This window comes from Hyalella azteca, unplaced genomic scaffold (genome assembly GCF_000764305.2).
Source record: "Hyalella azteca isolate HAZT.00-mixed unplaced genomic scaffold, Hazt_2.0.2 contig1004, whole genome shotgun sequence".
Taxonomy (NCBI): domain Eukaryota; kingdom Metazoa; phylum Arthropoda; class Malacostraca; order Amphipoda; family Hyalellidae; genus Hyalella; species Hyalella azteca.
The window spans coordinates 84,020-188,480 of record NW_025931337.1 but is presented as its reverse complement, the minus strand read 5'-3'; the positions used below and the strand labels follow the sequence as shown (position 1 = coordinate 188,480).

The 104,461-nt window shown below is 38.1% G+C and overlaps 2 protein-coding genes across 3 annotated transcripts; both read left to right on the top strand.

Moving 5' to 3' along the window:
• The first annotated feature begins 36,485 nt into the window (after nucleotides 1–36,485).
• On the top strand, nucleotides 36,486–67,010 carry LOC108680528 (trithorax group protein osa). Its single transcript, XM_018169355.2, has 15 exons — nucleotides 36,486–37,312; nucleotides 47,018–47,588; nucleotides 48,170–49,126; nucleotides 49,498–49,814; nucleotides 50,464–50,517; nucleotides 51,919–52,104; nucleotides 52,671–52,887; nucleotides 53,210–53,380; nucleotides 54,938–55,182; nucleotides 58,400–58,538; nucleotides 58,777–58,976; nucleotides 59,294–59,395; nucleotides 60,038–60,183; nucleotides 60,480–60,702; nucleotides 60,995–67,010. The coding sequence occupies exons 2-15, from the start codon at nucleotides 47,492–47,494 to the stop codon at nucleotides 64,484–64,486; spliced, it is 6,546 nt and encodes a 2,181-aa protein (XP_018024844.1). The 5' UTR covers nucleotides 36,486–37,312; nucleotides 47,018–47,491; the 3' UTR covers nucleotides 64,487–67,010.
• Nucleotides 67,011–73,347: 6,337 nt separating this feature from the next.
• On the top strand, nucleotides 73,348–82,269 carry LOC108680529 (calnexin). 2 transcript variants are annotated; one of them, XM_018169357.1, is made up of 13 exons: nucleotides 73,348–73,541; nucleotides 73,816–74,017; nucleotides 74,295–74,488; nucleotides 74,914–75,072; nucleotides 75,700–75,804; nucleotides 75,955–76,122; nucleotides 77,050–77,141; nucleotides 77,441–77,672; nucleotides 77,966–78,106; nucleotides 78,561–78,683; nucleotides 79,245–79,571; nucleotides 79,875–79,928; nucleotides 79,964–82,269. In XM_018169357.1, the coding sequence occupies exons 1-12, from the start codon at nucleotides 73,407–73,409 to the stop codon at nucleotides 79,920–79,922; spliced, it is 1,926 nt and encodes a 641-aa protein (XP_018024846.1). In that variant the 5' UTR covers nucleotides 73,348–73,406; the 3' UTR covers nucleotides 79,923–79,928; nucleotides 79,964–82,269. The 2 variants fall into 2 exon arrangements, with proteins under 2 accessions (XP_018024846.1, XP_018024845.1); XM_018169356.1 differs by having other exon boundaries at nucleotides 79,875–82,269.
• The last annotated feature ends 22,192 nt before the right edge of the window (nucleotides 82,270–104,461 follow it).

Genomic DNA, 104,461 nt, shown 5'->3' with positions numbered 1-104,461 from the left:
GAAATATAGTGTGCTTAGAGCAGCATTGGACGTTGTGCTGTAGTGTAGCTCATGTGAGCGCGATCCTGTCTCGTCATCGCTGTCTGAGGTGACACGGTTGTTGCGTCGCCCATATTTCCATCCATTTAAAAATTCACGTGCAACACTTATTTGTGTTGAAGTTACTATCAAATGTTTAGCAACACTTATTTGTGTTGAAGTTACCATCAAATGTTTATTCTCTTTATGTCTTATTGGAAGAAAAAATTTTTATTTATGGATTGACAGTGTATTCTTTAAAACGAGATCGTTTGAAACTCTCGATTGCTTAATGTTGGCCGAAATAATGTTGTTTTACTGTTAACATGGAACTTTAGAATAATTCATATGGAGAGAGGGATATCAATGCAATTAATTTTTTGGTGTAATTGATAGTAATTTCCTAATTATGGATAAATTTCCTTTGTGTCTGGATTTTCTATAACAGAATGTTGTAACCATCGGTGTGATTTTCCATGTTTCTACCTAGCATAAATTCACGTGATTCCTATCTAATCAGGCACATAGTTTCGTGTAATTAATCCCGTAATTTGTAATCCAGCTACACGGAGTTGTGCCAGCTATTTGGGTTCAATTTTTACACTCTGGACTTTAAAATAAGTAATTGTTTTTTTTATATATTTCACGCGGTATTTTGAGTATTTTAGTTAAAAACTAAACTAATACATTAGTTTGGTTAAAGAAGTCCTATGACTGACACGCTAGGTTTAAACGTTTCATATTTATTTCTGAAACTATTACGAATTGATGCTAGAATGTCTTATTCATATAATGGAAACCATCACTGCTATGTTTGCTTCTTGAGAGTATACTTTTTATTTTCAGTTCTTCCTCTCACGATTTATGTGTTATAAATCATGTGGAAGAATTTCGCCTGCAGTATTTGAATTGATTTTAGACATCAATTAATAATAATTATAACAATCGTGCTATTGTGATAGTTTTGTTACTTGTATCCGAATATTTTTCTTAGAAGAGATGCAACGTTTATTAGTGTTATTTTTCAGCTCACGAGTGACCTGCGTAGGCACGTCCTGTCTAGATCCTCAGTTTACTCATTTTGTGGGATGTATAGGAACCAAATTCTAAAATCTTTTCGGGAACACTCTTTTGAGGAATTTGATTAAATCTCACTTTACTGCGTGCTATGTTGAAATCTATTTAAAAATACTTAAAATTTAAAATGAATCTCAATGTTGATCGATTCATTACAGAGCCTTTTTTATACAGTACGTATGTTAGTGTCATTGCTTACAAATATGTGTTATAATGTTGTTATTCTTGTTGTCAGTATGCACTTCATTACCTTTGTTTCGATGTGATTTCATCAAGCCAATGAAAGGATATGTGGTCTTCTATTTCCTTTTTTTTCCAATTTAAATGATTCCTTTATTCGCGGTCACTACTGAACCTTCATTGTTTGAAGGTCTCAGGATTTCCTGGTCTTCGTCCACTTAACAATCTGAGATTCTTTAAATAAATGTTTCAAGTGACGCTTCCGCGTTAATTATCCTCAGAGTTATAAGTGTTGCATGAAGCAAAGAAATGTTCCGTTGACTTTGTTACTTTCGTCTGTGATTCTTTGAGAATGGTTCTCGTCAAACTGTTCCGACTTGTGTCGAAGGCAGCGCTGTATTACTTAACTTTATGGCATTGCAGTAAGAAGAGATTTCAAAGAGCTTTACTCCGTATTGCCGTGGGCGCTTCGTAGTGCTCTGCTGATGGATATCGAAGTAAAAAATAATTACACACTTTCTTATTGGAATGGTGCGAGACCAAATTATGAATTAGCCATACCTAATTGGAGCACAGCTTGTGCAGCCTATTCAGTCCGTATTAGATGCCCCACAAAATATTACTCTATTTATTTGCAAGATTTTTGAACAAATCTATTCTAAATGCAACCTCAAAAATTGAAACTTGGTATATGTAGCCAGCAGGGATATGTATCGTCAGAGTAGCGTTAATAATTGCACAGAATACTTGGATGTGACGCAGTTTACCTTTCAATCTCTTCACTCGCCTACGGCCATCTGCTAGTTAAATAAGCCAAGTTAGCACCTAGTGAGCGGCTCCGTCATGAAGAGTCGTCAGAAATTTGTCGCTATCTAGGAGCACCTATATACTACTAAACATTCAACATTATAGTTGAACCACACCTCGTGGTAGCATCAGTCTTAGGAAGTAACAGCGCGTCTACACGATCGAGTGTAATGATCTAATCCCAGTTTTGAATGTGCATGTTTTGTTAATTCAATGTTAAAGATTTCTTCTACAATATTCGTAAATATGGCACACAGTGACTTAGTGGTGTGTCTAAGAGTTTGTCATGCAATAGGCTTTTTGTTGAGCTATTGAATTTTCTAAATACGCATTTTTCCAGTGTTTTTAATTGAACGGAGACAATGTCTGCAAGAAGCCTAGGACAAAATTTACTAGTCCTTTCAACAATGGAGTATCAGGAGTGTGCCACAGAAACGGAAGTAATCCTCAAATTATTATGCGTACTTAAAATCCACCATAAGGGCTTTAACCGTTTGAGGATGAGAATTTTTTGACTGAAGCAAAAGTCAGAGTTATTAAGAAGTGTACTGGGCTGCGTCATCGGACGGGTGAGTACTTATTTAACACGTTATTTGTGCGAGATAATAATTGATCAGTCGTTTTCATGCAGTGATAAATGGGGAACAACACTGAATATTAATTCTGTGTCTTAACTTAATGTTGTATCCGCGGAATTTATTCAATTAAAATATACCAGGAAAAATCTCAATTAATTGCCACGAAAATTCTTGTGTGCCTCCAAACTGAACCGCAGTCAAGTATCAGCAGGATACCTGCAGGCCAATAGATCAGACAATTAGTGATTTAATTCTTATGAACGTTACACAAATTGGGAACTACATAATAGCCCAAGGCCACGTTATGGGCGGCATTATTGTGCACAATAACTGCCTCTATTAAAGCAAACCATTCGTCCATATGTAACGTTTATATGAACCGTAAAGTATTAAATTCATTATTATTCCGTTAATAATTACTATTTGGAACAATTATATTCACAATGCTATTGTCACGAATTATATTTTCCTAGCCTTGCTGATTTATTATAATGAAATCAGTTTAGGACGCTTTTGAATACTCCGTCTATTGTCAATAACATTAGAAATAAATGAGTAATGACTACATTTGACACGAAAAAAATATATATAAGAAATTCTTCAAGTTATTCAGGTGAGGTGCAGATCACGAACACAACAAAAAAGGCAACTGTACAGAGAAAATATTCTCAGTGAATATGCGTATTTTTTTGTTACCACGTTCGTGTATTGGATCCCACGTATGATCGTAAAACTCAAAAACGAGGGCGAAATCGAAAAAATTCACACGGGCTAGACATCACCTTTAAGGCCTAAATATGCAAGTGCAAAATTTCCTTAAGCTACGTCCATTAGTTTAGGAGATATTTTACGGTCAATTAACTTTTTCAAAACCGGCCGCATAAACGCCGGTCATTTCACCGTATAGCCGTGTAACTCGCGAATGAAGTCGAAATCGAAAAAACTCACACGGGCTAGACATCACCGTTAGGAGGTTAGGAGTGTATATGCTAAGTTTCGTTGAAATCGGTTCAGTAGTTTAGAAGATATTTCGTGGTCGCTGCGTATTTTTGCCCGTATGACCGTATATAAGTCGAGAACGAGGGCGAAATCGAAAAAAATCACACAGGTTACAGATCTTAAATAATAGTTCTTAAAAAATATACGTGTAGAGTTTCATCAAGTTACGCTCATTTGTAAGGAAATATTTCATGCTCACTGCGAATGTGCAAAATTTTTTAGACCGGCTGCGAGTCCGACCGTAACATTGTCCGAGACGTTGAATTTTGAATTTTCATTGGCATCGTTATAAAGTACAGCTTGTACATTATGTGTCATATTGGCTGTTCTTTTTTTATAAAAAATCACTCCTCGATTAATAGAATACTAGGAGTGTAATACATCTGTTCAAAATAATTTATTAACATCGATCAGCGGTACAGTATTACAGTTTCAGTTTTCAACCTAAGACGCATATCGATTAATTTATCTGCAGTAGATCAATTTTCCGCAACCTGGTCAACTATTCAACATCCTGCTTATGTGCAACCAATGTCTAAATCTTATATTATAATCGCATATATCTTAGTGTCTCATTATGTTAAATGCTAATTGTAAACTTAATTCTTACGAGACCTTCAAAAAAATTTTTACAGCGGCCACATGTTGCACCGTTGAAGCAGTTCTACGAGTCTCTCAGCCCGTAGATTGACCTCGCGTAACCGGTGTCCTAACTGCTTTATTTTCAGTGTGTCGTCGAACTCCAAGCATGGCTGGTGGGTTAGCTGGAAACTTGATCACTAATTCTGTGCTCCTGGCAGAATTAAACAAATTTCAATGCACAAGTGTTGGCGGCAGTGGGTAGGCGGTTGATCGAAATTTTGATAACGCCAATGATTATTCGGCCGGCGAACTCTGCTTATTTGGTTGATAATTAGACCTATAGCTAGTTCAGTTTTCGTTTCATCAGTATATTCATATATGGTAGTGAATTCACTGCGTTCAGATTGAAAACTACTACCAATAGTGCCAGTGTTATATAAATTCAGAGAATTAAATTACGAAAATAAAATTTCTGTTTAAAATTCAATGAGATTTGAGAAAAAGCTAATTTTTTTTAATATAATTATTGAGTGACTTGAACGTAAAGCTCGACTGAAAACGAACCACTACGGTAGGATCTTCATTTTGTTTTGGGTTCAAAACGATTATTGTCATTTTAAGAACAAGACATATGGTTATGGCTCGTCCGAGTGATCACCAATAAAAAAAATTATTTAAAACGATATGTGCCTATGTGCGCTTCAACTATACCATTAGTAAGTTTAGTGCATTTCAGTGAAGGTGGTAGGTAGAATGTCGTCTTGGTCGTAGCAGAGTTCTCTTCAAGAATGTTATTCCAGAAGGTAAGATTTCTTCATGATATCTTCGTTGAGTTTCCATAACGCAGCCGTGAGAGAATCGTATTTGCCGAAAAATCCTCCCGAATTTGTAGCGCAACTACCATTTAATATTAAATATTCATTATTTATGTCGCAATAGGACCTTGTATAGAATTTATATGAATGAATGGTTCAATATGAATTATATTGAACCAGAAGTTCAATATTCCACTCAATTGGAGATTCATAATATTTCTATTGAATGCATAAAAATAGAAATCTATGTGAATATAAATAATAGTTTTTGCTAACATAAACTGGCTGCATGTAACCACTAACCAGCAATTCAAACCTCGAAGCCATTGAAGTTCCAGTCTTAGCATATGATCATCGAAACCTCAATCATATTTGAGACGGACTTACTTTGTTTCTACTCATTGTGTTTTACATGCATTTCTGTCTCAGTACATCAGAGTTGGTCGTAGTCCTTTAATCTTGGTTATGATCTCCTAGCCTACTTGGTCTTAAGATTATGGAAGTTCACTGATGCAGCTGTGCATACTGATGTGAAACTTTGTCATGACATTCTATGGTAGATACTTAAGCAGGAATTTGTTCATGGTATTTAAATAATGTAAGCTTCCTCCAAGATAGCCATCCATAAAAAGAGAACTCCGAGCAGGATAATAATAAAATCGTTTCCCATTGTGATGCATCTGAGACGCTGTAAAACTCCTTCCCAATCAGTATAATATGAATACACGAAGAACTTTTAGAAAGATTAACCCATTTTTATTTTACGTTCCTTATGATTTTCGGGTCCATACTTACCTGAAAATCTTTTAGTGCCAAGTGCTGACATACCAAAATTCTTCACGCAGTTGGTCTCTAGTAGTACAATAGTTCTATGATAAGTAGTAAAAAGGAGGATGCATTAAAAAACAATGAATGATGAAGCATTAGCAAACATGCAAGGTTGCGACAATATATGGAACTAATTTGCATAATCTTGAAAAGGCACGGATGTGGAACGATAGCTGCATACACCGAAGTTTCCCGACCTTGAACTTCCTTCAGATAACCTGCTAAGCCAGCTGATGTAATGTTTACTATTTCTTGTGATGCATGGGTACGACGAGAACGGCGACTGAAGCGAGCGCATAGGGGGTTAACTATTGTTATATCATTGTAGAAATTTAAAGCGAAAACTGCCCAATATCACAGTAATGGAAAAAAGGAATTTTATGTTCGTTTCATTTTCGTTTCTATGTAGGCTTGGAAACAGTTGTGGACAGATGAAAGAATTCTTCTCATCAAAGGAAAAATTTATTATTCAGCGAGACCATAACAAAATAAGGAAGATTTTCAATTATTCGTGCCTCTCTGATCCTGAGAGTATTTATGCTACTGAGCTCCGAGTCCGCTATTGTCGGTAGCCCTTCCCATAATTGCCAAATGAGCCTTGAACGGCCTAATGGCTGGGTGGATGGTCAGCTCAGAAGCAGCCAAGCAGGTCGCACTTACTCCCTCGAAAGACGAAATTTGCAGAATTTTTGGTCACAGTCTTAGCTACCCATAAAATTCACACTAATTTCATAATAATTTTCATTATTTTCAAAACTATATTTAGTACGTTTGCCTACTAATAAATGTCTATACATTCGTTTTTTTTATATTCGTTGTAAGGTCATCTCTGATTAGAATGCTCACGTTTTCAGTAAAAAATTTTTGATTAAATTTGCTTGTTTTCTTGGCCGCATAGTTTTCATAAATGTTAACGAAACTCAATGTTCCAGAGTATTTTCTTTCGAGTATAGACTGGTTCAAGTCAAGTGGCTGTCGATAATGTATTTTGAATTGCCGTCGACCAATATCTATTTGGCAGCCAGATGGCTTTTTGAATCTCGCAGTTGGCAAATGATCCAAATTTCAGTCCGCTGTTCCATGTAAAAAATAAATCCACGACGAGCACTAGAATTGTGGCAATACCAATCAAAACGACGGTTCAATGGTCGTGTACGCTTTAAAGCTTGAATCCTACCTTTATCGCGCAGTTAATTCCTCAATCTCTTCAGTGTTTTTCCCCTAACGAGTACCTACATCAACCGCTACACGCGAGGGTGCATACACGTGAATCGAAATTCGGACTTGTGTAGCTCACATACATTTGACCGAAGTAGCTAAGCACCAGTGAGTTGCAACTTGCAAGTTCCGTAAATAATAAGATGAATGGTCATCGTTTTACCCTGACACGCATGTCAGCTATTGGTTTGCATGCGAAGACACGTGACAGGGAATCATTAACAGGTGTTGCCGTTACTAATCATTGCCAGTTCCCAGGTTGAACGGTTCTTCTGCAAGACGGGTCCTCGTAATTGGCCCCTCCTTTTATGCCGGCCTTCATTTTTTGAAAGCTTTGAGCCATTTCCTGAGTTATGACTCTTCAACTCGTGTCTCCGTGCAGGCAACGAGTCCGAAGGCTTCATTCTGCGAACCAAATTGTTGTACTTGACGGCCAGACGCTTGCTTTTACAGAATTATTTGACTAAGCTAAAGAAAATTGACTGCAGGAGATATTACGCAATAAGGGCTGCAGATGGTACTAAATTCATTTTAAATTGCCGAGAATAAATATTATTAGATTATTTTTTGCAACAAAATAGGTTTAAATAACATTTAGAATGATTTATTGATTTTTCATAGCATGTTTGATATTTTAATATAGACACCTATTTGACGCGAAAATTTCAGTATTGTTACTTCACCGCTGTACTCGTGATAATTTTACTTTACATGCAATAAAACATCGCTATCTTTTATTGTGACCGTTTTTCCTGAGTGCTAGCAGTCCAAACCGCAGGCTCCATCGATACGAGCCTGTGTTTTGTTTAACCTGTCATGAGCATGCACGGCTTACGCGGTGTGCTACGAACGTTTTGCCTTCCGCCCACCCACGAGAGCTCAGCTGTCACTCGCCTAACATTAGCGTCGTCGAACAGCTGATGGGCGGCGGTCGAGTGAAATGATATGGCAACGAGGCGTCGCTTGCACGTGGAGTTGCAAGACAGAGGACACGATGACCTTCTCTGACTCGCCATGACTCAAGTAAAATTTATCGCTGGTCACAACCGGCGAATTCAATTATGTGGTTCACCTTGTTTTGGTTATTTTATAAAGAAACTTTAAATGTTACTATTCTACGAGAAATTTCCGTAAATATTAACGTGAACGATTTTGGAAGCTTCTACTTATTCACATAAAAATATCATCGTACCAGGTGCGAGAGATAAATTGTACTATTTATACACTCAATTGGTTGTTGATTATTTTTTTATGTTAACAAGTGTTAACAATGAGATACCTATATCAGTTATCGAATGCATAAACTTCTGAAAATAAATAAATAACATTTTACCTCTGCTAAAGCAGACACATTTTTTTCAATAGTCGCTATGGACGTCTAGTGGTAAACCAGTATTTCTTGTCATATAAAACTATGTCATGTTATAAATGTTGAATAATTCAAGTTAATCTCATTCTTGTTATGAACATTTCGGGCAGCTGATCTAAGTACTGACAGTCGGTTTCATATTTAGTCTGATTTTTTCTATTGAAGATGCGACTATCCCATCTTATAATAGTACGATATCATTAGAGTTATGTATGATCGCCCAAGAAACGTGCATGAGCTTTTAGATCCGCAATCCTTGACTTACAAGGCAAGTCTTGCAGAAAGCCAATTCGCGTATTTTTGTAGCCATCTATTTGCTTTTATTCTCTGAAATGTTTAACCCGACGGCTTCAGTGGAGAAAAACACGGCCTGGCCAACTGCCTTGTTATTCAGCTGCGCAGAGCTCTGCTGGGAGCTCTGGGATTAGAAGCGCTGCTCCTCAAAAAACTAAAACAGCGTACCAAAAATACTGAGAACCAACGCGATACTCATCTAGGATCCAAGTGACAGGCGCGCTGCGGTGTTGCCAACTACCGCTCCTTCGCTAGAACAACATTTTTCACCATTTTCTTTGATCACCTACTATTTCAGAGCTTCTTGGTAGCTTGTTTTTGGTTTGCTACTCAAGAGTCATTTGTACATGCCATCACTCTCCAATGTACTATTATAAACGGGTTTGAGACGATATTCATGCTGTAATTTGAACTGCAATTTCGTGGGACCAACTATCGGGGTTTCTGAGGCGGACCTTTGCGTGTTAGGGTCAGAATGGATCTAAACGTTCGGCTCTGCAAGCGAATATCAGCTCTATACGCCCGCACGTTAGGAACATTGTATCAGCTCGATGTAACCGCATCGCCGGTACTGACTAAGGTAAGTCTGCGTTGGACGTTGTAATGAGATAGCAGGAGCTTGTCGTTCCCCAAGCCTTCGTTGCCTTTGGCCTGGACTTGACTGGCTGGTTGGACGGCGACTGCTCGCTCGGTCGCTCGTTCGTTCCAGCTAAAGCTTCAACGCCGCAAACCTAACTTGTCCGGCCAGTTTTAGATTTTGCGTCACCTCGCCATGGAGAAACTACATAAATTGCATGTGGAAGAAACCGCAGCGGCGATATGGCTCCGAGGCCCAATAATGGAATGAAATCATTTTTATGTCTTTGTCAGAAACGTAAACGACCTAGATATTTAAAAATAAAAGCTATAAAATTATTAAATAGCTTTTTTTACTTCGTATAGTTTCCACGGGGGAATTTTTTTTAGCATAATTGTTGTAGCCATTCTGTATCGCCATTCTTTTTGAGAGTTTCAGAGCATAATATTGTTGTTCGGACACTAAGCTGACCAGAAAATGAGTGCTCGTTATTTTGAACACACACTGGATTTAATTCCATATTTATGGATATGATCGTTGCCTCGAAACGCCACTAGGGAAAATGCCGCTATTCTCTGTTCATATATTATAAAGAATATCTTTAATTCTTGCTACCGGCGCCCACTGAAATGTAAGCGTTGAGAAGTTGCACGGTTTCCTTATAATGGTTGTGGTGCGAAAGTTCTTATTGGTTCTCATGTTTCTTATTCCCATTGCATTGGACTGCTGATCGGCGTCAGATAATATAGGGGCAATTTGGATGAGCAAATGTGCGGTGCATGTTTTTCTGCTAATGCGTTTTCTAAATGCGCTAATGTGTTTTTTACCCCCACCAAACTTGTAAGTTGTATTAACATAATTGATTTCTCAAGAGTCAGGCATCATTAGCTCGCCACCCTCCTTGAAGTGAATTATTCTTCACGGTTGAACGAGTGCATGTGATGATGGCTGCCTAGCAGATGACTTCTGTGAACGTTGCGGTAAACGAACTGCCGCCCTTCGCGACTGCAACTCTAAGCAAGAGAAAGTGACGACCTCTCGGCAGCTGACCGTCACACCAGCATTAAGTGATGCACTTTTCTGAGAAATTGTATTTGTTTGAGATTAGATGAACTTTTATATAGCAAACAAAAAAATTGGTTTTCCGAGTAGTTTTTTTTTTTGTAAAGATTGTCTTTGCACATGGATTAAAAACCATTTTAACTTGTTACGATTGTTCTAAAAAAATAATAAAATTTATTTTCGATGCCTTGGGCCGTCTTAATGTACGGTAGTGAAGTACAATTTGAACGTTGTTATATATTTTTTTTTCACTCGTGGTGGGTTTGACGAGAAAATTATGGCATACTATCGAAAAATGTATCTGCAATCAGATGTATTTTTCTTAAATTTTTGAACAATTCGTGCATTAATCTAGTCAAATAACTATGCATTATTGTAGTTAGCTTCATAGCAGTCATATAGCAATCGAGTATCAATAGAAACCTGATCGTTTTCCCGCAGTACCTCATAATGCGTTACCCGCCACTGACCCCCCAACTTCAAGCGCGTGTAAATTTCGAGTACGCATGCCGCGCGATTATCTCGTGAATTTCGAAGCGAACAACATAGCGGCGTGGCTGCAGCTATTGCTTCGCCTCAATTTAACTCTTGGAAAATAATGGGATTCGTGGAGTGCTGTGTCACATATTCAACATGCAGCGTTACATCTTTCGAAAATTTCCTACTAGAAACCTCGGTAATTTTATTTTGGAAACCACTTGCGGTCAATAAATTCATATGATGCTTTGAATGATATTAGGTTCCTATGGTTAGTAATGTGTGGTGCTGAAGGAAACACTGACCTGTCGCTCGATGTGTTATTGTAAAATTGCCGAAATTATTATAACAAAGATTCGTTTGCTTCGCTGGTGGGTTTGACGAGACGAAGGATCGTAAACCGTTCGACGCGCAACGTTAAATTTTTTTTAAATAATTTTTCAACGTCGAATCAATGCCTTCACATTCATTCAATATTTAAATCCTCAGGGAAATCTGGCTTACCGATTATGAAAATTTACCAATTACAGAGGAGTTCCGAAAAATGAATATAAAGCAATTTCATTCTCAACTTGAGATGAATTATTTTTATGTTCGTCGGTGATATTTAAATAGTATTCAATACTTTCTACTTTTTCGAAGAGTTCGTATTTCGTAACCCGCTCGATGATCACGCCTCTGATAACAATCAATATATTCACCCCCGGTGATTACGGCACGTAAGTAGCAAAAAAGTCTTTTAATTACCCCTGTTAGGCTGTTATCTCGCTTGTAAATTGACTGTAATTCATCGAGTTCGGCACCTCCCTGTTTTTTTTTTTTTCAACGTGAATAATCTCGATCACCACCCGACCCTAGAATTTTTGCCTTTACTCGCCTCGTGCTTCCATTCATAAAATATTTACGATACAACTTGTAAGCCAGTGAGCCCTTTTCAGGCTAGAGTATATATATAGCCTTGCATTCTCCGTAACTTCGTGCGAGCGAGAAAGGGGGCAGAATTTTCTTTATCATGTCGTTTGTTTACAAGCATTGAATGAACTTGCCCCGACGCTGCTGAGAGATGGCCGACTGAACGAACACATGATGGTGGAACATGCTTGTTTTGGTAAATACTATTGTGTGGATGCTGTAATGGGTATCGTGTTTTTTCTGTTTGTTCTCACCCAATTTAATCACATTTTCTGAAATAAAATTCATGCAGGTGCTAGCAGACAACGAATGATCTGTGGTAGCCTGCGAAATGGAAAATAGTTAAATGAAACAGATACATATATGTGCATACACACTCCCAAGATTGGAAAGCTTTGCGCAGTTTTAATCATCTGTTTGTGAATTTGGGAAATTAGGTCGTTGAAAATTACTATTTCGTAAATTTCTTACGGTACTTCAAGCATGACAAGGGTAAGAAAACTTTGAAAAATTTTCTTTTGTGGATTTGATTATACATATACATTATATGCATTAATGCATTACAATCCGATAAATTTTCTGAATAAACGATGTATAGGTATTTGTTACAGCCTAGTAATTTGGACGCCCAAATATATCTTCAGCAGTAGCGCTATTACTTCTCGGCAAATTTAGTTGATATTATTCAGCAGATTAGGCAATGAGATCGCCAGAGGTGGTCGATCCTTTGCATGCTCTCCTCGAATATCTCAACCTCCCGATTTGCCAGCAATAAACATCGGCCCCCTCACCCGGCGTACCTCAGCTCTTTATGTTCACAACTCTGCAAAAAAAGTGGGATAAAAAATCAAATACTACGGCAGAGTAACGGAAGGAAAAAAAAATATTCGAGAAAAAGCCGGAGCTAAAAACGGAAAGTATCATCAGTCTTGAAGACATGAAAAAAAGTGGCGGTCAATGTCAAGGATCTAGTGTTGGGGTTTCATTTGTTTTCAAGCGAAAGTGAAGTTGGAAGAAGCTCGTTAGAAATTGTGAATGTCTGAGGCACCACTGGAATGCGCATACGCTTATCCGATGACGCTTTTTTTCCATTGCCCTTCAACAAGTTTTCAGGCATGATAAGAACGCCAAATCATTCCTTTCATGTACATTTTCAGCGGTGATGACATTTGTTATACGGTATGTACTATATGAACACCAAATAAAACAGATATTATGTGTCTATAACTTCATCTTTCTGGTCCCTGTACCTTCCAACTGCAGTTAACGGCTAAATCTAAAACGGAGCTAAATATTACGAAGCTAAATTTCTTCATAAACAGAGACAAAGTTAGGCACAAATTTTTACTTTACCATAGACTATGCTACCAACAAAGTTCATTCTATCCAACAAAGTGATCAAATCTTGACCGGGGTGAACGACACTGAGCGTTTCGAATACCTAACGTCATATGAAATGCACATAGGTTGACGTGATTCATTTCAACTAACAACTCACGCGAAGAACTTTTCATGGACGCCTCATTTTAGAGCGCTCTTATCATTATTTTTACGACGGGGGATAGGCCATGAGTGGGATATTTTTGCTCCGTTTATATCATCCAGGAGCATAGGTAATGGGGCTTTTACGGCCCCGTTCTCTGCTTTACGACAGCTTCAGCTCAAGTTTTTTTTAGGGCTTGCCACGGCTGCGTGCAGTTTATCCAAATGCCTCGACGTGCATCAGTCGCCCGGCGCTGCTTTGTTGCCGTGTTTCATCGATGTTTCCACCCTTTGCTTAAATTTATTCTGGCGAGTCTTACTGAGTGTGAGCACTATGGCAATTCTGTTGTCCCTTTATTTTTATTTGTATTACTTTTGTAATAATTTGTATTAATACACTACGCTACGGATTACACACGGACTTTAATGTTTAAAATACATTTAAAATAGAGATAGAAATGCTTAAATACATCATGTTTTCTGTTTGCTCAGTTAATAGTCATTTTTCTTGGCAGTTAAATTGTGGGCCTGCACTTAGCCTCGCATAAATATTTCATTTGTATCCTTTGCCCAATCAATTTTTAATGTGGACATTACCCAACAGCAAGACTTCGTTTCCAAAGAAAACATTCCTGAAATTTGATTGATGAAATTGTCGAGATTCCTACTCAATGAATGCAATTGTTACTAAGTTACTTTGTTTATGGGTTTATCTCTATTACAACATTAACATAGTGATGTCGGCGCTGAAGCGTAGGCCTGATGTGGCCTGATTGTACGTGTACCAGTGTCAATAATTTAATCTCAATTGTTTTGGTGATTTTCCGTTGCTAGGTTACAACGAAAATTAATAATTTGCAACAAATATTTCCATGGAAAGCCCGCCTCCTTCCTTATGTATTCTCAATTCTTGACGTCGAAGTCTTTCCTTGATTTTAGGCAAAACAAATGCATATAATAACGTAGCCGCTCCTTCGTTCGTCATTTGACAGGAAAGTTCTTGCTTCTTCTATCGTGAAATTTTTAGGTGCATTGCCCTCACAGTGAACGTTTGTTTGAGGTGGCTCTGAGCCTCTGATCAGTGCGTCGGTGGCTTTATCTAGATTTTATGGTGTGGCGAAGAACTGATCGACGAATGTGCTTGCCTTGCGAAGGAATGACATCATTTGCATCTCCCCAGCTTATTATTATTTGGTGATGTCTTGATTGTATAACTGGAGTGTTGTCATCGAGATATGTTCATTACCTAATTTATACCCAGTGATATCGAAATATCACTATTGATGGCCCTGTGAAATAGTAATGTTGCATAAAATTGTGGGCTGGCAATAGTCATGAGGAATCATGTGGAAAAACTCGTTAACATCAACGTTGCTCACCGAGCTCTCCCATACGAGGAGAGAAAAGTTAGACGCGGCAAAAAAACCTACCCCTTCTAATCTAATTTTGAAGAAGGCTAGGCAAGGCGCCAGTCAGGCCGGGTAGAGCAAGCTTGGGCGAGCAGGGATGAGGCAGTCGTTGCAACATCTTGGAGGTACAATTAAATCCAGCCGTGGTGAAACTGTTAAAATACAGTGCGCAATATTCCTATCTACTCGCGTTCGTAGCATATGATCCCGTTATTTTATGTTATTCGTGAGTGAAGGATTATAGATAGATAGATGATGGAGATCTGAAATTTCAAATGAACGTGGTTAAAAATTTTTTAATGTTAATAAAATTGCTACATACCTCATGTCTGTACTCAGACCAAATTCATGTTTATATTATTTCTCCTCGTGTAAGAACCACGACTTATCAAGTTTAATCATACGAGAGGCCAGCTTTCTTAACATTATCATTCTGATGATGGTGCTGCGAATGCGAAATGGCTCTTATCATTATTACTATTATGGTAGTGGTGCGGCGAGCAAGCAGCCCTGATGGGCCGGTTGTTGGGAGTGGATAGACAGTCCATGTGAGACTATGTACCGTCACCTCGCAGCCCTTGGCGATGGCTGGAGCTCAGATCCCACGCCTCGCACATGCCGATCGCACCATCGGCCAAACACTTACCAGATACCGCTAGATGCTCAATTCATAATCTCTTCTACACTAGATCACTGACGTATTTGTGTGGAATTTCCTTGCATCTGTGTGACTCTGCCTCAATAAGAAATTAAGGTGCTTATAGTATAAGATTTTGTAACCGATTAACGTGCAGAAGATTTCATTGTCTTTGTGTTTTGGTTTCCTTGACTTCAACCTCCTATCCATGCACCACTGACATTCTTCGTAGAAAAATATCTTGTAAAAAAAGTATTTTCGAAGAAGAACTCTCAACAAGCGAGCCATTAAAATACGAAGTTGAAAGCAGGGGACAGAGCTGCTAGACGGATTTTACGTTAACATATTCAGTATTGCAATATTTTTCTTTAGCGTGCGTACGTAGGGAAGGCCAGATGGGAGAGCGGGCGCAAGGGGATGGGAGGGCGAGAGAGTATGATGTATAGCCGATATGGAGGAAAACCTAGCATGGGGGTTGTGCTGTGGATGAAATAAAGCCTAACTCGGGTTAGGTCTTAATAATTTCTAAGTGGTTGGGATAAGTCTTCTGGTCATTCCTTTCCTTGCAAGCATGTCTCAGACGTCGCCGTTTTAAAATTTAAAGATTGAAGTACACATGCTATACATAAAAAAAAAACTTTCTTAATAATGTCGTAATGGCAAAAAAGTTTCACAAATATTTTACTAAAATTTTGTTTCATTCATCATACATCAATCAATAGAGGAACGAATCAGGTGACTTCTTTCAATCGATAATTTATTTTGCGTAGACTCTGCTTAGGGGAGTAAAGCATATAAGTGAGTAAAGCAAATAAGTACTAAGCGCAGAATAAATTGCACGAATAGTACTTTATTTCTTGACTTAAGTGGCGTTGAAGAAGCTCTGTCGGTGTAGGTGTTGGGCGCAAGTCGTGAGCGCGAGTGGAAAGAAGTGGTTCCCTGTTTTCTTTCCTCCAGTTTCCTTTAATTTAGAGCGGGGAATAGAGGGCCTGCTAATTAATCCTCTTGCCAGGCACGTTTTGGCGCGAAAGGGAGTTGGCGAGATCGAGCTGTGAGGAGGGGAAGGACGAACGGGGCAGGGAAGCTTGTAATGGATGGAGGCAGCCATGACGGTCGGTAAGTTGGAGCTAAAATATGAGAGGAACGGAGGACGGCAACGGATTATAAAATGATGAGGAAACAAGCACTTCAGTGAAGCATTGTTTGACAGCTGAAGAGGAGACGGAAGGGTGCGGCCAGATACATAGAGGCATCTATGTGACAATGACAAATACTAGGATTTCTTCAAATCGATTCTAATGTTTATCAAGTGATTGGTTGACTGTTATGACAGCCATTAAATGTTAACGTCCGAGTGATGCTTTCTGCTTACGAGTATCAGTCACTTATTTCCGTCGATTTGAGTTCACTCCAAATAGAATATTTTTTTTTCTGTCTGGCGGCCTCACAGAGGCAGATTATTCTCATAGCTGCGAAATTGATGAGTTTTTAATGAGCGCCTAATGAATTTATTATACATTCTTGGCACCAAGCGATTCAAGCCTAACCTCATTTCCAGCGCGCCTTTCACGATAACCGCTCAAACGCTGTAATATCAGTCCTTTCTTTTGTTATGCATGGTATATTGTAGTGCGAGTGGGGAGCGACCATTATGATTCCTTTAGTCGGTTGTCTCCCGAGAGGTGAAATGGGACCAGAAAAATGAATTAATCTGCATTGGAGAGGTCCATAGAAACAAAGCATTATTATTATTTTTCAATGAAAAATTTCAGTTCGGAAGTCATGGTACAGCAGGGATAAATCGATGAACCTTGAAAGATGTTTGGTAACGTCTAGTTAAGATGAACTTTCGCATTTTTTTTGTGTAGACTATCTGAGTATATTGGCTATCAAACTTGTTTTCACAGTCGCTTTGCATTGATGAGACTTGGCTGGATCCAAATTTATCTCTCAGTTGAATATATTCATGTGTGAACAATTTATTCCAGTTCACCACACGCTTCTATGGCCTCTGCTGTATGAGGAATTCAAACGCAGCGCGCCGAATGCTAACCATGTTTGCTTATTAGCCCAGATGTTTCTGAATATATGGCTCAGTCCTGAACACAAGATATGCTGCCGTTAACTCAATCCCAGCAAGTCGATACTAAATTCAGAGCCAAGAAAATATTTTGAGGTGTGAGACTGTTCATAAAGTATGTATGACGACATGCTGCAGTCGAGCCACGACCGCAGGCAGCGATCAATATAACGAACGGAAAATATAAGGGACACTGCCGTCGCCACTATGGCAACCGCCTTGATGCTTGCTGTTCTACTGCCGTCCTACCACGTAAACAACGATGAAAATAGGGAGAGAAACTATACGGATAAACTACGATGCAATAGATCCTAAGTTGTGAAACTAAATGGATAAATAGCGAGGCGATAGATCCTAACTAAGTTGTGAAACTATATGGATAAATAGCGAGGCAATAGATCCTAACTAAGTTGTGAAACTAAATGGATAAATAGCGAGGCAATAGATCCTAAGTTGACGAAACTATAAGGATAAACAGCGATGCAATAGATCCTAACTAAGTTGTGAAACTATATGGATAAACAATTAACGATGCAATAGATCCTAAGTTGTAAAACTACATGGGTAAACAGCGTGGCAATAGATCCTAACTAAGTGGTGAAACTATATAGATAAACATCGAGGCAATAGATCCTAAGTTGTGAAACTATATGGATAAACAGCGAGGCAATAGATCCTAACTAAGCGGTGAAGCAACATAGACAGAAGCGTAAAATTTTTTTAAATTAATGTATCATCAACAAGATTAATAAGGGAATTTTTCTATTGTAAAAATATTTTGTTGATAAAAATGTCGATTTGCGTTTGTGAGAATCAATCTAAAATCAGTACCGAATTAAATTGCAAACATGTTAGTTTAAACATTCAAATTTTTCGATGGCTTCGTGCGAAATTGAAAATGTTTACCTTTCAATGAATGATCAGTTTCAATGCACAACCATTAAATAATATAAAATATCTATGAATATATGTAATGTGGATTTCATGTACACGGCAGTGAATTCGGGAAAACAGAGATAAATTTGTCGAAAATGTCATGCACCAATTAATCGTCTCCTCTGTACAGGCAGATATTAAACATATTGTGCAGGTCGTCTCGGGGCTACGGTCGGGGCGTTTGCAAGCGCCCTCCTAATTACAACTCCCGTCTGGCTTAGTCTATATCATAAATTTAGCCCGTAACTGCATGGCGACCTTAGATGCATCGCTTTGCATTGTTTATAGATGTTCTGCGCTACACAAGCACTCGTTCTACGCTCTGCCTTAGGTAGTTTCATCTGACCTGTAGCAGGCTTGTTAGTGCCCTTGCATCTGCTCTTCAGACCCTGCTCAGCAAGATTGACCTAAAAACCTGCCCAGTTAGTAGTTATTGGGGAACTTTGTATCCAGCCAAACTTACGTTCTTAGATATACGTGCATGCACCTTGCACACCATGTACACTTTTTGTAGTCAAAAATTTTTGTTAAACGAGAGTCATATTAATGCAGTTTTTAAGATGATGATCAGTATTTTATTGAAAGCTTATCTGTCGATTTCTTAGTCTGAAAACGTGTTTATAGTTATGTTTTTCTACACTTATAGGGTAATATAACATGGAAAGTCAACAAAATATTCAATGAACCTCGAAGTTGAAGGTTTTCTAAAGTTTGAGAACAGTTTAAACATCAGGTTTATGAAGCCCTCATACACTCTTTGTCATATTTGCACTATATATACTTTTGATAAGTCGCATTCTTCTACAAGTTACTCAAGTGCCATTTTCTGACACCAAGTTTTACAAACAAATTTCTAAGGAAAGATCTCCGTAGCAGGGAGCTTGTGACTCTTTTCTTTTCTGAATGACAATTGTTGGAAATGATTATTACCAGCCTTAAGCATCTAAGTTGACTGCTCTACTGAAAGCAGCAGCGTGTTAACATGGCGCACTGGCGCAGCAACTGCAACTATGGCAGTATAATATCCCTACTGCACCCACAATTACGCTACCACTGTTACGATAAATGTGACATAGTAAAAATTGCTACAAGCTATTTTTAAGTGAATACCTTGCAACATAGTTACTCATTTTGTTTCTGTTTGAATAATGAAAACTACACAAGAACGTCACCATCTTCAGCAAACATTTTTTAATGTATTAATGTGTGAAGATGATGAAAATTGCATGAGATTGTTAGTGGCCAACACATTCATTATAAATTCAAATCTAAGCCAATATAAATTATTCGCATTTGTACGGGTTGGAAGTATTTCTAAATTATATCAGACTGACAAAAAATGTAACATAAATTTTAATTTTAACCCATTTCATGTGATTGAACATTCTTTTAAAAAATTACAAACGCGACCAACTGCTAATAGAATTAAGATAAGTTGCAGTTTAACTGACTTTTAACAGAACTATTTAGACCCAGAGAGGTTTCTAAAAACTGATTAAAACTGTTACGATCCTCCATCGAGTGCAAACCCCTCCCGACCGAATTTTCCCTCGATTCCATCGCCCGCTAATCTCGTACCTACGGCACTCAGTAATGATTTCCGCGTTGTTGGGTCGGGAGTTGAGGGATGGGCGGTCATAGAAAAATGCTCATTGCTTGAGAAAGAAATCGCGAAAAGGAAGGGAAACTTCTACTAAAAGTGAGAGCCTCCGGACACGCTTTGAGGGACTAAACTTAGGCGGGCTGACTGGACTGGAAAGACGCGGTTATGAGCGGTCGTTCATGACGCGTCCCTGCATGGGCTTGCAGCGTTAGCTCGCTGTGTTACGGTGAGACGCTAAGATTCTGACAAATATGAAACTACTCGATATGTCATGCATTTAATGGGAATATATATGTGCGATGATGCGATAATAAATTTAAGATGCCGGTATTCTATAATTTTAAGTTTTTTTTTTCCTATGGCACCGAGTCCATGGTGCTTTTCGTGTGATAATTTACATTTTTTTCTGAATAGCATCAGGAGGTTAGCTTCATTCTTCTTTCAAGTGATGATTTGTTTAAGGAAGCCACAAATATGCTCGTATTGAAAATTGTCATCAAAAATCACATTTCTGTAATTTTTATTTATTTGTCCATTAAAAATTGGATGGTAAAGTGATAAAAAGATATGTGATTTTATATTAGCTGATAAAATCCAAAACATACATAAAAATACTAATTTTATCATTCGTGTAGGTGTGTCTAGTGCATTTGTAGTGAATTTCAAAGAAAGGGACATTCTCTTGACTACGAAATAGTAACTGGGCCTTAGCCAGAAGCTCATGCAAAAGATTTTTTTGTTTTCTTTTGTAAACGATTAGCTTCTTTTTTAAAGCCATTTATTCTTTTCTTTGTCTGTCCTAATTTGACCGTCTCACTGTGGCTTTCTTTCCAAAACAATTACGCATCGTGCGGCTGTATTAACTCCTCAATCACTTCATCTTCATAACAGCCACGGCGCCCACTTTAGGAACGCTGATCTCAGTTCTTTTGACAGCTCTTGACTTTACGCCTCCGATAATTCCAGTCAATTAGACTCGACCACAAGTCAGGCCTTCAGCTTCTGGACAAATTTGTTCCCCTAAGTGATTACCCGAACAGTCAACACAAAACTACTGCTCACTTTTTTACATCTCCTAGTAGCCCAAGTGGATTTTGATTGTTTACGCTTAAAGTTGAAAATATCACATGATATTAATTTCGAACAATAACTGAACTCGAACAAATTAATTCATTTCTAACAATCCCTGAACTTGAACCAATTAAATTTTTGTTCCGAAAAACATTTTGTTCCAATGCATGACATGTAGCTCGATTGCTATTGATTTGTGATACTGGGTGCGGGCTTTGTATGCTTTCGTCTTTTAACTTTCAGTTAAAAGCTCGTGTAACCTATATTTACTTCCAAATTTACGGTCAATTGTCTCTCAGGCAAACACCAGTTATTATTCACTCTTTATTATAGCGTACATGAGGTTCCTGGTAAGAATGTTGGTTCTATTTCTGTTATTCATTGATATTGTATGGACATTTGTGCTCCATTTTGGTCGATAAAATTCAATTGAATTGTATTTTGATTGCTAAATTCCTACCTTTGACGAGATGGAAAAAAGGTTTTAAAAACAAACGATTTTATCAAGTTGCAAAAGAGGATAGATGAAACGTTGATTCAGCTTCGGTCAGTAATGAAGTATAAGAAGGCATGATATCCCAATTTTGGTCTTTTCTTACGTTCAATGTTAATTAATTGTTGTACAGCATAATTAACGCGCCATTGTTGTCTATAGCGGATTTAATCTTTTCTTGTGACCGTTCCGCGTAATTCTGCGACTGCAGCAGAGTGGCAGGGCTAAGTTCTCTATAAATGTTCACTTTTCCTCGAGCTTGGTTTGTTTGAATGAAGTGGTGTTCCGTGACGAAGCACCATCACGTCAAGTAACTGTATTTATGTGGGGAAAATTAAGCCACTACGAAACGTTCCGGCACTCAGTTTAATTGATGAGGCGCGCATTCACAAAAGACGACCATTTCGCCAGCGGACGGGCGCTAGGCAACGGACTGTACAAAAGCAACGGTCTAAAATTGGCCGTAGCGAAAGCGAAGTTTGTGTACCGACCGCCCTAGGTTGTCGGGCGTCTGAATAAACGTGACATGGCAATGATAGTCGTTCGACTAAGAGCTTTGGGCAACATATAGTTTTCGACACAGCGAACAGTGTCTCCGAAGACTATGTAATTATTTTACATAGATTAAAGGAACAATTATTCTCACTGGGAAGAGAACATTCATATTAAATAACCACTAAACCTAGATTTGGAAAGCTTGTCCGAAATGCAGGTGTAAACGAAAGTGTACTTTAAATTGTTCAATATTTTTCAATGTATTAAATCTACTATCACGAAATCAATCGTACACAATTATCATATATAAAGAACATTACTTCTCACGCATTCTACGCGAAATGACGTTAATCTTCCCAGGTAAGACCTGAAGCGCTGCATTTATTATCAGAAGAAGCTCCTTTCAAACAGCAGCTGGTGTTCGACGATGCATACAAGACCGAGCACCCACTGGCTATAACAGCAGGCCATGTTTTATAAGTGTTCATCAGAGCGACTATGGCATTAAAACAGCAGCTGACAAACGTGTTGCATTATTTTCAGTTCAAGTCTCACGCCTCGCGGAGTATGACTATGACGCGGTGCGGAAGTTGTGTTACTGGAGCGAGTTGCTTTTCTATTGTGTATGACTTGCAGGTGCCTTGCCTACTTGTTTATGAAGCCTGTCTGTAGAAGGTGAAATATATAATAAAGATAGTGTTCTTTCATCCATGATAATTAATTATGGAAGCGCAGCTACCACATCAAATCGATCATATTGTGTTAAAATGAAATCGCATAATCCGTTTTTTCATTTAATTCAATTTATGTCAAATGACATAATTAAATTCCCATTCACATACAACGAGTATTTCCAGTCAAATCTCGTTTGTTAATTAATTTGATCACGGTCGTGAATTTGTTTCTCCCCGGAAAAAAATATCCAAAATGCGGAAGGAAAGCTGGTAAAATGCTCGTTTAGCCAATCAGACTCAATCAGACCAGCAGGCGAATGCGAGTAAATAAAACTATCGCCGGAGTTTCGACTATGACAGACTTCAGGAGTCGTTCCTCAGTCATCATGAGCAGCTTAAAACAGGCAATTCTCTACCCATTATCCAATCTTGCTCTATTATCACTTTATGCGAACCGACGCTCCCTGACTCGTTACATGCATCGTGCGTGTGTCGGAAGAAAGATAAACTCGGTCGATCGATGTGAGTGCTGAATTAAGCAGACACATCCTCTGGTATCAGAACACATAATAGTTCTGGTGGCACGAAAGAGCGCTTGTTATACTCCTTAAATTATTGCTACTGAAACGTAATAACAACCTTAATATCAGCGCACACGTGGAGTGATTAAAGGCATTTATATTCGCACCAAAAATATTTCAAATAAGCATTTATGGATTTATTTTTGTTGGTAGAGGTCCGAGAACGTTAGTAGTATAATTGGGTTGTAATATATTTAGTTTTCTCCACAAAAAATTTTCTTTATACCGTTCGCTATTGTCTGAATATTTGTATTCAGTTTCTGTTGCCCGTTCAATTCATTGTTCTCGGAGGTATAATTCTATTGTCTTCACTTGTCCTATGTTTATCATGAATATAAACAAGAATGGTTATGAGCGAAAGTTCTCTATGGGATTATCATTCACAAGCGTTCTTATATCTTCGTAAATAAAGGCGGAGACAAAACGCTGGTCCATTTCTCTTGAAAATCGTTTAGTATTGCAATTGGCATGTCACAGTCTCGTTATTAATTATTTACAAGTCGAATATTATTTCTAAAAGATATGCTTCTTGAGTGCTGTTTTAAAAACCTTTTGTGCTTGTTCTCATTTAAGTTTGATTCATAAAATATGACAGTTATCGAAGCAAAGGGTGCGAGAATAATGGTGCTCATATATATGATGCACCTCGATGATCGTTACGGGTGTAAATCGTATTCGAAAATCAATTAGTTCTTAAATAATGTATTCTTGGTATACGATAATTTTACTCGGGGCAATGAAACAAATACGTTGAAGAAAAAATGAATGAAACCTGGAAACAGAAATTAGTTATTGTTATGCCATATTTGATTCGTGTATTTTACGAATACCAGCATGTTTATTAAATTAAACGGCCTGCAACTGACTGAAAGACGTATTATTTGGACATAGATGATTATTCAAGTTTTATTTATGTCAAGAAATTTCCACTGTGGTGACGCTAAATTTTGTTTAGTTATAGATTTTATTTGTTATATAAATACCCTTAATTCGTGTTTTTATAAAAAACGGAATTACGCAAATTATTTATACGCAAGTAAAAAATCATTGTCACTCAGGAACGATACGTGTAAAACTCTGTCGGTTTTCTAAGAACATTACATTATTCTCCATCACGAAGTAAATCTCTTGCAAGTTTTTCCGGTCTTGGTCGATGCATGACGCAAGACAAGCAGTCTCTCAAATGGAGCGCCTCTCTCAAATGTAACTCCCGTCAAAATATCGCTGAAGTTGACGTATGCTGTTGGTGTTGTTAGCGTTGGCAACGTTGCTGCTGCCTGTGTGTGTGCGTCAGCTTAAAGCTCACCTCACAGCTGCTAACACTGCTGCTTTGCTGCAGCTGTTGCTGCTGTGCTGCAGCTGCTGCCACTGCTGCTGTGCTGCAGCTGCTGCTGCTTTGCTGCAGCAGCTGCTGCTGCTGCTGCTGTGCTGCAGCTGCTGCTGCTTTGCTGCAGCAGCTGCTGCTGCTGCTGCTGTGCTGCAGCTGCTGCTGCTTTGCTGCAGCAGCTGCTGCTGCTGCTGCTGTGCTGCAGCTGCTGCTTTGCTGCCACTGCTGTTGTGCTGCAGCTGCTCTCCCCAGTTGCAGCTGCCAATGTGATGCTGCAGCATCATGAAGCTAATGCATTGGGGAATCATTTAAAAGGATCACGTGTATCCGCATCTATTCGTTAACAGAGTTTTTTTGTCTCTAATTTATTTACAGACGTTTGATTCCGGCTAAAAAACACTGCTCAATATGTCTATATGTGCCACGTTTTTAGAGCAACTACGGTATTTTTATCATGACCTGTGTGTTTCATTAGTTGTTTGTCCAGATTAATTTATATTCCTGATCTGCTTGGCATGTTACTAGTTCGTGGCTCCCAACAACGGAAGTTTTTCTTCGAGTAACGGAATGCACGTTACACCATGCCTTCCTGCCCATAGGATCCGCCAAGCTTTTATTCTCACGTAATTACAAGTTGTATAATCACAGATTCTCAAGTCATCGAAGATCATTGCCAAGGCTGATATGGGTGAAGACTTCCTCAAGTAAGATGCGTGTGAAGGTTAATGGCATTTAATCTAGCGCTCGCTCACGTCACAGTTGCGCCGGGCGGTGCTTGCATTTCAATACGCGTGTCGGTGTTGCCGAGCTTCATAAGGTCATCTGACCGTGATAAGTTTATGCAAGGATGCGTCCACACACGACTTCGTCATCAAGCTCACGCTTACATGTGCGTGCATTTGGCTGAAGGTCAGGGCACGACTCTTGTACGTTATTGTGTAAACACCTCCAGTATTATCCTCAGCCATTTATAGTGCGTTGACCTAGACTCTAATATTGGATATTGACTATTCTTATCATAGTGATATTTATTATTACATTAAAAATGCACAGTTCACAGGTGCACATAGAAGTAACCACAGGTGTGCTTCTTGTAATTAGATCCCGGGTGCAGTGGCGCTTGTTTATATGACGTCACTCTTATATAGAAGGTGTGTCTGCTCACTTCAAATGAAACTATATATATGTGACTCATTCCTCTTACTACCGCTCTATACTACAACCGAAGCTTTTTACGCACCCATTCATTGGCTATTCGTTCATTTAATCTTTTTTGGGGAATGACTGACTGACGTCTAAAAAGACTGTCGCCGACGCGTGCTGCAGCCGGCGGAGACGATTTAGGTCTTAGTTCGTAAAGCATTTTGTTCCTGGCTCCAAGATCAGGCGACTTATATGTACATATTATGCCGTAGCTTTTTCCTCTTTAATGTTTTTATGTTTTTTTAATTCTTAGATTTTTTGGAAGAGAGATGATCTGATTGTTTTTTTTTTTCAATCGACTTGTCTGTTTGCATTGTCTTTGCTTACTAATATTTGTCTTGTTCAATTATCGACTATATCAATTTAGTTCGTTGAATTTTAGCTGTGAATTGTGTTGCTTCGGTCAATAGTAATGATTTTTAATCACCACTGCAAGGGATTAGCCTCGCTCATTATTTTAGTGTTAAATTAAATTATGTTTTGAAAAGTTTGAATTATCAGGGAGTTGAGCTGTGATGGTCAACCGGTTAACGCTTGCTGAATCAATCATGCATTGACTGATTGACGCTGCATATCTAATCCGGGATGTTAAGTATAGACGATAAAAAATAACTCAGTACTCACTGCAGTGAGTGACAGAGAGCGCATTTTCTCGTCGACGAAAACTTGAGGTCACGGACAGACGGACGGACGGACAGACGGACGAACGGACGGACAGACAGACAGACGGACATGGCGAGCACAATAGTGCATTTGTTCCATAAATGAGGAAATGCGCTAAAAAGCGCGGACTGTATTTTATGCAATTTAGCTGCGCCTCAAGTGGACGCTGTTCAATTTTGCGCACATGCTAAAATTCAAGTTATTTCATTGCATGAGAATAAATTTATTTAAATCGAATTCAAATCTTAAAGCACGTGAGAATTTATGTGGAAGGTACTCTAGCAATCGTTGAGTCATTTAATATAAATACTGTTATAATTTACCTTACAGCTGAAACGTGAGCATCGCGCACTTCGAGCAAAACAGAAAAATCTCTTAATTGTGCAGTAAATATTAGTAGGTATTTAAAATACTCCCGTTACTCGAGACTCTTTAATTTTATTTGACACTGTCTGCAAAACGTTCGCCTGCTGTTTGCACATGGTAAAAAAATTCGCAGTACAACTCCAGTTTGTGTTCAGCGTTGGAACGACTGGCGGGTTCTTATCGGGCGATAACAACCGAACCCTCGCGTGTTATCGCGCTCTGCAGGCGACACACGATGCTGCTGCCGTTATTGTCGGACCCGGACGTGCTTTTATTTTAACAGAATTAAAATGTAGACTTATTTAGCGCTCTGCAGACGATGCATGACGGTGCTGTTATTGTGGCTTTTATTTTAACTGGATTAATATAGATATTTATTTCTCGCTCCGTATTAGACACACTAAATATTTTGTTCGCATTTAAAATATATTTTTATTTGAGAAAGCGATTGCCTGGTTCATGAGTGTGACATAGCCGTCTATTTCGTTTCATTTGTGAGTGTTTCTGCTAGCCATCACACATTACCGTCAAGGAGAATCTGAGTTCAGAATATGCCGTGCAAAATCGTTTTTTGGCAGCTGATATTGCTGATATAAATAATCATTCCAAAATTTCTGTTTTTTTTAAACAGAAACCCATTTTTAAAGCCCATTTTTATGAACCTGCGATGCGGGTTCAGCTTTCACAAATAAAATTCATACGAAGTGCGGAATGCCTTTTTTAGGCTTTATTGTATGCACAATCATACTAAAATTAAGTATATTTGAAATATTATTTGAAGCACAGTAATTTATATTTTTCATGACCACAAAACTCGCATTTGACATCGGTCGCCCCGTGCCCAATTCTCTCAAGTCGACCTCATAGTCCCAAGGGAGCCAGCTATGAAATCCTTCATAGTCTAAAGGATTTAATTTGGAGGAAGTCGCCTCGGGGTGCACACAGTTCAACATCAGCTGATTTTGTGTGTGTAAGTCTGACGTACATGGTGGCTCACTTGCATTCTTGAGGTGCACACCGAAGTTTGGGGCAGACGAAGTGCATGTACATGAACTCACACGCACACTCGCGCCCACCTGTCACAGCTTACACGGCGTTCTGCGATTCTAAGCCTAACCGACAATCACCTCTGTAATCGCAGCTCGTAATAAACTGGCATTAAACTGCCAATTTGGAACAATGAAAAGTTGGGCAATGTAAAAAGAAGCGCCAGTTGGCCGTAGCGGCTGAGAGCAACGCCCTCCTTCAATCTCAAATCTGAAATGCATTGTGCGGAAACTGGAAAGTATTGACGATTTTAGACGCCTTTCCGGCATCTTCTGTGAAGCAATGAATGAAGTTGTAAAGGGCAGAGGGGCGTGGTGGGAGGGGAGAAGAAGGAGTTGGAGGGGGGGTTCTTACTATGGATGACATGACCAGTGCCGAATAAAGGTAAGAAATGTCGAGCAAGGTCAATGACATGGGCGAGATATACGCCTTGGCTTGTGTTGCGTGTATGCAAAGCAATCATGCCGCTCACTGACACGATAAAATGATGCCGCTGTTTCTGAACAAGGTCGAAGAGTACAACTCGAGTATTTAGCTTTGATTGCTTGCCAAAGTTTAGAGCTTCGAAAAGTTCTAAGAACTTGCGAGTTTACGGTGGCGATAAGTCCAGCAAAAGTTTTTACACGTTCATGCTGCCTGTCGAAATATTGAACTGTGTTCCGGTGCACAGATGTGCTCCCTCTTTCCCTCGAATCCCTTCTCACTCCTTCCTTGCGTCGCCCTCATTCTTTCTGCTCCCTTTTCTTTCTTGCTTCAAAATATTTATTCATAAACTTACACCTTTCATGGTTTCATAACTTTCATTCAATAATCGTAATGACATGGGCGACGTGTGTGTCCAGGAGAAGCTATTGCTTATCCAGTTCAGTGTCACGATCTACTTCGGTATTCACTGGAAGGTCGAGGAAAGATATGACGAGAAAGCATGCCTTTCTTTCAATTTAAAGACGTTTGAATGCAATGATCAAGCATGACTTAATGTATTCGACAATGTTTGTTTTGTTCAGATTGATATTTTTGCTTTTTAATTTGCTCAAAGTGCATTTTGTCATTAATCACTATATCTATATTCGCTATTCAGAGAAGCTTATTCCTCTGTAATTAAAGCTTTGACGGAAGTATTTCTACCACATTTAGTTTCTACCATTGAAAATAATGTACGCTAAACTTAGAGTGCTGTAGCTCAGAATAAATTCCGCTCTGTAGGAGTTCAAATCACCAAGAAATTCTAAAATATCGGTAAAGCAAACATCCCAATAGGTATTCAAAGGTTGATTAACTCTTTTTTTGTACTCAGTTGATTTTATACGGACTATGTGGAGCAACTAATTTATATGCTCAATGTCACTCGGCGCTGCCAGTTCAGTTGCTGGATTTAACTGACAGCGCCGGGTTAATACATGATCGATGAGATGCGGTGAGAGCATTTCTATAGCACATCTACTCTTTCCCTAAATGTTTAATTATATGTGTTAGAGCGATGCTACTTAACATTTATTTGAAGCGCATGTTTCGTGAAGGAAAAAATGTGAGGTGAGCAGAAAGACCATTGTAAAATCATGCTAAACTTTCTTCCTAACTTTGTCTAACATATTCATGTATATATTTATGTCTGTATCTAGTTGTTATACATGTGCTGTCGAGTTTAGCAGAAAGATGAAATTTAACTAATATTATATCCGAAAAAAATGAATAATGAAACAAAATATTTAATTTTGTCTTTCATTGACTATAATGAAGAACACAAATTTTTGTATCATCACGATTGTACAAATGACGCCTATCTCATGAAAGTCCGTTCTTATTGACATATGTACGCTCCAGGACGCTACTTGCAACTTTGTTGATTTCCAATTTACAACAAAAAAATACGTGGAATGTCAGAATTAATAAAATGTATTATGGCCCTGACTTTTTTAAAGGCAAATAGGAGCTCATAATCAAATCATGAAACGCATTGCTTTTCTATTGAGTTATTTGAAGGTGATTTTCTGTGAAGAAAGACTTGTGAGTCTTTGCTATTTTAGTATGAAATAACATCAAGGCTGGAATTTTATGAATTCGCTGGTACCGCATAGGCAGTTAGCTTTTCTCACTACACACGAGCAAAAGACAAAGCTGTCCTGGTTTAATCTCATATTCGTTGTCAAACACAAAAGAGGTGAGTGTTTGAGTGAACGCTGTTGAGTAAACTGTTCTCTACGAAGCCTTTGTTCCCATCAACAAAGCTCCTTTAAACTACAATAGCCACATGCACTCTTAGATCTTCCTTTTCTTTGTGCTCCATGAAATGGTCGTGTTTTTTCTTTTCTGGGATCGACGATACTAAACTTCCATCATGTCCATTTCTTAATTCTGCATGGCAAACCCTACATGCAATTCCGACATGGAGCTCAGCGGTGAGCGGTCCATCGTCATAGAAAATTTCTTTATGTAATTTTAGAACGAAACATAGGATCGGAAAAATGGGTCTATTTTTTTTAAATCACTCTGTGCTCTATCCATCTTATATAACAATGTCAACTTTAAATACAACTTGAATCTGATTTACATCAGCGTATGTTTTGATCTTTCGCGTACCGAGGTTCCATCAGTGCATGACTTGGCCAACACGGAAGAGAACAAGGACGCATTCTCGGAAATAAAACGGCCGATTCGACAGGCTGGATTCGGAAAGGCGTATTTTGCCTCACGTGTTCTATTTTTACGAACTGTTACTCATTTGGAATTTGCGTGAATATGCCACTGATCAGAGTTTCAAACTTCCATTCCATTAATTTCTTGCACAAGAATTCTTTATAGGCACAATTTGAACCTTGATAATTCCAAAGATGTTCCCTTCTCATTTTTCATATTAATAGAAGTTCATTAATCTCATTGAGTCACATTTTAATGAATTTCAAAATTTATTAAGTTCAGTCTTCCCCATAACTTTGAATAAATTATTTACTGAAGCTTCTAGGCAGCCACAACAATTTTAATCACAATTTGTTAATCGATTTTATCAGCAGGTACCTTTGCTCCTAATCAGACTTCGCTGTTGCTCTTAATCATGCAGACCTCGCTGCTGCTGCTGCTGCTGCTTGCGATCAGACCTCACTGGTGCATTTAATCAGACCTCGCTGCAGCTTTCAATCAGACTTCACTTCTGATTTTAATCAAACCTCTCAGCTGCTTTTAACCGTACCTCGCTGCTGCTTTTAATCAGACCTCGCTGCTATTTTTAGTCAGACCTCGCTACTGCTTCTAATCAGACCTCGCTGCTGCTTCTAATCAGACCTCGCTGCTGCTTTTAATCAGACCTCGCTGCTGCTTTTAAGACCTCGCTGCTGCTTTTAATCAGACCTCGCTGCTGCTTCTAATCAGACCTCGCTGCTGCTTTTAATCAGACCTCGCTGCTGCTTCTAATCAGACCTCGCTTTTGTTTTTAACCTGACCTCGCTGCTGCTTTTAACCGTACCTCGCTGCTGCGTTTAATCAGACCCTCGCTGCTGCTTCTAATCAGACCCTCGCAATCTAGGACTGCCGCCTCGCAGAAAACTTTCCCTCTGAGTTTTATCGTACTCGCCAGCGGGCGTTTTTCCCTAGCTAACCCTCGGCTCCAATTTCCCCTCGGGTCTGCCGCTGTGTTCTCTCAAAACCCATGGAAAGAACGAGGGGAAAATGTGACGCTGCTCTGCAAAACATCCCTCGGATGGAGAGCCGTAGAGGGGACTTTGGAGGCCGAGGGAAATGGACGGCGGAACGATGAGATGAGGGCTGCGTGTGAGGGGCTAAGAGTGTATGGGGTTCGAACGTATACGGTGCTGTTTTGCTTTCATATGTATAGAGACTGAACAGGTTCTGATCAAATCTTGTTACTACATGCAAACTTCGTGTTAAATATAATTTTATTTCATCTTGATCAGCTCAAATGATAATAATGCATGGTTCCGTGCTTTCAACTTCGAGCGATTTAAAGAATGAAATTTGGAGCATTAATAGAACTTGTGATTGGTGCATTTCTTGCCGAAAGGAAGTAATTGGCAGTGAAACCACTTTTAAGTTGGTGGCTAAATTTTTTTAAAAATTTTACACTATGATTTTTTTTGTTCTACTCATTCTGCAAAATTTATTATTTCATGCTTAGGAATTGTATCTTCTTCATCAATATCGATTTTTCACAGTTAAAGAACTGAATACGAATTCAGAGCTGTCCGAAAAGTCAATAAAATGATTAATTGATTAATTTTGTAAGGATCAGTTGAGTAATTTTCCTTCGCTGATGATGACATGAGAATAGGTACCATAATTAAACAGAAGAACTTAGTTAAAAAACTTAAAAGATCATCATCTCAAATATCTGTCGATATTTCTGCCTATTTATGTCCCAACCTCCCCAAGTGCACTATCCTACCTGATTATGCGCTGCACTTTTAATCAACGTGCTCACTCTTTAAACAAGCTCCCGATAGATCCAGTTCACTATAATTGGATGTTTGCTCGCGACTTATTTAGTTTGACAAAGGATTCGAGTGCTCTTATCAATAGAGTTGGCTTCGGGTTTCATTGTAGCGTGAGCTTCTAGTGCTTTATTATTAAACCTCTTGTTAAATTGAAAACATCAGCAGGTATTATGCCAAAGTGCCTGAATGCAGAACGTCAATTTTGGTAGGTGAACGCTTCGTTGGAGAAAGCTGGTAAAAATCACGGCATATATTTCTCTGTGCAGTGAATACATTTTACACTGTGCAGTGAATACAATCGTGCACAGTGAAATATATGTTTGATTGTCGTTCGCATGATGGTAAGATAAAAATGTATTCACGTTAATGTTAAGCTCTAGCAATAATTTTTTCTAATGTGATGATTTGAAATTTGTTGGCAAAATTGAAGTTTGAGTTTTTACAATTTGGAGTTGTTTCGAAGTCTCTGCTATGTTTTCAAAACTAATCAACTTCCTAGCATTATCTTCAACAAAGAACAGTAGGAGGAGCAATGGCTAAACACAGCGATGCGGCAATTTTATGCGCGAACAAAAAATTGGGTTTGTTTGTAATCGAGCTTTTTTACTCAAGATTTGTTGTTTTTGCCTATACTTATATCGATAGTTTCCCAAGCTTACACCTTAGCTAACGATTTGTTAATACTTAAGATATTTTCACGATTGTTTTGTGTTACAGATGATTTCAAATTCCCGCATGCATGCACTGCTTGTGAAATGACATGCATCACCTGCAACACAGGCATCACGAGGGATAATTCTATATATAATTTTGAGACTTTAATTAAGAAAATTGACAAAAATTTATAGTGTGACGTACATAGGAGCAAAGAAAGATTATCTGTAATTTTATGGTTACCTATTCATGTATGTTACTTTTACAATGACATTTTTGTCTCCCTGGTAATAAATGGATTCCTGAAGAAATTAATGTTCTTTTAATCACGCAGTGCATGTAATTTATTATACCTAGATAATTTTAATGAACAGTATAATTGTCTACGACGTAATTTCCATTTAAAATGTTGAGAACAATTGACGTAAATTGATCGTTTCTGGTTTTCTGAACGTAAATCTATGTCAATGTTCCATTCTAAGCTACTGATGTTCACCGGCAGTGCACCACGTAACCTCAGGTGGTCTATAGCTGTCGCGATCGAAGCGGAGCGGTTTTAGAATAACCACTTGTTGCTGACACGCAGCCTTGCATACATCATCACGTCTATAGCGCGCTCTCCCTGCGAGGCGATGCGTGTTAATTGTAGTCGTATGAATCATTTTGTCATTTACTTATTTTGCAGTTATTATTTTATTTAGGTAAATTCTTAGAGAGCGGTCGGTCGCAAGCGGGTAACATATATGAATCAATACATGACGGAAAAGTTGAAACTTCAATCACGAAAAAAAGTAGATTAAAACGCTGTATAAATTAAGAGAAAAAGATTTAAGAGCACAATTAGAAATGAGACGCTCATGAAATTAAGACGCATAACGAGCCAGTACATAATCACATAATTTCTTGTTCAATTTGCGTGAGTACTAAGTTCTTTCTGCTGAGCATCAAGCAGTTGCTTTTTTGGAATGCTGAGCAAAAGCATGGCCCCGTGGTTACAGTTCAGGGTACCAAGATTGGCGCAGAGAGGCGCGGGTTCGATCCCAGCTCTGTGCGCCAGTTCTGGTCAGAATCGGCAAGGAGGCCGGGCGGTGCAAAAGCAGAATTGTAGCAGTGAGTTGCGAGTTCGAGACCGCAAAATGCTGTGAAAGTTCTGCGATGTTAAGAATCGGCGACAGGCCTACGGCCTAATAAACGCTGAAACAGCTATTACCGCTATTGTGCATTTCTTTACACGACGCAATCGAACCATGCTTAAATATTAGCTTCTAAAATAATAGGTTTTTTCCATTGATGTTTCTACGTTGACTCATTGTCAACTCTAGGCGAGAATTGAAATGAGCGATGAAACGAGCTTATAAAATAACTTATATCATTGTGCATTTCTGTAGAAATCCTTTGAAATTACATTCAAAAGGCAATCTGTATTTTTAACCCTTACTCATTGAATCTTCTTTATGAAAGTGTTCAAAATGTAAACTTGTCGAAATATTTTCCGATTAGCCGGAAATGAATTGTTTTCTTTGGTATTGTTTGATGAGATTCTACTTGACCGTGTTCAATTTTTTCTACTCAAATTCTGAATGCAGTTCGGAACTGAAATTTGTGAGGCAACTAGTAAATTTGTGCTCCGCGTGAAGAAGCTTTTGCTCCTGATTGCTCTTCGATATTGATATATGCCAATATGTACATCATTTCTATTTTTATCATGACTACGATAAGGGATTCTGGAGTGATATAGATTTAAGATAATCAAGTTTGAAATAAAGTATTTTTTTCTTGCTCTATATTAATGGAAAAAGAATATAATATGTTAATTCGGGGTGTGCAGTCGTTGGACGTAAATTCAACACTTAAACTGGCATTCCTTAATTTAACATCCATTATCTGGAATAATATTTGAATATTCATCCATTTGTTTCCCTATTCATTGGTCATATTTTACAATGACACATACTACCTGTTTATTTGAAACAGAGCCTTGAGTTTTTGAAGATCTTTATTGTTGTTACTGGTGCTTCTAATTCGATAAAAAATGAATAATATTATTTTTTACCAATACTCTAGATCAATTTCTTATGACGAATAAGAACAATAAAAAAAAACAAATATTGAGAACCACAAACTAGGACCGACTTGTAGGCATCAAACCCACAACGGTTATTAATCCACTAGGAATCAAGGTAAACTTTTAAATTAAATTCTTGAAATGTAAAAGAAGAAATTTAACTGTGACGTGTCGTCAAAGATAAAAGAATTAGCACTGACTCAAAAATACTTTGTTTATTGCAAAACTGTTTTTAAGGGAATCAAGAACTCTTTGCGGAACACGAATTTTTAACATAAGTAGAAAGGAAGGTAGATTGCATCGACAGTTATTATTCGTCACCATTTTTGTTTGAACAGGGAAAATAACCACAACAAATTCTTAGAGGCAGCTCAGAGATGATTTGTTAAATTGATCCAACACATAAATTGTCAACCACTCTGTAAATGCCCTGGATAGATATTAAAACTAATCATTTACGCATTGAATACCGAGCAGCCAGCAGGGGAGGAAGTTAGTCGTTTTCAACTTATCTTTTTTGTATCATTGTCATGCCTTCAGTGGTCTTTACTTGTTTTTTTTTTTTTTAAAGTAGCGTCATATTCTCTCTCTCTTTTCTTCTGAGCGCTCTAACCGAGAACAATTACACCACGATAGCTGCATCGCTTTATCATGTCATAACTCAGTCGTCAGCCTATTATTGCCTCAGTAAGAAAACGCAAAAAAAGTCGAATGAAGCACTAAGAAAAATGCGCGGGAATGCGTGGTCCGAGTGCTGCCAGTCACAAGTTCTACTCCAGTGTTCCTGCTCTAATCTAAGTGACGAATGCTTTGGTAGCCAGAAGCCACAGGGTAAAAAATGTTTAATGCAGTGATGTAAGGAGAATATTATTGGCATTTGATGTGAAGTTTTTAAAATTGAAACAGTGAAAATTGCACGAATATTTGGTTTACGCGCGTGCGCTATTTGCCTATGTAAACGTTTCCGTTGTAACTGAGTCTCAAAGAATTACTTCTGGAGTTTTTATGCTTTAAAAATAATTATTATTGTTTGTGAAAAGCATATGCGTTCATTGCAAACATCTCCATCCATAGCAGTATACATAGTACAACAGGTGAAGTAAGTGTACCTCAAATGTATTGATAATTTCCAGTGCATTAATTAATTGATATATACTGATCTCTTAAGGATAATAAGTTAGTCGAGATAGCTCGAATTCGAAACAATAATATCAATAAAATTTGCTTCATGTACGTAGATAAATTCCTAACGTTTTAGTACTATTGTGCTTAATCACTGCGTTCTGTATTCAATTCGCTAGGGGCTTCATTAAATGTGATCATTGGTTTCATTCTTGCTACTCATGCAATTGTGTTTATACGCATTTCATATGCAGTGATTGTTCAAATAAGAAAACACAGAGAACTTTTCTGAAGATAAGCTGCTCTATCCTACGTCTGGCAGCTCAGAGTCACCTTCACCACTGCGCAGTGCTGCCATCTACGCTCCCAAGCGTTGAAAGAATCCTCTTATATTGTGAATTATACGAATCTTTCGACAGAATGGTGGCTTAATTATATTCTTGAATGATTAATAATTGTTGCTTCTAAAAAATATGAGTGTTGAAAAAACGAAACACGCTAGATGAAGTGAGAAAGTGTGTAAAAAATCGTTCTTCGAGGCGCCATCATGCCTTGTTCAACGCCAAAGACTGGGCAGACAGCGAAGCGACGTACAACCGCGGTATGCTCCAAGATTTTCTATAGTTATTGCCTTATTTCGGCAATTTTGTGGTGTACAAAGCTAAAAGTCTGAGTGTTAAAGTGTTTCTTTGTAGTTGTAAGTTTAAATAAATAAGAAAATAGACGTTGAAAGTCGTCTAAAGTGCGAAGTTATGCGAACAACTGGTCATGGATGAGTCTCCGTGCGCCGTACAGTGCGCGTTCAGCTATCATGAGCTGTAGAAAAAGCGTCGATTCCAACGGTTCCAGTTTAAGTATCCAGTTGTTTTCTCGACAAGAGTAAAGTTGTGTGACACAAGTGATGTTATATAAAAAGTATGAGTTTATTGAAAGAGTGATGTTAGTGTTGAAAAGAGGCCGGTGGTGTGTCTAGGTCTGCCGTGCTCTTGGTCGATACCGGCTGCCTCTCGCTCTCTCTCTTACCAGTTCTTAAACAGTTTATTGGTATTAAAACAACTTGAAATTGAATTTTGAATGTAATACAGATATATGCGAGTGTTTATCTGAAGTTTTTAGTCGTCAGCTACGAAACTTTGGCCCTGGAGTCGTCTACAGGCTATCGTCAGGTAAATCCTCTCCGATCCCTCCACAGCTCTAGCAAATGGCGGACTCTGGCTTGCTAGCAGCTATCATAATTCTGTATTTGATAATTTTCTATTATTTATAGATGAGTTAAGAAAGTCTATCAGTTTTACTATACTCGCTTTTAATGAGATCGTCGGTTGCGACATAGATTTATGGTCTTTGCCGGTGCCGAGCGCAACGAATGACATTATGAATGCAAGGTTTAACTTATAAATTTTTTTTCGTTTAAATCTTGGATAAACGTTTCGGATGTGAATGTTTGCCGTACAAGTGCAAGTGTCAGGGTGCTCATCAGCTGATACCAGCATCAGCCACCCCAGTTTTTGCATGGTGACTTTGGGTGGTGGCGGCCAGGCGGTGTAGACTGGCCCGTACGGAGTGCTGAACAAAGCGGGCGGGCAGGCGGTGTGGAGCGCCACCAGCGTTGCCACATGTATTTATTCTTTGATTTTTTTTTATTTCTATTCGGCTATTACATATTTCGGGTTGCGTAACATCATTTCCGTCTGTTAAGTTCTGCCCATTTCAACGATATCGTTTAGTTATCAGTTGAATTAGAAGTTAGTGCTGAGTCATGATTGATGCAATATGCATTAGGTACATGTCAATTATGTCGTTCACGGAGGTGTCGACGAGTGCACGTGTTTCAATGTAAACAATGTCATGCTTGAAACTCGCCCAAATCTTGTTTCTGTTAATGCCACGATTTCTCCCCTGCTGAACTTGATGGGATACGCCTTTGTTATTCGCCGTGGTCGATCCACTGGTGAAGCATATATAGCAATTTTCTTTTAATTTTTGGGTGCGGAGAGTTGATCGAGGATTACCTCGAAGTTAGGCGTTTGCGATAAGGTCACAGATGCCGACTGAACGTTTATCTTGCCGTGATCGGTGAACGTTTGTTAATTAAAACTTTGCATAGTGATAGTCGATGACGACGTGGCAACTGGCTGCATTTGGCAACGCGGTGTGAGTGTGAGGTGGTCTAGGGCTTTGTTGCCTTCTGCCTGTTCGGCTTCATACTTCAACTTTCTAGGGAATTCGTTTTTATCGCAATACTCGCATCCGAATTGTAGGGGATTTTTACGAAATACATTTTAATTTTGCTTGTTAGGATTATTATTTTTTAGCATTATAATTGTTTTAGGTGAACTTTCATGATTGGAATGTAAAGGAATCGATTCGTTTCGCTCTCCTTGTTAATCGGGGAGCTGTGGGGCTCGCACTTCGACGTTGCGTACGTTTGTCGGCTTGGGAATGTGCCGACGCTTTGGGTGATGCCCATCAAATGGGAAGGGTATGCAGTGATACCAAATCCTCCTTAAATCACACAATTACATAGTTATTCGCACCGTGTTTAATGCAAACGAAATGGATTAAAATTGGCATGGTCTTTTCAACATATGAAGTTTTCTTAATAGAGATCGCAATATCCAACAAAAATTGGGAGAAATTATGCCGGAATGGCCTGTTGAAGAATTTAATACAAATTCATGACTTATATAAAATGAAAAAAAAAACTGGATATTATGGTATGCTTAGGAAATATTTGAAATGTAATGTGCAACATTTAAATGTGACTAGTAATGAAGAAATGAAACCCATTGACTTTTTTGTACAGGTTCAATTCCAAAGTCCTCCTGTAGGCCATTGAGTTTTTGGTATCACAGTATTTGGTATCACGTAAAGTGAACACTGAACATGGAACTTTTTGGCTAAAAAAAATCTTGGGTGCATGGCTGATGTTGTTGATAAAACTTTTAATTTCTTTCACTTGGTCTAGAGGTGGCTGCAGCAGCTACTTTATTTGAGTTATAATTATTATTACTTTTTGAACATGGCTGTAGAAATACTGAGAAACTGAAAATTTTTGTACTATTTAAAAAAAGTGTGAACAATTACTGATACATTTAGACTGCCCCATTTCTAAATTCTGTATATACATAATTACATATATTAAAGTTCAAATTTGCATTTCCTTAAATTTTATATATATTATATATATATATATATATATTTAAACAAGGAACCTATACATTTAAATCCTTAGTATTTGTTTTGGATGTAGCAGTCCCAGGCCAAAATGAATCACCAACACGAATGCAAGATTCTTAGAATATAATATTTTTGACTAGTTGAAACAACTGACTACTACCCAAACCTAAAATTCTTTGAGCATATGTAGCTCATATTCCAGTATAGCTTACATTTTAATGAAGCTTTAAAAATATGCTGTCTATTTCTGTCAATGTTGAGGGAAAATACTGTACAGCATTTATTTTACAGCACAGCATTTTCTTGGGGATTTGATTTTTATTATCTAAAATTAACTGTATTCAACACATCACCAATACATTAAAAACTCTTTTTGAAGCCTACACATTGATCTACCAGGGCTAGCAATAAACACTTGACTTGTTGAAAAAAACATATGAAAGTTTTTGATAGAATGCATTCTCTTGTCTTTGAGATTGTGAGCATGCATTACATTATCTGAAATTGCATTAATTTTGAAATCAAAGGTACTGTTCATTCTTAAGTTCTTATATTAGTAATTCCACTTCTTGTTAGGTAATAATGTTGTTATATATGGATTTGACAGATTTTGCTAAATGAAGCCATGATAAAGTTGCCTGAAACACATGTATATTTTAAACAAAAGATAACATTTATTTTTGACTTAGATTGAAGTTATGGTGCTACAGTTGGTTTCCAAATTATGCAAAATCATTTTGCAATAGAGAAATAAGTCAAAAAACTCTTATTAGTGACTAGTTGAGTTGAATTTTGGCATTGTTTAAATATTGTTACTTTTTAGCTATGGTACCTTAGTTTTTCTGGCACTTCTTTCTAAGACTTATGTCATTTGTAAAAGGACCCTGACACTTTTCTTACTTTGGGTTTTTTTATTTTTGATAAGAGATCTAAATATTGCTTTAGGTTGCACTTTTTGAATTTTAGAAGTTCCTGCAACCAACACATGCGGATTATTAGCCCGAAATGAATGTATGCATTTATTATGTTAGATTTGAAAGCAACACAGGTATTATCAACTGATGTGACTTGAATAGCTATGAATCGAAGTCATCAGGGTTATTGGGAAAACTTTGAAAAGCATTGTGGTGATTTGATTGAGTGTTAAATAGGCAGAAAAATTAAGATTGGAATTGAAGTGCTTCAGTTCTTTTTTCATGTAGATTGTCTTCCATTCAGTTTTTAATGTTGTGCTACCTCAATATTTCAGGGCTTTTTATCATGTTTTGTTTTTACATAAGTAAGGTTTGGCAATTGTCAGGCAGCTGTATTTATCTGGGTAATTTGCTGTGTGATTAATGAAGTACCAAGCTGTCTTCTGGCATTGTGTTGAGCTTACATGAATGTTAGAGAAAAGAATTTGCTTTGATTATCTATTTTGTTTTCTGATTGGAACTAGACTCATATCTTGACTGTCATTGTTATTTCTTTGATCCCAACACTTCAATATCTTAGTCATGAGCGTAGTTTTTATTAGAAATTTTCAAGTTTGTCAGAAACTAGTGGACAATTTTTTCAGAGTTTTGCCTTTTTTTGTGCTGGAAATCTCAATTTTTTTCTATGAAATTATAGATTATATTTCCTGGTGATGTGGTATTGCATTTAAATTCTCTTGAGAAGTTAAAAAAATTGAACTTCTTGATGACCATGTTTACTTGTGCTGCTGAACTTGTGTTTGTGAAGCTCCATTGAACACTGGCCATCTGAACCTGAGGATGCTTGCATGTCACAGCTGTGCAAAAGCATGTTATGTTTTGTTCAGTTCATAAAATTCATTTATGAACTTGGTATGTATCTTCTGTGATATAATCTTGTCATTCATTGTATGCAGCCCTTGATTTTAAAATAATCAAATTTGCAATTGATAAGAATTTAGGCTGATGACTGCGGTATTAAGCTTATAAAATTGCCATTTTGTCCCTTGACTTTGCCTGGTATTTAATCTGTCATTTATAATAGATTCCTGAGTGTTGAAACAAGAGGGCTTGATCAACAGAACGTAATTTTTCCTGACAATTTCTTGGAAATGGTACAATGATCGTTTTTGTTGAGATACGTTTTAAATTCTTATTGAAGTATAAAAAAAATGTTTTCATTTTCCAATTGGTTGAATGAATGGAAACTGTGACAAAGTGTTCGTTCGTGCAATATTTTGTTTCGTGCAATATTTTGTTTCGTTACTCTTGATAAACTTGCTATTGAACTAACATTGCATCGCTGGAAAGTTGAATAAACCAGAAGAGCTGTATTTATTAATTGACGGTTCAATTGCAGCATCTGGGGTGCAGTTCGTGTTCTGCCAATATCTTTTGCCATGCACTGGAAGCCACAAGTTTTAAATGCGTTTATATATTATTATTACACGTTGTGCAGTTAATTTTTATTACTGATTTCATTCCAGTAATCTCTATGATGGTGTACCAACGTTTGAAAACGTTCTTTTTTTTATTTGTTTTTTCTCTAACATTATAGTTATCGTTGTACTATGATGCTGATCATACGATCACGATGATCAGATGAATTTTCATGGTGTTTGTATGTATAAAAAAAGGGAAAAAATTTGTCTCTTTCCTTACGTTAGATATTTTAGGAGTTGTCGCTCGAATGTCATGTTGCTTTGTTTGACGTTTGCAAATGTGCATTATTTGGAATAAAATTATATTTACATGTGGTTATAGACATTTTACATAATAAAAACTTACTGAAATGGGCTGAACTGTATAAAATTCTTTATTTTTCAAAGTTATTGGCTTTAATCATCTATAATGCCAGTTCAGATGTCGGTACAGTGATGGGCAATCGGAATAATAGATAACTTTTAGCGTCTCTGCGCGTGTTACCTGAGCGGCAAGTATCGTGTCTTTATATCGGCAGGAATAATAGAATTTCCGTACACGTGAGCGTAGGCAATTATCAAGTACCGTAGCTGCGTATATGTTTGAAAGACGGGGCCGAGATATCATCTTTAGGAATGGATGTAGTAGTTGTCGAATGAATTAGGATTAAATTAAAACATCTTATTCTATGATTTGATGTACTTTCTAAATCTCGAGTAGATTTTATTCTGACTACATAGCATATCATTTTTTCGCTAAAACCACGATACGGAAAACGTTCTGTATCTCACTTGGGAAAGTTGCCGCGCAGCTCACCGGGAAAAATGTTTTTGCGTCCCCCTCATTGCGTCGCTGTAGTCGAGGCACCTGTTCCCTGCCGCCGTAATTGTGGCCTGTTTGTGGCAGGCTTCAGCTGTTGTCTAATCAGGGCCGAGATAAGCCAGCCTTCCTACTACTCTGAGCATACACCAAAACATGAGAGTAATGCAGCCTGTGAAACACTTTCTCTTTGTGTTCCTAGTTGCGCGAACATTGATGCAGCTCATGAAACGTGATTTTGTTCATGTTTTATTTTTTTTGCATGAGAAGCTCTTATGCTATTAATGAAAAAATTATGAATGTTTTTGACGCGTAACCAGTCTATGAGAGTGGTTTTTATCAGTTGATTTTTTGGAGTACTTTGCATAAGACCGTTCAAATAAGAAACACTCTCGTTATCTGTATCAACTGCAAGTATACGGACTTTTGACGGGCCCCGATATTAATTCCAGAAATCCAAAGTTCCCGAGGTTATCGAATCCGAGTCAGTTCTCCCGACGCATTTCGCTACGTAAACCTCAAATCCACCTGCGCTTAACTTAAATGAACCCTCAAGTCTAGATGTACATCAGTTTTTTAATTTCCTGAATAATACCGGTGCTAGTTTCAAGTGTAAAATCCGCCTCTACTTTGAACATGTATAGTATGGTGATTGCAGTTGCTCTCTTGAGTGCAGCGTTTATGATGACGTCACAACGCGCGTGACTCATGACACTATCTCAGTTGTCGGTGTTGCCTGCAGCGCAACTTGCAGGGCGCGAGTGGCGGGCTTCCTGTCATAACGTTTGTGGCTACGCGTTTAGTGTGTCTGCTGTATAGCTTTGCCCTAAGGATGGTTGGCAATTATTCTGTAAAATCGCTTTCATTCGCAGCAACTAGTCCCACAAGTTAATCAAGGTCCAATATAAATGATGTGTAACGTTTAATTTAAAAATAGAGTTGCGAGACTGATAATGATTCTAAAATGAAGATTTAAATCGGCGCTGAAATCGAATAAATTGAACTTTGTTTAAAAAAAATCGTAATCATCACCGGAATAAGTGTTATCTCGCTATCAGCAAGGCTTCTCTTGAGAATTGTAGCGTTAATTTGTACGATGCCTACGCTACGTAACAATGAATCTGTTTATTTAAAAAAAAGTAGTAAATCTGATCGCGCATCTAATCTCTTGAAGTGGCGGCATCGTGAATGCGTTAAGTCATTGATCTTTCGCGCCTTGATCTTGCTTTTATCTGGTGTTGAGCAATCACTTTACTCTCTTTACTATTGAGAGGGAAAAAATACTGGGGAGGGGATGATGGTTGAGAGTGAGGGTGTGTGCAGGCAGAGGGGCAACGAGGACTCCGGTGCGCTTTGATCAATATGGAGCGAACGCTCATCCCTTCCCCTTACATTCCCTCCCTTGCTCGTGTCAGCTTTATCAGTCTTTTCTTTATTTTCTGCCACGTCTGGCGAGCTCGAGAGCGAAAGGAGCGCAAAAGAATGTCTCTTACATGTCATTTTTATGCCAAGGCGTCTGAAGATGGAGTTTTTTTGCCAAAGACGCCGTAATTCAGGTGCTGCAGTTGACCTGAATGATGGAAGAGGGCAGACCAGCTGCTGCTTCTTCACATTCCGCGGCAATAATGTATTGCGTTTCGTGTATTAGACGCCTACAGCTTAACATAGACGTACCTATCCATATAGACCTCGTGGAATTAAGTATAACTTCTTACGTCTATTAATGATCGTCAAGCTCGAAATGATCGAAACGCCAGCTTTTTCTTGTCTGAGGCAATGTTTTATCAATGTTTAAACTTTAACTTGGGTTGTCCTATCTCATGACGGTCTTTGTTATTTGTCTAAACTTCTGAACAATAGTTTGTCTTCAACTGACCTCGGTACTGACCTTGTTGAGAAATACCGCCCTAAAAAATATGTAATATAAAAAATATATTTTTTTTACATTTAATGCTTGGAAATAAGCGTAGAAAATTTCTGTTGGGTTCCACAATGTAAGAGAACCTCTGAAACTATTTCCATGTATTATTCGTATATATATATAAACATCGCGTAATTAGGCTTTTTGTATTTTTAAAATACATGAATTTATCACACACGTGGTAAGTACACCACTCTATAAAGTGTAAACGCTAATATACGTAAAGTCGTAAAGTCATTTGGTTATTAATTGCCTGACTACAAGTCAGGTTGCATTAGCCAAAACTAATTAGTATTGAAATAGCTTTCTCAGTACCGTAGCCAACTTCTCACGCATGAAAAGCCTCAAAGAAAGTTACATTGCTTCTTTTGAAATAAAAACGTCAGAAATAAGTGTACTCATTTGTTCAGAGCCATGAGTAAAGTTGGAGGGCTGCGTGCGAGTGGAGTCGCTCGTATCTTGGTATCGGCACTGGAGGTCTCATAGCTCTTTGTTGGCGCTTTTTTTTGCCGGCCGCATGGCGAGCTTCGAACGTTTGTTTGGGATGTATGCTCAATTATTAACTTTTTTATCGTCGTGTCACAAATCACATGCGTCGCTACTCGTTAGTGAGCGCTTGGCGCGAGACGATGGAATAACTTGCGTTCTTGCTAGCTTTTTTTTTCCAGATAGTTAGCTATCTTCTTTGGTATTACTTTTGTTCGAAATGCACTAATAGGATTTTTTTTTCGTTATAGTAGAAAATGCACATTTTTCACGTTTCGAAATTAATGGCAACATTTTTGAGTGTATACTTGCCATTAAATTGCACGTAAATATTTACGTGGTTAGATCGGACTTTGATCATTCGATTTTTGACGTCATTTATTCAGTATAATTTGACTATTGATACATTTCGCTTATTGTTTCTATGTATTTTGTTGCTCTAAATATACGACGAACATTTTAGATAAGAAAGATTTTGGCTTTGACAAATTCTTGTGAGCGGCCCATTCTAACACAGATTAACTCGAAATACTGTCGAATTTTTATATTAATGGAGTTCTCATTTTATATTTTCGTTTATGTACATTTCGCGTTCACATTTTTTACGACCGAAGGGCAACAGTATGTATTTCTCTCTACACGAAATAATGAAATGTTATGTTCAACGTATTCTTGTACATTCTTTATTCAGCAGCTCACACAGGAAAGACATATTCATCTGAACGTTCATGTCAGTTAAATTTATGCGTGGTGTCAATTAGTGCTGGCAAAAAGTCTACGGGGACTTCTCTCCTATATTGGTTCACATTTCATCTGTGCCGTTGCTGCCGCAACTGATTCTGTAAACAATGTCATTTTTTCTTGTGCACCGAGTGTTCAAGTAGCGCCAATTCGTATACAAAAAGATAGTCCAACTACACGCATTATCCTTTGTTGCGAAATTCTTGCGCAATCATTTCACTTCAAACATGTACCGGTATTTATAATTTTGTTGTTTTGGACTTTCTACTGTCAGTTGAAACTTTTTCGCTACCTATTGGATATTTTTCTATGACATTCAAGTTTAGGATGATTATAGCCAATCACGATTATTACGACAGCACTTCGCTAACGCTGTTCAGTCTATTGAGACAGTTTGTTATTCCAATTTATAGTAACGATGTGTTGCATGTTAAATTGTACCTACTCATTGTTAAATACTCTCAGATTACCCAGACCATGCACAGCTCTGTATTATCATGCATCGTGGCTGCTGCACGTGTTTACTGTATATATATAATCGAGCTTCCCTTCCTCTTCCCCGTTTTTAGAGGTCAAGCTTGATTCCAATTTGCCGCGAAATTCCCGCACTGCTTGGCAAATGTGCCTCTGCTTACTCGAGTTTGCTTGAGACGTGAACAAAGTTCAACAAAACTTTGAAAGTTTGCGCGCGACTGCCGCTAACTTTAGTTCCGTTTCGGACTGGTAGCTTTAGCATTGATAGTTTGCTGGCGCCTCGTGATATTTCAGGTGTACGACAACTGTGCGCGATGCTTTATGACTTACTTTTTTTTGTTAGAAATTGAGGTTCTTGTTTTGGCTAATGAACTGAAAATATTCGCGATATTATATTAATAAGATCCATTAATTGGTTACCAATGAAAATTAGAGAGGTTAAAAATGTCTGACGGTCGTATTGTTTTTTTTCGGCTACGATACTTTTGTTGGCTGACAGTTTCATATCTTCTAAAATTTGCTACAAGCAGCATTGAACACAAAATTTCTTTAGAGTTTATCTATTTGAAAGTGAATTTTATGTAGGCAATAATTCATATTCATTTTACTATTTGAGGAAATTTATTTGTCATTCACATCCAATTATTTTTTTCACTGTTTACTTCTTTGCTCTCACTATTCACCTTAAAATTAATTCTCAGCATCATGTCAACTAAGCTAGGTTGTTTATTTCTAGCCATTCTGCGATATTATTGGCTAGTTCAATGGCTTTGTAATTGTCGTTGACTTACGGTACTATTTACAGAATATTCTCGGTTGCTAGCAGAGAAAGAACGATCCGATTATCTGTCCATTAACATGACTTTGTTTTCCAGGAGGTGGCTGGAGTTGGCCATGACGGCAGTAGAAGATCAGCTGCGTCCCCATACCATCATCACCAACCACATCTTCTTCACCACCATCCTTACCTCCACCACTACACTACCAGCACCACCCCAGGCTCCTCTACCAAAACCACTGTGTCTGCAAAGGGAGGAAGCTCATCGCCACCTTCTACTCCCGTCCACCACTACCCACAGCAGCCACACTATTACCCCCCACACGGAGCACCCTCATCACAAGGACCTCCCCAGTACCACCCTGGGTACCTTCATCCCCAACAGCAGCAGCAGCAGCAGCATCACCTACAGCAGAGCAGCAGCAGCGGCGGCGGCAGCGGGGGTGCTTCACCACATTATTCAGCTTCCCCTCCTCCATCGTCCGCTGCCTCTTCTCTAGTGCCATCTTCTTCCACTGCCTCCACTCCTGTGTCGGCATCTTCCTCTTCTCCTCACCCTCCCCCACCGGGCATGAGGGTGTCCCCTGCACCACCACCACAGTCAGCTCCCTCATCACATCACCATCTTCTGCATCCTCATCACTCTCCTCACATCACACCCGCTGTTGGTGAGTGCTGCACTCGCGCCCTTCTTGGCCATCTCAGTGTACGCTCAGATTATGTGCACGGGGTAAATCCTTGTAGAATGAGCTATTTTCTTACCATAATATTCCTTTTGTAATAATTAATAAGAATGAAGAGAATTATAATGGCAGCTGAGGGAGTTGTAGCAGTTAATAATTGCATAGTTACTTAATTTGAATTGTTTTTGTGTATGGAATGTTTTGAGTGCCATGCTATAAATGTAAATTTAGTTTAAAGTGTTTTCATAACTTAGGTGCTCTTAATAAGTGATGTAAAGAATTTTACCAGAAAACTTGACGACAGTTCTACTGCGTTATTTGCTTCTTGTTTGCGGGAACTTTACTAGCCCTAGTCTGTCTTGACTTGAGTAAATTAGAAACCACTTTAAAACATATTATCAATCAATGAGGCTTGTTACCTAAGTGCAATGATGGATGTCAAGAAGGCTTTGCTGATGTTCAGTTATTTTATAAAATAAGGCAGAGAAAGTGGTATTAATTTGAATTGTAGACATGAGGAAGAAGTTATTGCAAATGAAGGATTCACAGCAATTCATGGTTTACAGGAGGGCCTTCGTGCAGCAGCAGCAGCGGCGGTCTTACTTCTGCTCCTGGTCATTCCTCTTCTGTAGGCGACGCTCGTAACAGTCCCACCATGCACGCCCCTCCTTATCCTCCCAATGGCCCTCCTCACGCCCCTCCTCCCCATGGTTACCCTTCAAAAATGGGTGGCCATATGTCCCCCGCTGGACTACCGTACCCTCAACCAGGGGCGTACCAGCAACCTGGTGGACTTCAATATCCAGGGGCGAGACCTCAAGGCTCATCGATGCATCCTTTCCCTCAAAACTTCCCTCCAGGCGGTCCCCAGCCTCCTCAAGGTCCACCCTCCTCGATACCTCCCTCCCACCAGTACCCGCCGCGCCCTCCACACAGCAACCACGGCCCTCCCTCACAGTACAGCCCCTACCCCCACTACAGCGCCCAGCAGGCCTGGGGACCAAGCATGGGACAAGGACCTCCCCCATCCAGTGTCCTTGGCTCCCCTGGTTTGGGTGGCAAGAACCAGCACCCTGGTCAGCCAGTACAGCCTGGTGGGGGAGCTGCTGGGCTTCCACGTCCCCACACTCCCCCTCACTACCTCAAGCAACATCTGCACCAAAAAATGGGTGTTTATGGACCTCCTCCAGGGGCTCCGCCATCCGCCGGTGGACCGCCACAAATGTATCCTAATGGCCCAGGTCTTCCCCCGGGATTAGGGGGCGGTGTGAGGGAGAGCAGCCCCGGTGTGGGGATGGTCGGGGCTCCTGCTCCTCACGGGGGCCAGAACAACGCCATGCCTCCCCCCACATCCACTCCAGGCCCTAATGAGATGGAACTTTCCAATGCCTCCGCGCCTTCTAATTTATCTTCTGGCAATAACGCGCTGTCACAGCAGCAGCCACCTCCGCCTATTGGCCCTGACGGCAACCCTTTACTGGACGACGCTTCCCAGCAGTCTACGCTCAGCAACACTTCTGCTGGTGAGCTATGCTTATTGCTCAGTCGGTACTCGTTATTTTTCTTACTCATAATCACGTCATTGAACTGTCAATTTAGAAGAGTCTACGTTCGTTTCCTTGCAACAAGTGTAGGAAACGAGTTTTATTTGTTGTCAGCTGTTGAACAGTTTTGTTGTGTCATTCCAACGATGTAGTAATCTTTAGTTTTATAGTTAGTTTCATCTATTTTTTTATTTTATATCTGCTGAAGTCCTCTGGTTTTAGGTTCTTGCTCTGTATCATAAGACCGAGTAAAGCGTTAACCAACAATGTTCTAGCAATTTTGTATTTTTTATCTCGACAAAAAACGTTGCATTTCTTCATCTTGTTAATTTAATTTGGTCTCTCCACAGCGTCAGGCGATGACCGATCTTTAACACCAAAGCCACACAAAGACGGCCCCGTGCCGAGCAACATGACCTCCATGATGAGTGGCGGCAACATGATGGGTCCTGGTGGACCCATGGGCGTTCAGTCCTCCATGACGTATGGGTCATCATCACACGGCGGTCCTCCCATGAACTCATCTCACCCCCTCAACCCACACTCACATCACCAGAGCTCAGCGCCGTCTCCAGGCAGTCAGCCTCCCGAACAAGGGGAATATGAAGGAAATGTCAACTCCCCGGGCTGGCCTAGAAGTCCTAGTACCCAGCAGGCCCCTAGTTCGGTTAGTTCGTTTTGGAGATCGGCGCAATTCCAATCACTATATTTTATTTTCAAGTGTGCAAGTTTTTTTTACCTATTTAATTCACGCTTGAGGTCTGAGACTGGGAACATATAATTTTTTGGCAATAAAGTCATCAGCTCCTTGAGTAATGCACTCTCTAGAGTCTTTCTCTATTATGTATCGTTTGTGAGTGATTAATATATCTGCTGAAATCAAATAGCAACATTCCACGAATAGCTTTTAAAATCCACCTAGCATTTCAATTCAGGTGGCTTTCAAAATTGGATTAGTAATTTAAAACTGACCAGTTAGTCGATGGGAATATCGACAATATTTTTGCGTCGTGTGACGTTTTAATTCTAACGCGCAGCATTCACGACCGCGTTATGTTCCTTGTTGTGCCACTGAAAGAGTTTAATTTTGCGTTAGTTAAACCGGGTGCACAGCCGGATGCTTGACAAAAACATCACAAGTATTAATTATTTTATTCTAGCACAACGAGTGTGTTGCAGTGTTATATTTTTTTCACCTCACATTTGACCGTAACGAAGCACTTGAATGTTTACTGACACGTGTAACGTCGGCTCTGTTTTCCACGAGGTATTCAGCTGTATTTTGACATGTGTTTACATGATATTTTATTCTACAGGCGTACGGAAACAGCAGCACACCCGCAGCTCCCGATATCTACCGTCCCTCAAAGGTTACTATCTCTTACAGTCAGTTTCCTTTTATTCAGCTAACCTCCCGCCCTCGCTTTCGCCTGTCTCGTTAGTTGTGACCCTTCCTAGACAAAGTAGTCCAATAACGAAGCAGACCTGCCTAATCTTTAACTATAAACGTTTAAAATTTAAAAATCAGTATTCCGTTATTCCGAATAATTTTCGCGTATAGCTAAAGTTTCTGTTCTTTATGACGATTTCTGTACCCAGTTTTCTTTAAATCAAGCTTATTCTCATTAATTTATTCTCCGGCCTGTAATTTGTTGGTCAAAAGAAGACTTGCTCTCCTTACATTATACTGAGGTTGGTAAATGAGCACTCCTGGACAGGTTAGTAGTATCGAGGCTTATCAATTCTTCTGTTGATATTTTCAATTCTTATGTTGATCTTGTTTATCTTAGTTTCCATAGTTATGTATAAATATTTGTAATTGTTTGCCAATTCTACGAATTTCCACTTGGTAACCTCTGATTTCCGCATTTCTCCGAGTCTTAAAAGTAACAAAATTCCAATCTTTAGGTGAATTTTCCGTACGTATTCACCTAGCTTCTTGCATTGCATTAATCACCGAGCATTTTTTCTATCCTTATTGGAAGTTTTCTGCATACATACTTTTTTTTAAATCACGCATTCCATTCCCCTTCCTTGCATGTAACTAACTTTTTTTATGGCCTTCTTGCACGTATTTTGAATTTCAAACCCATTTGCTATAGTTTCCTTGCATGTATTTTGCATTCAAGATGCATCACCATTCACCAATTCACATATCGGTCGTTGCAGCGTGCTTCTCCCGCCTTGGTTTAGCTTATGGCCCGAAACTCCTGCATTGGAGCTCAGTATTTTTTGTTTTAAATGTACCGGTACTCCTGCATGTGTTGGATGTCGGATGTCAATATATTTGTAGAAATTAGAGATGAAGAGAACCGTCTAAATTGCTGAAGGTACCTCCTGGGACCCAAAACGTGTTGAGGCTTATTTCAAATGCAGCCTAACGATTTTTTTCTTTTCCCAAATTTGTTTTTAATTTAGTTACCTCTTCGAGAACATCCTTAACTGTAATTCTCATTATACATCAGCATGTTGACCTGAGATCAGGTATTTTATTATTAAGTATATTTTGCCAAAAGTAAAGTATAAAACGATTCTAGATATCTCGTTCCACCAACGAGGCAAATACACTTAGATATTCTTCAAGTAAATTGGGGAGCTTCATTGTTTCTGATAAATTTAGATCCATGATAATCTTTGACGACTCAATCCTAATTTTTTATTGACTTTTCTATGCTGTTAGAGCTTGTCATGAAATTCATATTGTGTAACGTTTTAAGCTCAAATTGACCAACAGGCAAAATTATCAATAAAACACGTTTTCTATATTTCAGGCTGACAACATCGCTCGCCTGTACGAGATGAGCGACAGCCCCGAAAGACGCCAGTGGCTGGATAAGCTCCTGCAGTTTATGGAGGAGAACAAGACGCCCATTGCTGCTTGCCCTACCATCAGTAAAAACCCCCTTGATCTCTACGCTCTCTATCTCCACGTCAAGGAGCGCGGTGGCTTCATGGAGGTTTGTGCAACGTCGAGTATTTATTTATTTGTAGAGATTAGAATACCACGACCGCAGCAGACTAGAATGCCCACCACGTTTATTTGTAGTTCAGACTAGAATATCACCATCCCTCATGGGGGTGTGTTGCATGAATAACGGCCCAAGGCTTCTTGATAACATGCATTAACAGCCGATTAAAAAGAAATGACATCAGAAAGGGACATCATTATCCCTTCAATGTAGAGGTCACAGAAAAATAACATTGCTGAAAACAGACTTCCTGCAAGAAAGGAATGTTAAAATACACGTATTAGTCTTTATGGTGTCCATCTTTTACAGGCTTTGTTATATCTCGCGCGTTTAAACGTTGGAAACACTAGTTAGGTTCTGGAAAATTTCCATAGCACTTTCTTACTCATAAATAAATGACATTGACATGAATCCAACACCTTATTTCTATCAACTATTTAGTTATGTAACCTTTAAAGATTTAGTGATTTTACAATGATGAATTAGATTTGCTCAGTATGACCTTGTTAGCTTCTAGCTCTTAGGCTTAGAGTTTATGGGTTATTCGTTTGCAGGTAACCAAAAACAAGCAGTGGAAGGACGTGGCGGCCGTGATGGGCATCGGAGCATCATCGAGCGGCTCGTACACTCTACGCAAGCATTACATGAAGCACATCCTCTCTTATGAGTGTCGCTTCGATAGAGGTGGCATCGACCCCCAGCCTATTATTAGTCAAATCGAGGCTTCGGCTAAGAAGAAGTCCTCAAAACCCGTCTCTGTACCTTCACCTGGTGAGGGCTGCTTCTTAATTCTTTAATGGTGTGCCAGTACGGCCTTGTGGTGATGCCTTGTACTGTATAACGCAGACATCGTGCGCTCTGCATAGCGATTGTAGTGAAATTAAATCATTTATCACCCAGTAATTCTAAAATGTAGTCTTATTACTGATCACCGTTTCATACGAGTACTGCTTTCATTTGATTTCGTTAAAAAATGAATTACAGTCATTACGCAGGAAGTTAGTTTTTCACACGATAGAAGTTGAGATTTTATATAATAGCCTAACTTCGTTGTTCTGTTTCGGCTGAAAACTAAACAAAAATGTTTTTTCAGGCTCTTCCAACTCTCAGGATTCGTTCCCACCTGCAGGCAGCAACAATAGCAGCATGGACGGCTATTCCAATGGCCCTCCTCATCCCGGCATGCCTCCCTACACACCCTACCCTCCTTCCTCTGACTACCCCGGTCACATGCAGCAGCGACCTCCCAGTCAGTCACAGCCTGGTGAGCAACATAGTCATTGCTAGAGTGCATTACTTTCTAAGTTTATAGAAATCGAATAGATTTAAAGTAGATATATATTTTACTCCCTCGAAAGAGATATCTATCTGAAGCGCTAGTAAACCTTCTATTACTACTTGAATGTATCAAGACCATTTTGTGTATCCATGGCCGGGGACGATAGCGGATTTGAAGTTGGTCTTATCTGAAACTAATCATATCATGCATTGGTAGAATTGCTAATAATAATTCTTTACTTTCCTTGGTAGATTTTTATCTAGCAAAGTCTACCTTATCCATCCTTTTCATTTGCATTTCTTGCCCATTTCCATCCTGCATCTGATACTGTAGTGCAAATTGATTCAGTATTAAGTCACGAATTCTGAATAAGCTCGCAAGTTTTGGCTACATTTGATCTTGCGTTCGAGATCTCAAGTACAATTTATTGCTGAAAATTCTACAGAGAGCGTGTTTTCTAAAGGGAATTTGTTAAATACGTTTTAATGCTTGCGGTTGGGCAGGCCAGGTGTCAGGTTTTGTTGGCTGCTCCGCAGAACCCGTTAGCGTGTCTAACCCATTTGATGACGAGCCTGGTCCTTGGGTCAGAGGCCTTGGTGTTAGGCCTGTTAGGTCTTTGCTTGGTAAGGCACACATTTCGGTTGCCAGCCGTCGCTTTTGCTGTGCAGTGCACCCGTGTGATTCCTTCTTTCGTTTTGTTGACTCCCAGTCGCTTGATTGTCGGAGCGATCTCCTCGATTTTTTGGTGCACATGTGTTATTTCGTCTTGATTTTGTTAAGATTCTGAGATATTTGATACATTTACTGATATATTGGATCTCTCGTTTGATTTATTCGTGTTTTCTTTGCAGGATTTGGTATGCACATAATGTCACATGATCTATTAGTGCTAGCGTACCAGTATTTATTGACACATTTGCAAGGGTCTGAAATTTTCGTGTGTGGTGCACTTGATCCTGATTGATAGTACGGCTAGACGCTCACTTGTAGGAAATATTTTTAGTTCTGCATCTCGAGACTGGAGTTACTACTATTATTATGAGTTTTGAATAATTTATTTACTTTGATGTTGCCCAGTTCTTACTTGATTGTTATAGAGTGCATTTGGCTATGTAGGTATTTTACATCTTCACTCATGTGGCCGATTCTCTTACACTGAAAAGGATATGATCATTTTTTGAATTGTGTTACTGAAACCTGTTTCTTGACGGTATACCATGAAAAGGCATCTAAAATATGGTTTTAGTTGATTAATTTTTTAATGGCATTACATTTGTCATTGGGCTCGTATGTGTATAACGTCATGAAAAGAATTAGCTCAAGCTTTTTGTATGAAAGATTCAAATTTTGGTTGAGTTTGTACCGGAGTACATTCCAATTGCTGCAATTTGAACGCTACAAAACAATTTCATTTTTCAGTTAACAGTTTTGCATAGTTTATTCTTTTAAATAAGTGCACTGAAAGTGAAAACAACCTTACCTGCATTTCAGTTTTCATTTATGTTGTTTTTTTGGTATTTGACGACCATTTATCACTTCCAGGTTACCAGGGTTACCAGGGCAACCAGTATCCCGGATACCAAGGCATGCACAGCAGTTATAGTCAAGGCGGTTACCCTCCATCTTCTGGTTACCCGCCGGACAGCCGCGGTTACCAAGGAGGACCGCCTCCCCCTGGCCCTCCGAACCACCAAGGCAGTTACCAGGGTTACCAACAGCCTGGGTACCAGAGAGGGGCTGGCTACCCGCCTCCCGGGCAGCCTGGGTACCAGCAGGAGCAGTATCCTGTGAGTAATCGAAAGTGCTTGACAAACTTGTTCATAGACGTTCATTTTCTTGTGCGTGAGGTGGCATTTTTAAGAGGAAAGACATGTACATACTCGTTTGTGCGTGTTTCATAATGAACTTTTTTTCTAAAAGTTTTAGCGTATGGAGCGAGGTGTTGTATTAAGTAAACGTGGTAAAAGCGGTTTTATAACAATCGTGCTCTCAGAAATTTGGATAACAGAGGTTTAAATTGAAGGGCTTCAATTAACCTACAATAAAATTCACTAACGTTCATGGAACAAGTTTGAAGTTACTGTTGATATAGTGTTGCAGTTTGAAAAAATAGATATTTTGTGTATGAAATTTTTTTTTACATACCACTTTTTGAGAGATTTTGTCCTTCATGATCTGTTGACTTCTATTTCTCCCCTGTTTGCGCAGGGTATAACTTGCTTTTGATATGTTGTGCGTTCACGATTACCATTTATTTATCATTAATGCTTCTTGTTAATAGGCGCGTAGCAGTAACTATTGCTTAACTCTCATGATGCCTGCTGCTTGTGTTAACGCGTTTGTGTCCGGTGTTAATCTGGCGTATCATCATATTCAATAACATTATAATGAAGAATATGATGAGACGCCAGATTGACACCGGACATTTGCTTATAACTATAGTCTTGGAACTAGACTCGTACATTACATTTTGCTGCTTGCTTTGTATCAAGAGTGAAGTAACCTATATAGTAGAGAGTATTGTATGATTTTAATTGGACTTGGGCATGATATTTGATTGTTGGATAACAACCTTGACCGTTCATTCTGAGGGGTGTTATGCCTTACCACTGTTGACATGCCGCCCGTGTTTTCAAGTAGTTTTGGACTAGGACACGACTCGATAAATATAATTCTTGACAAAACTTGTCCGCATATTAGTGTATTCTGTATAAACGCGTTCAATTCGTTTAAATGTTTATAGTTTCCGACAAAGTTTGCCAGTTGGATTGATTTTCTAAGCTAATGGACGTTTATAGAGCTGTTATTTGAATTCTATGACATATTATCTTTACAAAAATCAGTCAAAATAGACGATTGCTGACTACCATCTCTTCAAATAGTAACTCGTGTGCGTATTTGTAAACAAAAAATTGTAAGGTATAGCGAATGACAATATAAAATGACACTTGAAATTGCGAACGTGGTGCGTGACAGTTGTTAAGAGTTATGACATATGCAAAGATGCATCACAGAAATGAACATGGCATCTAAAAGTGTTGTTACCAGCGGTTGTCGCAATACATGTACTAAGTGACCATTTGTGACGGACAGGAGGAAATGCGTTTTACTTATGTAGCATTTGTAACACGTATTTTGTGTGTTGATCTGTCAGTGCTTGTGTCGCTTTACTTGATTTTACACTCGTTGCCTTTAATATAACGCTACTTTAACTTAATCGACTCGTGTTGCTCTAGATGAGTGGTAACAACAGTAACTGCAACGTTCTGCATGCATCCACCGCTACCAGCTGCTGCGCTTCTACCACAACAACCACCACCACCACAATCCCCACCATAGCCACTACCTCTTACGGCTCCTCGCAGCTCGCTAAACAGCTACTCACTCCTCCACGAGCCACTTTAGCCCAACCTAACTCCTCGTCTTCAATGCTGCATCTCCACTCCCAACACCACATGCATCACCCTCTAGGCCCTCCACAAAACCCACACCATCTCCCCCACCTCCATCATCATAATTTGCAAGTACGCCGTTTTCCCCCGTACTCTCCATTTTTATTCTCGCGTTGTCAAGAACTTTTTAAGCTATAAACGGTTTAGAACTCCTCCACGAAAGATTCTACCTTGTTTTACCTTATGTATGTGGTTCTTGGCATGGAATCGAGCCTCCCTCTCGCCTCCCATATCGAATGTTTTCCGGTCTATAAATGGAACGAGCATGTCACTATTACATTATCGTGTTTTCAATACACTAATTATTTAATAGTCATATCCATTGGGACTTTATTGGGAAATTCGGGAAGTCGGAATGACATTGACGTATTCTTGATTGTAAGTGATTGATAAGTTAGTGAACTACGTTTAATTGATGTTGAAACTGTTGTGCCAATTATTTTTGCAAGTATTTTCTCTATTTTGGCATGGGCTTGCTCAACATATTCTAGTCATGCACGTAGTTCAATCGTCAACTCTTTTTAACAATAGGCCAAAATTCAATGACGTTTCATACCAGGCCTATCTATTTTGTACCGAGTTATCTTATTTTACGGCTCATATACGTATTTGTTCCAAGATATCCGTTTTGAGAGACGGATTTATCCTTTTCGAATTTGAATATGTACCTATCCAGTTCAAGTAATGTGTTGTAACCTACTGTACTGTACTGACACTATTACATCAGAAGATTATGATATTTGAGCTATTTTTAGTGCCGTAATATATGCTCCGACGTAAAGATTAGCGCACTTATGGCACTTATTTATTACTTTACTCCTTGAGTTATAATCAGAGAATGAGAAATTAGATGAAGACTATACTAAGTACTGCCACATGGCTTCTTATTCTGTACTGTTTCTGACAACGTTTTCTGTGTTAGGACCTGGGAGCACTGCCGTCGAGTCGGTGATCCCAATAACACAGAGATTCATCTTAATTATTTGGACAGTCAGTACTAATTCAAAACAATAACTGCACTGAAGTACTAATGAATTTTTTAAACGTATTCCAGTCTGTATTTAGCATGCAAGTTGTATTAATCTAAAGTAACATTTGTTTAATCGGCTTGAGTATCGAGGTATTGCATGTGGAATTAAGATTTCGTATTTAGTCTTATTAGTGAGTAAATTTACAATAAGGGTATCTATGACTGGTCGTTTTCTTTCTCACTTCAATCACTAACAGCTTTTAAAGCTATACCACCAATCACTGACAAGTATTTGGCAGCTACATGTACTTCGCGAGCTTTAATGGTGCGGCCCTGGTTAAAAGAATAGTGAGGGTTGATATCACAATGCCTGTTGTAATGTTGACTCTAAAAATCGGATGATAATTCATAAAAACATGCATGCCTTGCTTCATTATTCCGCATCGTGTTCACATTTATATTTATGATCTATAGAATTAATGTCATACTATCTAGTATGCTGTTTCGTTCATTTCATCGCTTGCTTTGTTTTTCGGAATAAAGTAATGGACTTGTCAGACTAACATGATTTTATTCGTCCAGAAACCCGGAGGTGCGGGTAGTCCAGGTCCTCCTGGTCAAGGGGTTGGGCCGCCGAACTCTCAGCCTTATCAGGGGCCGCGTCGACACCCAGACTTTGAGAAGCAAGGCCCATCACCGGCTGGACAGCAGCCGCCACCTGGTGAATATTTAAAAATTTTTACACTCTTTGTATACTCGTCAGAGAAACATTTAATCCTGCCGTAAGCTCAAGCCTACGGCAGGCTCGAATTTGGTGCATGGATTATTTGCAATTTGTGGCGGTTTGAAGTCTCGATAAATACATTGAGCTTGTGAATATTGAATACGGATTTCAACCTTGATGATCCTATCTAATTTTTTGTTTAATTTAGATCCTTAACGGTACTGTGCATTGCTAGGGTGGAGAGCTAGTGGGCAGCAGTATCCTGGCTACGGGGGTCAGGGTAGTCAGCCCTCTGGCCCGCCCCAACAGCCTTGGTCCAGACCTAATGATGGGTCCGGTCCTCCCCCTCCTCCTGGCGCTCCTTCAGCACCATGGCCAGCCAACAGATACCCCACTCCCCCATCGCCTGCATCCACCCAATCTTTTACTAACCAAGTGCGTATTCAATGCGCTCAAGCGCTGAATTCTTTTCTTAGTTTTTCGTTTCAATAATTCTGTTTTGTTGCGTTCGAAAATCACGCAAAGTGTAGCTCTCTGTTGTTTACAGATGCTCACTTTGAACAGTGCATGTTATGCCGTGATCGAGTTTTATGTATGAAAATTAGCTTATACAAGTATACAACTGTTGTGCGATGATACGTTCCGCTACACAAGTTGAACCAAATGATATTACTAAATAATAAAGCAGTATCATTACATATTCCATGTGTAGATTCGATAAAACGAATTCACAAAATTTTCATTGTGTCCAGGGTCGGTGGTCTGGAGGCAGCTTTACTACAGGGCCTCCCGCTCGCCCCTCTGGTCCTAACAGCAGCAAAAGTTTTGCCGTCCCTCCTCCTACCTCATTCAAGGTGAGTAGCTTGTTGATCTCTTGCCTCATTCAGGGTCAGTGACTCGATGACCTCCTGTCTCACTCTATACGAGTGAGTCTATGACCTCAGATAGGGCTAGGTGTTATACGATCTACTCTTCCAAGTTAAGTGAATTATTATCTAACGTATTCAAGGCATGCTACTGAATGTCCTACTACTTCCGTCAGGATGTGTGTCGTCATGAGCATATTGCTAAAGCTGGATAAACTTCTCATCTTGCTCGTGCAGTTGTTTATGTTCTTTGGTATTGATCTGACAAAACCAATCCATTTCGGCTGAACACTTACTGGAAGACATTTTTTTCAAGTTGGAACACATCCACCAATTATTATATTTAGCGAAGCGTTTTTTAATGAGTATTTGTGCAAACAGGGTGGGGCCTTGATTTTTTTATGTTTAGTGTTCTGTGCAAGTTCGTTTCAGCATTCATTTTTACGGCGACTCGGAATTTTAATGCCTACTATGGATTGAGATCTGCCACTGATATCTAATGCTATTCTTGCTTTCATATCATTACTCAGTAGGGAGAAATTTAATGATATTTTTAGTATTAAACTAGACTAGTAACCTCGTTTCATTATGCTGTCAGTAACTCAGTATTGAATGATTTCGTCGTTGCAGAGCTCCGGCTATGGAGCATACATGGGAAAGCAACTGTTCCCTGTAGATAGCGTGGAAGCTGTGCTGCCTGTTCTGCCACGGCGCAAGAGGATGACCAGACACAACCTCTCGCCCGTCAACCCCTGGACGTTACTCATGTCTTTAAGGTGCGCACGTTGGCTATGCCTTAGCTTCCGCTAAAAGAGATAAAATGTGATTTGCTTATGTTGCGGTGGTCATGCTTGGACCATTTGAATTCGAAACAACAGAATAAACTACTATTGAAACATTTAAATCTCAACTACGTGCAATAAAAAATATCAATCATCATTTCCAATGAGGAAAATTTTAAAACTTTTATTTGTATTGAGTGGAAATGTGGCTGTTAAAGAGCAATACACGAACACTAAATATAATTGGCGAAATCGTCTGTATTAATCTCTCTGTCCATTCTCCTCTTCAGATGTGGGCTGGCGGCTGAAGTTACCTGGGCATTGGATGTGATGAACATCCTTTTATTTGATGACCAAACGGTTGTGTATTTCCATTTATTGCACATGCCAGGCTTGCTAGACTGCCTATTGGAACACTGGCGACGAGGGCTCATCAACATGTTCAGTATTTGTGAAGATCTCGAGCCTGAATACGATTCGAGCGACCAAAGACGAAGTGCCAAGAGAATTAAGGTGAGAATGATGTACTAACCGAAAAATGTTTTCGAGTATACCCAAGGTCAATCAAGTGAATTATTGCTGTCACCACTTGAGCAATAGTCGTGCCTTAATTCTTCATTCCAATTCTTTTGGTAAGCCATTATAGCGGTAAATACTAAAATATTATAGTATAAACGATTGCTGAACCGTTTCTAGGTGTGTTTTTGCTGGGCTACAGGCTGAATTTAATCAGGATTCACATTAGTAGCTTCCTTCATTGATTATGATTCACGCCAGGAAATTAGACCGATTTTCCGTATTTCAGGCTGACGACAAGAGTGACTTACCGTGGTACGCGCGGTGTCCTCGTTCTCCGAGTCCCGATGTCGATATAACGCCGGTGGAATCGGTGAACCCCAAGGACAAAACAGTTATTCTGACCACGGGAACGGACTACACGATGATCAGCAAAACTGGCAAGCCTGTGAAGATTGTCAAAAGAGAAGCGGATCAGTTCATTCGGGATGCCATGAGAGGAGATGTGCTCATGAACTCAGCTGATGGCCTCGAAGATGATCTCAACGTTTCTACTAGCGATTTTCTCGTCATAGGGCGTACCGAAAGCACTAGTCATATTATTTGTTCCATGGAGAGCGGTGTGCCACCTTTGCCCTTCACTAGGTTAATTGCTGGGCCTGGTAATGACTTAGAGTTTTCTGAAAAATCGAAAAAGAATTCAGTTCCTCATAAACCAAAAGATTCCCCAGCATCATGCCCGGAAAACTGCAGAAAATTCACTGATATTGCTCCTAAATCTGAACCTAACATTGATGCCGAAGATTCGACCGTAAAAGGTGAAGAAGAATCGAGTAATAGCAAAAAGGTTGCAGAGTCCCTCCCAGCAGTTACTGTAGCAACCGCCACTCCAAGTAGTACCACTACTACACCATCTGCAATACCTCAATCCTTATCTGTCGCAGAACCCGTTACAAACGAAACCAAACGGGAACTCGACGATCTGTTGTCCAAGTCTCCGCTGAAGGTTCCGGAAGTTTCTTCACAAATTTCAAAAGATTCTTGCAATGGTCCAAAGGAACTTACAAATAATATTTATAGTTCTCTTAAATTTAATAGATCGAATAAAACGAGCAAGCTTGATGCCATATTAAAACGGATCAAGAAAGAACCGGTGGAGAACGCAGTAGAATTGCTGAAAGCGTCTGATGCCAAATCTCAATTGGACATGTTAGTTGGTCAGGTGTCTGAACATCAATCTCTTCCTTCTGCCACTGAAGAGAAGAGCAAGCCATCTGATCTTCCTTTCACTGCACTTAACTGTAAAAAAGATCAAGACCAACAAAATCAGATTGTAGAAACTGCTGATCAGGGTTCAGTTAAAACAAGTCCGATAGAAAAAGATGTCGAGCCAAACTTGGAAAAACCTATTGCGTCCACGGAGGAATGTAAGCAAGAAGTTAATCTTGATTCAAAGACTCCAAAGCTAGTAGAAGAAAAAGAAGAAGCGAAGACAAAGGACGCAGCTGAAAATAGTAACGTTTTTGTTGTGAATAAGAAACGACCCGTGCAGGAAGTGGAAGAAGAATCTTGGAGTCCAGATGAGGCATCGCTGTGTGTCACAAGTGAAGCAAAAGACTGGCTTGCTCGTCGCGTTTTATGCCTCGGAACAGTTTTGAGAAACTTGTCTTTCATTCCCGGTAATGATGAGATTATGGGCAAAAATCCTGCAATGATGGCACTCCTAGGACGGACGATCTTGCTTCATCATGAGCATCCATCTAGAGCTCCATCAACTCCTCACTACGACCGAGAAGATGATGCTGACCTCAGTGATTGGTGTAGCTCTCTCTCGAACGACGTTCATTGGTGGTGGCCGTACCTCCACCATCTGCATGAAGCCTGTCTTGTGACATTGTGTAACATATCTGGACACCTGGATTTGTCTCAGTATCCCGAAGAAATTACGAGACCCATTGTGTCAGGTTTATTACATTGGGCTACATGTCCCGCGTCCTACGGTCAAGATCCACTGCCTAGCGGCGGTGGCAGTGCTCAGTCTGCACTCTCCCCTCAGCGACTGGCTCTGGAAGCTCTTGTAAAGTTATGCGTGCAAGACCAAAATACAGATCTGGTGCTTGCAACTCCTCCATTCTCTCGCCTCGAGCGGTTGTGTTCACAGCTTACACGGATGTTATGCAGAGGGGAAGACCAGGTACTACGCGAGTTCTCTATTAATTTACTGCATTACTTTGCAGCTGCTGAATCAGGTGTAGCTAGATTAGTGGCAATGCAAAATGGCTCAGTGTCATTATTAGTTGCATTTATTGAGGAAGCGGAAAGTGCTGCAATGAATGTGGCTAATTCACAAGGTGTTTCTGCTCTTAAGGAAAATCCTGATTTGATGGGCACAAGCTTGGACATGGTGCGCCGTGCTGCCAACACCCTCGTGCACCTATCCAAAGTATCAGAAAATTCCAGAATTTTAGCTACCTGTGAAAACAGGTTACTGACTCTGGTCATGAGCCAAATTTTAGATACTTACGTTGCATCTCAATTGTCCCAAGTTCTCTACAATATGGCTCACGTCAAGAGTGAGTATTCGCCTGATTCTCCTTCTCCAAAAGATACTCGGGAAACGGAAGAGATGGAAGTAACACCTGCAGTTGTGCCTCCAGCGTCACTTTTCAGCCCCAACACCACTCCCCAAGAAACCCCAGTTCTCGTAGCTGCTCTCTCTGATTACACTAGCCAACACTCCAATAATGGTTCAATAGAATCATCCGTTACTACCTCAATTTCCGACACTGCAAATTCCGAAACCTGTTCTACAGCTTCATTGTCCTCTTGTACTGGTTTAACTGCAGCATCTACTTCAACCGTGACCACCATTACCACTGCCACTGTATCTCCTTCCACGTGTAACTCAGCTGACGGCAGTAGTGATGCAAAATCGGAAAGGACCGAAAAGTCGCCAATTTCAAATTCTACTGCAGAAGCGTCAACTAATGCAGTTCACTCCCCGCTAGCTACAAATGGCTCAACTGCTGACAGTAAACCCAGCCATTTGCCTGAGCCTCCTTCCGCTAACGGTGCGTCTCCTCCTCATGAACCAATGGATGTTGACGAGCCAAATGATAGGTTAAAACCAGAGAATAACAGCAACGAGTGCAGCGAGAACGCGGAAGATGTTAAAGTTCAAGCTGTCTCGGCCAGTACATCTGTTAATTCTGTGATTGACGGTAATTCCATAGGACTTAAATGTCCGCTGCCAATGATAGACACAAATTTTTTACCTTCTACCAACCATGCCGATAAAAATTCTGTCGAAACTAATGATTTATGTGGCTTAACTTCTACACATCATGACGGTGATACAAGACAAAAAATGTTGAAACCACCCCTATCTACCGACAAATTGTGTACATCAGAAAACTCGAGTCATTCAGACAAATCGGAGAAAAGTTCTACACCCGAAGAACATTGTAAAGCTAGAAGTAGTAGTGTTAATTGTAGTTCTCTTGGTAGTTCTGGGCCTGAGAGAAATTTTTATTTGGCTAAAGAAAAAAATGAAGCTGGTAATGTTCCAGTGGCCCCGAAGGGCATTGAGGCTGTTGCTCGCAGTCTTACCAACGCAGCTGCCAACAAATCTTTGAAAGAGCCACCCTCGAATGTTGCGGAAACTTCGACCAAAGTTAACACCGAGGACGATACTCTGCTTCCTCGTCCTCTTAATTGCGACTCAGTCAGCAAGTCCGGAACAGTATTGCCGAATGACACGGCAATGGCTCCTTCATCGTAGTATTATGTGCGTTGGTGGCTTTAATATAACAATTCCCTCTCCGACCTTCATGCCTCACATTCACTTCATCTCATCCTTATCAACTCGTCATTTCACCGTTAGTATAGATTTTCATCGCATTTCACTAGCAAGTTTTCTTGTGATAGAAACTTGCCTCAGCTGCTCTGCCTTTGATTAAGCTTCTCTCGAGAAGACAGTTTCAGTAGCGAATTAATAGTCCTGCTCGTTTCAAAGCACGTATCTCAAGCTTACGAGGAACGAGGAAAAGAAGACGAAGTTAGCGATCTAATTTAATCTGATTTAAGGCGGTAAAACGCTCCAAAAATATACCAACATCGCATCCCGTAATTTCGGGCTTACAAACGTTGTTTCTCATTACTTCGCGTTTGATGCGTTTATTGTGTTCCAGAATAGATGTATGTTTGGGATCATGTTAACCCCATATGACACTGAGTTGTTTACGGGCAACACTCGAAACCCATAGGTGAAGCAATAACCTCTAACAATGAGTGCCCTATAGTGTTGGCAGAGATCTTCCATCTCAAGTGTTGCGGTAGTGTTCTTTGAACCACACACTTGATAGAAAAGGCGTCATCTACCTAGGCATTTTCTAGGTACCTAAATATTTTGTGTATTATTAATTTGGCTTTTGGTATTAAAATGATGAATTTCGTCCTATGTGTTAGTTGAAATTGAAGAGTTGGTGTATGTAGCTTTTACTTAAAGACTAGGCTGTATGATATGAGAACTGGTCGTGTACATATTTTTACTTGGGAAACCCATCACTGTGATGTGTTTTGTTAGGCAAGTCGATCCTGCAGTGACACTCATGTAATTTGCTCACAGATTTTATTTTGTTCTCGTCCCCTTAGTGGAACCCTGTTATGGTTGTTTGATACGCGAACATTTCTATTTTATATTAAATCGTAGTGAGCGTCGTCGGTCGTGCATTTTCAAGTTCTAACTTTTTTTTTCTATATTGATCTACGGTTAAAATTTGAAACTAACTGGATGTTTATTTATTATCTTTAAAATTTGAAATCTATCCAGACAATTGCCATGTAGCTCACTACATCACACTTGAGACTCCGTCTTTCACTATCGCCGCCGGATATACGAAGGAGAATTTAAATTCTCTTGTACATTTTTGAGAAGCTCTTACTCCTTAGGTAAACTTCAGTCATGTATACTTGAAAGCTTGTATATATTGAGAGCTCACCAGAAGTCCTTCTGTAAAAGTTAAGTTGATATATGCTGCTGAAAATTCTTGGGAAGTACAAATGGTTGAGTGGACAGCCTGGCTCTTTAAGGTTTCTGCCAGCATCGTGTGATACGAGACTTTGTTCATTGCACGAACATCACTTTTACTCCGGGTCATACAATTTCTTACTATTTTCCCATTTTGACATGTATGGTAATACTCTAAAGCGGAGATTTTCCTGTCCCTTAAGATAATGTGTTCAAGATAGTTAATCGGCAGTAGTGTGACGACTAAGATACATTGCCCGTATCAGACCTATAAAAAATTGGCCTGAATTATGTCGAGTGTTCCGCGGCGATCTGGTTGTGATCTCAGCGAGTGGTGATGTGCGTTCGGATCGAACGAGCCTCTTGATAGTGTTGTGTACAGTACCATTATTGTATAGTACATTAAGCTCTATTGTTATGGATTAATTCTACTACAACTTGTACACCTCATCCAATTCTGTCGAGCTGCTTCCAAAGTTCAGTAAATTGTTTGCATATGCCTGCACGCTCTTACGAGGACCTACGCTCCACGGCGAAGAACTGTTAAAAATAGTATAAAACGTGATTTCGGGAAGATGGTTTCGGCTTTTTATATCTGTAGATGTTCCGTGTAAAATTTAAGTTGAGCTCACGCCCAAGATAACTATTTATAAATATTTTGTTACTACCTACAATAAAACATAATGATCACTTCTTCGATTCGATAACATGACGCTTTCTCATTCATTATTAGGTAATATTTTTTGCTCACTATTTATGTTGCCCAAGAATTTCTTTATTTCTCATAGGCTTGCTCTTCTTCCGATTGTAACGTGAAAAAAGGTGGATGAAATAAAGGTATTTAGCATTTGCATGCCCACAGCTGACTTTGTTGGCTGAGATTCGTCTCCACGGCATCATGTCCGCTTGCGGTCTAACCTCTTCACTTCTGCTAGGGCGTCTATGTTTGTTGAGACATCGCTGAAATTTATTTTTATACGTAAACATCTTTCTTTCTCTCCTATTTGCGCCATTCGGTGAAAGTATTTTGCTTTGTGTATGGCTATTTATTTGATTTCTGTCCTAATTTTTTGGTGGTTTTCACTAACTTTTTGCGGTACGGAATTTTTTACATTTACGTGCTCTCCTAAGGTGATGATTGCCTAAATTATTCCTGCATATATGTAATTTATCATGTAAATGCCTTAAACGCCCAAAGTTTCTTCGGTTTCTTTTTGTGGAAGAAACTACGGTAGGTGGGCTGAAATAAATGATGTAATAAATGATGTAAAACAATTGTTTTTTCACTTATTGGATCCTCTGACTTTAATGGTTGCAATAGTATACCATTTATCGAAGAAAAACTTCATGTTAATTGTTTCCTAATTATGTTCATTTAAAAAAAAAATATTCCTACCAAGGTGATGATAAGGACACTTGACATCAGATCTGGCTTAAATTGGCTAATTATGCGCTTGATAACCCATCAAATTTCGGCTGGTTCTTTCTGTTGCTTTATTCAATAAAGATTATCAGGAATAAGTTGATGTCGTTGTCATTCATGTTTCTATTGTTGTACGCGAAATATCAATTACTTATGCCAAATAATAATAATTATTATGAAGTACACGCCTTGAACTATTTTCATACCCCCCTCCCGCCTATTTTGCGTGCTAACTTTCAATCTTTAAAAAATGAAGGCTGCCTCCATTCCCATTTACGTGCAGCAAGTGAGCAGGATGAGACATTAATTAGTTGCAAGTAAGTGGAGCCGGGACAGCGTGCGTCTTTTTTACCTCCTTTGAAGGATGCACAACAGAATGCTTCTGAGCGACCTTCCTTGAGCGATGACTGCTGACGGTGTTCCAGCATTTTCGCGAGTGGTGCCTGTGAGTCCATGAGGCTGGGTATTGTTATTCGTGTTGTTATTGCTGGCTGGCCGAAGAAGGTCTCTAGCTCCAGGATTAATTCACAAGTAAAATTCATTATTGAACGTCGCGATTTGCTTGAGTTGCATGATTTTAATATATCGATTCCAGAGAAACCGCTCTGACTTGATAAATGTACCAGCCTGCTGAAGCGTAATCCATCTCATTCAGGAATAAAATGCGTATTTATTTAGGTTGTCAATTATGAGTGCTGACTAGCAAGATGATGGAGCAACAAAAAATTCTAATTTTGTTAATGCATCTTACATATCGGGCTTTATCGGCGCCCTTGCAAATGTATGTTGACAATGATATTGACGGAGTATCGGTGAATGGGTTGTGTACGTCAGTACGTGTTGAAATATCAATAAGCACCTTGATTTGTCAGTAGAGATTAGCGAATAAATATGTTAGCTTCTTCATATTACTTTACAAAAGAACATTAACTTTCGATCAAAATAATGCTGACACACCTTAGAACATTCTAGTGAAATATTAGGGTAAACCTATCTTACTCTCGTGACAGAGCCCTAGAACAACTGACGTTCCGGGTTCCAAATCAACAACTGAATAAGCCTTACGTAGAAAATTTTATGGTGTGTCTTTTAGACTAATTAATATTATTAGGTGTGATCATTTAATGTTCTGTAAGGGTTGACTTTAATTTTTGAGCAGTTTTGTTTTAAACGTAAAATTATTTGGACTTGGGTGAGTTATTTCGCAAGCACCTTAGGCTTAGATAGGCAGGCTTAGTTCTCGCTGACGGCCTGACGCTGGGTTTAATTAAGAAATGTCTTACTCTTCATTCCACCTGGAGAAACTTCTCTTTTTTCTTCCCGCTGGAAGCTGAGCTCGCTCACTTCGAAGTTTGTAATATGCGTTGCTGATTACTCGCTGCTACTGGTACTTGCGGTTTTCATCTTTCAACTTCCATAATTTCCATTGCAATGATTGCACTGTCATTAGAGATTGACAAAGTTGTCAAATCTCCCTGCCAGTCCCTGGGGAGTGCCGGAGTCAGAGTGCAGACATTAGTATTATCTTCATTTTGAAATAAAATTTTTATAGGCTGGGTTCCTGGGTACTTGCTAATTGCTGAGACACTCATTGTTGGTTGTAGCCTACAACCAACCAACCTAAACTACAACCTAAACTTCAACGTTCATCCTACAACTTGTAGGATGAACGTTGAAGTTTAGAAAAATAGTTCATTTCATGTTTTTTCAATGGTCTACTGTCAACGAATAATTGTGCGAAATGTGATGCGGCTTCATTCGTCATATATTTCCCTCCGGCCCTTGGCACAAAAAGTAATGTTTTTACGAAATGTCAAATTGACAATACTACTCCAAGTACTCTGAGTAGCTACTGTCAGATGGGGTGAATAACCTGGGTGACAAGGAACGGTTTTGAAAGTTTTTTGTTAATACCTAACTTCTTAGGATGAAACATTTCATAAACAAGTTTAGGCTCATTTTATTTTTATAGCTTTTTGAGAGGGCTTTTGAATGGCATCTTCAAAAAAATTCCATATGCTAGGCCTATTTGTAAGGTGCCTGACGCAAAATAAAACCGTCCCAAATTAGAAATTACCCCTAGTAACAGGGTACTAGACTACTAGGAGTAGGAGGTCCAAGGTGGTAGGCCTAACCCAAGACACTTGAAATAAAACTCAATTTTAAAACCTTTGAAGCATGCAGAGTTGAGAGTGTAGGGCTACACAACAGTGTTGTTGCTACACAGCAGTGTTGCTGGCTTGCTGCTGCGCAACAGTGTTGCTACTTGCTGGACACTTGCTGCTACACAGCACTGACAGCAGTGTTGCTGCTATGCAACATGCAGCAACAGTGTTGCTAACTTGCTGCTACAGTGCTACACAACAGTGTTGCTGCTACGCTAAACAATAGTGTTGCTGCTACGAGTGCTACCTACTCATCTTAGCCTAGTCATCTATTAGCTAGGTACTAACAGTCTAACAGTACTCTGAAGTCCTCCTCTTTCATTGTACCAAGATGATGTATATGTAGAATAAGTGACATTTTCTGTATTTTTTACTTGTTTATCCTTTATTGATATGATATTGCCATATTCTTTTATTACTGTATTATTGATGTGATATTACCGTATAAAAAAAAAAAGCCATTGACTTTGAGCATTTAGGCTACAACAACCTTGTCCACTGCAAGCTTCATATATATCATATCAGCAGGAGTACAGGACAGCAGCTGTATAGCATTTCTTCTGTATCTGTAAGCTAACAGTATGGCTTGTAATTTCAGACCATTTTAATTGGGTTAAATGAATTAAATATATAAAAAAGATCATAAAAAACATACCTGAAGCAGGAAGGAATGTTTTAGAAACAACCATCATGTGTTTTGAGAAAAAAATCATAGTTTAGGTTGATTACTTTTCATTCTATGATGCCCAGTGCACAATGCTATATATGACATTCTGTGCACAATTTTGTGATGGCTGATGATGCATTAATTTTTTGGGAAGTGAATTTTTTTTGCTGAGAAAGGTAAATGTAACCAAAATTCTTTGTTGTTAATTGACTTTTTTTGTTAACTGGAGCCTTTTTTGTTAACTGGAGCCCTCTGGGGGGTTGTCCCTTATTACCCCATCGCATGGAAATAACTGCCATTTTTTTGGAATGAGATAGGTAGGCAAATTCCATCAATTGTGTTTTCAAGCCAACACCTGTGTGCAACTTTTATGTAATTAAAATTTGTAATATGGCAAATATTTTTTTGCTCCAGACCTTAGTAGAGGTACTTTTCCAAAGTCGCACTTTTCACACTTTCTTTTTTTCAGCGATTTTTTAGAGATAGTAAATGTATTATTTCTTAACTAGCTTTATACATAATAGATATTAAAAATGTTGAAGTTTATGCTGCTATTTTTAGTTTTGCAAAATTTTGATTAGTTTAGCTGCTACAGCATTTCTACGAAATGTGGGACGCGCATTCCGATTTACCCTGCCTGTTCCTTGTCACCCTGTTTGACGGTACTCTGGTTTATTCTACCTAACTAATGGTTGGTCACATAGTTCCTCAAACTCAAAGCATAGTGTCAAACCACAAATTTTTAAGAATCTGTTAATTTCCTCATCAACTCAACATTTTAATCAGTTTTTTATGTATGATAATGCTGCTATCCAAGCTACCGGTACTTATTAGTCTATTTATAGGACTCAAAAATGAACTTGATTTACTTGGAGTGCAACAAAAAATGTAACTACCATTTACAAGCAAAAATGTAAGTTAACCAACCTATTTTGTAACCACCAGGTTTCCACTCTCCAGACCAGACCCATGTTTAGTAACTATAAATGACAACTGTGCAGTCAAGTGAGTCAACTGAGACATAAATTTCTACTTTGATTCAAAAACCTTTCCAGACAGACTAAGTCCATTCCATAATTAATATTAAACATGAGATTCATATTAGGAAAATATTAAAATTGAGATTTAGGACTAATCAATGCTCCTTTACGGACTGCTCCACAGTCTGCAGTACAGTGAGCTCAGTCAGCACACTAGGTAGCTGACTAGGAGCCCAGCATCATTTCTCACACAAGATGTAACTGCCCAGTGCAAAGTGTGTACTTACCAACCAACGTGCCAACAGTTCAACAGGCAATAAATTTGATTTTGTTCAAAATAAAAAGCTGTATTTAAGTAAAGTTTCATGGCATTAAGTAGCTAAAAATATTAAAAATTTATGTTTCCACATGGATTTCAATGCTTGTTGGCATTGAGAAACTTCTCGGTATCTCTCTTATCACATAGGTACTTGCTAAATAAATTATATCTTGGCTATATATTTTACTCAAAAGTCAAAATTGCTTTGAGAGCTATCTGTCCATTTGGTCCAATCAAATGTATGGTTTACAAAAGTCCCTTGACATTGATTGCTAAAGTCAAGTACTATACATGTGTTTATGCTGCCAATTTATCATAAAAGCTGTATCTTCATATTTTCATGCTTTTTTACAAAGAAAATTCATTGCCTGAAATGAGAATTTTCAAGGAAAACCCCTATTACTATAGGGGTTTTCCTAATTCCTCTAATACTATTTTGTAACCAAGTCTATCTGTGCAGAGTTTTCTACGAGTTACAGCCAAATGAGAAAATAAATAGCAAAATAAATCACTGCACTAAAATTTTATTTGTTGATATTCCACAATAACAAGTATTAGTTATCTAATTTTATTAAATTCAAAAAAGAGGTAAAGCATATTTTAAGTCTAGAATGGCCCACACAAGGTTTCTAAAAATGCTTGTTTTTTTTTTTACTTAAATTTTACATACGCGACTATCAAAATAAGTATTTCAATATTCTAATCATTTTAAGTTATTCATGATTTTTGTTTGCTTCTTGAGAATGCCGCTTATTTATACATATTATATTAGTAGTCCGTGAATTCACAAGCATGTTCTCTTAAAAATGTAAAAACTATGTTGTAGATAGGTTGGGAGTTTGTGCAAAAGTAGGCATGTTATTGTATAAAATATGTAGGATATCATTCATGAGTCATGAGACCAAATTTTTATTTATGATTCTGGTACTAGCACAGCCTGTTCCAACATTCCAGCAACATATTTTCTATTTCTAATTATTTAGTTATTGGTACAAACAATCCAATTACACCTTGTAATGCAAATTTTTTCTCACCAAACATTTTTATGAAATGTTCATCATAGCAGCCTTATGGAGAATTCTATATTGGAGGCCAGGCTGTTAAAGTTTGGAAGCTAGTATTGACATTTTAGCAAAATTACTTGTTCAATCATCATTTTTATAAAGAAATTAATCACATAAGACAAATACAAAGACTAATTTTCAAGGAATTTAATTTATTAATTTTTAGCATATTTTAGTTCTTCAGGGAAAAGCGTATCATTATATAGCTAATTTATTTGAATACCCTAGAAACAGAGATGAATTGTTTACTGTTTAGAATCATTCCAGAGTATCAGCAGGCATGAACTTATTTCTTTGGACTTCCAGCTCTGGCAATCTGAAATAGAAAAACCATCATTAGTCAACTGAAAATGAATTGCAGCTTGTAAACTAAATTATTTTTCTGCCATAGGCTTATCTATTTGCAAACAATAATGATGACAAATATAGTATAAGTAAATTAATGAGAACTGTTTAGGAAAAAAGCATTCATAAAAAAAATTTTGGATTTCGACACTTAGGATTAGAACACTTAATTATATAAAAACAAATTACTTTGTTAACAAATCAATGCTTATCTGTAGCTATGAGCAATGTTCCAACTGGTTGCATTGAAGTTATAAAAATATGCCATACAGATTGCATGAACATTGCTCCTGGTACAGTAGGCAGCTCTTGCTGTTTTGATTATTCATCTTTAGCTGATGTGGCTTCCATTAAAGGTGCTTCTAGCTTCATGCAGATTCAATTTTCCAGATTACGCTTCTTAGTTAATTTTCACTGCATTTGTTATTATATGCATTCCATGGAATTACTGGCAATTTATTTTAGCCTAAGCCACCTGCAGGGTTTTTAGCAGCCATACAAATCCATCTGATATCACATTTCCTCCACTTAGGCTGACCATAGATCACATGTTTACTGTTCAGTGACTCAGTCAGTTTATTCTTTTATTTTCCCTCCATGCAAATATGTGTTCTCCACCAATGTGCCCTCATTTATCATTTTAATTTTAGGGTATTCTTATTTTCAGATAGAAACAAATATTTTTGATTAAGTTTTCAGTTTTCTTAGGATGGGCATTTCAGACAGAATACCCAAGAGTAAGAGCCTCTGGCTCATTTGTGTCTTCATACTATTTCACTTTATGGCTGCTGAGGCCAACATTGTTGAAGATTTTGATGCAGATTCTTTTGTGGAAACTGAGGAGGTAAGTTTGAGTGACTGAAATTGTATTATTTTCAACTGATGCTTTGTACTCTTTAAAATAAAAATTTTTTGTTGAAAATGTTGAGGAGAGCTAATTATAGATCTCTTCTTTGAAGGTTTAATGTGTGTAGAGAACAAACCTACATGCTAGTGATCTGTTTTAATCTTGTTTATGGCTATGAATTTAAATGTATTTGATTGGAGTTTTCACAAAATGTTAAAATTGTTGTTGTTGAAATAGGTACTGTAATTAATTTTTTATATTGTGCCGACAGTTTGAGAGCACATCGACACAAGATGCTGCTTCCACTGAGAGCCCTGCTGTTGAGGAGGAAGACATTGCTTATGCCACTCCCAAACCTCCTCCCAACTCTTATATGGCTGAAACTTTTGATGACATTGTCAAATTTAGCAAAACTTGGATCAAATCACAAGCTAAGAAAGATGGAGTTGATGCAGAAATTGCCAAATATGACGGTAATTGTGAAGCTTGCATATTTTTATGGAATACATCATTAACTGGAATGTTTTTATTTATTTTAAGATGGTTTACAGAAGGGTTTGATTTTTAGACCTTGAGATGCACCTTCTGAAAAAATTGGTTTAAGTATACCCATACAAATTATTTTTCGTCATGCTTGCTTTCTCTTGAAATTTTTACTTAAATGTTTACAAAAGGTTTTTTTAGAGTCTGGCTGTAAAATGGCTTACCTGTTTCTTTCTGGGTGTAAAATGGCTTACTGTTTTTTGGCAGGGGTTTGGTCGGTGGAAGAACCTGTTGTGCCTCTCCTGAAGGGTGACAGAGGACTTGTTCTCAAGTCCAAAGCCAAGCATGCTGCCATTTCTGCTCCTCTCAGTCGCCCCTTCAAATTTGGTGCCAAGCCATTTGTAGTACAGTATGACGTGACCCTACAAGAGGGACAAGAGTGTGGTGGTGCTTACCTCAAAGTGAGTAGCTGATTAGTAATGTTTATTATTGTAGATTTATGACGCATTACGTCATTGTTAGTAGTTAAATAATTTTATCTGTTAGTATCCTGAATATTCATCGTGGGCTTCTCATTTTCATAGTACAACTTTTATAGGCCTGTGAGCAAGAATTGATCATGTTGCCATGACCAGTATATTCATGGAATGCTTTGCTTATTTGAGATAACATCAATTGATATCTTATATAAATAATTTTTATCTTAAAAAATTTTGTAAGCTCTGCAGTTGAAAATGGTAATGTTATACAAGAATAAATATTTTGTCAATATATTCCGTTTGATCAACCTGAAAAATTATGCATCAATGCATTTCATTCTCAATTTGGGACTCTATATTTTTCTGTTTAAATAATATCTCATCTAATGCAAAATGTATTTCTTCAGTTGCTGAGCCTAGGGGATGGAAAGCTGACTGAGTTCCAGGAGAAAACTCCCTACACCATCATGTTTGGGCCTGACAAATGTGGCAATGACTTTAAAATGCACTTCATCTTCCGTCATGTTAACCCTCTCAATGGCAGTATTGAGGAAAAACATGCTAAGGTAAGTTAAGGACTTACTGGCATTTTACTCATTTTGATATTGCATCAAAATTTGGCTTTGTTTGTTCTCTGCCATTGTGCAATTGTAATTGGAATTTTATCTCTTAAAAACACAATTGAGCTTAATTTATCTACTATTAATTCTTCAAGTTTTCCAAAATTATCCCAGGATCTAGGTACTAAATTCTGAAAAGTATGCCAATCATGTAAATTTTGCCCTCTTATTTTTTCATATAAAAATGTTTATTTGGAGTGGCCGAGTATACTAGTCCAATTTTGTAGCCCTTCCCATGCATGGAAGATGGAGCCATGGCCAACTTGCCCTCGTTTTCTTTCGTCCATTCTACACTGTTCTTTTTGTTGCAAAGCTTCTTCCAGCATTTGATCCAATCCTGTTTCGCTTCATTTTACTAATGCGATTTTTGTTGATTAACGACGTTAATTCACTATTTTTACTCAAAAATGCAATTGTACCAGTCAATACGAGTCTTTTCACTGTTTTATTGCCATGCGGCATCTTCTTTATAAGATGTAATCAATATTAATTTGTTGAATTTATCATGTGTAGATAGATATCAAGCTATATGGCACATTCCATGTCTGGTTTAAATTCATGTTCTATCAACAGCGCCCACTTGGCAAATTTGAGGACTCGTTCTCTGACAAGCGACCACATCTCTACACGCTCATCATCAGACCTGACAACACTTTTGAAATGAGTCTTGATCACGAAGTGAGTCTCATAGTTAGCAATGGAAAAATTCCATCTTAGGAAATGATACGTAGCTGAAAACAAAAAGATTGTGTATATGTATATTTTTTCATGCTAATGCTGCCCAAATAAATGTTTTGGATTTTTAAAAAATGTGTGCAATTTTTTTAGGTGATCAACACAGGCAACTTGTTGGAAGACTTCACTCCGCCTGTTAACCCCGAGCCTGAGATCCCCGACCCCAATGACTCCAAGCCTACCGACTGGGATGAGCGAGAAACTATTCCTGATCCTGAAGATGTGAAGCCTGAGGATTGGGACGATGATGCTCCCAGAAAGGTGCCGTTTCAATGAAATGAAAATTGAAGTCTAATACCGGTACTGCTTATTATTCAAAGTTTCCCCCTTGATTAGCCACTATCAGATTCGATGTTTAAAGTGGGATCTAATTTTCAACTGGTGATTCAGGGCTTCCGTTTAAATTTTGTTCTGGAATTTTTTATCTTCTTCGCTGATCATTGATGTTGCAGAAATAAACTACAACGTGTTAACTTGGTTTTTAGAACATATATATATTTAAAAAAATATTGGTGTAATTCGGCAGGAGCCATTCTTTTATGCAAGTTTGATTGAAGGCCAGAGAATGCTTTTTATTAATACGTAATCTTCTTATTTGTTCATTCAGTGAGCCGAACAAAATGTCTTGCTGGCACCGGGAGATCAAAAAGCAGGTTACCAAATGACATTTTAATGGAATGGGACGCTTCTAATATAAAATAATCATTATCAAGCAAGTGAAGGGTTTTGCAACACTTGAAAATAAACTTTTGGAAATGACAGTAGTACAAATCAAAGGTATTGCGGATACAGTTTGAAATCTAAACTTGAAATTACTCTGAAAATAATTTCAGCATCCGGACTAATCTTGTAGTTTGCAAGTTGATAGCTGAAGACTGAAGAAATCTCCAGCTATCAACTTGCAAACTTCGCATTCCATTGAAATTTCATTTGGTAACCTGCTTTTTGATCTCCCGGCGCCAGCAAGAAATTTTGTTCGTTTCATTGAAAAAAATTAAGATTTAATTGAAGCATGCTCTGGTCTTCAATCAAACTTGCTTAAAATATATATGCAGCTATTTCTACGTAGTTACGTTACTCATTTGTTTTTGTTTTTAGCACTGATTTGTGTTCTTTTTCTTTCATTAAATTTAATCACTAGTTCTATCGACCATTTGAAAGTAATCCTTAACACCTGATTTACCACAGATCCCTGACGCCAGCGCCACCATGCCTAGCGGGTGGCTGGAGAATGAGCCCGATATGATCCCCGATCCCGAGGCAGTCCGTCCAGATGACTGGTAATTTATTAATCATCTTCATCATTCACATTTACCTGAAGCTGTAACTGGTACACTCTTGGAGTCTGGGACACTTCTGTGGGTGCTATAGTGATGAGGGTGTGTAGGTGTAACTAATTACAATGTCTTCCTGCTGGTGAAATGTGAAATAATTTTTTAGCAAATTAATATGCTTTAATTTGAATTTTAATTTATTGCACTCTAAACAAAAATCATATACGTACCTTTAAAAAATCGCATTCAATTTGAGTCTAGACAAGATCGTTAATACCGACAATCTTATTGGCTGATACGCGCAGGGACAACGAAATGGACGGCGAGTGGGAGGCGCCTCTGATCAACAACCCTGCCTGCTCCGGGGCACCTGGCTGCGGGCCTTGGCAACGTCCTCTCATTGACAACCCCAACTTCAGGGGCAAGTGGAAGCCCAAGCAAATCACTAACCCCAACTATCGAGGAGTCTGGATGCCACAAATGATTCCCAACCCCAATTACTTCAATGATCTCGAGCCGTTCAAGATGACCCCTATTGTGAGTTCATTCTCCTTCCCTCCGTCAAATTATTATTAAGTATTTTCTGCCGCCTTATGTCGTACCACTAGTATAACTTGAAAATTTCTGTGTTCTAGCTTGAGCTCATAAAACGCTGAATATTTTTAAAGTATTTATTTATTGGAAGAATTCATTTCAAGTACGTCCATTTTAGTTAAACTTTATTGGTTTCACTAGGAGATTTACTGTTCAAGAAGAGGTTGATTACTATGAGTTGCAGTTCAAATAGCCCAATAAAATTGATTGTGTTGATCTTCTTCATCCATTCTTAGAGCGCCGTTGGGTTCGAGCTGTGGTCCATGTCAAATAATATCTTGTTTGACAACATTTTCATCTCGGACAACATTGCTGAAGCAAAGGAGTTTGCTGCCGAGACTTTCGATCTCAAGATTGCTAAGCTCGAGAAGGGCAAGGTGAGATTCTCTAATTTTGCTTTTACTTTTAATGTCGAGAAATTTTTTTTATTAGTCTGTTAACCCATTATTTTGATTTTTGTATGTGAAGCCGCCTCGACATTTTCCTGATTATTTGCTGCTATCTATTTATTTATCTATCAAAAAATATTTGTCAATATGTTCATCGTATATTGAACAGGGATTCACTTATTTTGATTTATTATTGTTTGCTGGGTCAAGTAGTTACTCTTGAGTTTGATCATGCAATGAATAATTACACTTCGCTTTTACGTAGCTCAAATAACTTTAAAAATACATATAGGTATTAATTCCTACAGTACAAAACATGGTGATGCACATGGTGAAATTTAACTTGTATCCATATCCATGCTATCTTCCGATGTGTGTTACATTTTGAACTTTAGTCTTGCATTGAAATTCCAAGTTTCTAAGTTTTTGATGTTGTGGTCAGGGCGGTGTGTTGCAGCGATTCCTGGACTACAGCAACGAGAGGCCCTGGTTGTATGCCATCTACGTGCTGCTGGTGGCCGTGCCGGTCGTGCTAGTCATCATGTGCTGCTGTGCCTCGCCTATAGTCAGTGGCATTAACGTGTCTCATATTGTCGATTTAGAATTGACGAAATAGGAAAATGCTCTAGTTTTGGATTAAATTATTAATGATTATCGTCCAGAAAAAAATTCTTTGATTACGTGGCATTGAAACATGACTAGGATTAGGTGTGTTTTGAATGATGATTTATAAATGATAATGGAGTTAATCCGAATTTTTTTTTATTGAAGCCCTGATCCCGAACGAAATGCCGCAATGCCCGATCTAATTTTCTGGGCAACTGATTAATGCTCCTGACTAACGCAAATTAGTATTGAATTTGTGATACAGCAGCAGTAGTTTATAAAAAGCACATGCCTTGCATCGACTTGAGATTTTCCGACAACTTGAAGCCTTTATTTTTGCAAAATGTTGCGTCTACTTTTGATCTTGTCGATTTCTGAGTCAGTCCACCTCTGAGTGTCCACTGTATTTCAATGTGAGGATTATTTGTGTTAACGTGTCAAGATATAATTAAAATAATTTTTTTGAATGTTCAATTTGGAAAAATAAGGTTCCTGTTGATTGATATTTTTTTGTTTACAGGATAGGAAAGCTGAAGAAGATCAAGCATCACGCAAAAAGACCGACGCCCACACCTCGGATGACGTGGACAGGCCTGAAGGAATTGTTGAAGAGGAAGAAGATAATGACGATGTAGGTGACGATGTTGATGAGGTTGAGGATGCTGAGGAAGAAGAGGATGCAGAAGCAGAGGAAGAGGATGCAGAAGCGGAGGAAGAGAAAGAAAAACCCGAAGAAGAGAATCGAGATGAGGATAATGGAGAAGAACAAGACGATAAAGAAGAAGGAAGTTCACAAGAAGAGGAGGCCGCAGATGGCCTCGATGATCCGTCCAGTAAATCAGATGAGGTGAGAGTTTGTATATAAATTTAAAAGCATTTCAAAACACTGATTAAATTTTAACTGTTCTCTATGAATTATTATTTGAATCTTTTGTTAAAATTGATGGCTTGAGATCAATTTTTTCTAAAACTTCTTTTTCTATTGTCACCTTTTTATCTTTTCATTTATTGGCATTGCAACTAAATAATCGAGTAACGAGCGACATTGGTTCAGTTGTTCAAAGCTCATATGAAAAATATTGTTCTGAAATATTGTTGCGATAGATCTGTGAATTTTTCCCCGTTCTTAATCATCTTGTCTCGTCCACAGGAAAAGCAGCCGTCGCCTCGTCAGCGAAGAAAACCTCGCCGAGATTAGAGGGATAAAAATGCTTGATGACCAATAATTTGAAAAGACAAACTGTTCATTTACGAAACGGTGCTGGGGTTTTTTGATAGCAGGTTAAAAAGTTATCCAGAACTTCGTTTTTTTTTTCATTCACAGAGTCGGGAACTCATGTTTGATTGTCAAGCGGCTCTAGTGGATTGTTTTGATCAATAACTTTAGGGGATTATGTCATAAACTCAGAGGCAAACATTTTCTGTTTATTTTTGCCCATCCGGTGAATAGAAGGAAATTGCCGGCGTCTTGGTGTGTTGATTTGAATATCTTAGACAACTTTCATTCTGTATGTGTTTTGGAAATGGCTGAGGGTATCTTTAGTTCAGTGTTGGAATTTTGTAGTATTGGTCTAAGGATATCGCACTGGCCAGTGATCGTAAAGTTGAGTCCGTATTGTTAACTGAGCTTTCTACAGAAGAATCTTTTCTTCAATGGAATCACGATAGAATTTATTGATACTTGGTAAATTTTGATTCCAAAAAAAGGCTAATTGTCACTTGCGTGTTAACGATGTTTTATGATCAACATAAATGTGTTTTATAGTTTCTACGTATAATATAAGTCTATCGAGTGTGTGTGTCTGCCTGTGTGTCCATATCCTTAATGATGCTTTCTTTAGGTCAGATAAGTTATTATTTGAAGCCACTATCATCGTTACGTCATATCAGTCATGTTGTCTTGTCTCCTTTATTATATTGAAGAATTTCATTAATATCTTGGTCCTGAATACTGTTACACGAGTCGCTCGATTAATTATTTATACGCCTCTAGGAGCCCCTGAAAATGTCATTTCTATTGTATTGCTATTCGTGATATAATGAATACATTTGTTGTATTTTCTTTGCTGTTTTGTAACGTGTTAGAGTACATGAAAAATTTAGTGAGGATTTATCAAGCTCTGTTAATTTGATCGAAAGTTGCCTTGGAATCCTTACGTCGTATATTCATTACTTCTCTTGCTTATATCGATAACCGCCACTATACGTACATTGGTATGTCTTGCTTTATGTAGTTAGGAATTTATTTCTCGTAGCATGAATGATATAGCCGTTCTGCTGACCGCTATCCTCAAAAGGAATTCCATATTTTATAGTGTCTCAGCAGAGTAACCATTACTTGGATTATTTATATATGTGAAGAAGTTATTCAACGTAATGACTTCAAATCCAATCCTCTAATTAACCTTGAACTCCAACAAGCCTTAACTGTATAAAATTTAGCTCTTGTCTAGTGTAGAGGAATAAGAGAATATTTAGGCACAGAGTGAACATCATGCTAAGGGTTTGGGGTTCAAAAAAGCCGATAAATAATGGATCTTAGGTTCTAATATGCTTTCTTATGGTAACTGAAGTCGTGTCTTTTAGCTTTAAGGTTATAAGTTATGTGTGTAACTGCAAAGATACGACTTGGTTTTATTCATGGTACGTATCTCTTGTGCTTTAACGATTTATAGGAAGAGATTTCATTCTGCATATTATCTAGTCCAGTTGACTGGATTTTTTTGAACGCGTCATGTCGGAATGCGGCACGTGTGTAGTAAAGTTTGATTTAGCAGTAGTCGAGTAATCTATCTTAACGTTTAATTTGAATTAAATTTTACTTTATTAGCTTATGTGTTGAACGATTAAGAGTAATGACATAGTATTTTCCTTAAGCCAGCTATGCATCGGAGCCTTCTTTGAACGTAAACATGCGCGTCATTTCCATCCTCAGTCCTGGTATTTTCTGGAGCTGATGTTGCAGTGAACTATGTAGTATCTTAGCGGGTATTGTCGGCGGCCTAGAAAATTTCAGGTGCGAATGCCGGAGATCTGTTTCCGTATGGGTACGTTTGGTGAAGTGCTCCATCTGATCACTTATAAACACGCAGCAATTGTTTCTTGGTTGATTTTGTATTCTTACATTTGATTTGATGTTTATGAACATTTTAAGCAAATCTGTTTCGCTTTTGTATAATTCTTGTTGGTTCGCAAGCCTCGAGGTATTCTATTTGGTTATTTATAAAGCTTAATTTGGATTTATATGCGGTGTTATTTTGAAGAAAATTTCTATCTTTTTAAAGCAAAGTTGTAGTACGCAGATTATTTTCTTTCTTTTGTAATTCATCTAAATCGTTTATAAATTCATATATTTTTATTAGCTTCGTGCCTATGTATCTCTTCAATCTATAACAACAGTATTAATGCGTGCATCAAAAAGCTGCGCTTCAGTGGAGATGATTTCATTTATCCGTATGCAATCTTGATTTGGGATGCTGTAGGATACGTTGTTTTTCTTGTCATTTGTATCGGAATAAGTCCCATTAAAAAGCGATTGAATACCATCGTTGTGTTTCTACCCTATAAACTTTCACTTCATATTAGTTCTCACTTTTCTTACATCGCACTGGAACGTGGCATTTCAGGTTCTATCGAAATCGGGTGTTGGTTATACACTTCTGCTTGGAGATTCAAATGAAGTTGGTGAGGCAAATCATCTTTTAAGGTTTCTTTCCCTGCACGTTATAATTCACAAAGGGATTATTGCTTTATTAGAGAGGACTATAAAGTCCAAAGTGTTGGCAAATCATTCGGGGTAACGGTTATAATTGTTTCATCTTCATGTTACGTTAAACTATAGAAGCAAAAACCTTAAATTGGCTCAGGTCGCGCTCCAAATAAATCAAAACTCGTCTTTACTTGATGAGGTAATAAGTTGTAAAATGGCCCCAAGACGTGGGAATGACATGTTAAAACAATTTACCGAATAACGGCAAATGTTGGTGACGAGTTCTCGAATTGATTAGCTTTAAAATGTTTAGAGTTACGTATCTTCGAAATCTAATTATTGAATATGTTAACTCTATGGGTAAATACTCCTAAAAACTACAACAATGCGAGGAAAAGAGATAATGCTGGATGCAATGATAGAACGAATGTGTCAACCGAACTTTGAATTTAATGCAAATTTTATATCTTTATTTAAAAATTGAATTTTAGAGTAAATAAATATTCATGAAATACTTATAATTAAAGTAAGTTTCCAGGATCAACCGTTAGATTATCATCTCAATACTAATTGATAGATCTTGATTGGAAGACAATTGTGAGAAATTAGCACCCGAATAGGAGAAGCACCCGAAAGTTAGTATGTTCTAGGGACATTTTTAGCGCATTTTCTTATTTATGGAAAAAAGGCGCTATAGTGCTCGTCATGTCCGTCCGTCTGTCTGTCCGTCCGTCCGTGACCAGGTTTTCGTCGACGAGAAAATGCGACCGAAAATGCGCTCTCTGTCACTCACTGCAGTGAGTACTGAGTTATATTTTTTCCTCGTGTGCACGAAATAATATTTAATGCATTTCTTACGTTGCGTACGCAAAGGAAGATGAAGGAATGAAACGTTCATTACTTTAGGAATGAAACGTTCATTTAGACTGGAAAGCAAGGGACCTAGCCAGACGTACGTCGGCAGCGGAGTGCAGATGGCATTAGCACGCACGACAACGCAGGCTAACGACCACCAAGTTGTTACAGAGATTTCGATGCTTTCCTTACACCAAGCTTTCAGTTGCGTGTAGACGCGTGTTATGATAGGTTGTGTGGCACCGCGTGTAGGCGGTAAAGGTTAAGTCAACTTTGAGTGCGTGATGTGAACATGTTTAAGGCTGTTTTTATTTTAAAGAGGTTAATTTCTACGAGCGTATCGGCACTGACAAACATACGAGCGTGCAATGCCACTATAAGTTTCATAGCGAGTCTTTAATTATATTTGCACTTCAATTCCAACTAAAATGTATAATTGGTCTTTACATTACCTTGCAAGTACGTCTATTTGTGCAATTTTGCTACCATGCGTTGGATGCAGACGATTTATTTCAGATCTTAACTTTCTAAGAGAGAAAGTAAGTCTTCAGCGACCTTTTTGCACGTTTCTTAAAAAATAACTGACCACCGTATATAAAATTAACTTTATAGGACATGAAGAGGCTTCTGTTTGCTTTTCAAAACCGGCTTAATGTTTTCGACAAGCCCAAACTCCATTTAACACAGTATGAAGGCAGTTTTAATTTATATTTGAATTTTATTTTATAATGAAGGACAGCGAATTGAATAGGATTCCTCTGGCGGCTTGAGCAACATTGACGTTGGAAGGATAAACGTAATAGAGGATAAATTGTAACTTTTCATATTCTACGTATTATTGCATGAATACTCCAGTCCATTACATAATCTAAGTTCTTCCAGCATCGAAGTTCTTTTCAAATTGATTAGCCGTCACATTTTTGGTTCCTTTACATTTCAAGTACCGTACCATCGAGTGGTCTCTGATTTGGGTACCAATTAGTCATGAATAGATTGCTTAAAGTTTGCAAGGAGTATTTATTCAAGTATTCAGATGTCAATCTCTCACCAAATGTGTTTTTGTGATGTCAGCACTAAATTTCTACTCACTTAGGTGCTGATTCTGTAAGCCTCGGCGTTGGAGATAACGTCATCTTTGGCCTGTCAGGCTGTCACCGATTGCAGACATTGCAGAAATATAAAAGTTAGCTCGGGATCGAACCCGCTACTCATTGCTCCAATGTTGCCTGCTCGTAAATGGTTCAATTATTGACGTGAACTGACAAAATTCATTTCTGTAGGGGACAGACAAGCTTGAGCTGTTAACTATTGTTTAGGATTAAGACGAAATTTTTCTACAACTGATGACGCAGTGACATCTTCGCAGATGAAAAATTTATTTTCATCAATAGAAATTTATATTAGAATTTATACACTATGGCTTTCTGAAGCACTGATTCAGAATTAATGCATTAAAAATTAATTTTCTGCAATCGCGAACCAATAATTTTACTATTACTGATGCTTCTTCAATTGGGTAATTTACAATGAAAATATCAGCATCGCCATAAGTTAAGCCAGATTTCACCGAGCAAAACTGTGAACAAATTAACGGTGAATAATTTTTTCGATCATTATGAATTATTATTATTACTATGAAGTAACTGTAATGTCATGTGCTACTTTTGCTGTACTAACGTACATTCGTCTGTAATGTTTCTAACGACCTAATGAGCAGTCATACCTTTTTCAATCAGTTCATGTTTCATCAGTTCAATCATGCATCAAATGACCATCAATCGGTCGTTTCCCGAGTACATTATCGAACAATAATTAATGCTTTGCACTACAGAATTTGTGTAATTTTGGTGCCCTTTACAACCGTGAAATCAAAACCCTCAAGCTGCTCTGACCATCATTAGGAAGATATCTTCAGAACCGGATGACGATTCGAAATTTGGCCGCGTAAACCTGTCTGCTGCAGCTGGGCATCACATATAAGAGACTTGTATACATGTATCGCTTCAGTATTCAAGTGACTTTTTGTATAAGAATCGCTTGGTGCAAACGAAATCATTTATTAAAAAAATTTCTACCGTGCGGTTAAAACGCATCATCTGACTGAAGGAAACTTTTTTATGTTATTGCACTCAATCATTCGTATTAATGACAATATTAGACTGGGTGCATCTAGCTATGACAATTTTTCAAAGTATTCTAAAAAGCATGTTGAATGATGCATATATAAACATTCCGCTATGCTGGTCATATTTTTTTTTAGACTCGCATGTGTAGCATGCGGGATATTTAAAATTTGGATTGACTCATTTTTTGTTATTATTTCCATGAAATGTGGAAATTCAATTCTATCATAGTGTATTAATGATAATAAATCCATTCTTGGTTAAGCAGATTCAGCATTCATGCCATAAATGCAAATTTCAAAACTTGACCGGTTAGGCAAGATTTAGGATAGAAATATTATGTGAAACGTTTTAATTTTTAATGAAATGTATATAAAATCAAGGAATTCTACGCTTCCGGTGAAATGGAAGATTTTAAAACGGGACAGCTCTAATTGATAATCGCTTGACAGAGAATAGATACAATTAAACTATACAATTCATGTCTATAAATATTTTTAAGCAAAATTTACACTAATTAGGCTGTTAGTCGCTGTTACACATTCAATCTCAGTTGAAAATGATCAACAATTTGTCAGAATTTCAATAATATAGTTTTAAGGACGAAAGAATGGCTTCATTGTATCCAGCAGCATCACTCTTATTATATTCGGTATAATCCCGCTCGAGCTTCCTGTAGGTTATCGTAAATTTCTATTTAGAAAGCAAGGGTAACCACCTAGCTGGCTAGCAATCCTTGCGTCGAGTTAGCTGCGGTTCAAGTGAATCCGATGTAGTTTCATTAAATATTACCGGAATCGAAAGTTGGGACGAATAGAAATTGATTGCCATTATTATGTCATCGAAGTGATTTGGCGAATGTTCGTTGCAGGGTTGAAATGCGTTTTCTTTATTGCAGGCACCTTACAGCTGAAGGCGTATATATGCAGACAAACCCGAGCCTATTTCGTAGCTAATGTGGTTAAGATTTTAAAGTAAGATTTACTGTGCGAATAAATGTTGTTAATTCAGTTCACTAATTTTTAACTTCTTCGCTTCACAAACCATTTAGCATTTTTCGAACTTTTCCGCAAAACTTTTATAATTTTAAATTTTCCCTTCTTTTCCACGAAATTTCAATTCGGTTAAGAAATCGTTCAGCAACACGATGCACACAGGTAGGAAAAATGAAAGTTAAGCTCCAACCAAATATTTCCTCGTTCAATTCTCATGAGTACTTCCGTGGAAGGCGGACCCGGCTCCTGCGTTGGGTGTCGTATACGTTGTTGTGCCATCCGTGCAGGCGAAACTTTCACAAATCAGTACCCTTCAGCAGGGCTTTCTTTGACCTAGGCGACCACAACACGGCACTGTATGGAGTCTCCCGTTTGAGATTCGAGTTTCGATGAAATAAAGATTCCAACAATTGTTTTACGTTGCACATTTTTTTGCATTTGTGTTTAGTTTTTGGGGGAATGCGGATTTGAATTTACTCAGCCACAACGCAAGACGGTCTTCATAGTAGCAGTTGATTCTATTCATATTAGAAGGTTTAAATGTACCAGCTGAGTATCTGGGTTCTTCACTCTGTCTTGTGACTTGCACTATCGAAAAAGGTTGCAAAGGAACGTTGGCCTGATGGATGCCGGGTAAAGTTTCGACGGTCGTGGTACTAAGCTTGAAAAATATAGATGAGCTTCGAAATGTTTCTCTCGTACAACTCATGCCCTGATTTCTCCTCCAAGGATCCGGCGACTTTCATGGTTTGGCAATTAACTTCAAACTTTCTTAAAGACTCATCTCCATAGAGCGCAAGAAGCTCGTCATCGCAATTGATCTTGTTTTGGGTTTACAAAGACAAATGAGTTATTGTACTGCATTTTCCGGTGAGCCTTAGGCGCTTAAGTGAAAAGTTTACCATGCGTTTGACATCAGTCGAGTGTGGACCTGACACTTTGCTTGACTTGAAACCTGGAGTAATGAATTGGGAAATTTTTCCTAAAAAACCCAACTGACGTTTTTTCCATCGTAAATAATCAAATCTTCCTTCCAATTTAGTAATAGAGCAATGCAATCGTGCGACTTGAAAACAGCGATGAGTAAAAATTGGTCCGAGTAGTTAAATTTTTTTTTAGCCGGTGTGTATAAAAATTATGATTAGAAAACTGAAGATGGATTGCTTCATTCAAATTTTCGGGTAAAAATACAAATAACGAAGTGATTTTTCACATTTTTTAGGTCGAACGTTTTGTGAAACTTGAGTATGAATGTATTTAATACTGAAATTATTAATTTGTTCTAAATTTATCATTTGAATTTGTTTAGCTTTACCGCAATTTCTCTTCCACCTAATCTTTAGTTTGGGATTTTTTCTTTCTTGAACGTCAGTTAACGGTTGTTTGCAAGGGTAAGGCAGCGATTCAAAAGGAACATATTTTTCATACAGACACAGTTTAAGATTACTTATCATTTCGAAAGTTCTCCACCAGGAATTTTTCAACTGCCAAAATTTCAACTGTTCTCTTGATATTCTTGAAAATATTCTGTAGAAAGTTTGAAATGTAACACCAACACTTTATTTTTTAACAATGGATTCCTTTTGATGAAATATATAACAGCTTCAAGTGAAATTAATGAATTAACTTGGAAAATTAAAAAGTTAGTCATTCAACATCTTTACTGCTGTTTTTTCAATGCCGTTGCTGGAGAATCTTCCTTGAAACTAAAAAATAACAAACAATTTCACAAGAGAAGAATGTTTCCTACCGTTCGGTGGCGAAGGATTTGTTTGGACGTATAATATAATTTCCCATGACGAGACAGGTTTTTGCAATGTGTTCTGAAGGGCTCATTTCGAACACGTAATTAAGGTTGAGGTAACAGTGTGGTGCAACACGACACTTTATTGATGTCTGCAACACGGAGGATGCTTCTAATGAGATCGTTATTCACTCGCCGAGTGTCCTACAAACTAGTGGCGTTAGCGATATGACTAAGTGAAAGTATTTTACTAGGTTATGACTTATCAGTGCGAACTGGATTGGATCTCTCAAATTAAGAGATATAAGCTAATGTATGCGCCGCATAGGACGTAGGATGGTTTGTAATGCTAAAGTGTAATATAAACTTGGCTTGAGTGTGGTCATCAGTTTTTTCGACGAAACCAAGTTTTCGAGACTATAAGCCGTAGAAGTCCGATAGCGATGGTTAAGTAACAGTCAATTAAACCTTCCAGTTGTTGAGCTTTCGGCTTGATAAGCAAAAAATGCTCTTAATTGTGCTAACAGATTTTCTCTATAGCTTTAAATTGATAACGCCGACAAATTTTATAGGATTTCTTTTTCGTGTTACCTCAAAATCCTTGAAAAAATAATTCAGCAATAGCTACTTTCAACTTTGTGGGACGTTATTGCCGGCTGTAATGATTTCATATAATATAGATTATCTGAAAAAAACTACATTCAAACTTCTTTTAGAAATCAGATATTGGAGTGGACATTAATTTATAACACTTTTGACAAATATACGTATGTTAAAAAGAAATTTTTAAAAAGTACGACGGGGCTCTATCATGCAGGTGCAATACTATATATTAGCTTGTAAATGGGAAATCTCTATTTACTCTGATTTTGACTACTGGAATCATTAAGCTTTTATGAGAATATTTATGATTAATTGGAGGATAGGATCCCAATTTTATTCAAAGAAAGTTAATAAAACAGTTTTCAATTGAAAATTTACCTTGCGATAATTTGATAAAAATAATCTCATCAGTTTCTAGATTTGACCAGCCAAAAATGATTTAAAAAAAAATATTCTTAGTAATGAAGATATCATATGTAATACAGGCGATGTCCACGAAATAATATCTGTACTTATGCGCGGGAAAGTCAAATGCCGATTGCATGCCATCACGACTCGTAAGCCTCAGGCTAGCGTATTTTCCGAGCCAACGAAGCCCTAGAAAACTTTCTATAGATGATTGAAGTAAGCATTTTTCGGACCAGGTCTACCACTGTAGACGCGAGCGCAAACTTTGCAATATATAAGTTTTCTTACAAGCTCTGAACACTTCTCTTGTAACTTCAGGCCTTCTTAATCTTACGACTGTTTGCTTGTTTGATTATAGGAAACCATTAAAAAGCACGAAAGGGTTTGGTTTCCTTTCTATATGCTGGCTTGATATTGTTTATTCATATCACCACAATATGGATAAACTCTTGTTATTCGTGAGGCATATAGATGCAATCCACCGATGAAATGTCATCATAACTTGGAGTATATATACAATACAGTTAATAATGCCAATTAAAAACATTATTCATCCGTTTGCTGTTCCAGGTCAGCCCTTCTTTGTCACGCCCTGTCCGGGGAGCTGCTCTCGCGCTAGGTGGGTGATTCCAATCGTAATTGATCACGTGTTTCGTCGTCAACGCGGTTGCCTTTTACATGCAATAATTATTGTTGCGTGATGATGCCACCCCGGATCTTGGATGGCCAGCGAGCTGCATTTACATTTCTGATGATAGTTTTTTTGCACAGTTTCGCTTTTTTAATGTGTGAATTTGAGGCTGGCTGAAGCGTTCTAATCCCTTGAACAGCCTTGTTGAAAGTGCACTGACGAATAAAATACTGGGTTCTAGTTTAGATTTGAACATAATAGAATATGATGAATCTCGTCAAAACACGAAATTTCCTTGTTTATAAGTCCTCATGACGATGAAATTTAAAACACAAACATTGCAGAGAAACATGCCACCAAAACCGAACTGACTTCATGGATGAGTTTTTGCCGTGCTTGATGGTAGTCTTTGCTGCTGTAGCTTTCTCTGCTGCATATATATTCTGAGCCACGTCCCTGTTGCTCCCCGAGACTGGTTAGTACTTCAGCCGAGCCGAGTAATGCCTACACTGATTTCACTTCTGCTGTGACCAAACTGGTTTTCATTTTTGCGGGCCGTGTGTGATTTTTTAAAGTATATGATACCGGATGATACATAAAACAAAGTTTGTACGCTCATTTCGTCGTACAACTTGCTTTAACTCGGTCACTTTCAGATTCAAAATTATCTAATTTAATTATACGGAATAGAAATGCTGCGGATTCAATACGTGATTAGTATTTAACACAATATATTATGTGTAGGTTATGATTTTCGTCTGATTAGATGTATGGATGTTGGTTACAGATAATTTTCGCGAATCCATTAAGTTCTGCAGCATAATTTTTTCGCAATGTAAAAATATTAGCGTTATAATTAAGTGAATTACTTGAGATCATGTAAGTTCTTTCATCCACTTCTTTCATGTCTTGCAGGTATAATTCACCACATTTGTTATTCGGAAAGAATGGATAGCGAATACATGGTGCATTAAGACGAAAGTTTTCTTTGGCTTTCTAAACCTTAAAACTGAAGATAATTCTCGTTTTTTCACACTTTTTATGGACATAAAATCCATACCAGTGTAGTTATTAAAATATTTAAATTTGGAAGTCCACTAGGCCGCATTCAAATTAATTTCTACTCTTTTATAGTACATTAATTAATTGGTCAATAATAGGAGCAAATACCTTCACGTTAATCTCTTACGACATTCACCTTTTTGTTGGAGTTCATTCACCATCTAAATATAAACCTTATTTTGTTAGTAAATCCAATGATCACGATATTATTCCATTTCTCTGATACTCATATCCGTATTAATTTGACAAGACGGGATCAATTCGGTTGGACAATTGACTAGCTTTGACGCAGGCGCCAAGCGTGTAACTAGAAAGCACTTTTGAATAGAATAATCGTTTTATTTGCCTCGATTTTTTATTCGAAACTTCTTAGCTCTTAACATTTTAACTTTTTCGAGCCCTTCTTGGCTTTTTTATAACTTTTTAAAAGATTTCTTGTAGTTAGCTTTTTACAAACATTATTAAGAAATTCAGCCCTGTTCTCCCTCATTTGGGGAAAATCTTGCTATAGTTTTTTCATTGGTAAGGTAAGGTGAAATATGTTTGAAGTATATTTACTCCATAACATTTCGTTTTTACAATGCAAATACAGGGTGTTTCAGAATTAAGTAACCCTTTTAATTTGTTAATAAATAAAAAACTAAGAACGTTATGAAGTTGAAACTTGTTTTATTTAAAAGAAGAACATTTTCATGGTAATATTGTATCATAGTTACGTCATTATCATGTATAGCTTGCTAAATTTGTGTTTAATTATCAAGCCTTAAATTTTCATCATGATTCGCTACAGCAAAGAAGAAAGAACCAAAAATTATCGCTACAGTCAATAACAGAAGTTCAACGTGATTGCAGGATCCATTTCAAAACAAGGATCCTTCAAAAAACACATTTAAATATCTTTATCGAAAATTTGCGGATATCAAAAATTTGCACTCTCGTCAGAAACACTAATGAAGGTTATGAAAGCAACGAAGAGAAGAGCCCTATTTTGTCAAAACAATTGTGGTGGGCATTTAAAAGATATTATATTTAAAAACTAGGATACAATATTACCATAAAATTTTTTCTATGTATAATTTTTTTTGAGGCAAGAAAATAATTGTTAGAGAAATTTCGAAACGAACGTCTGATGCTGCAGCAAAACGCAGCAACACGTACGCAGATGTATGCGTCGTGTCAGTAACATCGGCGGTGTCAGTAACAGGTGCATGTGTCATGGCAGTAACACGGTTGTCGTAGCTGCAACATCGTTGCCGGTAGCAAGCAGTAACACAATTGCTGGTGCCGCGGCATCAACACAGATACCTGCCATGCGACATCAACACAGGTGTCGGTGCCGTGGCATCAACACAGATGCCTGCGATGCCGCATCAACACAGATGTCGGTGCCGCGGCATCAACCGCGGGTTCCTGTTCCGCGGCATCAACACAGATGCCTGCGATGCGGCATCAACACAGGTGTCGGTGCCACGGCATCAACACAGATGCCTGCGATGCGGCATCAACACAGATGTCGGTGCCGCGGCATCAACCGCGGGTTCCTGTTCCGCGGCATCAACACAGATGCTTGCGATGCCGCATCAACACAGTTGCCGGTGCCGCGGCATCAACACAGGTGCCTGCGATGCCACATCAACACAGGTGTTGGTGCCGCGGCATCAACCGCGGGTTCCTGTCCCGCGGCAGCATCCCAGCGCAGGTCCCAGACTCGCTGGTTAGAAAGTGAGGACCGTGAGTCCGCAAGTTCCACAAGTTCCACTGGTCGGAAGCTGCGTAGTTTCTCACGATATGAATGACCTCGCTGTCGACACAAGCCCATTCATCGTCAGAGAAGCCTTTTTCTTCATTTCATCGTGAAAGACGAGTGATCGCAGCAATTTCATAGCGCCTTAATTTCACAGCGCATGAACATTTTTGCATTGAAGCTCGTTTGTCATCTTAAGAAATAACTTGCAACAGTCCATGAAGTGATCAGTATGAAATTGTCATCAGTCAAGCGGAATATTCCTCTATAAGAGCCATTTACCTTATTTTTTCCGGTCAATCTTATTTTTAATAACCCTATATGTCAAATCCACCGTGTCTGTTGCTTGATTTATATTAAGAATTTAAAAGCAAAGGATCCAAACAAACAATTCGCGTTTCTTATGAGAGAAAATGTTTTTTTTTGCTTTTAAATTCTTATTGAACAAGCGAGCAATCAAATGATCCTGATTCATAATGCCACGTTAACCGTCCGCTTGCATTTATTTTGGCCGCACAAATTTCTTTCTCAACCGAGCAGTAAATATTCTTATTTATGTCGGCCGTCTTGTCGTCACAAGCATCATGTCCGGGTTTCATATCTCAATCATGCCGAGGCCACGCGTGGTCGCACTGCCGTGCGTGAGGATGATGAGCCATCACATCAGCCATCACATCAGCCATCACACGTCGCCAGCAAGCTTCCTCGCACTACTGGCTCCATCACTTTCGTCTGCTGGCATGAGATAGAAACTGATGGCTTTACTGCTACAAAATAGCCTGCTAAACTGTGTGCATTAGCTTTATTTTTAGCTTGAGTGCTAGAATGGACTGATGCGACTCTTAAATTACAATAAAATGACCTTTATTTCAAGTGGCTAAGTCATTATCTGCTTAATGAAGCTATTGTGGTGTCGTTTGAGTTTCCATGTAATACTGCCGGACTAATGCTGGGCTTACTATAGGCTTATTATTCCGAAAAACTGTCGCTTATTCATCATAAAAGGCCAATCAATCTGAATTCTCATTATAAGCAGACTTGTAATTTTATAACTTTGAACGAGTTTATGGATAATTAAAATTTTAAATTTAGTAATGGCCATTTCAAGAACTGAATTGAAATAAATCGCTTAATAAAAAGTGTGGTCGTGCGACTCAGAAATATGTTCCCAACAGCGGTTGACAATGAAATCGAAGGATAGTTGTTGCGTAAAATTATCTGCGAAAATTCTAAATACTCATTTCTCACCGATGAATTTTTTGAAAGATTAATTTGTAGTAAAATATGTTGAAATAAAGGAATAAATGATAGATAAGAGCATTTCCTGAACAAATGTGCAGCGATGAGTCGTAGACGTCGCGTGTCCAGCATTCCTGCGAGCAGCTTTCCCTCGGCAGGCGGACGGCGGCTGCAGCGTTTCTTCACCGCAGCGGCGCGCCAATCCAAATATCCGTGCCTGGAATATCATATGCCGATATCCGGCTTGTTTATTTCTATTTTTTTATTACTGTCCATTGAAATGACTCATTATCTCTCGTTGAACAAACATTTAAGCTTTAATTACTGTCTAGTGGCCAATATTAGATTCTCTTCCATTTCTTGAGGTAATCTTATATATAAGCGTTCGTGTGTGTTTGAACCCTCTTACCGTAGTAATAGCATTGCAAAACTTGGAATAAGGGATTGGTTCAAAAATCAAATTTATATTTTTCAATTGTATGTATACATTTAAAGACGATAAGTTTTGTTTGCCAGTTGTCCGCTAACTTATAACTTTGGGAAATTCACCATCTGTCCCTATCGCTATGAGAACCTACATAGGTTGTTGACCAAATTTTCTCAAAGAATTAGAGTTATTGAGTAGTGAGGAACTTTGCTTTCTACTCTCAATCTGCGTGACCGGCAATTTTATCTTCTCAATGAATGCTCTGAGAGCTCTCGTAATCGTCCATACGCTCTACGTTATGTTTGAGGTTTCTCTTCCTCAAGCGAGCTTCCACTTGGGTTCTAGCCTGAGCATAGATCATCAAATTACGCCTTTTCGAATGCTTGAAAAGATCTCGGCTCAGGAAAAGTCTGTTTGAAGAAAGTATGTCTCGTATGAGTGTTGCGAATCTATGCTATTTTTTGCGATAGAGAATTGATCGGAAAAGTTTATTGTAGGGTAATTCATGTTACAGCGTTGCTTTTGCATTTTCAAAATATGGGCTTTTCCAGCCATTTGTTCATGTTCAGTATAATATTTAAAAATGCGGGTCATACTTACTGAAACTGACTTAAAATTTGATTTAAAGTATTTGAAATTGATCTTAATTGTGCATACAATTTTATGGTTATCTCAGATTTTTCCCCACATCCAGCTCTCTCCTGCCATTTTCATAAATCGGCTTCTCATCCATGCTCTCTACCGGTTGTAGTGTGCTAGATTCGCCGCAAAACCCGTATGTCTAGAATTTCTGACATGAAATTCCAGTCCAAGAATTCTCGTAGATTGGACTGACTGGCGGCTTTTCTTGGTTATCTGTCCTTGAGATGGCAGAGTAAGTAGGTCACTAGGAGCGTGTCCATAGCGGAATGTGCTCGAGGCATCGCCGCAAGATGACACGCAACAAGCGCTGCCGGACGCTCCGGTGCCGGGAAGCGAGGAGGTTGGGTGAGCCGCTAAACTGTTAACTTGTTAACAGTTAACTGTTAGCCAATCTCGCTTGTAACTTCTCTTCTTGAAGCACGTGGAGTTGATATAAATTTTGCTGCGCAGCGTATAGATTTTGTCTTGTCGTAATTTATTCTGTCATTTAAAGTTTACATTAAGAAGGCTTGGATACATTACGATTCCGATTAACTAACGTTGTTGAACGCTGCTACCTGTTTGAACTCTGACATTGCTATTCGTACATTCGAGGCTTATGGAAAGCAAAGACGAGCTCCATTAAGTTATTTAAAACTATGCTTTAGTTTTTCTTGTCATAAACAATATATTCAGTCACGTCTTTGTCCTAAAAATTATTTGACTTTTTTATATTGAATAATATTAAAAACTTCGTCGTTCGATTTTCTGTTTTTCCTCAACAGAAAGAAAAGGCTTTTCCTTAACAGAAACAATTTATTAACATTAGTTTCTTTTAACTGGAATGAATGTGAAAGAATGTTTTTTAAAGGAAAGTGAAAAATAATGAGGTTGGAAACTTTTTCTTACTCACGCGCTGTAATTGAATTTTTTAACAACCCCATGATCAAAATTTTAATCAAAAATATTATGCGGGTTTAGTATAATTTCGTTCCTGCCTATTAGAGTATTAAGTTGTATTGAATGGAGAATTACCGTGAATAATATGAGATGTGTTGAGATACAAAGTAAATGTGGGTATGGAATTCTCATTGGAAATTTAAGCATTAGTTTAAAAAAAACGATGGAATTTCTATGATGAAGTTTATTAATTAATGTAAAGAATTCTGAGCCGGCTACTGGATGCTTTGTAATGTAGAATTTTCTTCTGATTGAAAATATAAGTCCTTAAATAATAAGTTTAGAATTCTTCGGAGCCGTGCTTCCATTTTCATAGTTTTATCGCAAAAAAATTTGCACCTGAAACTAACATAACAAATAAATTGCAATATAATAAATGAACTAAACGAACAACTAAACTTGAAAATGCTCTTAAATTACTGATAATTCAGTGACCAAGCGTGTAAAAAAAATTTCTTTATGTCTCTCGCAAAGCCTTCAAAAGAAAGCACATAACAAACTCTTGCCATTCGCCGTTGGCAAGCCAATTTATCGCCCGAAATATTGGGACACGCTCTTTCAATACCAGTCAAGTCAATTCAATCTTCAGTTGTTCCTAACAGAATCTAGATCCCTGCAGAACATTGATACCTTGAACTCGTGTGCTATAACTACTTTTCATCAGACTTTTGGTTGCGCACTCAGTTGTTTCGACGTAAATTAATGATGAGTCGTTTGTGCTTAATGCTTCTTACGTATCATGTTGCTTAGGCACATATTTTGTGCACTTTCTAGCACGTTGCATGCTCAAGGGCAATGATTGTCACGCAACCTCTTGCAAGGGAACTTTGATGCTCCATTGGAACTGTAAACCAGATTAAAAAAAAATACATTCGACCACGTTTTTAGTTCCGTACTGAACGTCCACGGCAACATTAATAATGTCTGCTGTTTGCTCGTTCTTTATGCTGGATTTTCGTTTTTTTTCAACCAATGAAAGTTTCGGATGGATAACCTCATGGGTAACCTAATCATGAACAAGCTATTTATGGATGATGAAATTGTGTTTATGTTAAAAACTGTTAATTATAGTGGAAATCAACGTTTTTGAAATTTCTCGTTGCAAATGTATTCATTGTTCAATTATTACTCAGATTGGTTCACGTTCTAATGCAACATCAGCGTTTTATTGGCGTTCCGTGTCATCATCGTGGGGTTTCATAAAGACATGCCGGTAGCCATGCTACGTGCTTAACAGTCATAATATTTCTTAACCCGCGCACTGTATAGGTTGCGGCCAGCACATGCACCCTATAATTTATTTAGCTTTAAAGCGCTCACCTCTATTTTATGTAGAAGTTGGCATTATTTTTACTGCAGCGTGAGCTCAGCTTATGTACGATAAAAACTAATCAAATGAGCCCCTATATATATTAACCATATGCTGATATATTAAAATTTTTATGAGATGTAAATTACTTTCGAGAGAATTGTGTGGGTGTTTCACACGCATAGAGATAACCTGAACAATTTTTAAGAAATCTCGTAGGTACGTTCATTCTAAAATTGTGCTTTCGTGGGAGATTGAATTATCATAACATGCCTCGTACTTAATGCTGTGTGCATTTTCAAAGGTCACAATGCATTCATTTCATGTGCACGCATGGATAATTACATTAAATAATAAATATTACATGCATTAGGTCTATTTTAGTCGTTTTCAAACTTATTACGTATTGTTATGGAGTGTTTGAAAACTTTTCCCTAATTTATAATGAATCTGCGCAATTTTGTTAGTGATTTTGCAATTAGCTTGCACATTACATGAGACATAAAAAAATCTTGATTCTGGTGTTCGTATAAATATAGGAATGGACAATCGGCGCCGAAACTTTTCCTGTGCAGAAATAATCAAAGTCTTCACGGCTCCTGCTCTACTTATAGTTAATTTTAGAACTAAATATTAAAATGTTATTTTAATTCCTCACACGTATCCAGGAACTTGCGTTCAATTCGACACAAATTAACCTGCGGAAACAATGTCTGCGCGCGCCAGGCTCTCGCTTTCTAAAGCGCTGCAGCAGACACGTTTCCTGTTTTCTCAACCGATGCCCTGAGGTGCGCTTCACTCTGCATCCTTGTTTAGGTTCTACAACCTTCTCACTTTCTTACTCCTACAACTGCTCGAAGGAGATGAATCCTTTAACTGAGCTGGTCACTGAATAGGCTTAGCTCATTCGTAAGTGATCCTCCTTATGAGTGCTAGACTCTTACTTCCTTTATGTAAAACTGAGTAGCGCTTTTAGCTTCTTCATCTACCTTGCTTTCACTTTTTTAATATAGGAAAGTAAAAAATGTGCCTAGGACGATTGACAGCTTTCTAAATTTTTGACACCTGCGCCATTAGTTTACAGTAACCGAAAGTGACAAGTAAACAGTAAATGCAATATTAATTCGTATAAACGGAAGAAATTTAAGCTACCTAAAATTCGACTTTGAAAAATATATCGTGCCATCAATGTTGAGTTGTAAACAAAGTGTGATTAATTCTCTCATTTGGATATCTTGTGTACAATTTGGTCGACGTTCTTACCGCAAATGGGACGCTGAACTCATTCCGTGTCATGCTAAAATGACCGACACAATTAAGGCAAGCATCGTGTGTTTTACTTGGTCAAAATGAAATTCGACGGCGGGTTAACATTTGGACACACCTATTTGGAAATTTACGTCTGGATAAATGTGATGCCGTCAAATTGAAATATTCGAAGAACATATTCAATAATGATAACTTTAATTTTTTTTTTTCAAATGAGAATTTCATTTTTGCGCTCGTGGATATGAGACTCTAAACGCAAATTTTTGTGTAACTAACGTATCGATTTTTATGATAGTTTCGTTGCTGTTACAAAGTTACAAAATATGGAAGGTATAAAAATGAATAATTTGAAGTGTTACTAATTATTTATATCTATAATTTATCATCAAGAAAGGAGACTCGTTCGTCAGGAATGGGAACTTTTGAACTGACTTTTTATTACAACACTTCTCTTTAACTTCACTTCTTGTCTGTTTGTTTGTCTGTCTGTCTGTTTTGAAAATAAAATTAGAAATCCATTGTACATGTGTAACATCCAAGACACTGGATTGTTCAGAAGTGTTGTCTTTAAAAAGTAATTTTTAAACGCATATTATTTTATATTCTTAGGTATAATATATATGAGTCTCCTATCGTTTGATCGTATTCACAAGCAGAAATTGCTTGTGTACAGTTCAAGACTTTAGTAATATGCCCATTAATTTGGTATTCATTCTAGGGTATATTATATTTAAGTCTCCCATCGTTTGAACGCGTTAACTAGAAGATATCGCTTGTGTTCAGTTTAAGATTATAGTAATAAGCTCAATAATTTTTTTTTTGAATTCATGGTATAGTATATTAAAGTCTCCTCACGCTTGCTCGTGTTCTCAAGCAGAAATTGCTTATATTCAGTTCAAGACTATAGTAATATGCCCAATAATTTTTTTTTAATTCTAGGGTATAATATATTTTAGTCTCGTATCGTTTGATCGCGTTAACTAGAAGATTACGCTTGTGTTCAGTTCAAGATTATATTAATAAGCTCAGTAACTTTTTTAGATTCTATAGTATAATATATATAAGTCTCCCAACATTTAATCATGTTCACAAGCAGAAATTGCTTGTGTTCAGTTGAAGACTACAGTAATATGCCCGGTAATTTTTAATTTATTCCAGGGAATAATATAATTAAGTCTCCTATCGTTTGATCGCGTTAACTAGAAGATATCGCTTGTGTTCAGTTTAAGATTATACTAATAAGCTCAGTAACTTTTCTCATATTCTAAGGTATAATATACTTAAGTCTCCTAACGGTTGATCGCGTTCAGAAGCAGAAATTGCTTGTGTTCAGTTGAAGACTATAGTAATATGCCCAGTCATTTTTTATTATTCTGGCGTATAACGTGTTTAAGTCTCCTATCGTAAGATCGCTTTCAATAGAAGAAATCGCTTGTGTTCAGTCTAAGATTATAGTAATAAGCTCAGTAACTTGCTTACACGACTTATCTTGAACTTCCCTTCTTAATTGTTTGTCTGTCTGTCTGCTACAAATCTTATAATCAAAATTTAACACACTTCTACTTATCCTATCGATCTGAAATTTTGCACACTTGCGTAAAGTTGGAGACAATGCAAGAATCAAATGACAAAATAAATGATTTTAAAAATAAGTTTTTTTCGATATTAAAAAATTTAAAAAAGAATTTTGTCAGCTACAAATCTTATAATTGATACTCGACACACTTTTACCTGTCCAATTGATCTGAAATTTTGCACACTTGTGTAAAATCGCAGGCAATGCATGAATCAATTGACAGAATAAATAATTAAAAAAAATTATAAATTAAAGAAATTGAAAAATTAATTTTTTCAATATTCGAAAATGAAATGAGAAATTCATTGTACATTTTTAGCATTGGAGACACTGGATTCTTTAGAAGTGTTGTCTTTAAAATGTAATTTTTAAACGTATATTATTGTTTTTTACTGCTTCGCTAATGCGAAAAAAATACATTCAAATTTTGCTTGCATTAAGCATGAACTGCAAACGTGCAAAATCAAATAGCGTAGATGCGGTAGCTTACTTACTGCCTACATTTGCTACAACATATCAGCGGCTTGCTTATGCACGGCTGGTTATGTAGGATAACAGCTTTAGAAACTCTGTCCGTCTGTCGTTCACTCAGGTAATGTGGTTGTCTGCAATGGGCTGCTGGAAAAGTTCAATCATGTTTAGGTGTACGACCTACAGTATTGGAACGCTAATAATTATTTCGACATTTTCTTCGGAGTAAACTTGCTTACTTGATAATTAATTATAGAGGATCACTCGATTTACGAATACAAGTTCAGCATTCTGTGAATGATAAATATTATCAATTAATGATGTGGAATCGCTAAGCTCTGGTCGCCTCTATGAATAATGAACAATCAGTTTTATTTCAATTTGTTCTCATACAATAAATTCTCTAATTTCAGTGCTAGTCAAATGCAAACAGCCTCTTATTTAATTGCCGCACAAATATGTATTCAAAGATCGGTTTGCTGTTTGTAACGTTTAATAGACAATCACGCTAGCCTTGCAACTCGATTGTTTCGCATAATTTATCGTGTGTTTATCAGCATCGGAGAGTAGAATCGTGTTCCTTTTCTCAAGAGGCTTATTTATTCTCAAAACAAGTGCCGTCGCAATTGCTGAAACCTCTGACTAAGCAATGAATCTCTGCTTTATAGAGCAACGCAGATGTTGTGTGTAATTGCCATCATAGAAGAATTTCCACTTCACGCATTCATCATTGAGTAGTTTCTATCGATCTCAGGTTTCGATTATGAAGAAAAACATATTGCATTCATATATTCTCGGTGCCAGCTTGTGCAGCGAAAGTTGGACGCCGGTCTGAAATATTTTCTTCGTTGTTATCACGTGCGGATTTTCGTATCGGTCGATCGCGACTCATAAGATCGTCAGATCAGATCATTCTGAGAAGTTCAGAGTTTTCGGCTGTTTTTGTGAGACAAAAATTTTATATATTTTTGGTTTTTGACCATAAAATAAAAATGGTTTAGCCTAAATGTTTCCTCTGTTAGGCTAGGTAGAGCTGGCCACGTCTCGATAACCGTTAAAAATAATTTTTTTCACGTAATCGATCGAATCCCAGTTTCAGCGAGTTTAATTTTCGCCCGTCTGGTTCTTATTAATTCGTTTCAAAAAAATTATACGAGAAGTTATGTTTGTGGCATGTGCATTATTGTAAATTGTACACTTTCGGATTGAAGCGGAAAATTCAACTTCTGCATTTTTTTATATTCTGAGCCATCTCTCCTTTCAAGCTTGAAGTTGCTCCTATCAACGTATCGATGATTTATTTTGAGAACAATTTGGAATTTCGATTATAGTTGCGTCCTCGTAGAATTACTCAGACCTGCATTACAGCGCCATTCTTTACCAAGTGAAATTCACCATAAATCAGATTTCAGTCTGGGTTCCAAATGACATGACAGAAATTCGATGGAAAATGAATACTTTATTGTGTCGCTGTGACCATAAGTTAAAAAATTTTAGTCGTGCTTTATTTCGTAAATGATTACACTCGGAACAATCATAATTCGGATCCCGGTCACGCCTGAGTTAGCGGATCGGAAGAAGCACGTGTAGTTATTTGAACCAAGATTATTTCTTTGCTAAGAGCATGATTGCCTTCTTGTGGCCTACCATGCATCCGACCGACGTGCTTCATTCACGCGGAGTCTCAACCTTGCTACCCGTCGTGGCTGCAGGGAACTGACTTGCTTGTTTCAAGCAGCCAGTAAAATGAACGAATAAAATAGATTATGAAGATTGATGACATTTTCAGAATTTAAAATAACGGGAAAGTCTAGTGCGAAAACGTCGTAGCATGAATTTCGCTCAACTCGGGGATTAACAATCGAAATTCATAATTTTTGCCTCCTACACGGATCTTTTAATTCAGTGAAATAGTGAACCAGTGAATTTTTCAATCATTGCTATGGAATAAGAGGACAATAATAATGAGGTTCCTATCAATTTGTTGAAGTTTTTATTGAATTATATGTCGGCGAAAATTTTCCAGCTAAAACTGTCTAAACTTATCCTGAATTTTTTTTTGATCTGTTACTCATTGGAACATTGCACTTAAATTGAATAGCCTGCAAATATTCTTTTTACAATATTCTTAGCTGCAGCCTAGAGCTTTGAAGATCGATAGAGTGAAAAAATATAACTCAATACTCACTGCAGTGAGTAGAGAGCATTTTTTTCTCGTTTTTAGATAGCACAGAGAGAGCATTTTCTCGTGGACGAAAACGGGAAGTCACGGACAGACGGACGGACATGACGAGAGCACAATAGGGCATTTTTTCCATAAATGAGAAAATGCGCTAAAAATATTCATCAGTTGTATTCATACGCCTGTCTGAGAGATGCGTTTCTCCCAGTTTGTCTCGCAGCTTCACGGCTAAAATTTTGAACGCGCCGGAAAACTGCCGTCGCGAATTGCATCTCCAGCAGACTTCTCGTGTCACCAAGTTGTTATTTTTTTGTGGGCTTACCTACCTGAACGCCAAACATGCGAGTCCGGGCTAGAGTGCAACAACGGGAATTGGAAGAAAGTGGAGAGGCAGTCAAGGAAAGTGATGATGACCATCTTCTGCGTAGCGTGCGTTTGCTGCGTCATGGTGGCGATCGTCGAGCTTGATGGCCACGAACACGATCATTATTAGCTTTTAGTTTACGAATATATAAACGGTATGCAATTTATTCTTCTTAGCAATGCCATTTGTATATTTGATTGAAGGTGCATCAAACATCAACAAATTTTTATTTAAAGATAAATTATTTAAATTGCGCTCACGTTACCAGTTAAATACGAAAAAAACGTTGAAATCGTCCAAAGCTTGGTGACCTGTATATATGTACTTGGTGAATCAAAAGAGAAATATTGATCTTCAACTCTACAATATACTTATTAAATTGCCGAAGATAGGGAATGCTCTACACTTTGAGCAATGAACATAAAATCACAATATTTTGCTTGTAAAAGTCTGAGTATTATACTGAACCAATTATTAAGCGAATACAGATCCACGTTCTCCTGCATTGGTTTGCGCATTATTAAGAACTAGTTACGGGTTGCCGTAACAAAACGAAACAACCGCCATAGTCCTAATAAATCGTCACGAGTTTAACAAAGAAAATAATGGAAATTTTAGACTTCGTGGAAACGCTTCCCTTTCGGCGGTCCCAGCTAAGTGATCATTAACGGGCCTGAAATTTCACCTTAGCTTGACAGTTCTTGGTTTTAAAATGACTATAACATGGCTGTGCTTCGTATGCAGCATGGCTAGAATACTGTACTTGTACTCGTTATTGTCATTTTTATTGATGGAGAAGTTTGCTTGAGCGTCATTGCATGGCAGCTAAATTCTTCTCGATCGTTGTGGCTTGTGATCGTTGAGCCTATTTTACCAGACTAAAACATATTAACATATAGGTTATTTAGTAAAATTAAAATTATCTTGTGGCAACAATTCAACATAATTACAAAAAATCGCAATGCAGTAATTCACAGAAATTGATGAAGATAGCTTGGCATTATCGTTTTCGTGATTCTTTCGTAAGTGGCGAGAATGTCTGCAAGAGGCGCTGCAAGGTCATACTTGTCAAGTTGATTTGCAGTCATTTTGACTGTCGTCGATGCGAATGATGGTAAATGCAAAGTTTGAAAATATTTCTGTTGCATGTTGAATTGCAGAGGTTACAAATACTACACTTGTCTCTAATGTTGAAATTTCTAGAGTGGTCGCAGATGTTGCAACAATTTGCCGTCTGTCGTCTGGTCAATCAGATGGCAGGAGGCATTTAGGCTACAAATCTCGTTCTGTCGACTTTCTCTGGCGCTCCTCCACTTTCGTTTTCGTCCGTCGCATGTGATGAGGTTGTAAATCTTCTTGGTTTTCTGCCTCGTCTTACCGCACTATGCAACTCACGATGCCTTTCTTTAAACTATCACGTGCTTCATAAATCTTGTTCCTTTTGT

Coding starts and splice junctions, on each gene's coding strand:
- LOC108680528 (XM_018169355.2), top strand. CDS start 47,492: ATGAGGGTGTCCCCTGCACCACCACCACAGTCAGCTCCCTCATCACAT. Junction 49,127..49,497: donor GCTCAGCAACACTTCTGCTG/GTGAGCTATGCT, acceptor GTCTCTCCACAG/CGTCAGGCGATGACCGATCT. Junction 58,539..58,776: donor TGGACAGCAGCCGCCACCTG/GTGAATATTTAA, acceptor GTGCATTGCTAG/GGTGGAGAGCTAGTGGGCAG.
- LOC108680529 (XM_018169357.1), top strand. CDS start 73,407: ATGGGCATTTCAGACAGAATACCCAAGAGTAAGAGCCTCTGGCTCATT. Junction 77,142..77,440: donor GCAGTCCGTCCAGATGACTG/GTAATTTATTAA, acceptor TGATACGCGCAG/GGACAACGAAATGGACGGCG. Junction 78,107..78,560: donor CTAAGCTCGAGAAGGGCAAG/GTGAGATTCTCT, acceptor TGTTGTGGTCAG/GGCGGTGTGTTGCAGCGATT.